The sequence below is a fragment of the Adiantum capillus-veneris genome, chromosome 3 (genome assembly GCF_014529385.1).
Source record: "Adiantum capillus-veneris isolate H3 chromosome 3, ASM1452938v2, whole genome shotgun sequence".
NCBI lineage: Eukaryota > Viridiplantae > Streptophyta > Polypodiopsida > Polypodiales > Pteridaceae > Adiantum > Adiantum capillus-veneris.
Genome location: NC_140933.1, coordinates 97,611,544 through 97,755,722, shown reverse-complemented (window position 1 = coordinate 97,755,722; position 144,179 = coordinate 97,611,544). Strand labels below are relative to the sequence as shown.

Genomic DNA, 144,179 nt, shown 5'->3' with positions numbered 1-144,179 from the left:
GTGTGTGTGTCACCTTCTTTCGACCCAAGGGTGGTGTGTGTGCGTGTGTGTGTGTGTGCGCGCGCGTGCACGTGCAGCTTTGCTATATTAGCTCATAGATGGTCAAAAATGGCAACCAAGTATTCTCACAGAAAGGCTAATTAAAAAACCAACCTGTAAGAGTTTCTTGTGTTGAACTCATTCAAAGATACGGTCACGCATGGAAACCATGTATAAGACAAAGTCGTGGTCTTGTGAGAAACACATGTAAACTTGGGATTGAGTGTGTGTATACAAAGTTATTTTGAATGTGTGTGTGTGTATATGAAAAATTATTTTGGATGTGTGTGTGTATCGGGGGATATGGGGATACACACACACACACACACACACACACACAGAGCACGATATATGTGGTTCACCCAATGTGGGCTACATCCACGGAAAAGCAGTCACTTAATGGCTTTTGTACTTCAAACAAAGTAATTTACAAAGGGATTATTATTGGAGCTCCTGCCTTGCTTCACTCTCACCACCTCACATCAACTTTACAATGCACCACAATGATTCACACATCCGTTTTTGTTTGTAGAAGAGGCCTCCTTTTATAGGCCAAAAGGGTTGGCCTCTCTCATGAGAGGCACCCGTGTGTAGCTGCCCTTGTGTTGACAAGTCCGACTTGGACTCTCCAATGCGCCCATGTGTGGCCGCCCTTGAGAAGACAAGTCCATCTTGAATTCGGTCAGCGCCCACCGGCCATTGACTTCTGACTATCGGCCACCGGCCATTGATATCGGCCACCGGCTACCCGATCGACCGTTTTTCGAACACTTTTCGATCGCCATCTTCGACGAAAAAGAATATTCCGATGAAAATTTTGGTTTTCAACGAGTGATTGTTTTTCACGCACGATAGCTTCTCCTCATAACAGGGGCTTTACAAATGTGTGTTTTTAATACGAAAAATTACAAGGGTTGAATCAGGCTCCATACTTAAAAATTCTCTCTCTCTCTCTCTCTCTCTCTCTCTCTCTCTCTCTCTCCCGATTGTGTCATCTATTTTAGACCTCCAATTGGCAATTTTTGCAGCAAAACAACAAAATTGTGCATGTGTGTGACCAGAACGAAAGCTCTTCAAAGCTATTGCAGCGCTTAGTTGCACAGTGGACTTAGTTATCGGTTAGGGATGACTAAGGCCCGCATGACCATGCTCTTAGTTCTTCCTTTGACCCAAAACTTCGAACGGTCTATGGTGACACTCAGACGTCGACTATCCATAACAATAAAAGGCTCGAGGTCTTTATTGAAGACCCTGCAAGGTCTTTAATGAAGACCCCGTGATGGGATCTAGAGCGGCCAAGTGTATGCACAAATCTCGAGGAGATTGGATGTCAAGCAAAAGGCACACATGTCGGTTGTCCCCTGGATTTGAACTTTGTATCTGGGTCGTGGCAGTTCAATGGCATAACCACAGGGGCGCATGCCTTTTGGTGCCCCCAATGTCCATAAAACCTATAAAGTAAACCTCTTCAAGCAGAAGTAAACTAAGACACAAAAAGTAAACTCGGACACGCCTCTTTAAAAATGGATGGCCAAGTTTACCTCGCATCTCACGCACACTTCACGGTTGTCGATCCCATCACGGGTACCATCCCTCAGCACTAAAGGGCACAAGGGTCTTTAATGAAGACCACGTGATAGAACGAGAATCTCAAGGAAGTTGAATGTCAAGCAAAAGGTGCGTTTGTCGGCGGCCTCCTTGATTGCTAATCACGCCCCTTGAAAATCGGACGACCGAGTTTACCTCGCATCTCGCGCTTGCACTTTGCGACCGTCGATCCCCGTGCCATCTAGTGGCGACTCGTGAGAGGGTGGCCGCTGATGTCACTAATTGACACCTCCTTTTGGAAGGTGGATCAACAGCTCACAATCACCAATTGATCGTGATCGTGATCGTTAGATTGTCTAGGGAATGCAAAAGATTTCCACATTCTCGAATTCAAGGCTTGAACTCAATCCCTCTCTCCCCCCCTAGAATGGCCTCTAACCACTAAGGTATCACGCACTCGTTGAAAGGTGCATGTGTGCTAAGTTTATAGATCGTGTAGTCACGGATAAGTTTACACTTTGTTCACATTAAGTTCACACCAAATTTGGTGTGGTGTGCATACCCTCCCCAAGCTCACACTTGATTCACATCAAGTTCACACCGAGTTCACATCAAATTTGGTGTGGTGCACATACCTTCCGAGTTCACACTTATTTCATAAAATGATTGGACAGCTCGAATTGCACCAGCCTCGGGACGCCTAATGTGGGCCATTGATCCCACCTTCCTAGAGGCTAGGGCTGTGTCAATTAGTGACGAGGAGTTGCTGCCAAGACACGTGCTTGATGGTTAAACTTGTTGCGTTCAATAAAGACGCTTGACGCATGATGCGGACGTCTCAAACAGGTAGGAACTGGCAGAGTTGGACCAGGCATACATGGTTGGGGGCTAGACTTATATCTATGATTCTATGCACATTGCACATGCGCCTGCGTGCGTGTGTGTGTGTGTGTGTGTGAGAGAGAGAGAGAGAGAGAGAGAGAGATTTTAAGAAGGATGGTTTTTTTGCAGCTTTGTGCACATCCAGCTCCTGGGTTCCTCTCAATTTTAAGCTTCCTCTTGCTCATTATATGTCTGCAGCAGCAAGCCGTAGCTGATGCGACTGCAAGCCAGCCTTGCTTCCCTGCATTGTTCGTTTTTGGCAACTCACTCTCGGACACAGGCAACGGTGTGCTCACTGGCAATGTGCTTTTCACTAGAGCCTCCCAGAACCCGTATGGTGCGACATTCCCGGGCCACCCATCTGGACGCTTCAGTGATGGCCGCCTCTTGGTGGACTTCCTGGGTATTCCTCCTTTTACTAATACACAATCCATTATCACCCATTTGGCGAAGATGAAAACTAAGAAAAGTTCTGTGCATTGTGATATATTACAGTAAAGGTGTCGTTTTGATTATATGCTGCTTTCCACATCAAATTCTGTAATGTGAGTGTCAATTTGAAGTGAGCTCAATGGAGGCGGCTTTGAGTTGCGTTGGAGAAATCCGATGACATAGCATGCACATCTTTTGGTTCAGTCAAATCCTTGGATGGCATTGGGGACCATTGAATGATTGTTGCCTATTATTAATTGATTTGGATAATGATGCAATTAATGGAGGGTTTTCAACCATGCTGTTTTGGGCAGGTGGAACTTTGCCTTTTTGAGAATTGATTATCAGTTTGGTTTGGCTATGTGACATATAAACATGGTGTTTTGACAGAATGTGTATCAATTATCAAGGGATAAGTGTGAGACCCAATTGAACATAGAAGCTCTGACACCATTTCTTACTTGCAGCCGAATACGTGGGTTTGCCTCCAGTTAATCCTTCCTTAGATAGTGGGGCAGACTTCAGCAGAGGAGTGAATTATGCCATCGCTGGGGCTGCGGCACTAAATGCCTCAGAACTCAGGAGCCTACTCGTAGGCATTGTTGGCAGGGATTACTCATTAGAGGTGCAATTAGGGTGGCATCTTTCCTTGAAAGCATCAGGAAATGGCATCAAAAAGCCGAGTCGAGATGCTTATTCCACTGGATTATATGTGCTAGAATTTGGCGGCAACGACTACATCAATGCACTTCGTCTCTCACTCTACTCGCCATTGCAAGTCTCCTCTGTGTTTGTTCCCCTCGTCATCAGCAAGATTCGAGACATCACCACAGTATGCATTAAAAACTCCTTTTTTATTTTGATAGACAACCTCTGTGCATTAATGATGTTGATTCCTTCCTGCTCAAGTCTGCATTCTTTGATGCAGCGTTTATACACGCATGGTGCTCGACATTTCCTCTTTGTCAGTATCACTCCGCTTGGATGCTCGCCAGTATTTCTTGCATCAGGTCGGAATGGTGAAAAAGACAGTTTTGGGTGTCTCAAGGATATCAATTCTCTCTCATACAAACATGGATCTGAGCTGGTCAAGCTAGCAAAGGATCTCCGGGTTACCCTGCCGGATGCCGACTTTGTTGTTGTTGACTACTACGATGCCTATGAGCATATTCTTGAAAACAGTGACTCCTATGGTAAGCAAACCTAGCTCTATTCTTATATGGCACCAGGTCTTTGCATAGGGCTCCTGTCCATTTGTTAAACAAGATGAAAAATAACACGGGCATTCTAAAACGAGAGAAACTCGCATGGCCCGTTGAATGTTTAGAGGGACCCATCGCAAAAATACACACACACAAGAATGTAGGCCTATCTATCTTCCCCTCTTATAAGACATGTATTAGCATGCCAAAAAAGTTCATTCAATGTTAAGATTGTGCCTCAATTGAGAGGGTCTTATCACATCCTCACAAGCACATTCATTTGGATTGATTTTGCAGGCTTTACAAACACTCTTGATGCCTGCTGTGGAGCGGGACAAGACTTTTCGAACAATTTCAACTTACTGCTTTTTTGCAATAAGAAAACAAGCACTAAGATTCCATCTGGCTTGTGTCCAGATCCAAATGTGTACCTCAATTGGGATGGCATCCACTTCACGGACCGGTTCAACTCTCTCGTCTTTGACATCACTATAGGAGGCAAAGCCCCATACCTTTACCCTCCAGAAGGCTTCAGCATGTGCAGGCCAGGCATATAAGCATTCAACAAATATCTCCAAAGCAGGTTCAATGGAGCAGCAATAATCATGCATTCATTCTTGCATGATTCTTTTCCTTTCCCATACGGCATGTCTAAATTGTAGATATCTCCATTTCGTAAAGCTTCATCTTGTAGCACATAGCCATGGCTCCATCATCCTCTTGACAGAAAAGTGGGGGCAAGTCATAGACCACACTGCATTTTTCATAGGAATCCAAAGAAGTTTTATATTACCACCCCTGATTCTTCAAGGGGACCCCAAGCTCATTTAGATTTCTAAGCCTTTTTAATAAATGCATATATGGGGGATGGGGCATAAGACTGTGTATAAATAATGCCGCACAAGGCATTTTATCAATTGCCACCCCCATGCAAGAGCTCTCTACATCTCCATGTGTAAATGAGATACAAGCTACAAAGTGGTGTGTAATATGTCTATTCAATGTTTTATTATGTACCTTTCCCCATTAGTTCTATAGTACGGCCGGCCGCCCCTCTCTCTCCCCCCCCCTCTCTCCCTCTGTATCGCGTGCAACTGGGTTTTTTTTTCTTTTTGGACTTTAACCTTCAAGTCGTAGATTGCGACACGTGTAAAGGGGAGCCCTTCCGCCATATTATGTTAGTAGATGGATCCTTGCCAATTTATGCAAATATCGCATTTTATTCCGGCAATGTAGTTTGTGGGTATACACGTGTATCACATGCATTGGTATATTATAGTTCATGTGAGTTACGTAATTACACTTACAAGAGGGCATATTTATTCAATTTTCATAAAAAGCTACAGGTTTATTAAAAAAAAAAAGGGTACAATCCACAAAATGTGTTTAAAAATTTTTATTAGACTTTATCCTCTCTTGATATAGAGGATTTTGTAAGGTGCACTCCAAAGCATTTTATTGTTGGAAGTGTGACAAATGTCATAATTGCTCCATGGAATGGAGATAACAACAAATTACAACATAATTAGAATAGTGGACCTCCTATATCAAGGTTATGTTTTTTTAAAGGCGAGATCACACTGTAAAAAAATCAACCATGTAGGAATGTTATGTTTCATACATTAGTCCTTAGCTCAAAATCTCCTTGTGAAGTTTGTTTTAGGTGTTAGTACCTCTAAGGTTGTCCATGTGTAGTCCCCAAAGAGTTGGTCTAACGGTAAGGCTTTATGGGTTGTGGGTTCAAATCCCCCATTGGGTCCCCTTTAGAGGGACACCTTGTGTTCACATTGCTAGGGCTCTTGCCTTTGAACACTCGAGTGCAACCTCCTCTTGGGGTGGGTCACCCAAGGAGGAGGTTCCCTATGCATGGCTCTTGTCCGATGGTATACGGCCGTTGCTCAACCATGTTTCATGGCTAATATTTGGTAGGGATAAGCATCTTCCCTTGTGGGCCTTCTAGTGTGTTGTTTTTTTTTTTTTTTAAAGATTGTCCATGTGTAGGTTTTTCAAGTTGTGAGTTCTAAAGAAATGTGTTTGTTGAGCCATGGGCCTAGCATATGCAATGTGAAATGTTGAAGACATTCCATGCATATCCTTATGGCTCTTTATACTTCAATGGATCTTAGCTTGGACTTATCATAGGTTGAATCTTATATCAATTCTCTATGCTTAGTTTAGACTGTGAACCTTGTGGCTCTCTATGCTTCAATGGTGCTTAGCTTAAACAAGTGGTGGACCTTGTATCAATGCTCCATGCCTATCTTAGACTGGTAACTTGATTTCAAGGTTCCTAACTTGATCAGTTCTCCATGCCTAGCTAGAAATATGTTATCGATACAAGGTCCACCACCACTAGATCAAGTTTGATTTTAATGAAGTGTGATCAAGGCTAGCTTCCATTGAAACATAGAAGGAATATCACAACATAATTAGACTAGTGGACATCCTATATCGAGGTTGTGTTTATTTAAAGGCGACATCACACTGTAAAAAAATCACCCATGTAGGGATGTTATCTTTCAAAACATTACTCGTCACCATATTATACTCCAATGTTCCTTAGCTCAAAATCTCCCTGTGAAGTTTGTTTTAGGTGTTAATACCTCTAAGTTTTTTCATGTATAGTCCCCAAAGAGTTGGTCCAACGGTAAGGCTTTGTGGGTTGTGGGTTCAAATCCCCCATTGGGTCCCCTCTAGAGGAACACCTTGTGTTCACGTTGATATGGCTCTTGCCTTTGAACACTCGAGTGCATCCTCCTCCTGGGGTGGGTCACCCGAGGAGGAGGTTCCCTATGCATGGCTCTTGTCCGATGGTATACGGCCGTTGCTCGACCATGTTTCATGGCTAATATTTGGTAGGGATAAGCATCTTCCCTTGTGGGCCCTCTAGTGTGTTGTTTTTTTTTTTTTTTTTAAGATTGTCCATGTGTAGGTTTTTCAAGTTGTGAGTTCTAAAGAAATGTGTTTGTTGAGCCATGGGCCTAGCATATGCAATGTGAAATGTTGAAGACATTCCATGCATATCCTTATGGCTCTTTATGCTTCAATGGATCTTAGCTTGGACTTATCATATGTTGAAGCTTATATCAATTCTCTATGCTTAGTTTAGACTATGAACCTTGTGGCTCTCTATGATTCAATGGCTCTTAGCTTAGACAAGTGGTGGACCTTGTATCAATGCTCCATGCCTATCTTAGACTGGTAACTTGATTTCAAGGTTCCTAACTTGATCAATTCTCCATGCCTAGCTATAAATATGTTATCGATACAAGGTCCACCACTGGATCAAGTTTGATTTTAATGAAGTGTGATCAATGCTAGCTTCCATTGAAACATAGAAGGAATATCACAACATAATTAGACTAGTGGACATCCTATATCAAGGTTGTGTTTATTTAAAGGCGGCATCACACTGTAAAAAAATCACCCATGTAGGGATGTTATCTTTCAAACATTAGTCGTCACCATATTATACTCCAATGTTCCTTAGCTCAAAATCTCCTTGTGAAGTTTGTTTTAGGTGTTAATACCTCTAAGGTTTTTCATGTATAGTCCCCAAAGAGTTGGTCCAACGGTAAGGCTTTGTGGGTTATGGGTTCAAATCCCCCATTGGGTCCCCTCTAGAGGAACACCTTGTGTTCACGTTGCTATGGCTCTTGCCTTTGAACACTCGAGTGCATCCTCCTCCTGGGTGTGTCACCCGAGAGGGAGGTTCCCTATGCATGGCTCTTGTCCGATGGTATACGGCCGTTGCTCGACCATGTTTCATGGCTAATATTTGGTAGTGATAAGCATCTTCCCTTGTGGGCCCTCTAGTGTGTTGTTTTTTTTTTTTTTTAAAAGATTGTCCATGTGTAGGTTTTTCAAGTTGTGAGTTCTAAAGAAATGTGTTTGTTGAGCCATGGGCCTAGCATATGCAATGTGAAATGTTGAAGACATTCCATGCATATCCTTATGGCTCTTTATGCTTCAATGGATCTTAGCTTGGACTTATCATAGGTTGAATCTTATATCAATTCTCTATGCTTAGTTTAGACTATGAACCTTGTGGCTCTCTATGCTTCAATGGCGGTTAGCTTAGACAAGTGGTGGACCTTGTATCAATGCTCCATGCCTATCTTAGACTGGTAACTTGATTTCAAGGTTCCTAACTTGATCAATTCTCCATGCCTAGCTATAAATATGTTATCGATACAAGGTCCACCACTGGATCAAGTTTGGTTAGGCTAGCTTCCATTGAAACATAGAAGCATTCAAGGCTACCACTTAAGGCGTTCACTTTTTGTAAAAAGTACTATATCATGTGTATTTAGCACACCTTTGAAATTTCCTAAATCTATGAATTTTGGATGAATACAATCTATAAATCTGTAAATTTTTTCCAAACTTGGATAAAAGACATCCTTATGTATATAAATTTTTGTAAGTTTTGAGAATTTTAAATTTATTTATGTTGGTCTCATGTTTGCCGGGGGAGAGGGAAGGGGGGGGGGGGGGGGGGGGGCACTTAATAATTATGTAACTATCATGTGAGTGTAAAAGAAGGGATTATTAAATTTCATTTTTTCTCACATTTTCACATATATAAGGGTACCATAAAATTGAATCAAGGAAAAAAAATTATGGATTGAATAAAAAATGGTGTATTTCATTTGTCAAAAAGTTCATAAATATGGAGTTTTGAAAATAGTTCTTGAACGCACCCGATGTACACAATCTATACATAGTGACCCCCTGAGAACTCGTGTGATATACATATATTCTCTAAAGTGACCACCGTGAGGGCTACCATTTTTTCAAGCTAGAAATGGGGTATTGGTACAAGGTCCACCATTTGTCCAAGTTAGTCTAGGCAAAAAGGTATAACGAAGTAAGTCCCACCACTTCTCCAACCTATGACATTTACTATGGGGGTTGTTTTGAAGGTCCACCACTTCTCTTAGATAGGCATGGAAATGGATACGAGGTCCACCAATGTTATCATAAGCAAGTGGTGGACTTGCTTCTCTCAATGCTACACTCACGTAGACATTGGGACCCTCAAACCAAAATCCTCATGCTATAGTAGCCAAGACGAACTCTTTATTCACCCACTTGGAGACGGACATGGACAAGTGGTTTCCTTCTCTCCTTGCAACAAAAAACAATCCTTTTTCATGTGTCCTTGCTTGTGACAATGGTAGCATTCATGTCCATGGCTCTTGCTACGAGCATTCTTGCGATCCTAAGAATGACCGTGACTATGACTACAACCTCTCTGACTTTGACTCTTCCTTTGGCTACTTCCACTTGCCATATACGCATTACCATGCCCACTAGTGTCAAGAGACTAACATCAAATCTCTTGCACAAGAAAAGCACTCTTAACATCATTTAAAACAAGCTTACCCTTAGGGGCGGAGTTACTAATGGTAGTATTAAACATGTCCCACAATGCAGACAAAGAACATAGCAAGAAAATGGCTTTCATTTCATTATTGAAATTAAGCTCCTTTGATGTCAACTAAGTAAACGCATTGTTAAATACATTCAAGTGCAAACTGACACTGCTTACCTTCTTTCATGTTAAGACGTATAAGCTTCTTCATCAGAAACACTTTTTTTAATCGACTCTTACCATCCCATGCTGAGCGTAAAGACTCCCATTGTTCTTTAGCATTGGTCTTGTCCATAATCATGAAGAATAGACTCACCAAGATGCAACTTAATAGTTGCCATGGCACGAGCATCAAGCTCCTCCCATTGATCATCGGTGTACAAACTCCCTCTGTGCTCTTTTAATGGCGTTGCAAGTCCTTTGTTAATTCAAACATTCCACATCACAATGCTAGCTATACTCATCCTTGGTATGAGTATCCCCTTCTTTGGCAATCGTAGAATTGTGCTCAAAAGTACCAATGTGGTGATCTGCTACACAGTCTACATCTACACTAGCACATCAAGCATTCTCTACTTCCATATGGTGAAATTTGTGCCATTAAACTTCTTAATGTAGTAATCTTTTTTCTTAGAAGATCTTGCCATACTAACAAGAGCTAACTACAAGAGAGAAATGCTAAGAACTTATGGAAAAAATTTTGACAAAAAATTTCAAGTCTCTGCACGAAGATCAAAATGTATATTAGAAACTCAACAAAATCACTGCAATGTCAATGCAAAAGAGTGTTGTAAGAAAACAAAAGGACTTGTGGGAAAAATCCGAAAGAGGCTCGTATGTACGAGGAGCAATATCTCTACCCAAATCAAGACAAAATCAATGCATAAAATATCAAGAGGGCTCTCTGAGCATAAACAACATAGAACTGTTTGGGATAACTCACAAACATGACTACCAACAAGACATCAAAAGCACCTACCGAGATCTACACATGTCCTATCGCAACACCACGAGTAGGGATCTTCAGCAACCTAATCCACCTTGCACTGAGTTACTCGGTCCCCAATGTTTGACTTCAAAAAACTCATGCAATGACCCTTACAAAAGGCTATGTGGACACGACTAGCCATAGTCTCAGAAAGGACTCTTCCTTACCAATTCTCAAAAATGGTTGGGATTGCCAAAACAAGCCAAAATCGTCTCCACAAGGATATCGTGGTAGTATCTGCAACACATTATATATAAACTATAAAACTATCACTACAAGACCACAGGACATGGGCTCAAACAAGCACCACTGAAATGCAAGAAAAGTCATAGAACTTAGCTCCCTGCGGGGAGTAGAACGCTCTCAATAGAGCTCACAGCACTAAGTCCATGCCAACATACGCATAAAACTCCCAAAGAGAAGTAGTCACTGGTAAGAAATCTCCCACTAAAACTAGTATTTATCACTAACAAACCTATCAATTGTAGCCAATGAAGCTAAGCAAATCAAACCACATATGCCATGCATGCAATATCAACATATGTCAAGTGTAAGAACAACAAATTCATAGGAAAGCCTATCAAGAAAACTTGTAAACCTGTAGCTGTGTGGACTTGTGAGTCCGACAAACTGATAGAGTTGGTAACATGTGAGACGTCAATGGCTAAGCATCACAAAGCTATACCACAGTAGGTATACATCAAGATATGTGCATACAGTGCACCAAGAAACTAAACAATAACTATCAAGACTCCTCTCTCTGTGATGTCATGGGGAAACGTTGTGGGAAAAAAATTTGATATTGTGTTGATTTTGATGCCAATATGAGGTTGATGTCGATGCCGGTGTGTCGATGCCAAACCCACAAAGATATGCCATGAAGGTGTGTGGAAGGATGCTACAAATTTGCCACTGATGGTGTGTCAAGAAGGTGGGCGGGAATGTATGTATCAAGAAGTCTCGAATTGACTTGGAGCTCTCTATCTCGATGTGTGTGTGTGTGTGTGTGTGTGTGTGTGTGTGTGTGTGTGTGTGTGTGCGCGCGCACAAACACTTCCACCTCTACTCTCACCAAGAGTGTGCATGCGCAAAGGACTATAATGCACCCTCTTTCTTCTCCTCTTCACTATTGTTGCATTGCTTTCTAATGCTGCCTATTGTCTTCATTCAAGAGCGCTACAAAAGATAAGTGTTCCCCCTTTATTTCATTCTTGAGCGCTACTAGTTTTGCTTCTCTTCATCTCGTCAGCTTTAATACTCCTCAACGTTGCCAAATAGTACGATGCCTTGTTTGATTTCTCAAAAATTGTCAGCGTTGCAATTTGTTTAATGCTCCCAGGCACCCATATTGCTCAATAAGCTCTTTTGAATGATCTTCTTTCTCCCCCTCCTTTACACATAGTGTATTGAAAAAGCTCCAAAGTTTGCTCACAACAAAAAAAACACTCAACTGTGTTCAATCTTCAATTTCTCTGTGTATACTGCTTGCCCAAAGTTTTGATACCACTTGTGAGTACATGTGCGTTGCGTGCAAAGTGCAAGTGCCAGTGAGGAAGGAGACAGGTGCACAAAGTGTTGGTGGATCTCAGTGTGAGGATTGACCCCTCACCCCTCATTATTGCTCTATATTACCAAAGAATGGATAAAGAAAGTACGGTTAGTGTGATGGGTGTCCAACGAGTTGGCCTGAACCCTAACACGCATGAGGGCAAGTTGGCTTGATGTTGTAGTTTTTAATGTACCCAGTGAAGAGGTACATAGGAATCATATGGAGCCTATAAAGCATGGTGATGCATATATTGCCAATACAAAGGTCAAAGAGGTTGCAATCACGACCATGCCAAAATTAAGGATCGTGGAAATTCTTGTAGTAAATCTATAGATTCTTTGTGCAATGTCGAGTGCTACCATTGCCACAAGAAATGACATTTAAACAAAAATTGGTGTGCACAAAAAAGAGACAAGAAAAAGTCTCAAGATAACTGTAATGGAAATGGCCTATGAACTTTGAGTATAGCGGAATTAAGAGAATTAGAGTGAGCATTTTTGTGAGATCACTTTGAGAACATAGAGGGTGAACTTAATAGATGCTAGAAACATAAACATAGTACTTAATTAACTTGGCATGGACAATACTTTTGCAACAGAGAGAGTATTAGAGAACATGACAATAGTTGAGGACGGATTTACTTGGAGCCGGTCCCCCCTCCAAAAGGCGTTTGTATTATAGATTCTCCAAAAGGCGTTTGTATTATAGATTCTCCCATCAAGAGAGACTTGGTACAATACAATATTTATGTTCCTTGTGACCTTGGTGATGCTATGAAGATGGAAAGCTTCATGGATCACGAGCATAACATAAACTTTGCAAAAAGCATTAAATATCCCAAGCCTCAGTCCCAAGGCCTCAAACACCTTCGAAGGTGGAGAGAGCTAGCGGGGAATGAGGGTAGGGAAGAGGAAGAAGAATCATCCATAGGAGAAAGAAATAGTTCCTCACTTATCATCACTCTTCTTGCTTAGCATAGCATAATAGCATAGTAATGAAGATGAAGAAGATGGCAAGCTTAAGCATTGAAGCATGGCTCTTGGTTGGATTTGCATTCCATAGCCAAGAGTGTTGGTGTAGGATCTCCACTCCTCAACAAGCTTGGAAAAGGAGATGGAGCTCTTGCACTTTGCACTTCACATAATGAGAGAATGTGTGTGTGTGTGTGGGGGGGGGGGGGGGGTGGGGGGGGGGGGGAGAGTATACCCCCCTCTCATGCTTGGTCCACCTCTCTCCCTCTCTCTCTCTCTCGCGTATTATTTAATTATTTCGTTTGGACATGTGTCCTCTTTTTCCTCTTTGAGAGAAAGAACTTAATTATTTATTTTTATGCATCTAAATTCTCTTTGGACCCCTTTAAAATCTATCCAATAGGATTCAAGCACATCATGAGGACCACATGTGGAGGATCATTAGAACATACTTTTTAAGTCATTTAGTTTGAATTGAATACTTCAAGCACTTAGTCAATCAAGCATGGAAACCGTTGATGCCTCTTGAGAGTTTATCTTTGAATTGAACACTTCAAGAACCTTAGTCATTTTAAGCATAAAAATCACCTCAAGCTTTGAGCAAGGTTCCCACAAACATTTTAAGCACTTTAGTTAGCAAGCCGACAAGCACCTCATGCTTGGGTAGGGTTCCCACCTCAAGGTCAGCCCTAGCTTGCCTAAGGTCAAAGGACTTTTTAACACTAATTTTTGGAGGTCTTTAATGAAGCTAACCCTAAGGTCTTTAAGCTCCATTAGGTAGCATCGCTCTTTAACATACCATCTCTCATTTGAACCCCTTTAACCTTGGTCGCGTGTTGAGACAGATCCATAAGTACATGTCTATATTCTAAACTTTGTTCCCGTTTATTCTGCCACATTAAATGATTAGTTTAATATGAGAAAATCATTTGGGTTGGTTAGATATTAGATTTTATGACATTACCTCTCTCTTGAAATCATAGTCGTCCTCGACTATGAGGTAGAAGAGATAAAGTCTTAGTCATTATTCTACGTTTCTTAGCGGGTAGAGGATACCTTTTACCCTGCGACATCATTCCAGAATGGATGACTAGTCCATTTGGTGCTTGGGAGACGTAGCTGCCACAAGCATGTCTGCTCTTTAGTCCATATCATACTCCCAAAGTAGAATGTGCGCTCCTTGCCGCACTGTCGAAGCAAGGGACTTGCCGATACACCGTGTGCAAGCCACAAATGGCTCCAAGCACACAACAAGACTAATCTAGCAAGCTCAAAAGAGGGCAATGGTGTGTCACTCACTGCTCTATGCTCCTGTTGTGGAGGATTCCTCGCCGCGATGAAGAAGAAGCTGTAGTCGTGCCGCGCTCAATCGCTTCGCCGTTGTCGTGCCTTCGTAATGCTCGATCGCACACACACTCTCCCTCTCTCTCTCTCTCTCTCTCTCTCTCTCTCTCTCTCTCTCTCTCTCTCTCTCTCTCTCTCTCTCTCTCTCTCTCTCTCACACACACACACACACACACACACATGCACACACACACGAGGAGGTGAAGAAGAAGAAGATGGAGATGGAGATGGAGCAAGAGCACTCTTCTATTGCACAAATGAGAGAATGAGTGAATTTTAGGTTTAGTTGGCTTTTATATGAGCTCACCCCATTCACACTTGGGCGCCCATGCTTAGCCAACTAATCCCTTGAATGTCCCAATTAGAGTGCACCTCTCATCGACGATCACTCTTACCCTTTTCCTATTGGTCCGACAAGCCCGGTACCTGACTCTACCAAATATATAATACACGTCCGTCGTAGGTGATGGGGTGTCCGTGAGCCGTGAGGGTTAACATGCCCCCCTTCCTGATGTAGATTCCGTCCTCGGAAGCTATTGAGTTGAAGCTGGTTCGTCGAGGTGGAAGAGCATTTGAGATGAATGTCCTTAGCCTTCTTCAGTCACTGCAAAATCAAACAACATTGGCATAGTAATTGCATTCTCCTAAGTGATTAAAAAGCATATGCAGTTTTAGGTAGACAAATTGATTGGTAAAAGAATTTCAAACAATTTGTCAGCAATGAACATTAAATTGCAATGTAATCAAATGCATAAACAGATGTAAAGGTAAAAAATTAAACAAGTATGGGGTCGCTAATTTGACGGTCGAAAGGCACTAGAGATCGAATATTAATACCATGGGTAAGCTTCTTAATTTTCTGTGGTCAATTAAGTTGTTTAATCGCGAGAGCCAAGTATTCATGTTCGAGGGCTAACTACAGGCTATATCTAGAAGACCTTGTAGTTAAGCTACCATAAAAGGAATTTCTCATGAAATCATCGCCTGACTGATTACTTTTTCTTTGACCCCCCAAAGTCTTTTAACAGTGATTCAATTTTGATGTGTGTGCTTATTTTGTATGCCTTGGGTTTTTTGCTTTTCAAGTAAAAGCGCCCATACTGGGAACCTCTAGGGCTCTAGTACCATAGGCAATACATGTGAGTGAAGTACCAAATCAAGCTGAGATTTCTCTTCGAGCTTAAGATTTTACAATGTGGCACTTTGATTTTTTGTTTGTTCATTTTCAGCATTTTAATTTTGTAACTTTGGGGGGTCATATAACACTGATACACCTCCCCAGGCTCATCACACTAGTAAACTCCCTTTATAATACTTAAGCTAAAGGTCAATAGGGTCAAGCCCACTAGAAAGCCCCAGTACATTTCACACAATGCTGCCTAAATCGGATTAAGAACCTAAGTAACCATTAATTATTAGGAAGGCATTCCCCATGGTATTAAGAGAAGATTTCTAACACCTAACTTGGGCAAACTAGCTTAGTCGGACTGCTTGATTTTTAAACCTAGACAAGTGATTATGACAAAAAATTACATTGAATTAAATGTTTGATACTAAGCAAATGCGGTGAATATTAGGCTACCAATCACAATTAAAGCAGACAATCATAGATTCAAAAAAGATAAGGGGCAATGCTAATGGACAAGAAACACATGTTTGTGTCGATGGTCGCGCTTGATTTGAAGAGAGAGTCGAGATAAAGATTCCATGAAGGTCCAAATCCTACCAATAGCAACACGCTCCTGTACATACTAGGAAACAAAAGGAATACCTCCAGGAGGCACATTAGTGGAAAAAGGTACCAACACTTATTGAACACAACAAAAAACATAAGGAATTCTAACCTAATTATTTGCACTCCCCCTAGAGAGTCAAGGGAATAGGATATTGTAGAGGTTGGGGGGAAACCCTAAGGCTAAACCCCTATGCTCGTCGTCGAGATAAACAAAGTCATCATCCATGAGACCATATGTGCCATCCGTGTAGTCCTGTAAATTTTCTTCTTCATCATAGGTGCCCATGTTTACTAAGAAGGTCACTAGACGCCTATAGTCATCTTGGTCAAAAGGGTAGGCTTGTGCAATGGGAGAAACGCTCTCTACTAAGTATGGATCAGACGTGTTCAAGAGACGTATCAGCCATTCTAACTCCTCAAAATTCCTCTCACATGCTAGCGTACCTATCAAATCCCATTCACATGCAAGCACTGGAAAGACCATGTGAAATATTTGTGAAAAGTAACGAGGGTACCTCTCACCCAAGGCAGGAGTGGATGACTCTACCGTACACGCAAATAGATGATGGTTAGAGTGCAATTATTACAAGGGTCGTGTTCTTGTGCATAATTTGTTTTTATGATTTGTGTTATGGCTCTTGCTCTTTTTTTATCTTGTTTTTGTGAGTATAAGGCTTTATATATACATTCCCTAAGATCGGAGATTAAGAGGTCAGGGAGAAAGGTTAAGAGGGAAGCAAGTGAATGATGGATGTCCACAAACACTCCCCCCTTCCTTGGGTAGATCATACCGTTTGAAATGATGTCGTCACCCTTTGAAACCAATTGTTCCAGTTGGTAAGAGGTGAGGATTTTTGCCAGTAGTTTTCTATTACCCTAAGTGCCTCGTCAAGTTGCAAGGGTGGTAAGGTACTCTCCCAGGATCGAACTTGAAGTGGTTCATCAGGTGATTCTTGAACACTGGGAGGTGTGGATTCTTTTGTAGCTTCATGGAGGTCCATTACTATAGATGGAGGCTGTGTAGAAGCTTTTACCTCTATGGATGTATTACATGAGGAGCTAAAAGCTTCATGGAACTCCCCCCTTCCTGAGCTAGGTGGAATAAATTGGTTTTGCCTTGGAGCCCAAACTAGCTCTGGACTAGGTGTGTAGCATTCTGTGATCTTTCCCTTCCCACGGTCTGCCATTGGCTTTAGCGTTACACTGTTTGACTCATATGGGTTTGTTGTCGATAGGGAAGGACACATTTTACGTTTAGGTACCCAAATTTTCTCATTTCCATCATAGTAGCCTTGGGCTTCTAACAGTTGTTTTGGAATCCATTGTGATTTGGTCTTGACTCTCCTAGGACGCGCTCTTGGTTTTTCGGGGAAATTTTTTCTTGGAATGGATGGGAGGGTTGAGGTAGTTGGAATTAAGGCCTTGGGGACCCATTGATATGTACTCTTAGGTCGTGCAGGTTGAGTACTTGCAATATTACTGCTTGCTGCAACTACAAGTGTTGGAGTACTAGATTCATGGGTAGCCGGCAAAGACGAGTTAACCACCTTCGCTTGTGAATGTTGGCTCTCCTTCAACTTTGCTAGAGTTTGCAACATAGGTGACTTTGCTTGAATGATAGGGGTAAGAGTCGGTGGTCGCGTCGTGACACTACCAGTATCCCAATTAATAGTGCATTTGGTTGCCAACATCCACGTGCGTCCCAAGTTTACGTTGCCTTCCATAGCTCCTGCAGGCATGACTAGAAACCTCTGCACTATGCTTCCATTGTCATAGACAACAGGGGTCTGAAGGACTCCAAGAATAGCAGTTTTCTTTTTATTAATGCCCTTGACTTGCATCGTACTCGGGGATAGGGTCGGTTTCCCTAATTGACACCAAACTCCATAGGATAACAAATTGTGTTTAGCTCCCGTATCTAATAAGGCATTGTATAGTACTTTCCCATAGGGGCTATTTAGCTCAATTGGGTATCGTAGGGGTGGCTCAGATTCTAATGAGTCGTCATCTGTGTCCTCGAAAAATGCTTGCGTGATTCCCAGATTACCCTCTCGTTGGCGTCTAAGACATTGTTGTCGTTCTCGAGCCTCAACTCTTGCTTGGATTTTTTTAAGCTCTGCTTGTTCCTTGGCAGCCTTCTTTTGATGGATGGCTTGCAACTCTTCCTGGCTTAGAGGATCATAATATCTTTTGAATTTACTCCCATTAAGGAATCCAATGGTTTCAACTCCATCTAGAGTCTCCACACGAATGGTACCTTGCGGGGTAATTTCACACACTCGATATGGCCCCTTACCAGCGTATTTCAATTTCTTCTTTTCATTACGTACCCCGTACATAAAAACTTTATCACCAACCTTGATGTCTTTATCCTTTAAATGGCTATCAAACCACTTCTTTCTCCTATCCTTCTCCACTAGAGCATTTCGCACAGCTAATTGCCTTTCTTCATCTAGCCTTTCCAGGATATATAATCGCTCCACTAAGGGGTTACCATCCCAACCTTCTTGAGAAGCTACTCGAAGACTAGGAATGACAAACTCCCATGGCATAACTGCTTCTTGGCCATACACCATCTTAAATGGTGTGCAATTAATAGCAACTTTATACGCAGTACGATAAGCCCATAAAGCTGATGTAAGCTTTAGGTCCCAATCAGTGCGATGAGCCTCGGCTCTCTTTGTCAAAATGGAGATGAGAGTTTTGTTGGTACTCTCAGCTTGGCCATTTGCTTGGGGATAATAGGGTGTAGACTTGTGGTGAGATATCATGAAGTTTGATGTGAGTTCTTTTATTACTTCATTTATAAAATGAGTTCCATTGTCACTCACAAGTTCAAAGGGGTATCCAAAACGTGTGATAATGTTCTCAAAGAGGAACTTAGCTATTATTTTTGCATCCGCCTTTCGTGTTGCTTTTGCTTCAGCCCATTTGGTTACATAGTCGGTAGCCACAATGATATATCGTGATTGCGTGTTACGTGCAGCCGGACTAATCGGTCCTACAAAGTCTAAGCCCCACTTTTCAAATGGTTGGGTTACCTTGATGGGATGTAGAGGCATCCTATCCCTCCTTTGTGGCTTGTTGAAGCGTTGGCATTCATCACATCCCTTTGCAAAAAGTGATGCATCCTTAAATAGAGTGGGCCACCAATAGCTTGATTGTAAGATCTTTCGGGCAGTCAAGTTTCCTGAAAAGTGACCACCAGCTACGCCCATGTGTGCCTCTTGTAGAATATATAAATACTCATCCTCGCGGGCACAGCGTCTAAGAACATCATCTTTTCCTCTCGTATAGAGAGTTCCATCCAGTAAGCAATAGGGTTCGCATTCCTTGATTAATTTTCGAGCTATATCTTTTCGCAGTTCTTTGGGTGGAAAACCATTAACTAAGAAGTTAACAATCTTTTCACTCCATCCAGGCATTGTCTCAACAATGAACAAAGGAGTATCAGGCAATTCATCATCAACCCCCGTAGGAGCTTCGCCATTAGGGATACGAGATAAATGATCCGCCATGACATGTTTCCTCCCAGGTCTCACAACAACGATGAAGTCAAACTCAAGAAGAATTAACAACCATCGTGTAATTCGACCTGTGGAACACGGCTTGTTTACCAAATATAGCAATGCTTGATGATCAACATAAAACACAAACTTGGTAGCAAGAAGGTAATAGCGAAATTTCTTTACTGCGTAAATCATAGCTAGACCTTCGCGCTCTGTAGTAGTGTAGTTCATCTCGGCATCATTTAATTGGCGACTTGCAAAGCTAATAGGGTAGTCCAATTTATGTTCTCCTGGTTGAGTTAGAACACACCCAATAGCAAAATTTGATGCATCAATATGCACATGAAAAGGTACATTCCAATCAGGTGTTCGTAGGATTGGAGCACTTGTTAGGGCCTTCTTTAACACTAGGTTGGTAATGGGACACTTTTATGTCCTGGGACACTTTTATGTCCTGTTAAGTGACCATTTTCCTTGAATTATGTCAAGAGTTTCAAAATGGATTTTGAGGTGCTATCTGTCTAGAAAGTTGTCTCATGAGCTGAAAAAAACTCGACATTTTTTTGGAATATCAATTCCATCTTTAACCTTGTCCTTGCACAACATTTCACAACCTAAACTGTGTGAAAAAACGGGTCCTGTTTTTGGCTTTTTTTAACTTTTTGCAACTATACCACTCTAGAATTCATGTTTGTGAGGTCTATAATGCTAGAGAACTATCTTTAGTAGTCCTCAACATGTCGTGATACTTCTAAGGAGAAATAAATGTTAAAGTTGTAAGTTATGACCAAATTACAAAAATTGTGAAATCCTGTTTTTTAGCCAATTTTAGCTCTTGTATGATTTTTTTGGTGGCTTTCATGATATCCAAATGCAGTTTTGATTTTCTATGTCGCATATTGTAACATAAAGCTAATATTCCTTGAGTTTTGGGGCACCTAATACCCTATTTTGCATAGTAGACAACGATGGTTGATTTTTTCGATTATAGAAGAAAACAAAACATTCTAGTATATCAAGTATAGCTTTTTCCATATTGTAAGTTTCTTGTGACAACTACATGCATTTTGTAGGTAGTAACCATATCTAGTCATAAGGATCAAATTTGGCTAGATATTGAATAGTTTCTATGGGATTCTACAACTCATAATATTGAGCCCAGTTTTTTCATGTTTGTTGTATTTAGCACTTCATCTTTGTCCCCAAGATTCCCCTTGGTAAGAGATGTATTATTCTTTTGACATGCTCCATGGCTCCTTATGAACCTAAAGGACAATAGGGAACTAAGAAATCATGCATATATTATTTTTATTGAGCGTGGCTATAGAAACTTTGATGATAGGTTTGCAGAATGGTAAAAATTCAACTTTTTTTTACCTATTTCTTTTGGCAAAACAAAAAATACTGAGTGAGAAGCAATCATATGTTCAGATCACCAACCCATTGAAGTTAACTAGGGAATTTATCTCAAGTCGTACAAAAATCCCTAATCTTATTTTTATGCAACAAAACGTAAGAAATGACTGTTTTGATGAAAATGTACTCGTCCATCAACTTTGGAGGCTTGGTGTGACCAAAAGATGAGAAATTTTACAAGTTTCTTATTTTTTCCATGTGTAGTAGTCCTTGAACTATAACCTCATGAAAGGATTTTACAAAATGAGTGGATCTACTATGGTTTTGGAGGTTTTTTTCAAAACCCTGAAAGGACACTTTTATGTCCTGTTAGGTTACCAACCTAGTGTTAATAACTCATAAGATTGATGACATTCTTCCGTCCAGTGAAACTCGATAAGAAGCTTGTACAATGGACACGCTATCTCGGCAAAGTTTAAAATAAATCTTCGATAATAACCAACATGGCCCATAAATCTTTGAACTCCTTTATAGTTCGTAGGTGGTGGCAAATCGGAAATGGCTTTAATCTTACTCTCATCTGTGGATATCCCGTTCTTGGACACTATATGCCCTAGAATGACTCCATGCTTAACCCAAAATTGGCATTTGAAAGGGTTCAATGAGATGCGATAAAATCTGCACCTTTCAAATATTTTTCGTAGATATAACAAATGCTTCTCCCAAGAAGAATAAACACAAAGGTCGTCTAGGAAAGCTTCACAAAACTCCCTTAGAAATTCTTTAAACGCAGTGTTTATTAATCGTTGGAATGTAGCAGGGGCATTCGTTAAGCCAAAAGCCATAACACGAAATGCAAACACTCCAAACTCTGTGATAAAAGCAGTTTTAGCTTGGTCCTCTAATGCAATTGTGATTTGATTGTAACCAGAGTACCCATCTAAAAAGCTATAAGCTTCCTTTCCCGCAACTCTTTCAAGCACATGTTCTGAATATGGCAAGGGATAATGATCTCTCCTAGTGGCTGCATTAACTTTCTTGAGGTCCACGCACACTCTTAGTTTCCCATTCTTTTTTGGTACAATGACTATCGGAGAAACCCATTCTGAGTGCTCAATAGGGTGTATGAATCCACATTGGATAAGTTTTTCAATCTCCTCTTGTACAATTTTGGCGTACTTAGGATTCATTGGATAGGGTCGTTGCTGGATGGGTTTAGCAGTGTTGATCATGGGAATTGTATGTTGCACCACAGAAGGTGGAACGCCCTTCATGTCATGATATGTCCAAGCAAAGATATCCTTGTATTCCTTGAGGAGCTCCTTAAGTACAGCCTCTTCAGTTTCGGTAAGGTCTTGAGCAATAAAGACGGGTTTAGACTCCTCACCTGGTTCTGCTAATTCTATCTCCTTAACTACCGCTGGACCATCATAGACTCCACTGCTTTCATTGGTAGGTATTCGTTGGGCCTTGGCATACACAACCTTTCGCTCCCCCGTGGTATAAGATTTAAAATGTTCAGGAGCCGTATGTAAGTCATCAGGCTCTTGTCCTGACGGAGACCTTTCTTTTAGTTCTGCCTCCTTTTGTTGTTGTGCTAACCATCGGTTTTGACGTCTTCTTATAGTTCGACTCAATTTCGGCTCTGTAACCTCCAATTGAGCGAGGTCAATGGGTCGCGGGCTGCACCACATGACACTCTGGAGATGTTCACCCCAATTGTCTACTAGCTTTTGATGAGCATCACATGCCCCTAGATAGCTAAGCCATTCTGCAGTAGATCTTTCCTTGTTTATCCTAGCTCTCACATTTTCTCGATATCGTCGTCTCTTATATGACCTTTGTTTCTTGTTAAGGTTTTGATTTTGGTAAATGTTTGAACTCGACTCGCTTGATAGGGCTTCGCTTGTATCTTCTTCACTCTCATATAAATTACCATAGATGGTCGTACTAGACCTTGAGTGTTCAGTTTCTATACTTGGCTCACTCAATGTTTCCTCAGGTTCTGAATCCATTTCTCTCTGAGATTCCGTTTCTGATGTGTATTGGCCTGAAGCCTTTGAGGAATCATCGGTTTCACTCTCAGGTAGGTGTGCCTCTTTCTTATCATCGGATGTTAGATGCGCTACACCTAACATGTTTACTGGTGCAATGTGTGGTATCTCTTCCCCATCTCGTGTTACCCAGGTTGTTCCTCTAGCTCCCCATGTATCTATAGTTGCCGCTAGGTGTACCCAATCGACATTGTCTGACTCAGCCATTCCAGGTAGGATATCCATATAAGGAGAGTTCTCCCCAATATCCGTGTCTTCGTTACACGTGTAACAATACTGTAATGGAGCTGAGTGAATTGTTGTGTCTGATCGATTATCAATGATGAATTTATTTCCTAGAGGATGCGTTCGACCACTTAAAAGATCAACTCGAATGACAGAGTCTTGGAACTGTAAGTAGACGTGGTTTTTGGACCAATCATGCACCATTTTTGCTTCCCTCATGAATGGACGCCCTAAGATAATCTCAAATGACATAGGATGCTTGGAAAAATCCATAACAATGAAAGTCTGCCTTACCTTGTGTCCCAAGACCTTGATTCTGAGATCCTTTAGCATTCCAATAGGCGTACCAATAGATCCATTAGCCATTTTTACCACTACGCTTGTGGCTTCAAGGTGAGGTCGCCCCATAGACTCCCAACAACTCTTTGTCACCATGCTGACTCCCGCACCACTGTCAAGGACTCCCTTTACAGTTAATCCTTTAGTAGTGATTGGCAGAGTAGCATTAGATTCATCACCTTCAAAGTATTGCCCCAACTTGTTAACGGGTACTTCAATTACAGATTCATGTCCCGCTAGGTCAGATGGTGGTGCTAAATGTTCCTCATCATTCATTACCGAGTCAGGTTTGTTCATATGCGCAAACTGTGGTAATCCGGCCTGTAATTCTCCATTGAGGAAGGCTCGAAGAGCTGAGACTAGCTCGGGGTCTTTATATAGTTTGGACATGATGGTGGTTCTAACTTCTGAAGACATGAAATCCATCAATTTGGCAACATTTAATGGCATCTTGTGGGATGTAGGACCCTGACAAGAGAATGGTGAAGATGGAATCTCCACTTCCTCAAGGGGGTCGGGCATTCCCTCACCAAACATTCTCTCTAGTAGGAAAGGTGTGTGTCCACTTTCAGATGTCCTACCCTCACTCTCTTCCCGAATGATACTGGGTATAGCTAACGGCCTGTAGTTCTTGTGAGGTTGAACTTGTGTGGGAAACACTGTGTCCGACATCTGGATATGTTTGGATTCAGGTTCTAATGTTCGTTGAGTTTCTTCCACCAAACCCCTCAGTTGTTGGACTCGTTCAATTTCCACTGTTGGGTTTGGATAGGTTCCAATCTTTCTCTTGCAATCCTCATTTTTTTTCTCTCGTGGCTTATCTTGGGGGTTCGCAACTGGGTAGTTTAACTTTGAATACTCTTTTGGTGTTCGTCGTAATTCCCTCTCGTGATCCTCCTCACTGGCTTTTTTCTTTGTAGTAACAGTTTTGGTCTCCGTGGTCTCTATCGAATCTGAGTCATACTCAGGGTCATTCATATACACGGGATCCTCTCCTGTCCCTATGTTAGTCTTTGAACTAGGTTTTGAGCTAGAAGCATTAAGGGATTTCTTTCTTCGTGTTTTCTTCTTTCTCGCTCGGCCAATGGATGCAGCATCTCTCTCTTCGAGGATGTAATTTTGCTTTTGGAGCATCGACCGTGTGAGTGCATTCACTGGTGCTATGTTTATAGTTGGTGGTGTCCCATCAACAATCTCTATTATGTTCAATGGTGTGATTTTCGGTGCGTTTGGATTGTTAGGACACTGTGCGATCAAATGATCTATGCCACAACGATTACAAATGAGTATTGGCATTGCCAATGCACTCCCTTGACTTGTTTGCATTAGTGCAGCATTCTTTTGCATTCTAATGGGGCACTCAGCTACTCGATGTGGTCCACCACATTCATAGCACTGAAGAGGTGGTCTCCTGGCAAAACTATTAATGTTTTGGCCTCTTGCTACTAGCGCAGTAGCTTGATATACCGGTTTGATTTGTCCCCAATGGTCTTCCATATAGTACATGGGACACTCCTCAAGCATGTCGACTCCATAGGTGATACTAGAGTCTATGTCCTCTTCGCAATCTACATAAGTATTAGATGACTCGCAACCTATTTGGTTCATAGGTGTAACTCTTGGATGAGGGGGTTGCGGTCCTAGCACTGGAGGTGGCAACGGTGTGGTTTGGACCACATTTTGGGTTCTAGGGACCATGTGCTGTAATGGCAACTGTTGCTCCATGGGTGGGGTAGGCATCACTGCAGGAACTCGAGGTGAGTCTGCCAGGCGGTCTATTTTCCATGATGCGTTTAAGCATTAGGCAATCCTTCGCTTGATGGCCATACCTACCACACGCGTTACAAGTCTCGTTAAACTTTACTCTGAAAGTAGGGCATTCACTCGTAGTATGTGGGCCCAAGAAAATTGAGCACCATTGTTGCTCCCTTCTTGGATACATATGAGTGTTTTGTGGAGCCCAATTACCCCTAAGGCTTTCTTGGATGGCCTTGGTGAGATCTGCCAAAGTCATCTCAGATATCATTTGCTCTTTCACGATTGGCTTCATCTTCATTGGCTCATGCCCTGACGCTTGCGAGCTACTAGACTTCGGCTCGGCAGACACTCTTTCTCCTGCAATCATTAAATTATCCTCCAATTGGATTGCATTCATGGTGACTGCTTCCCAAGTAGTGATACCTCTAATGACTAGGCCATTATAAATACTTTCATGTCGTAGTCCCCTAATGAATCTATCGAGCAATTGGTTGTTGTTGAATCGCTCGTTTGGATTGCATCGAGAATTCAAATTCTTTAGGCGACTAATGAAGTCTCTCACGGATTCACCTTCTTCTTGTTGGGCTTTCTGGAGCTGAGAGGCTACACCCCAAAGTACTCCCTCTCGTATGTATTCTTTTAAGAACAGTCTCCTAAGAGTAGAGTAGATGTTTTTCTCTTCTACTCTTAAGGTTCTATACCAATCTCCAGCCTTTCCGCTTAGGGTCAAACTCAAAGACTTACACTTATGTAGCTCATTGTGCTCTTCCAAGGAATCGCACACATGTTCAAAGACTTCCATATGCTTTCTAGCATCTCCGTCTCCACTGAATTTCTGTGTGAGCTTAGCTACTTGAACTGCCTTGCTCCTAGGCTCTCTATCAGGTGCACTACGCATGTTTTCCGCAATAGAGCGACCGATAGTTTGAGCAAATGCTGCCAAATCTCCTATTTGAGCAGGTATAATGGGTGTATGTGCTCCTGGAACCACATGTGAGATGGGAGTTGGCCTTGGCCTTGGCATACGCGTGGCTCTTGGGTCCCAAATTTCGTATGGTGGTGTACCAGACGGTGGTCCAAAGTTTACAGGCATGGCCCTAGGCATAGGGGGTGCCTGATATGGCATGTTATTATTAAATGGCATGGCTCCACTTGTATAAGAGCTTGGATAATTCCATTGTGGATTGTAAGCTCTTGGAATAATCGGAGGTGTAGGAGCTACATGTGGTTGAGGTACGATAGGTGCACACGATTGATACATACATGTAGGTATAGTTGGGGGCACTGTGCTACTAGGCATCGGCGCAGTGTTAACAAATGAACTCCATGGTGTACTTCTTGTCATGCTCACCACTGGGATATGCATGGTAGCCGTAGTGTCATTAAGAGAGAGATGAGCTAGATCTGGGAAGGTAAAGATGCCACTTGTGGGCTCAGATTGTACTGAGGCTCCTGGCAAAACAACATATGGAGGATCAATGGGGCTCACTGAGGGAGTCTCCATTTGTGACAGGGTTGGTTGGTTGGCCTTTCCCGTATCCAAGAATCTCATTAGGCCTGTTGAAGGCATGTTGATCCCTGTGTTCTGTCTTTCTAACTCGACAATCCTATGGAGGACATCACAGACTTTCTGTTGTTGCTCATCTATGCTAGTAGCACCCGATGTGGATTGTAGAACATCTAACCAACCCACATGATAGGTGTGTCCTGTGTACCGATCAGTTAAAGCTTCTGCTTGTAGGTCATACTCCCAATTTTCGTTTAGGAATATCCCATCTAGGCCTGGCGTGCTGGAGGTTTCCCTCGAAGTGGAAGCATTATTGCTCCCCATCGCTTGCCCCTCCGTGACTGCTACCTTGGGAGCACTCGGTAGCTCGGCTGGTATGATTGTTGTCATAGGAGCCTTTGCTTTCAGGGCTCAACTTTGTTCTAGCCTTCGTAGGTTCTCAATTTCCCTCTCCCTTATTGCTTGCATATAGCGTTCGATCTCTTGCACTTCGGCAAGACTCCTACCATCGGGTAGTAGAACCTCAGAGGGAGATAGTCCTAAAGGATCAGGAGGTGCAGTGGATGGAACATTCACATGCACACTCTCAAGAAGCATAGGGTCTATTTTAGGCATGAATGACGAATTTACTTCCCCACTCCCTTCATTTATTTCATTAACCGCATGTTCGGAGCGAGTAGCTCTACTAAGGGTCTTTTTTAAGCGGCTAAACACGCTGGACCCGGGCCGTGGGCCCATGGCATGCATGTCTTGACTTGAACTATCAGGGTTTGGTGTAGGATACCCCTCCATGACTTCGTAGTCAGAGGAAGAATCACTAGACGCGATATGAGGATCTTGGGTCGCGCTACCTTGAGTCCCAGCCGAAGGTCCAAAACCTAGGGTGGAGGAATAATGGGTGCCCGCGTAAATGGAGGCACTACCAATATGCTCGTGCTCTAACACTCGTCCGGAGCGTAGGTTCATATGACTTGGATCCCCTAGAAGTGTTAGTGAGGGCCCGTGAAGGCTGCTCACCTAGTAATTTTGGGTGTTTTGCAACCCAAGTCTTTTCTTATTTTTTGATTTTTTGGTCCTTTTTTTTCTGACCCAGCTATAGAATAGAACGTATGATAGCTCAAAACGAGCGTCTCGGTCAGAGGGACGTGCCGTGCTTTACAGCCCTCCGTTTGGTCACTTTATGCCCTCGGAATCCCTAAAACCATCAATTTCTAGTAGGGAACTAGACCCAAATTAGAAAGTCTAAGGGTGCAAGTGGGAAGAGAAGGGAGGAGAGTGGAGGACTTGCCCCACATGCTCTCATTCCCTCTTGAGGGGGTAGGGTATATATATAAGAGTGAGTCTAGTATATATCATAAGACTGAGGACTGAGGCCTGGGCCTGGGCCCGATCCCGATCAAAATTTTAGTGTAGCCCCTCAGTCACTCATGCTTAAATATTTTCAGTTTTTTTTTTTGATTTTTTTTTTTTTTGGGCGACGACCGCGCGCGAATTTGGTGACCCTTTCTTGGCCACACACACTCTCACCTACCTAACCTCCCAGTCAACAGCTCACTACCTTATCTGCTTACTAACAGTGCTGCTAACCACTAACTAATCTATTAACTGCTTGCTGACAGTGAGCTAACTGTCCACCTACTTCCTCTCTCACTACCTGCTGTGCAAACACTGTGTGCAGCCAAACCTTGACAGAAAACTGTGTGCAAACAAAAATTGCTAACTGCCTTCCTACTTATTCATTCACTGCAACCAAGCTAACGAGTACTAATTGTGCAAAGACTGTGTGCAAACAGAAAACACAACATTATGCAGAAATCACAGAACTTGCAGACAACACAGAAATTAACAACATACAGAAAAACAACTCATTCCTCTTCCTCTTCCTCTTCTTTCCTACTACAAACAACTCATAGGAGAAGCACAAAGTGCCTCTTGAGCTTAGTGCAGGGCGATTCCCCGGCAGCGGCGCCAAAAATGTGCGCTCCTTGCTGCACTGTCGAAGCAAGGGACTTGCCGATACACCGTGTGCGAGCCACAAATGGCTCCAAGCACACAACAAGACTAATCTAGCAAGCTCAAAAGAGGGCAATGGTGTGTCACTCACCCCTCTATGCTCCTGCTGTGGAGGATTCCTCGCCGCGATGAAGAAGAAGCTGCAGTCGTGCCGCGCTCAACCGCTTCGCCGCTGTCGTGCCTTCGTAATGCTCGATCGCACACACACTCTCCCTCTCTCTCTCTCTCTCTCTCACATGCACACACACACGAGGAGGTGAAGAAGAAGAAGATGGAGATGGAGATGGAGATGGAGCAAGAGCACTCTTCTATTGCACAAATGAGAGAATGAGTGAATTTTAGGTTTAGTTGGCTTTTATATGAGCTCACCCCATTCACACTTGGGCGCCCATGCTTAGCCAACTAATCCCTTGAATGTCCCAGTTAGAGTGCGCCTCTCATCGGCGATCACTCTTACCCTTTTCCTATTGGTCCGACAAGCCCGATACCTGACTCTACCAAATATATAATACACATCCGTCGTAGGTAATGGGGTGTCCGTGAGCCGTGAGGGTTAACATAGAATGACAAATTCTACTTGGTGTTTGAGTGACGTCGTCATCACAAACATGATTCTAAGCATGCATACTATTGAAATTTGTGCACAAAAAAGGATTATTCTTATGAGACAAAAACATTATTCATTTAGAAAGCATTTACATTTGCTTACTCTACTGCAGTATCGTAAGCATTGACAAGGTTCATACTATCCTTAAGTTGTATTCCTTGTATCCATCTAACATCTTCAAAAGGATAGCTTTTGAATTTAATAAGATACCGTCGGCAAATAATCTTACCATGCTGTAGTACCTTGTCTTCATGCCGAAGGATAGCTTCTGGTTGAAGCACCTCTTCTTGGTCGTGGATGTCTGGAGGGTCTTCAATAATTGGTTCTCTTGTTGGCTCTCCTTTGTAGGGCTTAAGTAGGCTCACATGAAAAGCATTGTGTATGAGCCAATTTTTGGGCAATTGAGTTGATAAGCCATGTCATTGATTGACTTCAAGATTTGAAAAGGACCATAGTATCTTTTTGCTAATTTAGCATAATACTTTTGATGGCCCGTAGGATTTTTTCCCGTCGTTCGCCTCAATCGAGCCTTGGGAAACTTAAGTAAGACCTAATCATTTTCTTTGAATGTTAAGTCCCTTCTGTGCTTGTCAGCGGTGTTGAGAGATGGATATAGCCTTCTTAACCTTTTGAAAAGATTCTTGAAGGTCACGGCTATACTCATCAGTAGAAGCAAAGATCTTCCCATGTATTTTAAGTAGCGAGAGACTTTTAGGTCTTCCCTCTATGATCTCGAAAGGTGCTTTTCCCATAGTAGTATGGATAGTAATATTGTACGCATACTCTACAAGAGGTAAGTACTTCTCCCATTGTGAGAGTTGATCTACTTCTGTAACATAAGTCTTTAGTAGATTGAGTATTGTAAGATTGGCTATCTCACTTTGGCCATCCGTTTGTGGGTGACAGGCCAAAGAGAAATTCAATCTTGTACCTAGATTTTCAAAGAGACCTTTCTAGAAATTATTGGTCATTCTAGGATCTCTATATGACACGATGGATATTGGTAATCCATGGTGTTTGAAAATCTGAGATATGAAGATGGTTTCCATTTGGTGTGCCTTAATAGTCTTTTTGACAAGAATAACGTGTGCTTGCTTGCTAAACCTATCATCCACATTCCCGTATTCCCATGAATAGACTTGGGTAATCCAAAGATAAAATCCATGGATATACTCTCGCATGGTCAATTAGGGATTAGCAATGCCTAGAGTAATCCAGGTTTCTTCCCTCTATCATAGTCTTATGGCATACCACACATTCTAAAACATACTCTTGTATGTCCACTTTCATGGTAGACCAATAGAAGTATGTCTCTACTCCTCGAAGAGTAGGTTGAATGCCTCTATGCCCCGCATAGGGAGGAGCATGGGATTTATACATGACTTTCTCATGAAGGGTGTGGCTAACACATAGCCTATTGCCATGGAGAAGATAACCATCCTACAAGGTGAATGGTTCCTCTTTCTTCCCCAAAGCAAGGGCTGACATTACATCTTTAAAGTCAGGGATAGTAGCATACTCATCTATCATAGAAGATAGATCATTGTGAGTTGCTATAGATACTGCATTGACTTTTGGTCGTCGTGAAAGTGTATCAGCCACTTGATTGTGCTTACCAGCAATGTGAGCAATATGAAAGTAAAATTGCGAAAGAAAATTTATCCACCTCATTTGTTTGTCGGAAAGCTTGGTTTGCGTCATGAAGTACTTGAGACGTCGGTGGTCTGTTTGTAAAATGAATGTAGTCCCCAATAAATAGCACTTCCATGTGTCTAGGGCATGTAGAATAGCTAAAAGCTCTTTCTCATAAATGCCCAAGACCCGTTCATCCGTATTGTTCAACTCTCATATGCTATGGCATGCCCTTCTTAAAGCAAGACTGCTCCAAGGCAATCACCACAAGCATCACATTGGACCTCAAATGGCTTTGAGAGATCCGGAAGCATGAGGACTGGTTGAGAGATAAGCTTCTCTTTGAGCTTGTCAAAAGAATTTTTCTCCTTAGCAGTCCATGAATACTTAACGTTCTTCTTTGTTAAGTCATGTAATGGTCCTGCTATTTGAGAAAATTTTGCTATGAATCATCTATAGTATGCACACATACCAATAAATCTTCTTAGTTCATGTAGATTCCTTGGATTAGGCCATGCTTTTATTACCTCTAACTTTGATGGATCCATACGGATACCATCTTGAGAAATAATATGACCTAAGTATTGAATCTCTTGAAGGAAAAAATCGTTTTTCTTTTGGTTGAGAAAAAACTTGTTCTCCCTCAATGCTTGAAAAATCACTTGGAGATGTTGCTTGTGTTCCTCCAAGGACTTGGAATAGATGATTGTGCGCTCCTTGCCGCACTGTCGAAGCAAGGGACTTGCCAATACACCGTGTGCGAGCCACAAATGGCTCCAAGCACACAACAAGCCTAAACTAGCAAGCTCAAGAGAGCAAAGGGTGTGTCACTCACCGCTCTACGCTCGCCTTCGTGGTGGATTCCTCGCCGCGATGAAGAAGAAGCTGCAGTCGTGCCGCGCTCAACCGCTTCGCCGCCGTCATGCCTTCGTAATGCTCGATCGCACACACACTCTCCCTCTCTCTCTCTCTCTCTCTCACACACACACACACACACAAGGAGGTGAAGAAGAAGAAGATGGAGATGGAGCAAGAGCACTCTTCTATTGCACAAATGAGAGAATGAGTAAAAATTAGGTTTAGTTGGCTTTTATATGAGCTCACCCCATTCACACTTGGGCGCCCATGCTTAGCCAACTAATCCCTTGAATGTCCCAGTTAGAGTGCGCCTCTCATCGGCGATCACTCTTACCCTTTTCCTATTGGTCCGACAAGCCCGGTACCTGACTCTACCAAATATATAATACACGTCCGTCGTAGGTGATGGGGTGTCCGTGAGCCGTGAGGGTTAACATGCCCCCCTTCCTGATGTAGATTCCGTCCTCGGAAGCTATTGAGTTGAAGCTGGTTCGTCGAGGTGGAAGAGCATTTGAGATGAATGTCCGTAGCCTTCTTCAGTCACTGCAAAATCAAACAACATTGGCACAGTAATTGCATTCTCATATACAATTAAAAATCACATGCAATTTTAGACAGACAAATTGATTGGTCAAAGAATTTCAAACAATTTGTTAGCAATGAACATTAAATTGCAATGTAATCAAATGCATAAACAGATGTAAAGGTAGAAAATTAAACAAGTCTGGGGTCACTAATTTGACGGTCGAAAGGCACTAGAGATCGAATATTAATACCATGGGTAAGCTTCTTAATTTTCAGTGGTCAATTAAGTTGTTTAATCACGAGAGCCAAGTATTCATGTTCGAGGGCTGACTAGAGGCTATATCTAGAAAACCTTGTAGTTAAGCTACCATAAAAGGAATTTCTCATGAAATCATCGCCTGACTGATTACTTTTTCTTTGACCCCCCAAAGTCTTTTCACAGTGATTCAATTTGATGTGTGTGCTTATTTTGTATGCCTTGGGTTTTTTGCTTTTCAAGGAAAAGCGCCCACACTGGGAACCTCTAGGGCTCAAGTACCATAGGCGATACATGTGAGTGAAGTACCAATTTAAGCAGGGATTTCTCTTCCAGCTTAAAATTTTACATTGTGGCACTTTGATTTTTTGTTTGTTCATTTTCAGCATTTTAATTTTGTAACTTTGGGGGTTCATATAACACTGTTACCCTCCCCAGGCTCATCACATTAGTAAACTCCCTTTATAATACTTAAGCTAAAGGTCAATAGGGTTAAGCCCACTAGAAAGCCCTAGTACATTTCATACAATGCTGCCTAAATCGGATTAAGAACCTAAGTAACCATTGCTTATTAGGAAGGCATTCCCCATGGTATTAAGAGAAGATTTCTAACACCTAGCTTGGTCAAACTAGCTTAGTCGGACTGCTTGATTTTTAAACCTAGACAAGTGATTATGACAAAACATTACATTGAATTAAATGTTTGATACTAAGCCAATGCGCTGAATATTATGCTACCAATCACAATCAAAGCAGACAAACATGGATGCAAAAAGATAAGGGCAATGCTAATGGACAAGAAACACCTGTTTGTGTTGATGGTCGCGCTTGATCTGAAGTGTGAACGAGAGAAAGATTCCATGAAGGTCCAAATCCTATCAATAGCAACACGCTCCTGTACACACTAGGAAACAAAAGGAATACCTCCAGGAGGCACATTAGTGGGAAAAGAGAACTTCGCTAATCTCTCAACTCTAAAACAGAAACACTTCTATCGTACTAATCTTACCTACCCTCCATCACTCAAGTGATGAGGATCAAAGGTGTTTTATGGCATAGGTTTCTGTTTCACTGTACCAGATGTGACATGTGTAGGTCTAGGTCAATGTTTTGACTTTTAATGTGCATACTCGTTTGTTAATTGCTCTTGCTCTTTATTTTTTTATTTTTTTTATTTTGTGAGTATAAAGCTTTATATACACATTCCCTAAGATTGGGAGATATAGAGGTCAGGGAGAAAGGTTGAGAGGGAAGCAAGTGAATGATGGATGTCCACAAACACTCCCCCCTTCCTTGGGTAGATCATACCGTTTGAAATGAGCTTGTCACCCTTTGAAACCAATAGTTCCAGTTGGTAATAGGTGAGGATTTTTGCCAGTAGTTTTCTATTACCCTAGGTGCCTCGTCAAGCTGCAAGGGTGGTAAGGTACTCTCCCAGGATCGAACTTGAAGTGGTTCATTAGGTGATTCTTGAACACTGGGAGGTGTGGATTCTTTTGTAGCTTCATGGAGGTCCACTACTACAGATGGAGGCTGTGGAGAAGTTTTTACCTCTACGGATGTATTACATGAGAAGCTAGAAGCTTCATGGGACTCCCCCCTTCCTGAGCTAGGTGGAACAAATCGTTCTTTCTTTGGTACCCAAACTAGCTCGGGAGCGGGTGTGTAGCAGTCTGTGATTTTTTTCTTTCCACGATCATTGATTCGTTTTGGAGCTACGGGATTGGGTTCACTTGGGTCAGGTGATAGGTAAGAGCACAATCTACGTTTTGGCACCCAGATTTGATCATTTCCTTGATAGTAGCCTTGGGCTTCCAATAGTCGTTTAGGTATCCATCGCAACATTTTCTTACTTTTCTTGGAGCGAGTGGTACGTTTCTTACAAGGCTTCTGTTTTTTAGCACTAGCTATGGTCACTAAAGAAGCTTTAGGGACCCACTTGTATGTTTTCTTTGTTACATTAGGATGAGTCTTGTCGGCAGCGATATGCATAAAATGCAGAAAATGCAAAAATTGAAAATGCAAAAAATTTAACACAAAAAATGCAGAAAATGCAGAAATTGAAACTTGACAGAACCAGAAAATGCAGAAAATGCAAAAACGCAAGAAATGCTAACTGTGCAGTGCAAAACAGAAAACGTAGAAAACGCAAAAAACAGAAATCTCCACACAACTACACACACTCATTCCCTGCCTTTCCTATGATAGAAATTGCACCACAAGAAAGCGTAAAGTGCTTAACCGAGCTTAGTGTAGGGCATTTCCCCGGCAGCGGCGCCAAAAATGTGCGCTCCTTGCCGCACTGTCGAAGCAAGGGACTTGCCAATACACTGTGTGCGAGCCACAAATGGCTCCAAGCACACAACAAGCCTAAACTAGCAAGCTCAAGAGAGCAAAGGGTGTGTCACTCACCGCTCTACGCTCGCCTTCGTGGTGGATTCCTCGCCGCGATGAAGAAGAAGCTGCAGTCGTGCCGCGCTCAACCGCTTCGCCGCCGTCATGCCTTCGTAATGCTCGATCGCACACACACTCTCCCTCTCTCTCTCTCTCTCTCTCACACACACACACACACACAAGGAGGTGAAGAAGAAGAAGATGGAGATGGAGCAAGAGCACTCTTCTATTGCACAAATGAGAGAATGAGTAAAAATTAGGTTTAGTTGGCTTTTATATGAGCTCACCCCATTCACACTTGGGCGCCCATGCTTAGCCAACTAATCCCTTGAATGTCCCAGTTAGAGTGCGCCTCTCATCGGCGATCACTCTTACCCTTTTCCTATTGGTCCGACAAGCCCGGTACCTGACTCTACCAAATACATAATACACGTCCGTCGTAGGTGATGGGGTGTCCGTGAGCCGTGAGGGTTAACAATGATGATATCATCAAAGAACACTCCATTGAACTTGCGGTAGGGTCTAAATATTTTCTCCATCAAAGGATTGAATGTGGCAAGTGCATTGGTCAAGCCAAAAGGCATGACTAGATATTCATAAAGACCAAACGTTGTACGAAACACGGTCTTCAGGATATCTTCATCCACTATTCTTATTTGATGATAGCCACTTTTAAGGTCAATCCTACTGAAGTAGGTAGAGCCTTGTAGCTTATCAAACATATCTTCTACCCAAGGCACGAGAAATCTATTTTTGATAGTGATATGGTTTAGTGCTCAATAATCCACACACATACTATATGTACCACCTTTCTTTTGCACTAAAAGGACTGGAGAACAAAAGGGAGAGGAGCTAGGCCTCACCACCCCTTTGTCTACCAATTCTTGTACTTGCTTCGTGATCTCCTCTTGTTGAGCTTGAGAAACTCGATAAGAAGACTTGTTAGGCGGTGAGCTTCTTGGTAGGAGCTCAATTCGATGGTCATCATCCCCTCATTTTGGAGGTAAATCCATAGGGATATCATCGATGAAAACATCTTGGAATCCATTTAGAAAAGTAGACAACTCTAACTCTTCTTGATTCCTACCATTTTCATTTGATAAATCATTAGCGTCATTAGTGGATTCTTTGACAAAAATCATGTACGCAGAAATCGAGCTTTTCATTGACTTATCAAAAGCTGGTGAATTTACAAGTGGTATAGTACGACCAGACTTATTAGCATCTATATACATGTTCTTTCCCCTATAGGTGAGGTAGATTCTCCTTTCAGGGAACTTCATGTTGGCAGCCATGCAGTCAAACCATGGTGCCCCTAGGATAGCATCCTCATGTTGGAGAGGAGAAAAAGCATAGAGTGAGGGGCTCAATGTGCTAGAGTCTCCTTAGATTGTAGATGTGCCCGAGGTCCAAGCTTCCGCGGATGTTGTAGTATTCATGGCAGATCTGAGTCTAAATGCTCTTATTGCACAAGATGCTAGATTTGACAAGAATTGGGTCATAAATTTTGGAGCTAGTTTCCACATAACACCTCATAGAGAATGGTTCTCTAAGTATGCGCATACTTCGTAGTAAAGTTAAGCTCGGTGATGCCTATGAGCTTGAGATACATGGTGTTGGAGATATCAAGCTAGTTATGCATAATGGCATGGAATTCATAGTAAAGAATGTCATACATGTTTCCAAGTTAGAGAGATTTTGATATTTGCTGGTCAACTTGACAACTTGGGTTACATGACCACTTTTGGAAATGGTTCATGGTCAATCGAGAAGAAAAATCTTTTGATTCTGAGAGGTCAATAGCATGGAACACTTTACTCTATGTTTATCTCGTGTGTAAAAGAGGATTGTATATCCATAGCCGAGCTACCGTCTACTGAGTTGAGGCATAGCCAATTAGGCCATATGAGCCAAAAGAGAAATGATAACACTAGCTCATTTTGGTTACTTGCATGTCTTAAGTTATTCATATTTTTCTATGCACGAGCATTGTATCTATGGTAAACAAACTAAGAACACCTCATCACCATTGAACAAGAAGCGTTTGTAGCCACTACAACTTGTTCATATTAACATTTGAGGTCGGCACTCTCAGGGGCGCTAGCTATTTTTGAGTTTCATAGTAGACAATTCCACTAAGAAGGCATGGGTTTATCCTTTGCATTCTAAGAATCACGTCTTCTCTACTTTCCAGAAGTTATTAGCATTGGTAGAGAATCGGTTTGGCAAGAAGATCATAAGCTTGAGGGCTGATAATAGTGGAGAGTACATCTGCAAAGAGTTTGAGAATTTTTGTAGCAAGAGAGTATTAAAAAGAAGCTTGCTACACCTTACACACCTAATTAGGATGGATTTACAGAAAGGATGAATCAAACAATTCAAGAGCGAGTCATAACCATGCTTTCTATGGTGAATTTGACTGAAGGTTTTTGGTTAGAGGTAGTCTTGACAGCGGTACATATCATTAGCAAGTCCCCCTTAGTACGCCATTGAATTGCAAGATTCCAAAGGAGCTATGGTTTGGAAAGAAGCCACATTATGAGCATTTGCGTATTTTTGGATGCAAAGCATATGCATATGTGCCCAAAGAGCTTCGAGAAAAGCTAGGCCCAAAGTCACACAAGTGCATCTTTCTTGGTTCTAGTGGAAATGGAGAGATGAGTTATTATCTTTGGCACCCATATTCTTGCAAAGTAATTCAGAGTTCACATGTTATTTTCAACAAATCAAAGATGCTCAAGAAGCCTATCAAAGAGGTTGAGTAAAAAAAAGTCACATTTGAGGGCATTGCCTTGGAATTTATGAAAACTTAAAAGACTAGTGATCTACCTTCCACTAGCAACACTCCAATTGAGAGGATAGAGAGTAGTAGTTGTTACCATATACATGTGATAGTGATGTGTGTGAACACACTTAGGACCACCGGGGCATTTTTTCCCTCTCTAGGAGGTTTTTCCCCCCGTGCATTGTATATACGCCCATTCATTCTAGGGCTATCTATCTTTCCATTGCACACTATGTAATACACTCTTTGTTGTGTGCCTTGAGCTTCCTTCATCTTCTTCAAGCTGTGCGTGTTTACCTGCAACCCTAATTCCAACAATTGGTATCAGAGCAGGTTGCGTCCTCCCGGGCTTAGTCGCCAGCAGCTCCAGCATACGCCTGCTATTTCGTCATTTTGTGGAGAATTTTTGTCAGTGTCGTTTTCTACATAACAGGTCCCTTACAGTCTTCTACGTTTTGTGCTATATAGCATGTATTGTTTTGCTTCGTTTCTCCTCTTTTTGGGCAATTTTCACATTAGGTACAATATTTACCATGGCTGACAACAACACAGATGTGTTCAAGATGTTTGCTGTTGAGGACATATTGGATAGGGAAAATTATCCTGTGTGGGCTTACATGATGCAACATGTTCTTGTGTCAAAGGGCATCTGGAATATTGTGCAAGGCATTGATGTACATCCTGGTTCTGAGGATGTAGGCGGTGTTGAGGATGTTGCAGGTCTTGCTGCAAGGATTGCTGCTGTTAGAGTTGTTTTGCCTACGACAAAACAAGCTCGTTGGGATGTAAAGGATGGGCAAGCTCATGTGTTGATTGTGTTGTCTGTAAAGTGCACCATTACTCCTCACATTCGTTCAACAAAATCTGCAAAATAGGCTTGGGATATTCTGGATTTTCTTTATGCAAGCTGCAATGAGGCAAATATTGCATTGCTACATAAAGAGCTGGAGTCAAAAATTATGCATGAGGAAGATGATATGGACACTTTCCTTGCTGGTGTCAAGGATATCAACGAGCAACTTATTTCTGCAAGTGAAGTCATTTCAGACAGTTCCCTTATGCAGACTGTTCTTGATGCCTTGCCAGACTTTTGCTAGTACTTGGAGACTCATGACTCAAGGAAATCCTGAAGTTGTCAAGTTTGATGAATTATGCACATTGCTGTTGCAAGAGTCACTTTCCAGAAAGAACGGGACTAGACAACGTGCAGTTGAGCAGGCTTTTATTGCTGCTCAAAGAAAGGGTGGTAACAACAATGCATCCACTTCTAATGGTTCTTCTGCGAGTGGAAAATCACCTGTTCCTAATGCTTCTACTGGCAGCAATTTGTCTGGAAATTCTGGTGATAAGGGCAAAAAGAAGATGCGTTGCCATTATTGTAAAGCTAATGACCGCTTGATTAAGCAGTGTCCTAAGTTGAAGGCCAAAGAGGATTAGAAGAAAAAGGGTGGTTCCACTGCAAATGTTGGTTCCACTACAAATGCAGCTATTGTTGAGTCTTCTGTGAAAGGAGACTGTGATGCTGATGTTGATGCAGAATGGGCTTTTAATGCAGAGTGTACCTATAATCCTGATGTCCATGATGCATGCATGTCAATTACTGCAGATTCACATGTGTGGTATTTTGACAGTGGTGCTACAAAGCACATTACCTCACATCGTGATTTGTTTACCTCTATTGAGTTTGTCCCTCATGGAAATACGATGACTTGTGCCAACAATGTCCCTTATCTTGTTCAAGGAGTTGGAAAGATTGTGCTTACTGCTGCAAATGGCAGTTCTTTCACACTTGTTGATGTACTTTATGTACCTGGATTCAAGAAGAATCTTTTGTGTGTATTTGCACTTGCTAGACTTGGACTTGTAGTCAAATTTGTGGATGACAGATGTATAGTTCATGATCTCAGTTTTGGTGATGAAATTGTTGCATCTGGCCTTTTGTGATGTGGGCTGTATAAGCTCACTTTGTATGACAAGTGTGGATAAAATTTTGCAAATGCAGTTGCAGATTCAAGGGCTGTTTCAAATGCAAAACTGTGGCATGCATGTTTTGGGCATCTGAATTTTGCTAGTTTGCTGCGTTTGTAGAAATCTGATATGGTTGCTTTTGCCGCCTCTTGAAGCAGCTGTCAAACATGTTTGTGAAGGTTGTATTTTGGGTAAGTACTAAGTTTCCAAAGGATGGGTCATTTCGTGCTACATACAGATTGCAACTTGTGCATAGTGATGTTTGTGGGTCTATGAAAACTGTGTCCTTGGGAAATTACTTGTACTTTGTGACTTTCATTGATGACTACTCCAAGCATGCATGGGAATATCTGTTGAAAGCTAAGTCCAAAGTGTTCATGTGCTTCAAGCAATTTCTTGCTATGGCTGAAAATATCTCAAAATGTACTATGGACACCGTCCATTCCGATCGAGGGGGGGAGTATATGTCTCATGAATTTAATGCATTTGTGGCTAGTCATGGGATAAAACACCAATGTACAGTGCCGTATACGCCTCAGCAAAATGGTGTTGCTGAGAGGAAAAACATGTCTCTTACGGAAATGGCAAGATGTATGGTCAAGAGTCAAGCTTTACCACATTCGTTTTGGCTCAAGGCTGTCATGTGTGCCACTTATGTACTCAACACGTGTCCTAAAAAAGCATTGAAGTCTATGACTCCATATGAAGCATGGCATGATAGAAAGCCATCTATTGAGCACATGCATGTTTTTGGCTCTTTGGCTTATGGTTTAGTGCCACAAGTGCAACGCAAAAAATTGGATGATAAGGCTGCCAAATGTATTTTTGTTGGTTATAGTGCTGAAAGCGAAGTTTACAGGTTGTACCATCCACAAACAAAGCGTATTTTGGTCTCACGTGATGTTGTGTTTGTGGAAGATTCTGTTCAGTCTTTGTTGTCATGTACTAGAGACAGTAATGTAAGCTCACATGACATTTATGACACTTTGTTGCCTCTTTTCAGTGGTGGAAGTACGAATGTAAATTCCAATGAGGCAAATGTACAGCCTATGGGGGTTTTTGAAAATGTTATAGATCAGCCTATTACTGATGTAGATGTACATGATGTACTTGATGAGGAAAGGGCTGAAAATGAGCAAGCTAGAGGTATGCCAAAATGGCTAGTGCACACTTTGCGTGACAGTAAATTGGATGCACCTTTGTCTAGTCGTACTCGTTCAGGTTCTCACCATGCCTCTTATGCATCAGATTGTTATGCTTTGGTTGTGTCTAGCTTACATGATGTTGAGGAACCTCTGTCTTTTGATGAAGCACAGAATTCAGAAATTTGGATGGCTGCCATGCAATCAAAATATGATGCACTTATAGAAAATGACACGTGGACTTTATGTGATTTGCCTCCTGACAAAAAGGCCATTGGTACAAAGTGGGTTTACAAGCTGAAATGCAAGCTTGATGGTGAGGTTGATCGCCATAAGGCTCGACTTGTTGCAAAAGGCTATGCGCAACAAAAAGGCATAGATTATGAAGAAAATTTTTCTCCCACTTGTCGTATGACTATTGTTCATTTTCTATGTGCATTGGCAGCTCATTTTGGCTGGGATGTACATCAATCAGACATTGTTACTGCTTTTTTGAATGGTGACATATATGGAGGAAGTTTATGTAACGCAGCCTCGCGGTTTTGTCAAGAAATGACAAGAGGACAAAGTATGCAGATGTAAGAAGGCTTTGTATGGGTTGAAGCAATCTCCTCGTGCTTGGTATGAGAAAGCTAACACTCATTTGGTCAAACGAGGCTTTCGTAAACAGTCCAACAGAAAGCACATTGTATGTCAAGCATGAGGGCGATGTACTTCTCATTGTTGTTCTTTATGTGGATGATTTGCTAATCACTGGTCCCAATGAGGCACGTATTGCTGAATTTAAGGATGCTTTCAATGCTATTTTCAAGATGAAAGATTTGGGGATGTTGCATCATTACTTGGGCATATAGTTTAAGCAATGTAATGGTGGTTTTGCCTTGTGTCAGAAAAGTTGCATAGAGACATTGCTATGTAAGTTTGGACTTGAGGATTGCAAACCTATTGCCACTCCCATGGAAACATGTTTGAAGTTGAATCTACATGATGCTGGTGATCCTGCTGATGTCACTCTTTAACAAACTGCTATTGACTGCCTCGTTTATGTATGCAACATGAGGTCGGATATTCAGTTTGCAGTCTCACAGGTCGGCAAATTTATACATAGCCCAGGCTCTAAGCAATTGGCAGGCTGTCAAGAGGATTTTTCGCTACTTGAGTGGCACTTTACATCTTGGCTTGTTTTATCCCAAGGGTGGATCATTGCCGCCAGACTTACATGCTTTTTCGAACTCAGATTGGACTGGTTGTTTTGACACGTGAGTGTCCACAAGTGGTTTTTGTTTCATGCTTGGCAGTTCTTGTAAATCATGGTTGAGCAAGAAGCAACCTACTATGGCCACTTCTAGTTGTGAGACTGAGTACACGGCAGTCTTCAGAGCTACGGTTGAGTGTGTATGGCTCAGACGCCTTATGGTTGATTTGGGTGTTGGACAGGACACTGCCAACACTATCTACACTGACAGTCAGAGCGCATTGGCACTTGCGAGAAACCAATTTTTCATGCTCGCACAAAGCACATCAAGGTGCATTATGTCAGGGAGAGGCTCTCAACAGGAGAGATTAGCTTGGCTTATGTGCCAACATAGGACAACCTTGTAGATCTTTTCACAAAGGCATTGTCTTGTGAGAAGTTTGAAGCTCTTCGCAAAGCTTTGGGCTTACTCCCCTTTGTGGTTTGATCGTGTCCTCAGGGCATGGAACTTCCCTTTACTCATGTGCCGGCTCTTGTTCACTGCATCACTCCGGGGGGGATTTGTTACCATGTACATGTGGTAGTGATGTGTGTGAACATACTTAGGACCGTCAGGGCATTTTTTCCCTCTCTAGGAGGTTTTCACCCCCCGTGCATTGTATATACGTCCATTCATTCTAGGGCTATCTATCTTTCCATTGCACACTAAGTAATACACTCTCTGTTGTGTGCCTTGAGTTTCCTTCGTCTTCTCCAAGCTGTGTGCATTTCCCTGCAACCCTAATTCCAATAGCAGTCACTCTTTGAGATGATCTACTAGATCCTCACATCCACCCGAGCGGTGTTGGACTATGTTATGATGACAAACTGCAGTGAAGCACCTTGCTATAAAGAAGCCATGCAAATGAATGACAAGGTCAAGTGGGAGTAGGCCATGCAATTGGAGCACAACTTGATTTTCAACAATGAGATATGGGACTTGGTTGAATTGCTAGAAGGCAAGGAGGATTTACCTTGCAAATGGGTTTACAAAAATAAGTCTAAATATGTTGAGCCTAAGACTAAATACTCGGTTACATTGGTTGCTAAGGGATTCAAGCAAAAGAGGGGAGTAGATTTTGATCAAATCTTCTTACTTGTGGTCAAGACGACTACACTATGCATAGTGCTTGGTCTAGTAGCCATTGAGGACATGGAGCTTGTGCCAAATGGATGTGAAGATACCCTTTCTCCATGGGGATCTTGAAGAGGATGTTTACAGAAATAAACCCGAAGCTTTTGAATAACATAGGAGGGAGGAACTTGTATGTAAACTTAAGAACGTGCTTTATGGCTTAAAGTAGGATTCACCACAGTGGTACGAAAAGTTTGACACTTTTATGCAATCCCAAGGTTTTAGCCCAGTTTTAGAAGGAGTAAAGAGGATCACTCTTTATATACACAAAAACTTAGCAATGGTTCTTTGGTCATGCTCATTGTAGGAAAGTCCATTGAGGATACTAGCAAATCAAAGCAAATGTTGAGCAAAAAATTTGCTATGAAAGATGTGGGTGAAGCAAATCATTTTCTTGGTATGTGTATCAAGAGAGACATGAAAAAGGGAATTCTTGAGCTCTTTAAAGAATCTTATATCCACAAGGTCTTGCAATATTTCAATATGTAGAGGGGAAGGCAATGAATACCCCACTACTGTCATATTTAAAAATAAGCAAGGAAGATTCTCCCACGTCAAATGCTAAGAGAGTAGAATTGGCAAGTGTGCCATATTCTTCAACTGTAAGCAGTCTTATGTATGTTATGGTAGCTCTACAAGGCCAAACATTGCATTTGTAGTGGGAGTGGTTAATTGGTATATAGATTTGTTACCATATACATGTGGTAGTGATGTGTGTGAACACACTAGGACCGCCGGGGCATTTTTTCCCTCTTTAGGAGGTTTTTTCCCTCGAGCATTGTATATACGCCCATCACTCTAGGGCTATCTATCTTTCCATTGCACACTAAGTAACACACTCTCTATTGTGTGCCTTGAGCTTCCTTCATCTTCTCCAAGTTGTGTGCGTTTCTCTGCAACCCTAATTTAACAATTGGTATCAGAGCACGTTACGTCCTCCCGGGCTTAGTCGCCAGCTGCTCCAGTACACGCCTGCTCACTTTCTCCGATTTTAGTGAGATTTGGCGAGCATTCGCAGGTTGGCAAATATTTTGGGTAAACTTGTAGAGCTTGGTCTGCTCAGATTTTTTATTTGGGCTCATTTCAGCCTCCGTTTCCACTACATGCAGTATTGCACAAGCTATTTTGTCATTTTGTGCAGAATTTTTGTCAGTGCCATTTTCTGCATAACAGGTGCCTTATAGTCTTCTACGGTTTGTGCTATATAGCACGTGTTGTTCCCGCTCCGTTTCTCCTATTTTCGGGCAGTTTTCACATCAGATGTAGCATTTACCATGGCTGACAACAAAAACACAGATGTGTTCAAGATGTTTGCTGTTGAGGACAAGTTGGATGGGGACAACTACCCTATGTGGGCTTATATGATGCAACATGTTCTTGTGTCAAAGGGCGTCTGGAACATTGTGCAGGGCATTGATGTATGTCCTGGTTCTGAGGATGCAGGCGATGTTGAGGATGTTGCAGGTCTTGCTGCAAGGATTTCTGTTGTTAGAGTTGTTTTGCCTACGACAGATCAAGCTCGTTGGGATGTTAAGGATGCGCAGGCTCATGCATTGATTGCATTGTCTGTGAAGCACACCATTGTTCCTCACATCCATTCTGCAAAATCTGCAAAACAGGCTTGGGATATTTTGGCTGGTCTTTATGCAGGTCGCAATGAGGCTAAAATTGCTTTGCTGCGTAAAGAGCTGGAGTCGAAGATTATGCATGAGGAAGATGATATAGACACTTTCCTTGCTAGTGTCAAGGATATCAATGAGCAACTTATTTTTGCAGGAGAAGTCATTTCAGATAGCTCCCTTGTGCAGACTGTTCTTGATGCTTTACCAGATTCCTACCAGACTTTTGCTAGTACTTGGAGATTGATGACCCAAGGAAATCCAGAAGTTGTCAAGTTTGATGCATTATGCACATTGCTGTTGCTGAAGGAGTACGAGCGGAAGTGCGACGCGAGAGAGAGTGCGAGAAGAAGAGCACGACGATATGGTGAACTCGCTCTACTGTAATGTGTAGAGCATAGTGAGTTCTTATTAGGTTTTTACAAAAGAATATGTGTACATACCTGGCGGCCCGCCCACTTACCTGGGCGACCACATTGGGCTTTATACCCCAATAACCTCCCACTTAAAGTCCAATGTGGTACTTTAAGTGTGAGAGAAGCTACTATACAAGCTAATATACAAGAGATGTAGAGAAGTGATGTACTACCCTACACCTAACTGCTTGCGAAAATGCGCAAAGCTCTCTGAGGGAAGTCCTTTTGTAAGTAGATCAGCAGGATTTTCTGTGGTGTGAACTTTGACAAGCTGAAGTTGCTTATCCTCGAGCATTTCCTTGATGAAATGATACTTCACATCCACATGCTTTGTCTTTGAGTGATAAACTGGATTGTGAGCCAATTGTATAGCACTTTGACTATCACAATATAACACAGGCATCTCTTCTTTGATTCCCAAATCTGTTACTAGTCGATTTAGCCAAATTGATTCTTTGCATGCCTCTGATGCTGCAACATATTCAGCCTCTGTAATAGACTGAGTAACACAATCTTGTAATCTAGAACGCCATGATACTGCTCCACCAGCCAATGTAAAGACATACCCTGACGTAGACCTTCGGTTGTCTAAGTCACCTGCATAATCTGAGTCTATAAAACCCTTTACACTTAGCTCCTGACTCCCATAGCATATACGCATACTCTTTGTAGCTTTCAGGTATCTCAATATTCCTTTCACTGCCTCCCAATGTTTCTTGCCTGGGTTTGACATGTATCGACTTACTACTCCCACTGCAAATGCAATGTCTAGGCGAGTAGCAATCATTGCATACATCAAACTACCCACTGCAGACGCATATGGAATCTTATCCATTTCAGCCTGTTCTTCCTCAGACACAGGACAATCTTGTTTGCTAAGTTTCACATATGGTGGCAATGGAACACTCAGTGCCTTTCCCTTCTCCATATTGAAACATTGCAAAACCTTGTCAATATACTCTGTTTGAGATAACCAAATCAACTTCTTTGATCTGTCTCTCTCAATGAGCATACCAAGTATATGACTTGCCTCACCCATGTCTTTCATGTCAAACGATTTTGCCATCTTTGACTTCAAAGCTGAAATTTCTTCCAAGTGCTTGCCAACAATCAACATGTCATCCACATACAAAATAAGGATCAGCCAACTACCATCCTTAGCCTTCTTTGTATATAGACAGTGATCGAACTCACTACGTTTGTAGCCTTGAGAAAGCATAAACTTGTGGAATTTATGGTACCATGCCCTCGGTGATTGTTTTAAGCCATAAAGACTCTTTAACAACTGGCATACCCAATCTTCCTTGCCTTTCTCAACAAACCCTTCTGGCTGCTGCATGTAAATTTCCACATCTAAATCACCATGCAAGAACGCTGTCTTGACATCCATTTGGTGCAACACCAAATCTAATATGGCAACGAATGCAAGAAAGCATCTCAATGTAGTCATCTTGACCACCGGAGAGAAGACTTCATCAAAGTCAATGCCTTGTTCTTGCTTAAAGCCCTTGGCAACAAGCCTTGCTTTGTACTTTGGCTGACTATCATGAGCGGTGATCTTATACCTGTAAACCCATTTACAGGGTAGAGCCTTTTTGCCCTGTGGTAATTTAACTAGCTTCCATGTCTTGTTTTTATGCAGAGCTGTCATCTCTGACTGCATGGCCAATTGCCAACTCCCGGAGTCCTTCATTTGCACTGCTTCCTTGTAACATGAAGGCTCATTGCAATCAGTCAACATGACATAGTTCATAGATGGAACAAACCTATCAGGAGGTCGCGTGACACGTCCAGATCTACGCACAATAGGTGGCTCAGGCTCAGCCACAACCTGTGGTTCCACTCTATCCTGCCCTTGCTCCTCTTGAGCCCTGACATTTTGTCTTGCACGTGCAGGTCCATCTTCTTGGAAGACAACTCTTCTAATCTCCTCAACCCTCTCTGGTTTAGAATGATATTTGGATTCATTAAAGTGAACATCATTGCTGCGGACAACCTTTCTGGATTCAGGATCCCAAAGTCTGTACCCCATCTCACCAGAATTACCATAGCCTAGAAAGATGCACTTTCTACTCTTTGGCTCAAGTTTGTTCCTAAATTCCTTTGGAACGTGAGTATATGCCTCACAGCCAAAGACTCTGAGATGCTTGTATGAGGGCATTTTGCCTGACCATACCATCTCTGGCACTGAATCCTTCTGCAAAACCTTGCTAGGAGATCTATTTACAAGATGAACATCTGTTGATACAGCTTCAGCCCAAAACCCATTTGGCAGCTGTGCATTAGACAACATACTTCTGACCTTCTCTTGTATGGTCCTATTCATCCTCTCAGCAACACCATTTTGAGGAGGATTGTAAGGAGCAGTAAGTTCACGTTTTATACCTTTTGACTCACAAAAGTCCTGAAAGGCCTTTGAAACATACTCTCCACCATTGTCAGTGCGTAAGCATTTAAGCTTCTTGCCACTCTGATTCTCCACAAGTGTCACAAACATTTTGAAAACACTAAATGCTTCATCCTTGTGCTTGAGAAAGTAAACCCATACTTTCCTCGAGTAATCATCTATAAATGTCATAAAGTAAGAAGCTCCCCATAGAGATAGGTTAGGCATAGGTCCACACAAATCACTATGAACAAGTGCCAATTGTGTATCTCTTCTACTGCTTCTATGCTTATGTGGCTGCTGTGTTTGCTTACCATACAGACAATGTTCACAGAATTCAAAATCATTAAATGAAAATCCAGGCAAATAACCAGAACGAGACAAGATTTCCATTCCCTTCTTGGACATATGTCCTAACCGGCTATGCCACAAAGAAACGTTCGGCCGCTCGGTTACATTGATTACATTTTTAGAGACATTTGATACATAAATCATGTAAAGTCCTCCAGACTTTACTCCATGTGCTACTGTCATAGAACCCTTGGATATCTTCCACATGTTCTGTCCAAAAATGGTGACGTAGCCAGCATCATCAAGTAAACCTGTGTTGATCAAGCTCTTTGTAATTGCGGGAACATGTCTCACATTCTTCAGCGTGAAAGAAGAGCCATTTTGAAACTTCAATTGAACATCTCCAACACCTAAGATCTCACATGTCTGCCCATTGCCTAGCCGAACATGATCTTTAGTGGTCACATAAGAAGTAAACCACTCCTTGTTTGGAGACACATGAAGTGATGCCCCTGAGTCTATAATCCAGTCACTCAGTGCATTTCCATCAGATGCTGTAAGAAGAGCTGAGTCCATTGTATTCTTCAAGAAGTAGATGTCTCCTGACACTAGACTGTCATCCTCTGCAACAGTGTTTGTCACATTTATTTCTTGAATCTTCACTGAGGAGTTGTTCTTCTCACCATGGTCTTCAGCTTTCTCTTTGCCTTTTTCTGCTTTCCATTCTCTGCAGTCTCTTTTCATGTGACCCTTCTTGCCACAATGGTAGCATTCTATGTCACTCTTGCCTTTAGCACTGCGGGACTTACTACGAGACTGATTCCTCTTTCCACCTTTGTACTTTTCTTTGGTCCTTCCCCTGACAACTAAGGCTGTTCCTTTGCCTTTGTCCATTGTCTTTCTATTGGTTTCTTCAGTAAGCAGACTTCCTTCTACACCTGCTATGTTCAAACCATCTGGAGGTGCAGAATTACTCAAAGCTGTGCGAAAAGTGTCCCAACTTTCCGGCAATGTGATCAACAGGAACATAGCTCTAACAGGTTCATCAAACTTGACACCTTGAGCTGACAACTGACTATAGATTGTGTTGAATTCATTCAGATGATTGGACATAGGTGTCCCTTCTTTTATCTTCAAGTCAACAAGCTTCTTAAGCCAGTATACCTGTGAAGCTGCACTCTGCTTCTCATAAAGATCACTCAGCTTTAACCATGCTTGATAAGCCGACATCTCGTCTGCTACATTGAAGTAAACACTTTCTGCCAAAGTCAGCATAATGGTAGAAAGTGCCAATTCATCCATTTCGCTCCATTCATCTTCGTCCATATCTTCTGGTTTTATCCCCTTGAGCTTTATAGGTTTTATCTGCTTCTTTTGTACCAACACGTGCCAAATCTACTTCTTCCACAATGGGAAATTGGTTCCATCCAGCTTCTTGATATTGTAAAGAGCAGTGTCTTGTGATCTAGCCATAGCTACGCTTCACAGTAGTTTACTTTTCTGGGAAAAATTCGGCAGAGTTTCCCCTATAAACTGACCTCTGAACCAATATCAACCTGTCAAATGAACCAAGAAAGCTTCAGATTCTGCAGAAATTTTGGCAGGGTCTCCTTTGTAAAATGGCTTTGGTGTACTAAAAACAGACCAAAAAACAGCTCAAAAAAACACTGTCTCTTTGACACTGTAAGCTGCGGGTAAACCTATCCTGCACCTGTACTGTCTCTCACTGTCCTGTCACTGTCCTATAAGCATAGACTGCGACAATGCCTCAACGGCAGTAAAGCAAAGATGCAATCCCAACTGTCTAACTCACAGTCAATACATCCTAGCTGCCTATCTAAGGGTGCTCGAGGGATCGCTCCAAGACCTGTATCACCGAAAGGATCTCAACATTCGAGAATCCCCCAGCTTAATAAAACCTCACTCGACCCTCAACAAAGGCTGCAGTAAATCTGACAGTACATAGACATCCCACAAAGTCATACATCCACAAATTTCCCACTGTATGCTGTAACCGCTGCCGTGGTTGTTTGCTGCGTGACTCACAGCCAGCAAACCCTCAACAAACATACATCATCTCTGACAATACATCCCATGTGGAAGTACCTGCAATGTCAGGATGAAATCTGGAATATCAAGCAGCAAACACAAGCTACCTGATGAACTAGTGGATGTCGCCTACAGTCTGTGTGTAGATGCGTCCGTGTCGTATGTGACACGTCTCCAAGAACTGTGAGTCGTCCTTCGATGTGTAGACAGCCACAAATCAACACTCTGGGAGTGTTGATATCCTTAGCACCTGCAGTCGTAGGCCGAAAACCCCAAATTTGCAGAGTCGGATCTGCACCCGTCGAGACCACGTAGTCGAAAATGGCCTGCGCAAACCTTTGTCGAAGCCGAACGGTGGCCGAAATGACCTCAGAATGAAATTTTGACAACACCAAGCCCTTCGGGCTTGCCCACGAGATTTGGGGCCGTGTCTTCACCTGTCGAATTTCACTCCAATCTGAGTTGGTGACTCTAGCCTCCTACAGTGCTGCCCCAAGCCTCGATCTGAACTCTGATACCAGTTGAAGGAGTACGAGTAGAAGTGCGACACGAGAGAGAGTGCGAGAAGAAGAGCACGACGATATGGTGAACTCGCTCTACTGTAATGTGTAGAGCATAGTGAGTTCTTATTAGGTTTTTACAAAAGAATATGTGTACATACCTGGCGGCCCGCCCACTTACCTGGGCGACCACATTGGGCTTTATACCCCAATAGTTGCAAGAGTCACTTTCCTGAAAAAACAGGACTAGGCAGCGTGCAGTTGAACAGGATTTTATTGCTTCTCAAAGAAAGGGTGGTAACAGTAATGCAGCCACTTCTTATGGTTCTGCTGCGAGTGGCAAAACTTCTGCTCCTAATGCTTCTGTTGGCAACACTTCGTCTGGCAATTTTGGTGATAAGGGCAAAAAGAAGATGCGTTGCCATTATTGTAAAGCTAATGATCACTTGATCAAGTCGTGTCCTAAGTTGAAGGCCAAAGAGGCTAAGAAGAAAGAGGGTGGTTCCACTGCAAATGCTGGTTCCACTACAAATGCAGCCATTGTTGAGTCTTCTGTGAAAGGAGACTGTAATGCTAATGTTGATGCAGAATGGGCTTTTAGCACAGAGTGCACTTACAATCCTGTTGTCCATGATGCATGCTTATCAGTTGATGCAGATTCACATGTGTGGTATTTCGATAGTGGTGCTACAAAGCACATTACCTCACATCATGAATTGTTTACCTCTCTCGAGTCTGTCCCTCATGGGAATTCAGTCACTTGTGCCAACACTGCCTCGTATCTAGTTCATGGGGTTGGAAAGATTGTGCTTACTGCTGCAAATGGCAGTTCTTTCACACTTGTTGATGCACTTTACGTACCTGGGATCAAGAAGAATATCTTGTCTGTATCCGCACTTGTAAGACTTGGACTGGTAGTCAAATTTGTGGATGACAGATGTACAGTTCATGATCTCAGTTTTGGTGATGAAATTGTTGCATCTGGCCTTTTGTGTCGTGGGCTGTATAAGCTCACTTTGTATGACAAGTTTGGACAAAATTTTGCAAATGCTGTTGCAGATTCAAGGGCTATTTCAGATGCAAAACTTTGGCATGCACGTTTGGGTCATCTGAATTTTGCCAGTTTGCTGCGTTTGCAGAAATCTGATATGGTTGCTTCTTTGCCACCTCTTGAAGCACCTGTCAAACATGTTTGTGAAGGCTGTATTTTGGGTAAGATGCAGCGTTCTAAATTTCCAAAGGATGGTTCAGTTCGGGCCACATGCAGGTTGCAGCTTGTGCATAGTGATGTTTGTGGGCCCATGGAAACTCCGTCCTTGGGCAATTACATGTACTTCGTGACTTTCATTGATGATTACTCCAGGCATGCATGGGTATTTCTGCTTAAAGCGAAGTCCAACGTTTTTATGTGCTTCAAACAATTTCTGGCTATGGCTAAAAATGTCTCGAAATGTACTATGGACACCCTCCGTTCCGATCGAGGGGGGGAGTATATGTCTCATGAATTTAATGCATTTCTGGCTAGTCGTGGGATAAAACACCAATTTACACTGCCTTATACACCTCAACAAAATGGTGTTGCTGAGAGGAAAAACAGGTCACTGACGAAAATGGCACGATGTATGGTCAAAAGTCAAGCTTTGCCGCATTCTTTTTGGCTTGAGGCCATCATGTGTGCCACTTATGTACTTAACAGGTGTCCTACAAAAGCTTTGCAGTCTATTACTCCATATGAAGCATGGCATGATAGAAAGCCTTCTATTGAGCACATGCGTGTTTTTGGCTGTTTGGCATATGCTTTGGTGCCACAAGTGCAGAGTAGAAAATTGGATGATAAGGCTGTCAAATGTATTTTTGTTGGTTATAGTGCTGAAAGCAAAGGTTACAGGTTGTATCATCCGCAAACAAAACGTATTCTTGTTTCTCGGGATGTAGTGTTTGTGGAAGATTCTATTCAGCCCTTGCTGTCATGTACTAGAGACAGTAATGTAAGCTCACAGGACATTTATGACACTTTGTTGCCTCTTTTCGGTGGTGGAAATACGAATGTAAGTTCCAATGAGGCAAATGTACAGCCTATGGGGGTTTCTGAAAATGTTCTAGATCAGCCTATTACTGATGCATATGTACATGATCTACTTGATGAGGAAAGGGCTGAAAATGAGCAGGCTAGAGGTATGCCAAAATGGCTGGTGGCACACTTTGCGTGACAGTAAATTGGATGCACCTTTGTCTAGTCGTACTCGTTCAGGCTCTCGCCATGCATCTTATGCATCAGATTGTTATGCTTTGGCTGTGTCTAGCTTACACGATGTTGAGGAGCCTCTGTCTTTTTATGAAGCACAGAATTCAGAAATTTGGATGGCTGCCATGCAATCAAAATATGATGCACTTATAGATAAATGACACTTGGACTTTATGTGATTTGCCTCCTGGCAAAAAGGCCATTAGTACAGAGTGGGTTTACAAGTTGAAACGCAAGCCAGATGGTGAGATTGATCGCCATAAGGCTCGACTTGTTGCAAAGGGTTATGCACAGCAAAAAGGCATAGATTATGAAGAGACTTTTGGCTTCCACTTGTCGTATGACTACTGTGCGTTTTCTATGTGCATTGGCAGCTCATTTTGGTTGGGATGTACATCAATCGGACATTGTTACTACTTTCTTGAATGGTGACATATTTGAGGAAGTTTATGTAACGCAGCCTCGCGGTTTTGTCATAAAAGGACAAGAAGACAAAGCGTGCAAATGTAACAAGGCTTTGTATGGGTTGAAGCAATCTCCTCGTGCTTGGTATGAGAAAGCTGGCACTCATTTGGTCAAACAAGGCTTTCGTAATAGTCCAACAGATAACACATTGTATGTAAAGCGTGAGGGTGATGTACTTCTCATTGTGGTTCTTTATGTTGATGATTTGCTGATCACTGGACCAAATGAGAGACATATTGCTGAATTTAAGGCTGATTTGAATGCTACTTTCAAGATGAAAGATTTGGGGTTGTTGCATCACTACTTGGGTATACAGTTTAAGCAGTGTGATGGTGGTATTGCCTTGTGTCAGAAAAGTTATATAGAGACATTGCTATGTAAGTTTGGACTTGAGGATTGCAAACCTATTGCCACTCCCATGGAAATAGGTTTGAAGTTGAGTCTACATGATGCTAGCGATCCTGCTGATGTCACTCTTTATCAAACTGCTGTTGGCTGCCTCATTTATGTATGCAACACGAGGCCGGATATTCAGTTTGCAGTCTCACAGGTCGGCAGATTTATGCATAGCCCAGGGTCTAAGCATTGGCAGGCTGTCAAGAGGATTTTTCGCTACCTTAGTGGCACTTTACATCTTGGCTTGTTTTATCCCAAGGGGGGATCATTGCCGCCAGACTTACACGCTTTTTCAGACTCAGATTGGGCTGGTTGTTTTGACACGCGAGTGTCCACAAGTGGTTTTTGTTTCATGCTTGGCAGTTCATGTATATCATGGTTGAGCAAGAAGCAACCTACTGTGGCCACTTGAAGTTGTGAGGCTGAGTACAGGGCAGTCTTCACAGCTACACTTGAGTGTGTATGGCTTAGACGCCTTATGGTTGATTTGGGTGTTGGACAGGACACTGCCAACACTATCTACACTGACAGTCAGAGCGCATTGGCAGTTGCGAGGAACCCAGTTTTTCATGCTCGCACAAAGCACATTGAGGTGCATTACCACTATGTCAGGGAGAGGCTCTCAGCAGGAGAGATCAGCTTGGCTTATGTTCCAACACAGGACAACCTTGCAGATCTTTTCACAAAGGCATTGTCTCGTGAGAAGCTTGAAGCTGCTTGAAGCTTTCCGCAAAGCTTTGGGCTTACTCCCCTTTGTGGACTGATCATGTCCTCAGGGCATGGCACTTCCCTTTACTCATGTGCCAGCTCTCGTTCACCGCATCACTCCAGGGGGGATTTGTTACCATATACATGTGGTAGTGATGTGTGTGAACACACTAGGACCACAGGGGCATTTTTTCCCTCTTTAGGAGGTTTTTTTCCCCGAGCATTGTATACACGCCCATCACTCTAGGGCTATCTATCTTTCCATTGCACACTAAGTAACACACTCTCTATTGTGTGCCTTGAGCTTCCTTCGTCTTCTCCAAGCTGTGTGCGTTTCTCTGCAACCCAAATTCCAACAAGATTATCCTGGCAAGCGACATTGGATAGTGGTGAAACACATCCTTAAATACTTGAACGGTATAACGAGCAAGTGTTTACACTTTGGTAATAGTGATGCATCTATTGTTGGTTACATGGATGCATATTATGTGGGTTGCAAAGACAATAGAAGATCTATGTCTAGCTACATTTCATATTTGCAAGAGGAGCCATTTGTTGGAAATCATCTCTCCAAGGTTGTATATCTTCTTCCATTGTAGAGGCTGAGTACGTTGTAGTGTTAGATGCCCGCAAGAAAGCTATATGGTTGGTACGTTTAGTGGGAAATACATTTAGTAGGTTCTAGTTTTGCCTTGTGATAGTCAAAGTGCCATTGCTTTAGCAAGAAATCCCATGTTTTACTCCAAGTCGAAACACAATGGGTGAGATATCATCTTATTCAGGATGCATTGACAAATAAGCAATTGGAGCTATTGGAGCTTGTCAAGGTCCACACTAATGAAAACCCAATGGATGCTCTTACAAAGAGCTTGGCACATAGCGGTTTGCATATTGCATTGAGTTAATGGGTGTTGGGTGAGCACAATTGTACAAAGGGTGAAGCTGTCGCACTTCATGGTTGTACATATTAGCTTTAGTCATAGCCACTTATGACCACATTGGCCTTTAAGTGTGAGATTGTTGGATAAAGGCATGTGGCTGCCTGTCCATGACTAACACCCTCTACACACTAACTAATCGACGTGATTTACTCTTCAACTACATATACAATAAAGGAAACACATAGGGACTTCCCACTGTGTGTTGTTTCCCCTAATTACTCTTCTCTTCTTCTTTCCCTTCCCGCACGCATGCACACGGGCACACCGCTTCCCTCACAACTTTTGAAGAACCCCAATTTTTGGTGACATGCGTGAAAATGAGCTCCATATTTGGCGCTTGTTGTTTAGTGTGTAAATGCCCTCGATCCTTGTGAGCTCAAAACTAAGTTAGTTTGATAGATCTTTTGAGGATTTTTCCTCAGAGTTGAGTCCCTCTACCTTTTAGTGAAACTAATGAAATTAATGTGTACTAATTTTGATTTTATGTCGTGCTACTACTTCACAAAATAAACTCATTGGCTGCACGTTTTCGTGTTGAAAGTTTCTTGCTGCTTTGAGAAGTTTCCTCCCAGGTAGAGGGTTTTGATTCGTTAGTCTTCCTAAAGAGATTCTAAGAGCCGAGTTGCACCTTTAGTGAGTGAGATAGTGGGGAGTAGGAATCACACATGTTGCATGAAACTTGACCGAAGGGTAGTGCGGGTAAGATGAGACTTTCATGCAATGGAACGAGTTCGCTGTAGGCTTTTCATTGGAGGAAATTATGCTAGGAATGAGGAGAGATGATATTCTCTGAAAGTATAGCTTACTACTGCGAAAAGGGAGGTATGAATAGAAGCGTAGGAGGAATTCTATAATCATGCAGCAGATCTTGCATTTCCCTTTTCTAGAGAACTCCCTCTCCCTTCTCGCCCTTCTTGCACATAGTGCGACTCAGCTCTAATATAAAAAAGAATGGAATATGAAGAGCATTACTGCTTTAACGGTACAGGTCTCCTTAGGGTGGTTACTGTAATGAAAATGGCCTATGAATTTTGAGAATAGTGGAATTAAGAGAATTAGAGAATTAGAGTGAGCATTTTTGTGAGATTGCTTTGAGAACATAGATGGTGAACTTAATTGATGGTAGCAACATAAACATAGTACTTAATTAACTTGGCATGAACAATCTTTTGCAAGAGAGAGAGTATTAGAGAACATGACAATAGTGCCGGTCCCCCCTCCAAAAGGCATTTGTACTATAAATATTCCCATCAAGAGAGACTTGGTACATTACAATCTTTGTGTTCCTTGTGACCTTGGTGATGCTATGAAGATGGAAAGCTTCATGTATCACGAGCATTACATAAACTTTGCAAAAAGCATTAACTATCCCAAGCCTCAGTGCCAAAGCCTCAAACACCTTCGAAGGTGGAGAGAGCTAGCGGGGAATGAGGGTAGGGAAGAGGAAGAAGAATCATTCATAGGAGAAAGAAATAGTTCCTCACTTATCATCACTCTTCTTGCTTAGCATAACAAAATAGAATAGTAATGAAGATGAAGAAGATGGCAAGCTTAAGCATTGAAGCATGGCTCTTGGTTGGATTTGCATTCCATAGCCAAGAGTGTTGGTGTAGGCTCTCCACTTCTCAACAAGCTTGGAGAAGGAGATGGAGCTCTTGCACTTTGCACTTAACATAATGAGAGTGTGTGTGTGCTTGTGTGGGAGAGTATATCCCCCTCTCTCAAGCTTGGTCCACCCCTCTCTCTCTCTCTCTCTCTCTCTTATTATTTAATCATATCATTTTGGCATGTGTCCTCTTTTTTCTCTTTGAGAGAAAAAACTTAATTATTTATTTTTATGCATCTAAATTCTCATTGGACTCCTTTAAATCCTATCCAATAGGGTTCAAACACATCATGAGGGCCACATGTGGAGGATTTTGACATGTGTCTTTTATGCTTCTTAAGTCATTTGGTTTGAATTGAACACTTCAAGCACTTAGTCAATTAAGCATGGAAACTGTTTATGCCTCTTGAGAGTTTATCTTTGAATTGAAGTTTGAACACTTAAGAACCTTAGTCATTTAAGCATGAGAATCACCTCAAGCTTGGGCAAGGTTCCCACAAATACTTTAAGCACTTTAGTTAGCAAGCCGAAAAACACCTCATGCTCGGGTAGGATTCCCACCTCAAGGTCAGCCCTAGCTTGCCTAAGGTCAAAGGGTTTTCTAACACTAACTTTTGGAGGTCTTTAATGAAGCTAACCCTAAGGTCTTTTAAGCTCCATTAGATGCACGTTGCTCTTTGATAGACTACCTCTTTTTGGACCCCTATTGAAATGTAACCATCTCTCGTCTTGGTCCCTTGCTGAGGTAAATCTAGAAGCACTTATTGCACATTGCTCTTTGGTAGACCGTCTCCTTTTGGACCCCTATTGAGATGCAACCATTTCTCCTTTTGGTCCTCTGTTGAGATAGGTCTAGAAGCACATATCTATATCCTAACTCTTGCTCCCCTTTTATCTTCCCATATTAAATGATTAGTTTAATACGAGAAAATCATTTGGTAAAGTTGGATATTATATTTTATGACACGCCTGCCATCCCCTATGTATAGAATGGGGCAAGAAAGAGGTTTACACATTAGCTGTCCACCAAAGGGTTAATTTTCAAAAGTGACGTCTCTTGGCAGCAAGCAGTTGTGGCCTATTGGTCAGTGCACTTGGCCAATAGCGGACATGTCTAGGGTTTAAGCATATAGTGCAACATTTTGTATTTGAGCAAAGGGTTGAGGCCGTCCAAAGTTTTGGTAGCTCTTCTTTAGGAGACTGTGAACATGCACCACCTAGTGGCCACATCAGGGCACATATCTGCCTTTTCGTAATGGCAGAAGCTCTTTTGGAAGTGTGTAAACACCTGAAAGATTGCTAATGTCAAAGTGAACATGTGTGGCTACCTTAACAAGCTCATTGTCAATTTTATTAGCCAAAATCATTTTAGATCCAGTTTCTTTGAAACTTGGACTCGAAAAGTCGAAAAGAGTCCATTAACAGTGCAATGGTCGAACACAAGTAGCACAGTTGATTGTCAACAAGCTTAGCCACTTGCGCTGCTCTTGCCGCTGTTATACATGAGATTTTTTTTTGTTAAAAAAAAAGAAACGAGGCTCGCCACTCAGCCCGTGCACGTACTTTGACCCCTCCACTTAGCGTTGCCACTCGTTGCCTTCCTCGGGACTCTCGCTTGCCACCTAGCACGAGTGCCGTCGCCTCTGTGCACTTCTCTCCTCGCTCACCAGTTCACGCCCATCCCTCCTCCCTTCCTCGCGTGCCATGTCATATTCCATGAGACTTTGCCTTTGAAAATGAGAGCATCATCCCTAGATTCCGTAGAGCTCATTAGAAAAGTGGCGTTAAAACTTCTCTTCTACAGACTACATAACCTTAAACCTTCCGAGAGATAAGGCGGGTGAGCACGTCTCATGTCGGCGCAGCGGGATGCATCCAACCCTCAGGCAACGCTTGCCTCGCTTCTCGCCAAGAGAGAAAAGCTGCAGGAGGAGCTACGTCAGGTTGAGAAACAGGTAACCCTATTCCCCTTTCCTCTCTCACCTGGATTCGCCTAGTGATCGTTAGCAAACAGTTTCCATTAAAGTTCATGATGGCCTGGATTCGTAGTTGAGAGAGAGAGAGAGTTTCATTGACCGTAGGTTTTAGAAAATTGGGTGCTTCCAAAATGCAAGCTTCAGGGGATTCTCTTTTTGAAAAATCACTTGGAATCTATTTCTGGCCCTTTGAGTCCGAGACATGTTTGCTTGACGCTGTTGAAGACTTGCTTTCTTCAAATAGGGTTTTTCATACTTCTATATATAGGGCAAACATACTTGATCAGATTTTTTAGAGGGGCACTTTATTTAAAAGTCGATTTTAGCTTTTTTTGGGGCATATGGTTGTCCTCGAAGTGTGTATTGCCAGTCTTTTGCATCTCTAACAATTTTCTGAATTACCATGTAAAATGTTTAATTTTGTCTGCTTTTCTTATTAAAAAACTTAGAGCCATGTATGTTTCAACCCCAAGGAGCCATACTGTACTTCAAACATACTTCGATACCCGTACGCGTTTGCCGTATAGTAATGTATGGAAAATACAATGATAGGAACATGAGCCCAAAAAGCTTCTCACTTTATGCACGCTCTTCAAATGTCGCCAACTTTAAAGAGCTTCTATCTTGGCTGGATCCATACAAACATGAAAGGTGCACCGGAAAAGGTGAATCGGATGACGAGCAAAAAATTAAAAACCTTATAAACTGTGTCCAGGTAGTATGAACGCGGTCAAGTGACTTAAACATTAAAAATAAGAGTTAAAACTTGGCAAAGTAGCAGAAGATTTAGAAACCTCCAACGTTGGGAGTTCTCTCTCTCTCTCTCTCAAGGTTCCTTTTACTTAGGGAAGGGAGAGCCTTCCGTTCTTTAATGAGAGAGTGGAAGTGATCACAAACAAAGTGGACAAACACTGTGAATGAAGGTGCTGAGACTGAGAGATAGAGAGAGAAGAATACGACACCAGAACGTTGTCAAACCCTTCTCCAAGGGCCCCTCTCTCGATGGTGAGAGAGGTCTATGCTATTGATTGCACAATCTGATACAAGGGGCTGATGCAATGAGGCTAAGTGTTGCTATGATGAAGTCGACGGTGCGGACGACGACGATGAAGCTAAGGCTGAAAACTAAATGCTGTGAGTTGGTTCTTGTTGCACCAAGTTGGGGCGGATCTGTGTGCTTAGTGCCTTGCTGAAAACGCTGCCTTAGGCTGAGGAAAAACACTGAAGTAGGTTGCTGAATCTGCTGCAAGCTTGGATGAAAAACGCTGCTCTAATGCTGTCCAAAACGCTGGTCTTTACTGGCTGAAAAACGCTGCTTCTACTGCCCCTAAAAACGTTGGATTGGCTGGCTTTGCAAGCGCTGGTGTGAGGGCTAAAAACGCTGAAGTTAATGGCTTAAAAACGCTGAACTTAGGGCTTGAAAAATGTTGCTACATGGGGTTGCAAGAGCGCTATCCAAGGCTGCTGAAAAACGTTGGCCAAGGCTGATGAAAAACGCTGGCCAAGAATGATGAAAAACGTTGGCTCTTGCTTGTTGGAAACGCGAGGTCTTCAATGGTTCTTGCTTGAGAGAGAGAGGGAGGTGCCTGCGGCAACTGGTGCTTGTGCTCTCCTTGCTCTTCTGCCAGAAATGCTAGTGCTAGGGTTTGCTTATATATTGTCTTATGCAAATTGCCCTACCCAGGTTCCCAACAGAAGTCACTTAAAATAATAAGTGAAGATTGTCAAAAATAGGGAAAATAGGTTCTGTGCATTGGAAAATGCTCCTGATGGTTTCTGATGGTAATGTTGATGATCATGCAGTGTGCAACCAGAGGATATTCATCTACTGTCTGGGCATGCACGGTCTACGAATAGACTCACAAAAGTGCCAGAACACTTCCTAAGCTAGACTGACTGGATTGACTGGACCCTTGTCATGAAATAGCTTGTCCACGTACACATAGGGTTAGATGTGTCACGTGACATCCCCTCCTTTTTAAAATGAGGTACTGGTACCGAGCTGCATGGCTTCCTTGTAGTTTGCCAACAACTCTGGGTAATCTTTGAAAAACTCTTCGTCTACCCACATTGCTTCGTGGGTTCCGCGATCTTTGAACTTCAAAAAGTATTGTCTCACTTGCTTCTTGAACCATGGCGAAACCGATGCAACAACACTTGCTCCGGCTTCATGACTTCAGCTTCATCGATGATCTTTGGTTTTTCTTCTTCCGAAATGTTCTTTGGAGGTGTTCCCTGAAACACTTTCAACCAAGAAACATGGAAAACGTTGTGCATTGACCATGAGTTAGGCAATTGTAATTTCATTGAAACCTCATTTATCTTTTTAATGACAGAAAATGGACCATACATTCGAAAAGACAACTTGGGACACTTCTTTCCAACTTGCTTAAGACGTTGCTTCATGATTCTTAAATACACTCAATCCCCTTCCTTGATGGAAGCATCCTGACGATGCTTATTAGTCTGCCGTGAATAAGATTCCTGAGCCTTGCTTAGCCGAAGCTTCACACTCTCAGAAATCTCATTCAATGACTGACTTTCAGCATTGGCATCAGGGATTTGACTGACTGAGCGAGTCAAAAGTGACTGGAACGGACGGCCAAAAGCTGCCTCATACGGAGTTCGACCAATGGCAGAGGAAAAAGAGTCATTCAAAATAGCCTGGACCAATGGAAGATAGAGCTCCCACTGAGACTGCTGATCATGCACATATGACTTTAAAACATCAAAAGCCAATTGATTGTAAATCTCTGTCTGACCATTTGACTGTGGATAAAAAGCCGATGAAAGATTCAACTTAGTGTCAAAATTTTCAAAGAGTGCGCGCCAAAAATTGGACGTGAACTTAACACCCCTATTTGAAACAATCGATTTTGGCAAACCACAGAGGAGGTACTAATGCTTATGATCAACCGTGCCACATCTTGTGCAGTGACTGTGGCCTTAACATGTAAAACTTGCTGAAACGATCAACAATTGTCAAACATTGAGTGTTCCTTGAATGCAAACTAAGTGGAAGGTTAGTCAGAAAATCCATGAAAATATCTTGAAAAGGTTCATCGGGAATAGGTAGCGGAAACAAGAGGCCTTGCTGCTTACCCCGAGGGGCTTTTACCTTTTGACATATAGTGCACTTTGTGACATAACGAAACACATCCTTTTGCATTTTAGGCCAATAAAAGAATCTTTCTATTTTTTCCAAAGTGGTGTTCATTCCTCTGTGCCCACACCCGTGAGAGAATCATGTGCATCATCCAATATGGTTGGCATGAGAGAGGGCAATACACATTAATGTTGACAAAAATACAACAAACCATCAACCATTGCTTACAAAACTCAGAATCCGCATATTGGTTCTTCATGCTGTCGAAAGACACACCCTGAATAGAAACTGTGGATCTTGACTCAAGAGCCAAAATCTGTCCTTTGCGACTCAATGTATCTGCAACAGGGTTAGCCTTTCTAGGCACATACTCAAGCAAATCTCCAAATTGCTCAAAAAATTGTAACCACCGTACTTGGCGATCACTCCAATGTGCACTAGGCATAGACTGGAGCCACTTGAGGGCTTGGTGATCTGTGGAACTATAAACTCTCTACCATAAAGAAAATGCTTCCAATGCTTAAGAGAGTGAATAACAGACAAAAGTTCTTTATCATAAATTGAATAGTTCTTTTCTGCACTATTGAGCTTTCGACTAAGGAAAGCTACGGGACGACCATGCTGCTGAAGCACAGCGCCTATGGCGACATTGCTCGCATCTGTCCATACCTCAAAGGGGTCATCCCAAGAGGCAAGGATAAGACACGGTGCTTCTGTCACCGCAACCTTGAGAGCTGGGAAAGCCTCAATGGCTGCTTCGGGTAAGTCTACGCTCTGACGGCGAGTCTTTACCCCTTTCAAAAAAATTGTCATAGGTGCAGCAATGCTTGCAAAATTCTCTATGTGTGAACTATATGCTTGACATAAACCAAGAAAAGAATGCACATAATATGCAGTTTTGGGCAAATCCCAATTACGTACTTGTTCCATCTTTGCGGGGTCTAGCTTGACGCCTTCTGCAAAAATGATATAACCCAGATAAGTAACTCTAGTGAGAAAAAACTCGGATTTCTTAGCTGCAATGTACAACTGACATTCATACTAACGGGTGAGTACCCTTTCTACATCCTTTTCATGTTCTCACGATGCAAAAAAAAAAGAGAATATCATCCAGAAAGATGAACACACATACACCAACCATATCGACGAAACTGCCTACCGTGAGACGATTAAATGTACCCACGGCACCTGTCAATCCAAAAGGCATAATAACATACTCCCATTGCCCTCGCTTAGTGCGAAAAGCGGTTTTGAAGATGTCGTCTTTGAATAACCGTACTCGATGGTATCCACTCTTGAGATCGACCTTGTTGAAAACCTGTGCCCCATTGAGCCTATCAAGGATTTACTCAATGCGAGGCATTGGAAACTTGTTCTTGACGGTCATCTTGTTCAAATCCCTGTAATCAACACACAAACGAGACAAACCATCCTTGCGAACAAACAAAATAGGAGCAACAAAAGGACTTACACTAGGACGTATGAATTCTCTAGCCACCAACTCCGTGAGTTGTCGCTCTAACTCTTTCTCCTGTGTCTTGTTTAAACAGTACGGAGCCTTACTGACAGGCTGTGCCCCCTCCATAAGCTCGATGCGATGGTCCTCCGTCCGCTCGGATGGGAGACGGGGTGGAAGATCATATTGCAAAAAGAGATGCTTAAACTTGGTAAACAAACCTGAATACTTGTCTGGAGCCTGAATGCTCTGGGAAATTGGAGTAGCATAGATGAATGCCGCTTGTGCTCCTCGTCGTAATTCACGCTTCACCTGCACATGAGAAATGAGAGGCAAAGAATGCAGACCTTCCTCTAATACGAATGATGATGGGGGAGTCAGTCTTGGCATTTAATGTGAGAGTGTTGGCCTCCCAATCAATGAGAGGGTTGTGCTCTCGAAACCATTTAATGCTCAAAAGCATATCACATCCTGAAAGAGGAGACTTGAGAAATTTCCTACGGAAAGCAGCTTGTTGAACTGTAAACAACACATCAAGACACTCTTTCATGATGAGAGAGTCCATACCGAGAGCGAAGCTACACACCTCGAGAGGAGATTTCTGACTAACCTCTAGGCGGGCTCTCTCAACAAGAGAGGCACTAATCACATCATGCATACTGCCTGGATCAAACAATATGATAAAACACTGACCCTTTACATGACCATAACACTTTATGAGAGACTCATCAATGTGTGTGTGAGAGACATGAGAAGATTCAGCTTGGTTCATTAAAGTGCTTGTGGTTGCTGTGGGTGCCTTAGGTTCTTTAGGTGGGGCTGATTTAGGACAAGCCTTCTTAATGTGACCCTTGACGTGACATTGATAACATCTACCTTCCTTAGCATAAATCACTTGTTCTTCAGCCGTTATGTATCCTCCTATAATTCCTTGTGTGGCTTTTTCATTCGGGGTTAGCTTAGGTTTTGCAAGTGCTTTAGCTTTACCCTTGGATTTATTTTTAGAGTTCTTTTCCGAAGGATTAGAGGAAGATGGGCTAGAAGAGTTACCATTCTTACCGTTCTTACCATTCTGCGGGTTCTGAGAAGTCTGAGAGGTTCCTTGAGAAGTCTTGTTCTCCTTGGGCTTTCCCTCATTGTGCTTCATCTCCTGTGCAAGAGCAATCGCTACCGCCTTGTTGAGATCGATTGGATCAAGGACCTCTACATCAAACTTGATATACTCGTCCAATCCGTAAAGGAATGCTTCTTTGCGCTCCGCATCCGATTTGCGTAATTGCGTGCCGAGGTGCAAGACACGACTAGAGAAAGACATAACTGGCATACCATTTTGCTTGAGAGCGCGTCAATCGTCCTTCAATCGTGCGAGGTACTGGGGTAGCATAAACCGCGCCTTGAGCTTGTCTTGGTAGTCGGCCCAATTGAAGGAAAGGGGCGCGTTTTCGTTTGCTTCCTCTAGGTGCGCGGCCAATTGTGCCTCTTGCCATGCATGGTACCAATTAATGGCATCACCGGCAAGGTACATGGCTGTTGTCAAAACCTTGCTATTGCTTGTCTTCTTAGCTGTCACAAAATAAACATTAAATTGATGCAACCAAGAATGAATAACAGTAGCATCCATCTTACCATCATACTTACTGAAAGTCAACTTCTCTGTGACTGGGTTGTTGGAGTCCGAATATCGGCTTGCGCCACTTGATGAACTACCAACATCTTTGGTTGGCTCGGACTTCGAGGTGAGAACTTGTCGGACCAATTCTTACATGCGTAGTTCTCTCTGTGCCTCACAATCGGCCTCGAAGACAGCTCGTCTTTCTTCGGCCGCCTCCTTTCTTTGTGCTTTTCTTTCTTTTCGTTCCTCGGCCGCTCGTCGCGCTTCGCGGTCCAACGTCTCCTGTCTGGTTTGGCGTTCACGTTCCATGGCAATGCAATTCGCTTCCAGTTGTGCCATGGCAATGCGATTCGCTTCTTGTTGTGCCATCGCAACGCGATTCGCTTCTTGTTGTTGTGCCATCATGTCCATCATCGACTTGACCGAAACCTCCATAGGATTTGGTACAACCCATGGCACTGATGGGGAAGGAGGAGGGTCAGAAAAACTTCCTTGGTGGTGAGATTCTTCTTCGCTATTGTTATGCTCATCACCTCCATGCGAAGTATCCATTCTGCTTCGGGTGACGACCATACACTATGATCCTTGGTTCTTAAGTTCACGAGGAACTTGGGTTCTTGTGGGTCTTGGGTTCTTGAGGGTCTTGAGGTTCTTGGGTTCTTGAGGTTCTTGAGTTCTTGAGGTTCTTCTTTCGCTTGCAATCTATGTTAGAGAAGGATCTTCTCTTCACCCGAGTTCTCCTCTTTTCCGCGGGCGCACCCCTTGGCGGCCTTGCGCTCACACCAAGGTTGCGTTTTCCCACCTCATGTCGATTGGCCGGCTGCTAAGTGCACGGTCCGCTCTCAATGAGTGAAAAGAGGCACAAGGGGAGGCCGGACAAGCCCTTCTTTCTTGGGTTTCCTGTCACTCTTCAAAAACACGATTAGGAATCGACACGCCCAAGAGAACTTGGGTTAAGTGCGACCGCAAACAACAAGCAAAAAAAATTCTTGTGGTTCTTTCCTTGAGTGATACAGAAGCTTTGATACCAATGTAAGGTGCAGCGGAAGTGAATGTTGAACTTTGCGCAAGATGAGTGCTCCGAACTGTGCTCAAGGTTCCTTTTACTTAGGGAAGGAAGAGCCTTCCGTTCTTTAATGAGAGAGTGCAAGTGATCACAAACAAAGTGGACAAACACTGTGAATGAAGGTGCTGAGACTGAGAGAAAGAGAGAGAAGAATACGACACCAAAAAGTTGTCAAACCCTCCTCCAAGGGCCCCTCCCTTAATGGTGAGAGAGGTCTATGCTATTGATTGCACAATCTGATACAAGGGGCTGATGCAATGAGTCTTAAGTGTTGCTATGACGAAGTCGACGGTGCAGATGACGATGACGAAGCTAAGGCTGAAAATTGAATGCTGTGAGTTGGTTCCTTGTCGCACCAAGTTGGGGCGGATCTGTGTGCTTAGTGCCTTGCTGAAAACGCCGCCTTAGGCCGAGGAAAAATGCTGAAGTAGGTTGCTGAATCTGCTGCAAGCCTGGCTGAAAAACGCTGCTCTAATGCTGTCCAAAACGCTGGTCTTCACTGGCTGAAAAACGCTGCTTCTGCTGCCTCTAAAAACGCTGGATTGGCTGGCTCTGCAAGCGCTGATGTGAGGGCTAAAAACGCTGAAGTATATGGCTTGAAAACGCTGTACTTAGGGCTTAAAAAATGATGCTACAGGGGGTTGCAAGAGCGCTATCCAAGGCTGCTGAAAAACGCTGGCCAAGAGTGATGAAAAACGCTGGCTCTTACTTGTTGGAAACGCTAGGTCTTCAATGGTTCTTGCTTGAGAGAGAGAGGGAGGTGCCTGCTGCAACCGGTGCCTGTGCTCTCCTTATTCTTGTGCTAGAAATGCTAGTGCTAGGGTTTGCTTATATATTGTCTTATGCTAATTGCCGTATCCAGTTTCCCAACAAAAGTCACTTAAAATAATAAGTGAAAAATGTCAAAAGTAGGGAAAATAGGTTCTGTGCATTGGAAAATGCTCCTGATGGTTTTTGATGGTAATGTTGATGATCATGCAGTGTGCAACCAGAGGATATGCATCTACTGTCTGGGCATGCAGGGTCTACGAATAGACTCACAAAAGTGCCAGAACACTTCCTAAGCTAGACTGGCTGGACTGACTGAACCCTTGTCATGAAATAGCTTGTCCATGTACACATAGGGTTAGATGTGTCACGTGACAGTTCTATGTTGAAGATGGGGAGGTACTGTGGGGGACTATGTCGAAACGGAGATGTCAACGATGGGTTTTATGTTGATGACGGTGAGACGGACGAGGAGGTTTATGTCGAAGACGGTTCTGTTGCCAAAGACCGGGAGGTCGACGACGATGTACTACGGCGAGGACGACGATGGTGTCGTCGCCAAGTCCGGGACTGTGATGACGATGATGATGATGTCGACAACGTTGCCGATGGTGTTGATGATGACGGCGTCAAGGTTGAAATTGAAAACGCTAGGGATTGTGCTACTGTCGCACCGCGACGGGTTGATCTGCAACTATTGATGAAGGTGCTGTTTTGCAATGCAAAAACGCTAGGCTGATCTGGCTCAAAATTGCAAAACGTTGGCTGATCTGCTAAAAACACTGATTAGCCTGATCTAAAAACGTTGACCAGTTTGCTTTGAAAGTGTTGGCTGGTCTGATATGAAAACATTGGCTTGTCTGATTTGAAAACGCTGGCTTCCTGTGAGAAAACGCTCGGCTGAGGCTGGTATGTCTTGTGCTCCTATTGACTCCCAAGTGATCTGCCTTCTACTGATGCCCAAGGGGCTTCATTTATTGGTCCTAAGCAATTTGCCCTACCTACTTTTCCAACAAACGTCACTTATTAATAAATAAGTGAGAAATGTGTATTTTGGGAAAAAGGGTTCTATGCTGTGGAAAATGCTCATGCTAACTGACTGTCCTGTGCAGAGAGGGTATGCAAGGAGTGCAACTGATGCTAGACTATGGTAGAAGCGTGTCCATGTGGCGCAAGTGAAGTGTGCACGTGACATCCCTCCTGCTAATAGTGAGGCACAACTGTCAAACTTCTATCTGTACTTCTGATGCTGACTTATGAATGCTTGTGATGCTGTGGATGCACAAACCAATGCAGATTCCTCCGAGACCAGGGACTGATGGTATTGCGGGTGCTGCTGGCGATGCAAACACCGTGTAAGGGTCACTGTCCAGCCTTACTATGATTGCCGAATATCAGCATGGGCTCTATAGAAGATAGTGCTGACTCTGCGTGCTGTAGCAAGAGCTGTTCCCCGAACACTGACCATGGTGAAAATGTAACAGACTTGGACACTCCAAGTCAAGAATCAACCGCGACAGCACCAAATAACCACTTCAAAACAATTCACAGATCACAATAGATTTGTTTGGCGTGGCGGAGTTCCGTGCCTAGAGATATTGGCCCCAAAGACTGGCGCCCCTTTTGGTATTTCTTTTTATATTGATCAGATCAAAGTACAAGAGAGTGGCTAGGGTTTCACTCTCAGACTCTGCGTCCAGATGCTCTGAGAGGTGAAGCCCTCCCCACTTATTTAAAGGTTACAAGGGATGCCCAAAAGCAAACCCCCAAAAGCTTCAAAATCAAAAGCTTTGACTCTTTCTCTCTCTCTGAGAGTCCCAAAGAAAAGCAAATTACTTTTTCTCTCTCTTTCTCTTGCTATTGGCGTAGAAAAAGCAAGAAAGCTGCCGACGCAAATTCCGCCGCAAATTACGGAAATCCGTACTGCTGTTGCCACGTGGCACCCCCGGCAGAAATTAGGGTTTGTTGACAGAAATTAGGGTTTCAGCCAGAATTTAGGGTTTGCTGCAAATTAGGGTTTCTGGCAGTTTTTAGGGTTTGCAAGGATTTTAGGGTTTCAGCCTGAAATTAGGGTTTCTCCGTAGCCACGTCATCACTTTTGTGACATACCCCCCTCTTGAAAGCATTGTAATCGACTGCGATTACGCCTGCAAAACCGACAAAAGCCATAAACTGTCTTAGCAGACACTGACTGTTAGTACCTACGTACTAGGAACACGCATCTAGCACATGTACCAAATCGATAGTCACATCACACGACATCACAGGACATCACTAGACATCACTAGACATCACATGACAATCAACATTCATTCGGATCTTAGACCATGATTTATCGGCAATGTAGCTAGCAATCACATCTAGGTCCAATCGGGACCTCATCGATGTCCGATTGACTAACCCCTATTGCAACCATGTCTATTCGAGATCAATCAGACCAAAATGCTGCAGTCATTTCGGCTATCAGTTCCTGCACTCAAAAGAAGTCAAGAACAAATCAATATCATTATCAGGAATCCCATTTCATAAAGTCATACAACAGAATATTGTCAGCTCTCAGTATCCCTGAAGCTCAAAGAGACATCAGTGACTCTAGTATCTAAATCAAGGCATCTGTTGACAAAGGAGTGGAGTGACTCCCCTCTTGTCCATCCCACTGCACCAGATCTCCGGCCAAGCTGAATTCTGGGTTCCATTTGGAGTAGACTATGCTAAACCAAAAGCATCGATGTAAAGTTCCTCAATGTGAGGAGTATCTGCTAAGTCCTCCTCCTCCATCCACTTCGCATCAAGTGCAGGATAATTCTTGAACTTAACCAAGAACCGCCTTCGGACTTTACCCTTATTCTTCGTATCCTTATGTGCCAAAATCTGTTCAGGAACAAGGATCTCCTCGTTTTCTTCCACTTCAGGTTGCTCATCAGGCTCCCCATACTCAGGCACATCACCTTTAAAAGGTTTCAAGAGACTCACATGAAATGCATTGTGAATCCTCCAAGTATCTGGTAGTTTCAATCGGAAGGAGACATCATTTATCTTTTCAGTAATCTGGAAAGGTCCGTAGTATCGCATACTAAGCTTTGGAAAAAGCCTCTCCTTTCCCTTTTTCTTTTTTAGGCGTGCCTTCTCAAAACGTAAGAGCACCCAATCATCCTCCTTTAGTTTCAAGTCGCGACGATGGCGATCTGCTGCCTTTTTCTGTCGTTCTTGAGACTTCTGCAAAGTCTCGCGAACCTTGGCAAAAGCCGTATCCAGATCTCACGTATATTCATCTGCTTCAAAGATCCTATCTTTCGTGCTCAGGAAGGGTGGAACCTTCGCAGTACCTTCAACAATCTCAAATGGCGCCTTCCCCGTCGAAGAGTGTATCGTGTTATTGTAGGCAAATTCCACCAAAGGTAAATACTTTCCCATTGAGTCTTGTGATGTGAGATATAAGACTTCAATAAATCTAGAACCATTGAATTGGCAATCTCGGATTGCCCGTTAGTCTGCGGGTGGAACGATGACGAGAACTGCAACCGCATGCCAATGTTCTCCCAAATTGCTTTCCAAAACAAACTCGTAAATCTGGTGTCTCTGCCGGAGACAATCGTCTCAGGCATGCCATGTAATCTGAAAATCTGGGCCACAAACAGGCTTGCTAAATGATCCGGCTCGACTGTTTTCTTCACTGGAATGAAATGAGCCTGTTTGCTAAATCTGTCAATAATAGTCCAGATACCATCGTGACCACTCTGTGTACTCGGGAGATCAAAAATGAAATCCATCGCTATACTTTCCCAGGGGCGGGTGGGTATGGGTAAAGGTTGTAACAATCCCTGTGACTTATGCTTGTCAAACTTGACCTTCTGGCATACCAAGCAACTGCGCACAAACTCTTTCACATCCTTCTCGAGTCTCGGCCAAAAGAAGTATCTCTCTACCCCTTTCATGGTGGTAGCAATGCCGCGGTGACCCGTAAAAGGTGGACAGTGGCATTCAGTCATAACCTTTTCCCTTAACGGCTGTGTAACGCACAACATGGTCTTTTTCATCAAGTAGCCTTCCCGAAGGGAGTATCCAGCTACTGTCTCCCCATCCCATATCCGTTTGAAAATATCTGCAAAATCTGTATCTGTGGCATACTGATCGACCATATCCTCGAAGCTCCTATGATGTATTGCGGAAATAGCCAGAACCAACGGTTTCCGAGACAAAGCATCTACCACCACAGTCTTCTGTCCTTGCACATGGACAATCTGGAAGTGGAACTGTGACAAGATGTTCACCCACCGCATCTGCTTTTCCGAAAGCTGCTTCTGTGACAAGAAGTAGTGCAAACTCTGACGGTCTGTAAAGACAGTGAAATCCGCTCCGAGTAGGTAATGCCGCCACTGAGTAAGAGCATGGATAACCGCCAAAAGCTCTTTCTCATAGATCTGTGCTGTCATCTCCGGCCTAGAGAACAAACGGCTCTCGTAAGCTATGACATGGCCTTCTTGCATCAAGACCGCACCCAGACTACGACCACAAGCATCACAATATAATTCAAATGACTTCTGCAAGTCCGGCAAAGTCAAAATTGGTCCCGTAGTCAATTTCTCTTTCAATGTCTGAAAGGCAGTAACCTCTGTGGGTCCCCACGAAAAAGGTACTCCTTTCTGTGTCAAGATATGCAAAGGGGAAGCAACCTCTTCAAACTTTCGTATGAACCGCGTGTAGTACGAACACAGTCCCAAGAAGCTTCTAACTTCATGGACATTCCTCAAGTCGGGCCAATCACGGATAGTCTCTATCTTGGCCGGATCCATTTGCACTCCTGTTGCTGACACAATGTGTCCCAAAAAGTGTATCTCTGGTAGGAAAAATTCACTTTTCTTTGCATTAATCACTAACTTGTGATCTCGTAATGCCTGAAAGACTTGAAGCAGATGATCTCTGTGTTCTGCCTCATTCTTGGAGAAAACAATGATGTCGTCAAAGAAAGTGCCAACAAATAGCCTGTACTCTCGAAAATTCCTGTCCATCATCCGGTTAAATGTCGCAGGAGCATTGGTTAAGCCAAAAGGCATCACCAAAAACTCAAATAACCCAAAAGTTGTCCGAAAAGCTGTCTTGTAGACGTCTCCCGGCGCTATCGTGATTTGATGATATCCACTCTTCAAGTCAATCCTGCTAAAGCACGAGGATCCTTGTAACCTGTCGAGTATATCATCGATCCTAGGAATCGGAAATGTGTTCTTGATGGTGATTTTGTTGAGAGCTCTATAATCGATGCACATTCTCCAAGATCCGTCTTTCTTCAAAACCAACAACACTGGAGAGCAATACGGTGAAGTACTAGGCCGGACAAGACCCTTTTCCAAGAGGTCTTTCACTTGGTTCATAATCTCTTCATTCTGTGCTCGGCTCACACGGTAGGGTGGCCGGTTGGGTGGTGTACTGTCATTGTCATTGGCAAACTTCGGTTGCATTGTTAGGGGTATTTGGGGCATGAGGACTTCTTCATAATGCCTTTGGAGGGTTGTGATGTTCTCTTAGGAATTCCCTAGTACCACAAGAACAACGCCGTGGTCGATTTTCGGGCGAGAAAAGCAACTTTGACTACAAAAAAGGACAGAACAATTGTACTTGATATTAAACTGAAGGGCGAGTCCATCCATATTGTATCGGCTTTGGCCATTTCAAAATTAATGAAATCCAGTCTGTTTGTTTACTCGATCTTTATGAAAGAGTTGAGTGATGATGATAGGACAAATATGTCTAAACTTGATAAAGAACGCCAAGATTTTCTACACTCTCACGCCAATTGCTTCTCAGAAGGCTTGCCAGGTGAGTTACCACCTGCTCGTCCTGAAGATCATACCATTGATTTCATACCTGGTAGTACACCACCGAACCGGCCATGCTCTGATACCACTGTAACAGACTTGGACACTCCAAGTCAAGAATCAACCGCGACAACACCAAATAACCACTTCAAAACAATTCACAGATCACAATAGATTTGCATTGGCCCGGTGGAGTTTAGTGCCTAGAGATATCGGCCCCAAAGACTGGCGCCCCTTTCGGTATTTCTTTTTATATTAATTAGATCAAAGTACAAGAGAGTGGCTAGGGTTTCACTCTCAGACTCTGCGTCCAGATGCTCTGAGAGGTGAAGCCCTCCCCACTTATTTAAAGGTTACAAGGGATGCCCAAAAGCAGAGCCCCAAAAGCTTCAAATCCAAAAGCTCTGACTCTTTCTCTCTCTCTCAGAGTCCCAAAGAAAAGCAAATTACTTTCTCTCTCTTTCTCTTGCTATTGGTGTAGAAAAAGCAAGAAAGCTGCCAACGCAATTTTCGCCGCAAATTACGGAAATCCGTACTGATGCTGCCACGTGGTACCCCCGGCAGAAATTAAGGTTTGCTGACAGAAATTAGGGTTTCAGCCAGAATTTAGGGTTTGCTGCAAATTAGGGTTTCTGGCAGTTTTTAGGGTTTGCAGGGATTTTAGGGTTTCAGCCTGAAATTAGGGTTTCTCCGTAGCCACGTCATCACTTTGTGACAGAAAACATTACCGGTGCTGATGGACTGAGGTGTGGTTCCGTAGTCCTTGCCAGAGGTTCAATGACGAGGGAAATGGATGCACGCTACATGCAAATGCGAATGCAGAAGAGGTTAGGGATCTTGTCTCCAACTCCTTCCATATCTAGGAGATCTTGGTACTCAAGATTTGGGTTTTCGTGTATCCGATGTCAATCTTCCTGCAAAGACATTGCAATGAAGATGGGATTTGGTAAGTCCATCGTCGGGACCCAAAGATTCTTCAAGAAAAAAACTTGTCTCCAACTCCTTCCATATCTAGGAGATCTTGGTACTCAAGATTTGGGTTTTCGTGTATCCGATGTCAATCTTCCTTCAAAGACATTGCAATGAAGATGGGATTTGGTAAGTCCATCATCGGGACCCAAAGATTCTTCAAGAAAAAAACTGGGAGATGTTCCTTGGGTTCTTGGGGTTCTTCTTGGGTTCTTGGTTCTTGGTGGTTCTTTCCTTGAGTTCGTGAAACCAAAGCACAGAGAGCTGTGATACCAATGCCAGGTGCAATGGAAGAGAATAAGGATTTGCTTGGATCTAGTACTCCGCACACAAACACAAGGGACACTTTATTCTCTTGAAAGAACTGAACTGAACTGAAAGAAAGAGAGAGACAAGAGAGAGAAAAGAGACGACATAGGGATGTCGAGTCCCAACCCTCAAGGGCCCCCTTGCTCTGTTGCCAGAGCAAGTACTTTCTTTCTTCTTGCACAAATGCTATCACAATGATGCTGATGCTAATGGGTACTGATTCTACTGATGCTGGAGATTGAACCGATGCTAGTGGTGTTGGGTACTGATGGATACTAAGAAACTGAGAGGTTCTATGTCGAAGACGGGGAGGTACTGTTGGGGACTATGTCGAAGACGGAGATGTCAACGACAGGTTTTATGTCGACGACGGTGAGGCCAACGACGAGGTTTAATTCGAAGACGGTTCTGTTGCCGAAGACCAGGAGGTTGACAACGGTCCTGTTGCTGAAAATCGAGAGGTCGACAAGGGTTCTGTGTCGAAGACCGAGAGGTCGATGACTCTGATGTCGAAGATCGGGAGGTTGACGACGGTTCTGTGTCGAAGACCGGGAGGTCGACAACGGTGTACTGTGGCGAGGACGATGATGGTGTTGTCGCCAAGTCCGGGACTGCGATGACGACGTCGACGATGGTGTCGATGACGACGACGCCAAGGCTGAAACTGAAAACGCTAGGGATTCTGCTACTGTCGCACCGCGACGGGTTGATCTGCAACTACTGATGATGGTGCAATTCTGCAATGCAAAAACGTCAGGTTGATCTGGCTCAAAACTGCCAAACACTGGCTGGTCTGCTGAAAACGCTGACTGGTCTGAAAACGCTGTGTAAGGTGTAGCGGAAGTGAAAGTTGAACTTTGCTCAAGATGAGTGCTCCGAACTGTGCTCAAGGGTTCCTTTTACTTATGGAAGGGGGAGCCTTTCATTCCTTTAGTGAGAGAGTGCAAATGATCACAAACAAAGTGGATAAACACTGTGAATGAAGGTGCTGAGACTGAGAGATAGAGAGAAGAATACGACACCAGAAAAGTTGTCAAACCCTCCTCCGAAGGTCCCACTCTCTATGGCGAGAGCGGTCTACTATTGATTGCACAAATTTCTACAATGCTTGGACTTGCCGACGATGTCGACGATGATGAGGATGACGACGAGACGGGCTGAAATCTGAAAACCCTAATGGCTGAAATCTGCAAATCTTTATCTGTGAAATTCTGACTCTATGTCGGTGACGATGTCGATGACAACGGTATGACGAGGACGCGCTGAAAACGCAGATGCTGAAATCTGTGTTTTCCGGGCTGAATCTCCAAACTTTGGAGATCTGACCGTGCGATGAGGATGTGCTGCGAGAAGGTGAGATCTGCAAGGTTTGGGGGTTCTATTGCGGAAACTGGCTGCTGAAAATTGAAAACATTGAGTCTAGGGTTGATTCCGTCGCGAAGATCTGCAAAAACGCTGAGGTTGATCTGCAAACCAAAAACGCTAGGGGCTGAAAATGGGTCCTGCTGCAAACACGCTGTGGATCTGCCGGTGCAAACCACTAACGCTAGTGCTGATCTGTCCTTTGCCGTCGCCAGGCTGATGCAGATGCAAAAACATTGGCTGATCTGGGTTCTTGTCCAAAAACGCTAGCTCTTTTGCTGTGATGTAAAAATGCTAGAGAAACTTGGGGTCCTGCTGAGAAGTTACTTGTGAGCAAGCGCTCCTGCTGCCTCTTCTGCCAGAAAGTGCTAAGGCTAGGTTTCTATATATACAAGCTTATCAAATTTGCCCTACCTAGTTGCCAACAAAAGTCACTTAACAATAATAAGTGAAAATTGTCGAAAATAGGGAAAATAGGTCTAGGCACTGTAAAAATGCTACTGATGGGTTCTGACTGAAATCTAATGATCATGCAGTGTGCAACCAGAGGATATGCATCTATTCTAAGTGTCTGAATATGCACGGTCTGCGAACAGACTCACAAAAGTGCTAGATCACTTCCTATTCTAGACTGACTTGATTGAACTGAACCCTTGTCATGCTGTAGCTTGTCCACGGACACATAGGGTTGGATGTGTCACGTGACATCCCCTCCTTTTCAAAGTGAGGTACTGGTACCGAACTGTATGGCGTCGAGGGAGATCGCCAATAACATCCGGAATCATGGAAAGGACTCTTCGCCGGCCCACTCTGATGTGCGGTCGTGTGATACTTGAACTTCATAAGGGTGTACAACGCTTGCTTCTTTGGACCGCGCCGAAAGCGACACAAAGTCTTCTGTGGCTCCTTCAATGCATCAACTTCGTCCATAGTCATGCGTCTACATTCTTCAAGAATCTCCGATGCTGAAAATTCCTGAAACCACTTCCAACACAAAAACATGAACATACCCATTCCATGTAAAGTGGTTGGAAAAAATCCCTTCTTCCTCAAAGACTATGCATGCAATGTAGATGAACAAATAGACGGAGTGCCAAACCGTTCACCACACACACGCAAACAATGAGATCGAATCTTGTCTTTCTGATCTAAATCAATCAACTGTGGCAATTCAAAAATGCCCATGCTTGGTGCTCATACTTTCTTGTGCTCGTTCTACGAATGTGTCATGCCAAGGAAGAGACATGGAATGTGACTTCCTTCAATGCTTACTTTTCGGTTTTTCATGAACAATCCACATACATCCGTGCTCATCCATGAGTGAAATGTGCTCAACGCACAATAAGTCATGCCTAGGAAAAGGGATCACATAAAGACGATGACTAAAATACAAGAAACGATCACGAATGAAATACTCGACAAATGCGTGCTGACTACTAATTTGAACACATAGTACTTCCTGTGGGGGTTCTTTGGACCTAGGCTCGAGAGCCAAGATCGGCTCTTCGTGGGGGGTTTTTTGCATTTTGACTTGAGAGCCAAGATCGGTTCTTCGTGATTGATCGTCTCTGCAATGACGTTAGCTTCACTAGAGAAAGTATCAACTAACACATCATCCTGGTGAACGATCACATCATCTTCATGCAAATCATCATGCTTGTCATTATCATTCAAATCATCATGCTTATCATCATCATTCAAATCATCATGCTCATCATTATCATGCAATTCTTCATGCTTATCATCATGCAAATCTTGTGTGTCATGCTTTGGAGAAGAAGAGATCGAGAGAGTCTCCTTTTCCCGAATCTCTTGCATCTATGCTTGAACTTGACAAAAGAGTCGCAACATCTCTTTCATTCTTGCTTTGTTCTCGCGATCAAATTTTACTTCTCTTTCGTCGCGCTCACGCGCTATGGCTACCATTTTGTCTTCGTATTTATGCTCTATGATTGCCATTATTTCGTCGCTTTCTAACTTCCTGTCCATCCTCCTCTTGTCGAAAGCCTCCATAGGAGTTAGTGCAATCCTTGCCGTAGAAGGGAAAGGGGGAGGGTCGGAAAACCTCCTGGTGGGGAAAACTCTTCTTCTCCACTCCCATGCTCACCACCTCCATGCGAAGTATCCATCCCGCTTCGGGTGATAACCATCCACTGAAGTCCTGGGTTCTTGTGGGTCTTGGGTTCTTAAGTTCACGAGGAATTTGGGTTGTTGGGGGTCTTGGTTCTTGGGTTCTTGAGGTTCTTCTTTCGCTTGCAATCTGTGTTAGAGAAGGATCTTCTCTTCACTCGAGTTCGGCTCTTTTCCGCGGGCGCACCCCTTGGCAGCCTTGCGCTCACACCAAGGTTGCTTTTTCCCACCTCACGTCGATTGGCCGGCCGCTAAGTGCATGGTCCGATCTCAGTGAGTGAAAAGAGGCACAAGGGGAGGCTAGACAAGCCCTTCTTTCTTGGGATTCCTGTCACTCTTCAAAAACACGATTAGGAATCGACACGCCCAAGAGAACTTGGGTTACGTGCGACCGCAACAAGCAAAAAAAATTCTTGGTTCTTTCCTTGAGTGATACAGAACACTACCAAAGCTCTGATACCAATGTAAGGTGCAGCGGAAGCGAAAGTTGAACTTTGCTTAAGATGAGTGCTCCGAACTGTGCTCAAGGGTTCCTTTTACTTATGGAAGGGAGAGCCTTCCATTCCTTTAGTGAGAGAGTGCAAATGATCACAAACAAAGTGGATAAACACTGTGAATGAAGGTGCTGAGACTGAGAGATAGAGAGAGAAGAATACGACACAAAAAAGTTGTCAAACCCTCCTCCAAAGGCCCCACTCTCTATGGTGAGAGCGGTCTACTATTGATTGCACAAATTTCTACAATGCTTGGACTTGCCGACGATGTCGACGACGACGAGACGGGTTGAAATTTGAAAATGCTAATGGCTGAAATCTGCAAATCTTTATTTGCTGAATTCTGACTCTTATGTCGGTGACGATGTTGATGACAACGGTACGACGAGGACGCGCTGAAAACGCAGATGCTGAAACCTGCGTTTTCTTGGCTGAATCTCCAAACTTCGCGGGATCTGTCCATGCGGCGAGGATCTATTGCGGGAAGGTGAGATTTGCGACGTTTGGGGGTTCTACTGCGGAAACTGACTGCTGAAAACTGAAAACGCTGAGTCTAGGGCTGATTGCGTCGCGAAGATCTGCAAAAACACTGAGGTTGATCTGCAAACCAAAAACGCTAGGGGTTGAAAATGGGTCTTGTTGCAAACACGTTGTGGATCTGCCGGTGCAAACCACTAACGCTAGTGCTGATCTGTCCTTTGCTGTTGCCAGGCTGATGCAGATGCAAAAACGCTGGCTGATTTGGGTTCTTGTCCAAAAACGCTAGCTCTTCTGCTGTGATGCAAAAACGCTAGAGAAACTTGGGGTCCTGCTGAGAAGTTGCCTGTGAGCAAGCGCTTCTGCTACCTCTTCCGCCAGAAAGTGCTAACGCTAGGTTTCTATATATACAAGCTTATCAAATTTGCCCTATCTGGTTTTCAACAAAAGTCACTTAAAAATAATAAGTGAAAATTGTCAAAAATAGGGAAAATAGGTCTATGCACTATAAAAATGAGTGATGGGTTCTGACTGAAATCTAATGATTATGCAATGTGCAACCAGAGGATATGCATCTATTCTAAGTGTCTGAACGTGCACGGTCTACAAACAGACTCACAAAAGTGCTAGATCACTTCCTATTCTAGACTGACTTGATTGAACTGAACCCTTGTCATGCTGTAGCTTGTCCACGAACACATAGGGTTGGATGTGTCACATGACACGCTGGCTTGTCTGATGTGAAAACGTTGGCTTTCATGGATTGGTTCTTGTGAGAAAACGTTGGGCTGAAGCTGGTATGTCTTGTGCTCCTATTGACTCCCAGGTGATCTGCCTGCTACAAATGCCCAAGGAGCTTCATTTATAGGTCCTTAGCCAGTTGCCCTACCTACTTTTCCAAGAAAAGTCACTTATTAATAAATAAGTAGAAAATGTGTATTTTGGGAAAAAGGGTTCTATGTTGTGGAAAATGCTCATGCTGACTGTCTGTCTTGTGCAAGAGAGGGTATGCAAGGAGTGCAACTGATGCTAGACTATGGCAGAAGCGTGTCCACGTGGCGTAAGTGATGTGCGCACGTAACATCGTAGCTATACAGGTATGAAAATTTCAGCCAATAGGCTTATGAATTTATGTGCTTTTATGCATCGAGAGTAGTGTTTGGGACATGAGCAACTTATGTTGTTTTGGATTTATGGGCCTGTATTTGTTTAGAAATAATAAGAAATCTCTTTCAAGGGGGGGGACCAGCCCATCTTCTGGTCCCTAGCGCTGTGTCAATTTTCTTGCATTGTTCTCTCAATTTTGTATTGTGCAGAGTTTTTTATGAAAAATCGTAAAGAAGATCTAAAATTGTACGATCACGCTTCCGTTTTTGTGATAGTGCAAGGTATCAGAGCAAGGTCCTCTCGTTTCCTTTCCTAAGGAGAGATGGTTCTTGAAAGAAAAATACCTGTTAGCTTGAGCAACTCAGGTAGCAGATGGCAGAATTGCAAGCTGCGCTTGCTCAGCCAAAAGTGCAAAAAGTGCTTAAGACCCTTGAAAAAGGGAAAGCAAAGATGGTGGAAGAGCCATCTCAGAATCCCCCAGTACCAGTACCAACTCAGGGAATACCTTAGACTGGGGCCTCAACACGGCCTCAGAGGGACCTTGCGGTAGGAACCTCCCGACAGCACGAAGAAGAAGAAGAAGAAATCTCTTCGCCGACTTACTCGCCAAATTACTCTTTCCTGAAGAACTTGGATAATATCATTCTGGATAAGGAACTCGAGTTGCCCCCAGACGAGGCTGTAGATCAACCACCAAAAGCAGAAAAGCAAGACAAGGATCATGAAAAGAGACGACACAAAATTCCGGTGGACAAGGATTCCAAAGCCATGGCCAAGAAGCGGTCCCGACACCACAAGAAAAAGAAGAAGACACTCAGAGGTGGAGATAAAGATGTTAAATTTGAATGCTATAATGGAAAGAGGATCCATACCAAGGCTCTCGCTTTTATTCGCCAATTCGAGGTGGCCTTTGCAGAAGGTAATTTCTTAGAATGCTCTAAACTCCGCCATGTTAGCATGTATCTAAAAGATTTAGCTAGCAATTGGTGGCTTACCACAATTCTGGAGAAACGCGAACCCAAAGATTGGAAGGAGTTCAGAAAGGAGTTTTATGCTCAGCTCCTTCCTCTCGACTTTGTTGATGATGTGAAGAAAGAATAAGACTGGCTCTCCCAAAAGAGAGCATGAAGCTGTGTCGGACTACGTTGTCAAATTTTGGGCTGTCCTCCTCAAAGTCACTCCCTTCATGAAAATTTTTGATGAAGAGAAGATGCACAAGTTTGATGCTGGACTCCAGCCAGTACTTCAGAAAAGTATGAAGCTCTATCCCCGAAACACTCTTCACATATGATGCAGTTCGCTCTTATAGTTGGAAACTTGCATTCGGGCCTTTAGATTAGCCCAAAGGCCCAGAAAAGAAGCCAGAGGGAGCAAAGAAAAGCAAATTCCTCACTCCTCAGTTGAAGCATACATGGAAGAGGGTAAATGTGTCTATTGTGGCAAGAAAGGCCACAGGAAACCGGATTCTGTCACAAAGTGATGACGTGGCAGACAACAGAAACCCTAATTTCCGGAAATCGCGGAGGCTGAATTTTGTTTTTGTTTTTTTTTGGAAAATGATGAGCGACGTGAATTTTGCTTTTTTTATAAAAAAAGAGAAAAGACTCTAAGAGAGAGAGAACTGATGCTTTTTATTTTAAAAGCTTTTGGGGCTCTGCTTTTGGGCATCCCTTGTATCTTTAAAGTTTAAATAAGTGGTGAGGGCTTCACTTCTTAGAGCATCTGGACGCAGAGTTTGAGAGTGAAACCCTAACCGCTCTCTTGTACTTTGATGATTGATTAATACAAAAAGAAATACCGAAAGGGACGCCAGTCTTTGGGGCCAATATCTCTAGGCACGGAACTCCGCCGGGCCAGTGCAAATCTATTGTGATCTGTGAATTGTTTTGAAGTGGTTATTTGGTGCTGTCGCGATTGATTTTTGACTTGGAGTGTCCAAGTCTGTTACAGATTGTCCACAGCTTAAGAAAGATTCTTCTCCTCCTGCATCGAATTCAGTACCCGACGTGCAAGCCAACACGAGGAAAGGAGAAAGGAAAAAGACAGGTACTTAAAGTTTGGGGTAGCTTAGAGTCACGCGACACATCCAACCCTACGTGTCTGTGGACAAGCTACAACACGACAAGGGTTTAGTCAGTCCAGATTTAGAAGTGTTCTGGCACTTTTGTGAGTCTATTCGCAGAGCGTGCATGCCCAAGCACTTAGAGTAGATGCATATCCTCCGGTTGCACGGAGCATGATCATAAGCATTCCCATCAGAATCCATCAGAATCCTTCAAGGGAATTTTCCAGTGCATTTAACCTTTTGTCTCTATTTTTGACATTTTTCACTTATTATTTTAAGTGACTTTTGTTGAGGCCACAGGCAGCAGGTTTCCTCCCTCTCTCTCTCTCTCTCTCTCTCTCTCTCTCTCTCTCTCTCTCTCTCTCTCTCAAGCAGGACCTTTCCCCCTTGGTGGCGTTTTTCCTCCAAGCAAGACCCCCAGCACCCTAGCGTTTTCAGCGATAGCATCATCGCCACAGATCCAGCACCCTAGCTTTTTCAGCATCAGCCTCATCGCCAGCACCCTAGCGTTTTCAGCAGTCAGCCATTATCGCCACAGATTCAGCATGCCAGCGTTTTTCCCATAGCTTGATCAACGTTTTTGGAAAGCAAAGCAAGCACGCAGATTTTCAGCCATCAAGTCGGTCGCGTCATCCACGTCGTCGACATCGACATAGCCCTATACTTGCATCAGTTCTCGTTCATCCACTTTGTACCAGTTTGTGCAATCATAGTAGACCACTCTTGCCAACGAGAGTGGGGCCTTCGGAGGAGGGTTTTACAACGTCTCTGGTGTCGTATTCTCTTCTATCTCTATCTCTGTCTCATGCACTTTCACGCACAATGTCCATTCACTTTGTTTGTGTTCATTGCACTCTCTCATTAAGAGCGGAAGGCTCTCCCTTCCATAAGAACAAAAGGAACCGTGAGTACAGCTCAGAGCACTTATCTTGAGCAAAGTTCAAACATTCATTCTGCTGCACCTTACATTGGTATCAGAGCTTTGACAGTGTTCTGTATCACTCAAGGAAAGAACCACATAATTTTTTTTTGCTTGTGTAGGTCACACGTAACCCAAGATTCCTTGGGCGTGTCGATTACTAATCATGTTTTTGAAGAGAAAGGAATTCCAAGAAAGAAGGGCTTGTCTAACCTCCTCTTGTGCCTCTTTTCACTCATTGAGAGCGGACCGTGCACTTAGCGGCCGGCCACTCGACGTGAGGTGGGAAAAAGCAACCTTGGTATGACCGCAAGGCCGCCAAGGGGTGCGCCCGCGGAAAAGAGTAGAACTCGGGTGAAGAGAAGATCTTTCTCGAACACAGATTGCAAGCGAAAGAAGAACCTCAAGAACCCAAGAACCTCAAGAGCCTCAAGAACCCAAGAACCTCAAGAACTCAAGATCCCCAAGAACCCAAGACCCACAAGAACCCAAGTTCCTGGTGAACTTAGTAACCAAGATCACAGTGCATGATCATCACCCGAAGCGGAATGGATACTTCGCATGGAGGTGGTGAGCATGGGAGTGGCGAAGAAGAGTTTTCCCCACCGGGAGGTTTTTCCGACCCTCCCTCTTCCCCATCTACGCCACGAGTTGTACCAAATCCTATGGAGGCGATGGTCAAGTCGATGATGGAGATGATGGCACAACAACAAGAAACGACTCGCGTTGCGATGACACAACTAGAAAGAAAAGCAGAACGACAAGACGCCTTGGAGCGTGAGCGTGATCAAGCTCGCTTGGCGGCTGAAGAATGACAGGCCGAGCGTGCGGTATAGAATGAACAACGCATGCAAGAGTTGGTCCGACATGTTCTCGCTTCGAAGTCCGAGCCAGTCAAAGATGTTGGTAGTTCATCAAGTGGCGCAAGCCGAGATTTGGACTCCAACAACCTAGTCACAGAGAAGATTCAGTTCAGTAAGTATGATGGTAAGATGGATGCCACGGTTATTCATTCTTGGTTGCTTTTGGTTGCTTCAATCTAATGCTTATTTTGCGACAACTAAGAAGACAGGAAATAGCAAAGTTTTGATGGCAACCATGTACCTTGCCGGTGATGCCATCAACTGGTACTACGCATGGAAAGAGGCACAGTTAGCCGCGCACCTAGAGGAAGCCGACGACTTCACGCCCCTTTTCTTCAATTGGGTTGATTTTCAAGACAAGCTCAAGGCGCGGTTTATGCCGCCTCAGTACCTAGCACGATTGAAAGAAGATTGGCGCAATCTCAAGCAACATGGTATGCCAGTCATGTCTTTTTCTAACCGTGTTTTGATGTAGAAGTCTTTGACCCTGCGGATCTCAACAAGGCGGTAGCGATTGCTCTCTCCCAAGAGATGAAGCACAACAAGGGAAAGCCTATGGAGAAAAAGACTTCTCAAGGAACCTCTCAGAATTCTCAGAACACGCAGAATGGTAAGAACAGTAAGAATGGAAACTCTTCTAGCCCATCTTCCTCTAATTCTTCGGAAAAGAACTCTCAAAATGAACCTAAGGGTAAGGCTAACAGAATTGCTAAACCTAAGCTTACTGCCGATGAAAAAGCACAAGGAATTTTAGGAGGATACATCACTTCGGAAGAGCAAAGTACTTATTCTAAGGAAGGTCATTGTTTTCATTGTCACATTAAGGGTCACATTAAAAGAACATGTCCTAGGCTTGACTCTAATGAATCTAAAGAATCCATAGAACCCACTTCCTCTGTCACTGCAATCAATGACAACACGAGTGTGCCCCAAGTTTCTCCTGACCCTCCCATTGATGAGTCTCTCATTAAATGTTATGGTCATATGACGGGGCAGGGTTTTGTCATAATGTTTAACCCAGGCAGTATGCATGATATGATCAGTCCCTCTCTTGTTGAGAGAGCCCGTCTAGAGGTTAGGCAGAAATCTCCTCTCGAGGTCTCTAGCTTCGCTCCCGGTATGGACTCTCTCATCACAAAAGAGTGCTTTGATGTGTTGTTTACAGTTCAACAAGGTGCTTTCCGTAGAAATTTTTTTGTCTCTCCTCTCTCAGGATGTGATATGATTTTGGGCATTCGATGGTTTCGTGAGCATAACCCTCTCATTGATTGGGCGGAAAATATGTTTACTTTCAATGCAAAAAGTGACTCTCCCATTGTCATTCGTGGAGAGCAAGTTGTTTATTCTCCATCTCTCATTGCTAATGTGCAGGCGAAGATTGAACGGATTCAGGAGAAGGAGACTCTCTCAGTCTCTTCTTCTCCAAAGCATGAGACACAGGATTTGCATGATGATAAGCATGATGATTTGAATGATAACGATAAGCATGATGATTTGACTAATGATGATGAGCATGATGATTTGCATGATCAAGATGTGATTTCTCCTAAGCATGATGAGTTGCATGAAGAAGATGTGATTGTTCACAAGAAGGATGAGTTAGTGGATGCTTTTTCTAGCGAAGCTAACCTCATTGCAGATTCGATCAATCACGAAGAACCGATCTTGGCTCTCGCGCCTACGTCCAAAGAACCCTTACAGGAAGTACTATGTGTTCGAATGATTTGTCAGCACGCATTGTACGAGTGTTTCATTCGTGATCGTTTATTGTATTTTAGTCAACGTCTTTATGTGATTCCTTTTCCTAGGCATGACATATTGTACGTTGAGCACATTTCACTCATGAATGAGCACGAATGTATGCGGATTGTTCATGAAAAGCCGAAAAGTATCCATTCAAGGAAGTCACATTCCATGTCTCTTCCTTGGCATGACACATTTGTAGAAAGAGCACAAGAAAGTATGAGCACCAAGCATGGGCATTTCCGTTGTGAATTGCCAAACCGTTCACCACACACACGCAAACAATGAGATCGAATCTTGTCTTGCCGATCTAAATCAATCATCTGCATTGCATACACAGTCTTTCAGGAAGACAAGATTTTTTCCAGTCACTTTACATGGAATAGGTATGTTCATGTTTTTGTGTTGCAAGTGGTTTCAGGAATTTTCAGCCATGGAGATTCTTGAAGAAGAAAGAAGTATAACTCTAGACGAAGTTGAAGCATTGAAGGAGTTACAAAAGACTTTGTGTCGCTTTCGGCGCGGCCCAAAGAAGCAAGCGTTGCAGACCTTTATGAAGTTCAAGTACCGCACAGCCCACACATGAGAGTGGGCCGGCGAAGAGTCCCTTCTAGGATTCCGGATGCTATTGGAGATCTCCCTCGACGCCATACAGTTCGTTACCAGTACCTCACTTTGAAAAGGAGGGGATGTCACGTGACACATCCAACCCTATGTGTCCGTGGACAAGCTACATCACGACAAGGGTTCAATCAGTCCAATCAGTCCAGATTTAGGAGTGTTCTGGCACTTTTGTGAGTCTGTTCGCAGACCGTGCATGCCCAGGCACTTAGAGTAGATGCATATCCTCCGGTTGTACACAACATGATCATAAGCATTCCCATCAGAATCCTTCAAGGGAATTTTTCAGTGCATTTAACTTATTTTTCCTATTTTTGACATTTTTCACTTATTATTTTAAGTGACTTTTGTTGAGAACTGAGTAGGGCAATTTGGGTAAGATAATATATAAGCAAACCTAGGCTAGCACTATGTCATAATAATCAATATCTAATTCTCCTAAATGATTTTCTCATATTAAACTGATCATTTAATGTGGGGAAGTGCCAAGGGAGAAAAAGCTAGAATATTGGTTAAGCTAGCAGACCGGCCACAGTAGGGATCCAAAGGAGGGAAAATAGGGATCCAAAGGGGGGGCCATCTGCAAAAGAGCCATGTGAAACAATGGGCCAAAAAGACCCTAAGGTTCAGCCCATTAAGACTTCCAAAATGCTAAGGTTCCAAAATTCAAAGGTTGTGTCCAAAGGTCAACCCTAGGGAAAATTGGATGCTTAGTGTGTGCCCTAAAAGTCTTTTCACATCCCTACATAGGAGGGGGCGAGCCCCAAAGGTAGGAGATGAGAGAGAAAGCCACACACACACACACAGGCTCCCTTTACACAAAGGGAATGAGGGACACATGTCAGCTCCCTAGGCCAGATGCCCACAAGGTGTGCCCAATTCCTATTGGAAGACCCTTGAAATGGACCAATGAGAATTAAGCTAGAGTAAATGTAGTTTAATTAATTTAAAAACATTTAATAAAAGGAACCAATGAGAATTAAGTCTCCTAGAAGACTATTGGGCAGTCTCCCAAAGGGTCCAATGAGCATTCAGAGGCCTCATGGCTTACCTGAATTCTATTGGCCAGGAGACAAAGGGGTCCAATGAGAGTTTTGTTTAATTATTTAATTACCTAAAGCTCTCACAAAAGGAGAAAGGGGGACACATGTCAGAAGGCTATCACTTATGCTGCTTAATTCCTATTGGCTTGACCTGGGGAGGTCCAATGAGGCAAAAGCCAGACCTAATTAGCAGCTAGGGCTCGCCCAAGAGAGAGGGGGGGCTGATTTTTGCTTGGCATTGACACACACACACTCACACTTGACCATGTGTGAAGGGAGAATACTCTATCTCCTCCCAAGCTTTAATGGAGAGCTCATCACCTACGCCAAGCTTGTGAGATAGAAGCCTACATCAACACTCTCTTGGCATGTGGATGCAAATCCAACCAAGAGCAAAGCTTCAATGCATGCTCATCTTCTCTACCAAGCTAATTACTAAGCTAAGCTATGCTAATATGAGTGATTATGTGAGGAGATGTACATCTTTCTTGTAAGATACTCCTTCTTCCTCTCAATCTACTCTCATACCCTGCTAGCTCTCACCATCTTCGAAGGTGTGTGAGATCTTGGGTCTGAGAACGGGGATAATTCAAGTTGTGTTTGATTAAGTGTTTTGCTTGGTGTATGAAGCTTCCATCTTCATTGCACTAGCTAGTCTTGAAGGAACACAAAGAATTGTATTGTACAATGTCTCTCTTGATGGGAGAAACCATAATACAAAGCCTTTTGGAGGGGGGACCGGCTCCATGCAAATCCGGTCCTCAACTGTTGTCAATAGCTTAATTGCTCTCTCTTTTGAAAGTATTGTCGATGCTATCTAACTAGGTGTTATGCTTTTTGTTGCTCTCTCCACCCAAGCACTCTTGTAATTCTCATTAGGAATCTATTCTCATGAAATGCCCACTATGTTCATGCTAATTTCCGCTACACATAAGATTTTAGGCCATTAAATGTTACATTGGTATCAGAGCCCAAGGTTTCTCTTTTCTTGCTCAAGAAGGGAGGTCCTCAAGCTAGCTACAAATGGTTGGTATTATTAATTGCCTGTGAGTAAGTAGAATAGGGATTTTTCAGCCTTGCAGTGCGCCTGCCTTTGTGCAGTTAACGGGGCATCACCGTCGAGAGCTATGGTCTTAATAGTGGAGTCCTTCGGGGCTTGCCTACGGCTTAACCACTATTGAGCTATTAGAAGCTTGACAGGAGCCGGTGATGTCTTGGTGTCGAAAGACCCTCTCTTCTATTCCTTGCAATTAATGGTATTCGAGCCGCGGGTACAGTAGCTTGAGTGCTTTTTCTAAAGGGGTAAAGAGGAGTAGCAACTAGGGCTTGAAGTGCCAAAGAACACCTAAAAAGTTTACACCTAAAAGTTGTTAGAATGGCTGACAATAGTAAAGAGAGTGAAATTAATGTTGATAACTTTGATTTTGCTCATGAGCAAGCTACTAATGATGCTTCAATGCTTGTTAACTATCTTGTTTCTAGGCTTCAACAAGCCATGGGCAATCCATCTCTCCAAAGTGAGGTGCAACGGGAGCTCCGTGCTCACGGGATTCTCCAAGCTCATCACCATGACGAGAGAACACCTAGGAAGCCTCCTTGTGAGACTACCAAAAGAGGTCTCTCTCCGATTCGGGAAGAAGAAGAGAATCCATATGAAGGGCTCAAGAACTTACTTCTTGATGATGCATCTCCTTCCCAAAGGGGAACTCAAGAGCCTCCACCGAAGGAACGAGAAAGAAGCGAGTCTCCCGCCACCTCGGCGGAGATGGCTCCACGAAGACGGCGGGCTAAACGCTCTCCATCACCACCAAAGCGGAGAAGACCATCATATTCTTCTCCTCACCACAATTCAAAGAGGGATGATAAAAAGCAAGAGAAGAAAAAGGCGAGAAAGAGGACACCCTCTTCTCCATCTTCTTCATCCTCTTCCTCTTATGAAAGCTATGCTGAAGACGACAAAGATCAAGACAAGAAAAAGGCGAGAAAGAGGTCACCCTCTTCTCCACCTTCTTCAAATTCTTCACCTTCTGAAGAAAGTGATGGTGCAACTTTTGAACCATCAAAAAGAAGAGGCCATAGGAAATCTTATGCCGCATGGAAGAGGTCGTCCAAGCTGAAGAAATTCAAAGAGGGAGGGAAGAGCATCTCTTTCCTTACCTATGATGGTACCTTCGGTGCTACAGACAAAGTTTTGGCCTTTATCCAGCAATTCGATGCGGCATTTGGAGATGAGGGCTTCACGGAGTCCTCTAAGCTACGCCATGTAGCTATGCACTTTCAAAAGTCCGCCAGACAATGGTGGTCTAGCCTACGAGCCAAAGGTGAAGCTCCACGAACATGGAAGGCTTTAAGAGCTTCCATTATGAAGCAGTTTTTGGCCACCGATGCCAAAGACAAAGTACTCACCGAATGGCGAAGCTTAAAGCTCTCTCCCAATGAATCCATCCACAAATATGTAGACAAGTTTTGGGACCTACAACTCAAAGCCACTGTCTTCAAAAAGTTGGATTTTGGAGAGCAAAAGCAACAATTTTGTGCGGGCTTAACCGAAGAAATGGCGGAGTATGTCAACTCCCAAAGGCCACGTACCATATCGGCGGTAATACACCATACTATGGTGGCCTCGCGAATCAATTTCCAAACGGGGGGTAAAAGAAATAATAAGCCCCCGGAAAACAAGGGTTCCAATGAGCCTAAGGGGAAGGACAATGTCCAAAAGTCTCCTAAGGGCAATTCCAACAAAGCTAAAGAGAAGGGAGTTTACAAAGGAAAGAATAAACTCTCTCCTGAAGAGCTTGAGCGTTATCGTAAAGATAACCGGTGTTTCAAGTGCGGCGAACAAGGGCATGCGTACCGCGCTTGTCCCCAAAAGAACAACCGCCAAGATCCTCCTAGAGCTTCTTTGGTTGAAATCCAAGAGGAGGAGATTCATCAAACTCACCACAAAGGATCTCCTCTATGCCATGCTTGGGGAAAGGTAAGAGAACATGATGCTTTTATTCTCTTTGACCCTGGTTCTACTCACAATTTCATATCTATGGAGTTAGCCACCAAGCTAGGCATACAATCCTACGAGATGGGAGATATCCTACCCGCAGACAGTGCCTTCAAGGGGCAAGAAGCTTCAGTCACTCCCTTAATCGGGAAATTGAGGCTTCATGTCCAAGGCTATGTAGACAAAGAGGACTTCTTTATCTCTCCTCTCAAGCATGAGGATGTAATCCTAGGGGCACCATGGTTTGACCGCCTGGCTACCGATGTTAAATTTCCTGAAAGGAGAATCTCCTTTAAGTTCAGGGAAAAGGACATGTATATAGATGCTAAGGAAATGGGTAACACCATCCCCATTGTACATACACCAGCTTTCAACAAGTCAATAAAGAGCTCTATTTCCGTGTACATGATTTTTGTTAAAGATTCTCAAAATGAACCTAATGCTTTAACAAAAGAAAATAAAAGCAACCAAAAGGAATTAGAGTTATCCAATTTTCTCAAGGGGTTTCAAGATGTTTTTATTGACGACATCCCTTGTGAGCTACCTCCTAAACGAGGTAATGACAACCATGCAATTGAACTTCTTCCAGGAAGTTCACCGCCTAACAAACCTCCTTATAGAGTTTCTCAAGCTCAACAAGAGGAGATTATGCGGCAAGTGCATGAGTTAGTTGAGAAGGGCATGGTTAGGCCTAGCTCATCTCCATTTTGCTCACCTGTGCTATTAGTGCAAAAGAAAGACGGCACATATCGTATGTGTGTCGATTATAGAGCACTAAATAGGATCACTATCAAGAATAGGTTTCCCGTTCCACGGGTAGAAGACCTATTTGATAAGCTACAAGGATCGACCTACTTCAGTAGGGTTGACCTAAAAAGTGGCTATCATCAAATAAGGATAGTTGATCAAGACATTGTAAAGACCGCATTTCGTACTACATTTGGTCTTTACGAATACATTGTCATGCCTTTTGGCTTGACTAATGCACCAGCCACATTCAACCGCTTGATGGAGAAGCTGTTCAGGCCTCATCGAACCTTCACTGGAGTGTTCTTTGATGATATTATCATCTACTCTAATTCATTGGAGGAACACAAGCGCTACCTCTAGGTAATATTTCAAGTTTTAAGAGAGAATAAACTTTATGTTAATCGAAAGAAAAGTGAATTTTTCTTGCAAGAGATTCAATATTTAGGTCACATTATCTCTCAAGATGGAATCCAAATGGATCCATCCAAGTTAGAGGTAATAAAAGGAGGGCCTAAACCAAGGAATCTTCATGAACTAAGAAGCTTTATAGGTATGTGTGCATACTATAGACGCTTCATAGAAAAGTTCTCACGAATTGCGGGACCATTACATGACCTAACAAAGAAAAATGTTAGGTATACGTGGTCTGCTAAGGAGAACAATGCTTTCGAAAAGCTTAAAGAAAAGCTTATCTCTCAACCAGTGCTTACACTACCGGATCTCTCAAAACCATTTGAGGTCCAATGTGATGCTTGTGGTGATTGCCTTGGAGCTGTTCTGCTCCAAGAAGGGCACGCCATAGGCTATGAGAGTCGAAGGCTCGACCCTGTTGAGCAAGCTCTAGGCATATACGAAAAAGAACTCCTTGCAGTTCTACATGCCTTAGACTCATGGAAGCACTATTTATTGGGGACTCCTTTCATTCTGCGAACGGATCACCAAAGTCTTAAGTACTTCATGACGCAAACCAAGCTCTCCGACAAACAAATGAGGTGGGCAAATTTCCTTTCGCAATTTCATTTTCATATTGCTCACATTGCTGGCAAGCATAATCAAGTAGCCGATGCACTCTCAAGACGACCGAGAGTGAATGCGGTTTCCATAGCAACTCACAATGATCTATCTTCAATGATAGATGAGTATGCTATTGATCCCGATTTTAGAGATGTGATTTCAGCCCTTGCATTAGGGAAGAAAGAAGAACCATTTACTTTACAAGATGGTTATCTTCTCTATGGCAATAGACTATGCGTTACTAACTCACTACGTGAGAAAGTAATGTATGAATCTCATGCTCCCCCATATGCGGGGCATAGAGGGATTCAGTCTACCCTAAAGGGAATTGAAACATATTTCTATTGGCCTACCATGAAAGTGAACATACACGAGTATGTTTCCAAATGTGTGGTATGTCAAAAGACAAAATTTGATAGAGGGAAGCAACTTGGATTGCTTCAACCCTTGCCAATCCCTAATTCACCTTGGGAGAGCATATCCATGGATTTTATCTTTGGATTGCCTAAGTCTATCCATGGGAATACGGGAATATGGACGATAGTAGACAGGTTCAGTAAACAAGCTCATTTTATACCTGTCAAAAAGACTATCAAAGCCCATCAAATGGCAACCCTCTTCATTTCACAAATTTTCAAGTACCATGGCTTGCCAATGTCCATAGTGTCGGATAGAGATCCTAGAATGACCAGTAATTTCTGGAAGGGTCTCTTTGAGAATTTAGGAACAAGGCTAAACTTCTCTTCGGCCTATCATCCACAAACTGATGGCCAAAGTGAAATAGCTAACCTAACCATTCTTGATCTACTAAAAGCCTATGTAACGGAAGTAGATCAAAGATCCCAATGGGAGAAGTACTTACCTTTAGTAGAGTATGCTTACAATAACACTGTACATACTTCCACAGGAAAAGCACCTTTCGAGGTAATTGAGGGAAGATCAAAAAGTCCCTTGCTACTTAAGGTACATGGGAAGATCTTCGCTGCAGATGAGTATAGCCGAGACCTACAAGAATCTTTCCAAAAGATTAAGGATGCTATCTCTATCTCACAGCAAAGGCAAAAGGCTGCTGCTGACAAGCACAGAAGAGCCCAAGCCTTTAAAGAAAACGATTGGGTCTTGTTAAAGTTTCCCAAGGCTCGATTAAGGCACACGACGGGCAAGAATCCTACGGGCCACCAAAAGTACTATGCTAAACTAGCAAAAAGGTACTATGGTCCCTTCCAGATTCTTAGGCCAATCAATGAGATGGCCTATCAACTTAAGTTGCCCAATCATTGGCTCATACACAATGCTTTTCATGTGAGCCTATTAAAGCCTTACAAAGGAGAGCCACCTCAAGAACCAACTATTGAAGACCCACCGGAGATCGAGGACCACGAGGAGGTGCTGCAGCCCGAGTCCATTCTCCGACATGAAGACAAGGTATTAAGAGGCGGTAAGACTATCCGACGATATCTTATTAAGTTTAAAAATTATCCTTTTGAAGATGCTAGATGGATGCAAGGCATACAATTAAAGGATAACCTAAACCTTGTCAATGCTTACAATGCTTCCCAAGAGTAAGCAAATGTACAAAATGTTAAAAATGAACAAAAATTTTTGTCTTATAAGACTCAAGGGGGACACATGTCAGAAGGCTATCACTTATGCTGCTTAATTCCTATTGGCTTGACCTGGGGAGGTCCAATGAGGCAAAAGCCAGACCTAATTAGCAGCTAGGGCTCGCCCAAGAGAGAGAGGGGGCTGATTTTTGCTTGGCATTGACACACACACACTCACACTTGACCATGTGTGAAGGGAGAATACTCTATCTCCTCCCAAGCTTTAATGGAGAGCTCATCACCTACTCCAAGCTTGTGAGATAGAAGCCTACATCAACACTCTCTTGGCATGTGGATGCAAATCCAACCAAGAGCCAAGCTTCAATGCATGCTCATCTTCTCTACCAAGCTAATTACTAAGCTAAGCTATGCTAATATGAGTGATTATGTGAGGAGATGTACATCTTTCTTGTAAGATACTCCTTCTTCCTCTCAATCTACTCTCAGACCCTGCTAGCTCTCACCATCTTCGAGAGAGAGGTAATGTCATAATAATCAATATCTAATTCTCCTAAATGATTTTCTCATATTAAACTGATCATTTAATGTGGGGAAGTGCCAAGGGAGAAAAAGCTAGAATATTGGTTAAGCTAGCAGACCGGCCACGGTAGGGATCCAAAGGAGGAAAAATAGGGATCCAAAGGGGGGGCCATCTGCAAAAGAGCCATGTGAAACAATGGGCCAAAAAGACCCTAAGGTTCAGCCCATTAAGACTTCCAAAATGCTAAGGTTCCAAAATTCAAAGGTTGTGTCCAAAGGTCAACCCTAGGGGAAATTGGATGCTTAGTGTGTGCCCTAAAAGTCTTTTCACATCCCTACATGGGAGGGGGCGAGCCCCAAAGGTAGGAGATGAGAGAGAAAGCCACACACACACACACACAGGCTCCCTTTACACAAAGGGAATGAGGGACACATGTCAGCTCCCTAGGCCAGATGCCCACAAGGTGTGCCCAATTCCTATTGGAAGACCCTTGAAATGGACCAATGAGAATTAAGCTAGAGTAAATGTAGTTTAATTAATTTAAAAACATTTAATAAAAGGAACCAATGAGAATTAAGTCTCCTAGAAGACTATTGGGCAGTCTCCCAAAGGGTCCAATGAGCATTCAGAGGCCTCATGGCTTACCTGAATTCTATTGGCCAGGAGACAAAGGGGTCCAATGAGAGTTTTGTTTAATTATTTAATTACCTAAAGCTCTCACAAAAGGAGAAAGGGGGACACATGTCAGAAGGCTATCACTTATGCTGCTTAATTCCTATTGGCTTGACCTGGGGAGGTCCAATGAGGCAAAAGCCAGACCTAATTAGCAGCTAGGGCTCGCCCAAGAGAGAGAGGGGGCTGATTTTTGCTTGGCATTGACACACACACACTCACACTTGACCATGTGTGAAGGGAGAATACTCTATCTCCTCCCAAGCTTTAATGGAGAGCTCATCACCTACTCCAAGCTTGTGAGATAGAAGCCTACATCAACACTCTCTTGGCATGTGGATGCAAATCCAACCAAGAGCCAAGCTTCAATGCATGCTCATCTTCTCTACCAAGCTAATTACTAAGCTAAGCTATGCTAATATGAGTGATTATGTGAGGAGATGTACATCTTTCTTGTAAGATACTCCTTCTTCCTCTCTATCTACTCTCATACCTTGCTAGCTCTCACCATCTTCGAAGGTGTGTGAGGTCTTGGGTCTGAGAACGGGGATAATTCAAGTTGTGTTTGATTAAGTGTTTTGCTTGGTGTATGAAGCTTCCATCTTCATTGCACTAGCTAGTCTTGAAGGAACACAAAGAATTGTATTGTACAATGTCTCTCTTGATGGGAGAAACCATAATACAAAGCCTTTTGGAGGGGGGACCGGCTCCATGCAAATCCGGTCCTCAACTGTTGTCAATAGCTTAATTGCTCTCTCTTTTGAAAGTATTGTCGATGCTATCTAACTAGGTGTTATGCTTTTTGTTGCTCTCTCCACCCAAGCACTCTTGTAATTCTCATTAGGAATCTATTCTCATGAAATGCCCACTATGTTCATGCTAATTTCCGCTACACATAAGATTTTAGGCCATTAAATGTTACACACTATTTGGCAGAAGAGCAAGGAGAACATAGGTCACAGGCAGTAGGTTCCCCCTCTCTCTCTCTCAAGCAGGACCTTTCCCCCTTGGTGGCGTTTTTCCTCCAAGCAAGACCCCCAGGACCCTAGCGTTTTCAGCAATAGCATCATCGCCACAGATCCAAGACCCTAGCTTTTTCAGCATCAGCCTCATCGCCAGCACCCTAGCGTATTCAGCAGTCAGCCATCATCGCCACAGATTCAACATGCCAGCGTTTTTCCCACAACTTGATCAACCTTTTTGGACAGCAGAGCAAGCACGCAGATTTTTAGCCATCAAGTCGGTCTCGTCATCCACGTCGTCGACATCGACATAGCCCTAGACTTGCATCAATTCTCGTTCATCCACCTTGTACCAGTTTGTGCAATCATAGTAGACCACTCTCGCCAACGAGAGTGGTGCCTTCGGAGGAGGGTTTTACAACGTCTCTGGTGTCGTATTCTCCTCTCTCTCTATCTCTCAGTCTCATGCACTCTCACGCACAATGTCCATTCACTTTGTTTGTGTTCATTGCACTCTCTCATTAAGAACGGAAGGCTCTCCCTTCCATAAGAACAAAAGGAACCGTGAGCACAGTTCGGAGCACTTATCTTGAGTAAAGTTCAAATATTCATTCCGCTGCACCTTACACTTGAATCAGCAAAGAGTATTAATCTTGTTTGATCCAAGCTCCACCGACAACTTCATTTCATTGGATACCTCAGAATCTCGTGGACTTACTCTCGAAGATTGGAAACTCCAATCAGTTCAGGATCAGCCTTTCAAGGGTTGACTACGAATTCCACTCTAGTGCAATGGCATTTGAATCTAAAGATTGGGAAGTACTTTGATTGAGAGTCTCTCCTAGCTGCACCAATACAAGGCTGCGATGTTACTTTGGGCATGCCTTGGCATTACAAGATCCATCCTATTCCAGATTATGTAAGCAAGAAACTTTTCTTTTCCTATAAAGGACAACAATATGATGTAGATGCAAGTGCTAGTGATTGGCCTATTTCTATGGTCAGTCACAACATCGTTAAAAGAGAAATAAAGAAGTGTCTTTCTGCTTACTTGATTTTTGTTAAAGATAGAGGGGTGAGTGCTAAAAAAGTCTTGTCGAATTTAGGTAAGGATCAGCTAATTTTTCTTTATCAGTATAAGGATTGTTTTATTGACACTCTTCTTGACGAATTACCCCCTGAAAGACCGGAAGATTATCGTATTGATCTAACTCTGGGCAGTTTATCCCCATATCAGCCACCTTCCGAGTTAGTCTTCTACAGCAAGAAGAAAACCTTAAACAAGTAAATGAACTTCTTGAGAAGGGTCTTGTTTGACCTAGCACTTCTCCTTATTGTTCACCAGTCTTGCTTGTTCAGAAGGAAGACTATACTTTTCGAATGTGCATCAACTATCATTCTCTCAACAAGATTACGATTAAGAATAGATTTCCGATTCCCCGAATCGATGATATCTTAGACAAACTACAAGGGGCACGAATTTTCAGCCGCATAGACCTCAAGAGCGGCTACCACCAGATTTGTATTGCTCTTGAAGACATACGTAATACTGCATTTTGAACAACTTTCAGATTGTACAAGTTTCTAGTAATGCCTTTCGGCCTTACTAACGCTCCAACAACTTCCAATCGAATGATGGACCGAATCTTTCATCCTCATCGACAGCTCACAGGAATCTTCTTCGATGACATCCTAGTCTTCTCTCACATAGAGGAAGAACATAAACGACACCTACAGACTGTGTTTCAAGAATTGCAGCAGCATAAACTTCAAGTTAATGCTAAGAAGAGTGATTTTTTCTTGACAGAGATTCATTATCTGGGACTTATTGTCTTCCATAATCAAGTACGCATGGACCCAACAAACGTACAAGCTATTTCAGGTTGGCCACAACCTGCTTCGGTTCATGACGTCCTAAGTTTCCTCGGCTGCTGTTCCTACTACATACGTTTTATTTGCCATTTCGCCCATGTAGCTGCACCTCTCCATGATCTCACAAAGAAAAAGATATATTTTGTATGGGGGTTTTAAGTGGAAGGAAGCTTTTGAAAAGCTTAAGTACCTACTCATGCATGAACCCATCCTCGTCATGCTTGATCTTCGGAAACCATTTGAAGTGCATTGTGATGCTTGAGATGATTGCATTGGCTCAGTTTTAAACCAAGAAGGCCACACACTAGCTTATGAAAGTAGACGACTTCGAGACGCAGAACTTCATGCTTCCATCTATGAGAAAGAACTCATGGTAGTTATCCACGCTCTCTCAGTTTGGAAACACTATCTTTTGGGAGCAGATTTACGACCAAGACAGACCATCAGAGCCTTCGATATTTTCTTTCTCAATGCAAGTTGTGTGATAAAGAGATTAGGTGGGCCAATTTTCTCTCCATTTTTCACTTCCAAATCTTACACACTTCTTGAAGTAAGAATGTGGTGGCAGATGCGCTCCTTGACGGCCCCAAGTAAATGCCATAACAAGTACTTAGTATACATCATCAAGAGTTGGAATCTCTACCCCAGATGTACCTTGACGACTTCGCTTTTGATGAAATTTGGCAACAGCTACAAACTGGTAATGAACTCTTTGCCTACTCTATTAAGGATGGTTACCTTTATTTCCATCAGGCTCTTTGTGTGGCGCGTCCACTTAGAACAAGGGTAATGGATGAAGCACATGCTTCTCCTTACGCAGGCCACATAGGCATAACATCTACGACAGAGGCCCTAGAAAGATATTTTTTATTGGTCAACACTACAAACTGACATAGACAAATATGTGTACCATGCCAAAAAGTTAAGTATGATCGCCATAAGACCTTTGGCTTGCTTCAACACCTTTCGGTACCATAGATACCCTGGGAAAGTATTGCCATGGATTTTATAATGGATTTACTACGCACTCCGAATGGAAATGATGCAATCTGGACTATTATAGACAGATTCAGTAAGCAAGCTCATTTCATTCCGTAAGAAAAACCATTAAGGCTAATCACATGGCCAAGATCTTTCTGGCGCAGATTTTTAAGCATCATGGTATGCCTAAAACGATTATCTGTGATCGCGACCCACGAATGACCAGTAATTTTTGGCGAGCACTTTTTAGGAGCTTAGGAACTAAGCTGAATTTCTCTTCGGCTTATCATCCTCAAAGAGATGGACAAAGCGAGATCACTAACTCCACAGTCTTAGATATTTTGAAGTGCTATGTCTCAGATAACCAAAGAGAATGGGAAAAGTATCTACCTCTCACAGAATTTGCCTATAATAAGACGGTACATTCCTCTTCAAGAAAAGCTCCTTTTGAGGTTATTTATTGCAAACCACATCTTCCCCCAATCCTTCTCACTAAGGAAAAGATATTTGTAGTTGATGAATTTGTTCGAGATTTGGATACCGGTTACACGCAAGTGAAACGCGCTATCCTTAGATCTCAAGAAAAGCATATGAAAGCAGCAGATAAACATCGTCGTGATCCCTTACTGAAGGACAATTTGTTCTTCTTAGGTTTGATAAAGCGTGAGTTAAGAAGTTGGCCAATCAGAAAGGGAAGATTATAAAACTTTCCAACAGATATGATGGTCCATTTAGGATTACAGAACAGAAAAACGACGTACCATTTAGATTGGATCTTTCAGAAAATTGGAAAATCCATAATGCTTTTCACATGAGCCTCCTACGACCTTTCGTTGGCGAACTTCCTGTAGAACCAGTTTCTGAAGACTCTCTTGAGGTAGATGAAACTGAAGAAATACTTCTTCCAGAACAGATCATTTATCATCAAGAACGCCTCGTAAGTATTTAGTAAAGTTTACGAATTACTCCCCTTTAGATGCTCAGTGGTTGATGAAATCAGAACTGCAAGATTCTCCAGACATCTTGCATAAGTATCATGAAGTCTTACAATTGAGGACAACTGTTTAGAAGCCAGAGGGATGTAATATTTTTAGCTACGGCTGTCACAAACCGGTGATGTGTCTGACCCTCGGACACACACGATTGACTATACGGAATCTCGAGAAATGCTCCGATAGACTGACGTGGCTGCAGCGTAAGCACGTTCCGCAAAACGTGTTAACATGCTAACGTGGCAATGTATGGATCGCCACAAAACGTGCTGACATGTTGACGTGGCAGCGTACAATTTTTTTTGTAAATTACGTTGACTGTTTTTAGCAAATTTTGAAGACCAATAGCTTTTGAAGATCAATTGCTTTATTTTTTAAAGTTTTTGGGGCTCTGCTTTTGGGCATCCTTTGTAAGAATAAATAAGCCCAAGGCCCTCACTCTGCAGAGCATTTGGACGCAGAGACTGAGAGTGAGCACCCGCGGGCTCAGTTATACTTTGCACACAGATTAATATAAAAATAAATACCGAAAGGGGCGTCAGTCTTTGGGGCCAATACCTCTTGGCACAAAACTACGTCGGGCCGCGTCGTCTCTCTTTTGTTATGTCAGTTAATTTGAAGTGAATCTCTACTGTGTCGCGGTAGAATCTTGACTTGGGGTGTCCAAGTTTGTTACAGTGTTATCATAGCACGACCGATTTCTCTTTTACAGGGAAATCAGATTCCTTATTTTGCGACACTTATGGATTCCGACAATTATAGTCGACTTCTTCTGCATCTGCTGATGCGAGAGGAGATCACGCAGAAGATTTAAACGACTTAAGAGAGGAAGTGTCACGTGCACACTTCACTTGCGTTGCGTGGACACGCTTCTACCATGGTCTAGCATCAGTACAGTCATTTCAACATGAGCATATTTTACCTCGTGAACCACCTCTTATAAGTCATTTTATTAAAAGTGACTTTTGGAATTCTTTTTGTAAGTTTGTTGGAAAAGTAGGTAGGGCAAATTGCTAAAGATCTATAAAAGAAATCCATTGGGCACTCAGTAGAAGCAGAAGAAGCAGGACACGGAAGGGTAGGCACCCGCAACAAAGCAGGCAGGTACTCACAGGTCCCAGCGTTTTTGTCACGAGGACGTGGTAGCTGTTAACTATGTCACGAGGACGTGGTAGCTGTTAACTATGTCACGAGGACGTGGTAGCTGTTAACTATGTCACGAGGACGTGGCAACTGCTAACCTTAGTTGTTGGTTTCTTTCCAATGATTTTTGTTTTATTTTCGAGACCCTCTTTCTGAAGTTGCAAATGGTCGGACATTGTATGGCCAATGTGAACGGTAGTTTCATCCACAGACGAGAAGTTGGTCGGGACTGGAATTCGTATAGTAAGAGGATGTCTAAGCTCAGTGCAAGATCATGTAGGTTCCCCCATCGCACTTAGCAAGCTGGTGGATACTAGGAAGTGAACTCAATAAAGGCATAAAGTCAAGGTGGGATCACCAATAGAACGTATCGGACAGTTGGGCCACATTGCACTTTTGGATGCGGTCCCAATGAGAATAGATAGACAGATGACCAGTGGGAGCCCAACGGAATCATTTCCTAAAAATTAGGGAACTGCTATTTTGGGCTGTGAAATGTGTTCGCGTCATTACCTTCGGAATGACCAGGGGAACACTTTACAACTTTGCCGCGAAGTCTACTGGGCAACCCGTCGGGAGATTTTTAGGCGGCAACCCCGAAACAGACAAAAGCTTGTAATCGCACCAAATGGCACAATTTCATGCACTTGTCTCTTACAGAAAAATGGGCGCTGTATTTTTAGCTGGGAGAGGCCTCATTTTGCAATTGTCACAAGTTAAGAGCTATGGAGTGCCTTCTTTCCCTCTCATGTACATGGTGGTGCTAGGAGTGATGCCCTGCACACTACACACTGCTCTCTCTCTCTCTCCCCTACGTGCAGTTATGTGATGCCCCACAACAGGGCTCTTCATCTGACTGATGTACAGCTGTGTGGTTTCGTGCTTTCGTGCTGAGGCAAGAGCCTCCTTCAGCAGGAACAGGGGTAGCTAATTGCTACTCCAAAGCAGGCACCGGTGAGCGTCATAACCTCACCGTACAGGTGCGTTTTCAGCGCTGTGTATGCGCTGTAAATTGACTGTTTTTCAGCCTTTCGGACGCGAGAACCCTTGGGAATAGTGCCCCACTGGCAGAGGACAGTTAGGGGACTGTTTAGGGCTGAAAACAGAGCAAAAACCAGTAAATACAGTGTGCTGAATTTACTGTTTTTGGGCAGGAATTAGAGGGTTGATGCCAGTGGAAGTGAGATCCAGCAGGGGAATTGGTTTCGCGCAGTTTTGGGGCTGTTATGCTACCGAAATTTGGCCAAAACAGGTGGTATCTAGCTGGATACAAGTAAAGGATTCCTAGGACTCTACTTTGTAATTTACCCTCTCAAAGTATAAAGAAATACCGAAAGGGGCGCCAATTTTGGGGCCTACAGGTTGTCGGCGTTTGCTCGAAGCATTCTAGCTTTCGAGCCGTGTGTGTGCTTAAGTGTTAATTCCCGTCGCAGGTTTCCTTTGCACGTTCTCTGTGTGTGTGTCTAAAGTAAAGAATTTCAGGTGAAAGCCAAAGCCTACCGCCCTATGGGCCGGTTTCAAGGTTCCGTTGCCGGGACATCAATCACTTTCTCCTCAAAGAGTGAGCCTCGGTTGTTTTGGGTAAAGACAGAGTACAGGAACGCGGGATCACACTATGGCCGACAAAGGGAAGGGCATTATGGAAGAGGGTTTCTCTTCGAAGGACAGACAGGAAACTGCTATGGTGTTCGAGATTGGCGAGAGCTCAGCTCACTGCCACGTGAGTCTATACCTCCTGTTGATGTGAATGTCCCTCGAGTAGTACAGGGCTTTATGACTCGGCAACTTGAGGATGATGCGTTCAGGACTCTTAGTTGCCGCGGTGAATGTCTTTTCGCAACTGGTGCAAAATCCAAGGTTTATGGAGTTCTTGCAAGCGCCACCAACAGCAAAATAGGCAACCTATACCCCGTACAGGGCTTGTTGAGGCTCAAGCCCAAGTACTGCATGCGACTCAACAGGATAGGGAACACTCGCATGTTGCAGAGTCAGGGGCTTCAAAACAGATTCCTCCCATGCTTGAACAGGTGGCTAGAACGCCTATTCCACAGGTTATGCCAGTTCAACCCGCCACCTTTCAGAGCCCACATGTTGTCTTGTATGGACAGGGAACTGGTTACCAGGCAATGCACCCAGTTTTTCCACCACCCACGGTACATCCTGGGTATTTCGGGGGTGGATCAATGTCCCAAAGTATGGCTGGTTATGCGCCTGGAAGTTAGCCGTACATGCCAGGAACAGTGTTTGGGGGTATGCAAGGCATGATGCCATACCCCATGTATAGTAGTATCGGCATGCAGCAAGGTTTTCAGTGCAACCAGGGCCAATTTGGGGGTATGGCTGGTTTTTCTGGACAGCAGCCAGATATCGCCAGTCATGCCTACTACAGTGCCCATGTTGCAGACTATTCCGTATGACAATTTGGGGGCACTGGAGAAGCTGAAAGCTTACAAAGAAGGTGGTGCAGCTGTGAAGTTTATCACTTTCAGTGGCTTTGAGGATAAAGCAAAGGCTCTCACTTTCCTGGAGCAGTTTGATACAACTTATGCAGGAGGGAATTTTACAGATGCCTCTAAGGTCAGGAAAGCTGCCACTTTCTTAAAGGACAATGCGCTTACATGGTGGACGACATTGTTAACGCAAGGACAGGCACCCGCCACTTGGGTTTACTTCAAGCAAATGTTTGCATCTGCTTGGCTGTCAAATGAATTTGAAGCCGACATCATGACAGATTGGCACCAGCTTAATTCGGCTACATGCAAGAGCTTGCTGGAGTATAATGGGAGGTTTTGTAAAGTGTTACTCTCAATGACCACCTACAGATTTGTGCCATTGACAGAGCAGATAGAGAATACTGTTGTGGGCTGCCTAAAGGGCTTCGTGATTACTACACCAAGAACAGAGTGGCTACCCTCACTCAGCTTATGGAAGTTGCTAACACTGGTCTTGCCTTGTTGGAAGGAGAGGACAATGGGTTTCCAAGCAACGAGAAAGGAGGGTAGCAAAAGAAAAATTCAGCGAAGAAGCCCTTTGTGAAAACGGCTCCTGAAGCGTCACAAGGGTGAGAAAAGGCCACGGGATTCAGCCAGCACTTCTAGAGAGGAGGCAAAGAAATAGAAAACAAAGCCTTTTGTGCGCAAGTCGCTGGAGGAAAAGAAGGTCCTAATGGCTGAAAATAAATGCTTTATATGCGAGCAGCTTGGTCACTTTGTACCAATTGTCCACAAAGGAAAAGACCAGCTGACTCAGATGATAAAGGGGACCAGAAAGGCAAGAAGCCTAAACCCATGGCAGGTTTGGTGCCAGATATTTTGTGTGATAGGCCCAGTACAGATGCCAGTGAGTTATGGAGGACATGGGGTAAAGTTAGGGATCAAACGGCGCTCATCTTATTTGATCCAGGTGCCAAAGCAAACTTTATCTCACTAGAGTTAGCTATGAAGCTGGGCATCAGAGCTGAAGAGATGGGGTACATAGCACAGGCAGGGTTGGCATGTCTTGGTCATTAGAGTGTGTTACTCCTATTATTGGAAAGCTACGTCTGCATATTCAGTTGGATGTGGACACAAAATCTATATCATGCCATTGGAAGGGTGCGATGCGCTACTTGGAATTCCGTGGATGTTCAGAGTGCATGGTGTGCTGGATGCCTTCGGCAAGACGATCACCCTTCAACATAGGGGCAAAACTCATGTTTTGGATATAAAGCTCAAAGGGGAGTCTGTCCCTATTGTATCTGCTTCTGCTATCACTTCTGTAATAAAGAATCATCTTTCTGTGTACTTGATTTTTGCACGTGATGTCTCAGATAATGATCAGTCAAATTTATCTTTGTTAGATAAAGAAAGGTCAGCATTTTTGCAAAAGTTTAGTGACTTTTTCTCTGATTCATTACCGTTGTAATTGCCGCCAGAGAGACTTGAGGACCATCGGATAGATTTGGTGCCAGGGTGTAGCCCACCAAATAGACCTCCCTACATTGTTAGCGCGGCGCCGCAAAAAGAGATTATGGGCCAGGTTGAGGAGTTATTAGAGAAGGGATTGATTCAGCTTAGTTCTTCACCCTTTTGCTCCCCAGTGCTCCTAGTGCAGAAAAAGGATGGCTCATGGCGCATGTGTATTGATTACCGTGCGTTGAATAAGAATACCATCAAGAATAGGTTTCCTATTCCTCGAATTGATGATATTCTCGATCGTTTAGAGAGTGCTGCAATTTTCAGCAGGATAGACCTTAAGAGTGGGTACCATATCAAATTCGTATAAGGCCAGAGGATGTGCACAAGACTACGTTTAGAACGACATTTGGTCTTTATGAGTTTCTAGTGATGCCGTTTGGTCTAACAAATGCTCCTGCCACGTTCAACAGAATGATAGACCGGATTTTCCGCTCGCATCAACAGTTTGTTGGAACGTTCTTCGATGACATGATAGTCTATTCGAAGAATGAAGAGGAGCATAGGCGTCACTTGACCATTGTGTTCGAAGAGTTACACAGTCATCACTTGTTGCTTGTCAATCCTAAGAAAAGTGAATTCTTCCCGGAAGAGATCCACTTTCTTGGCCACATAGTCTCAAAGGATGGTGTCAGAATGGATCCCGCAAAGGTCGAAGCTATCAAACATGACCAGACTTGAAGATTGTGCACGATGTCAAAGGCTTCTTGGGATTGTGTTTCTACTATAGAAGGTTTATCAGGAATTTTGCAAAGATAGCATCACCTCTTCACGCTTTGAAAAAGAAAGAGGTCACCTTCAGATGGACCCAAAAAGAGATTTCAGCTTTTAGTCTCTTAAAGGAAAAGTTGACTACAGATCTGGTAATTGTTTTGCCAGATCTCAGGAAGTCATTTGTGGTCCAGTGTGACGCGTGTGGTAGTAGGATCGGAGCAGTGCTAATGCAAGACGGACGGGTAGTAGCTTATGAAAGCCGAATTTTGCAAGGGCCAGAGAAGACTATGCAAGTCTATGAAAAAGAGCTCTTGGCCGTGATTCATGCGCTTTATAGCTAGAAGCACTACCTCTTAGGTGCTGATTTTGTTGTCCAGACAGACCATGAGACCTTGCGATACTTCTTGACACAATCAAAGTTATCCGAAAAGCATATGCGATGGGCAAACATTCTTTCTATGTTCCACTTCCAGATTATGCATGTGGAAGGCAAGAAGAATGTTGTGACTGATGCGTTATGAAGGAAGCCACAAATTTCAGCTGTGTCAATTCCTTAGTATCATGAGTTAGATGACATGAAGGAAATGCTACTGATAAAGATTTTGCAAGGATCTTTGAACAATTGCAAGAGGGGCAACATTATGAGCACTACCTCCTCAGAGATGGTTTTATGATGATGCATGGTAGACTTTGCGTCTCTAGGTCATTGCAACATAAGGTTATGGAAGAGAGTCATGTCCCACCGTATGCAGGGCATCGTGGTATTGATGCGACAATTAAAGCGGTAGAGACATTCTTCTATTGGCCTACCTTGAGGAGAGATGTGGATGCCTTTGTGCGAGCATGCGTGATTTGCCAAAAGGTCAAGTTTGACAGGCAAAAGGCACCAAGGCTGTTACAACCACTGTCGATTCCGGATAAGCCATGGGAAAGCATTGTTATGGATTTTATCTTTGATCTTCCAAGAACGCCAACAGGGAATGATGGTATATGGACCATTATCTGCCGGTTCAGCAAGCAGGCCCATTTTATCCCTGTTAGGAAGAAGATAAAATCTGATTAGATGGCACGTTTGTTCATGTACAATGTGTTTAAGTAACATGGTATGCCACAATCGATTGTCAGTGATCGTGATCCTCGCATGACCAGTTTGTTCTGGAGAGGATTGTTTGAGAACATGGGCACTACGCTTAAGTTCTCGTCTTCGTTTCATCCACAAATTGATGGGCAGTCAGAAGAGGCTAATTCTATTGTCTTGGATTTGTTGAAATGCTATGTGTCAGATAATAAGGGCAAGTGGGAACATTATTTGCCTATGCTTGAATATGCGTACAATAATACGGTGCATTTGTGGACTGACAAAGCACCTTTTGAGATTGTTGAAGGCGGCAAAAAGGTTCCTCCCATTTTGCACACAAAAGACAAGATCTTTGAGGCAGATCGATATGTTGAGAATATGGATGAAATGTATAAGAAAATTAAAGTTGCCTTGGAGAAGACTCAGGCAAATCAGAAAAAGGTTGTTGATCGTCACCGTCGTGAATTGCTGTTATCACCTGGTGATTGGGTTTTGTTAAGATTCAAAAAGGCAAGGTTATAGAAGATGAAAGGCAAGGAACGACTGTTTCCTAATCTCAATATGCGTTACTATGGGTTGTTTTAAGTGCTTGACAAGATCAGTGATGTGGCTTACATGCTGAAATTGCCTGATGCGTGGAAGATTCATAATGCCAGATGAGGATCGGCCAGAAGTTGAGGAACTTGATGAGATCCTGGTACTTGAGCAAGTTTTGGTACATAAGGATAGAAAAGTTAAAGGACAGGTTGCAAGACGCTACTTGGTGAAGTTCAAGAACTATCCGCCTATGGATGCAAAGTGGATGGAAGAGCATGAACTATTAGAGTCACCAAATATATTGCAACTTCACCTTAAAGCCTTTGGGTTACAACCTACTTATACCCCAACTTAGTGTGCAGAGGGGTAATGATAGAGCTAGCACATCAAATGTACATATGAATTCAATGTAATAGATGGAAACGACAAAAGTATGAAGGCCTCATTAAGTCATTTGTATCTATGTGTTACGACCTTTCTTGCGGATACATGCGATGATAAAAGAGTGCTGATAACACAAGATCATCAATGGCGTGTATTTATGGTTTGCAATCGAGGACGTTTGTGATTTCAAGAGGGGGGTATGTCACGAGGACGTGGCAGTTGTTAACTATGTAATGAGGTCGTGGCAACTTGCTAACCTTAGTAGTTGGTTTCTTTCCAATGATTTTTGTTTTATTTTTGAGACCCTCTTTTTGAAGCTCAAATGGTCGGACATTGTGTGGCCAATGTGAACGGTAGTTTCACCTGCAAACGGGAAGTTGGTCGGCATTGGAATTCGTATAGTAAGAGGATGTCTAGGCTCAGTGCAAGATCATGTAGGTCCCCCCGTCGCACTTAGCAAGTTGATGAATACTAGGAAGTGAACTCAATAAAGGCAAAAAGTTAAGGGGGGATCACCAACAGAAAGTATCCGACAGTTGGGCCACAATGCACTTTTGGATGCGGTCCCAATGAGGATAGATGGTCAGATGACCAGTGTCATTGTCATCGCAGATCCCTATCTTGATGACGATACCTTCGTCATTGTCATCGTCATCACAGATCTCTATCATGACGACGACACCTTCATCGCCATCGTCGTAGATCCCGGACGTGACACGACACCATGGTCGTCATCGTCACTGTCTCTATTGTGGTCGTTGACAAAGTCGTCATGAAGTACCACAGCATCAATACCCCTTAGCATCAGCATCTCAGCATCCAGTCATTGTAGTAGCATTTGTGCAAGAATAAAGAGAGTTCTTGCTCTGGCAACAGAGCAAGGGGGCCCTTGAGGGTTGGGACCCGACATCCTTGTGTCGTCTCTTTTCTCTCTCTCGTCTCTCTCTTTCTTTCAGTTTAGTTCAGTTGTTTCAAGTGAAGTAAAGTGTCCCTTGTGTTTGTGTGTGGAGTACTAGATCCGAGCAAATCCTTATTCTGTTCCGTTGCACCTGACAGGAAAGAGTATGGGCCACCTGAGTCTACTCAGTACGAACTTCAAGAGATGGAACGTTGACAGCAGGTTGACGAGTGCACACAGCAAATGATCAAATTTGTGATAGACCCTCAGTTTGCAAAATTTCTCAGCAATCCATCGTTGAAGTGCACACTCAGTGGCAGAAAGCCACTGAACCACCAATCAAACCGGCAATTAAGAAACCACTTTCTCGGAGGATGTTTACAGAACAAGAACTATAGGAGATGGTTCAGACTCAGATCAGTCAACTTTTGGACGCGAAAAATCAATTGGAAAAGCGACTGACTACCCTGCTTATTTGGGCCGTCAATCTTCTTTTGCATCCGCAAGAAAGCAGGAGAAGTGTGTACGCTTTGAAGGACTACCCAGTTCTGCTTCTTCCTCTTCTTCTGAGAGCTCTTTTGACTTGAGCGCGGAGGGCAGAAAGGGCAAAAAGCGAAGCAAAAAGTAAGCTCGGAAAGGGCAAGAAAAAGGCAAAGAAACCCAGATTCCGTCGAGTTTCTGATAGCTTTACAGAGGAGTCATTCTCTGAGAGTTCGGACTTAGATAACCATATGTTTTATGCAAAGAAGAAGTACTTCTACAGAGCCAACCAATATGACTTCTTCGAAGACAAAAGCAAGAAAGGAAAAGAATTTAAAGGTGGACAATCGATAAAATTTGAATCCTTTTTTGGATTCCGAGATGCTCCGAGGGCTTTGGCCTTCATCCAGCAGTTTGACATAGCCTTCTCTGGAGGGCATTACTCAGAGTACTCCAAGATTAGAAGGGCTGTATCTTTCCTTAAAGCAAATGCTCGATCATGGTGGTCCACTCTTCTTCAAAGGAAAGAGGCTCTAGTCAAGTGGTTGAATTTCAAAAGGCTCTTTATTTCTTCTTGACAGACTCGGGAGTACGAATTGGATATAAGAACTGCTTGAACCATCTTCGGATGACCAAGGTAGATTCTTTGGATGCTTATTGTGAGAGGTTTTGGGACTCTTTTCTACCAACCTCTTCATTTAAGAAGGTCACCTTTAAGGAACAGATTGAGCAGTTTTGCTGCCGACTCCCTACAAAGATTCGAGACTACTGCCTGGAACAAAAGTCAAATTCTATTCAAGAATTAATGGGTCATGCGAAACGGGGTTTCTCGATACATTCGAGAAATTTGACTTACCCCACTAATGAGATCTTGTCTGAGAGAACCAGACAGACCCCTAACAATGAAAGTAGAAAGAGAAAGAAAAAGAAGGATAAGGATGCACTATCCCGATTGACTCTTTGGGAAAGAGCGAATAGTATCAGAGAGGGGAAGTGTTTTGGTTGCGGGGAACATGGGCACATCTCCGCAAAGTGCCCCAAAAAGGCACAACAAGAACAGATTAAAGACATGCCAGAGAGTTTGAGAGCAGTAGAGGAACGTCGTAGAAAAGGCAAGATGAAAGCATGACTGGTACCAGATTGCATGGATACTGATCCAAGCCTGATTGATGAAAGTACAGAACTTTGCCGAGCTTGGGGCAAAGTGAAAGATCAAGAAGCCCTGATTTTCTTCGATGGAGGAGTGAAGTCCAACTTCATTTCACCTGAATTGGCGGCGCGGCTTGAGATTGCACCCGACAGGATGGGACCTCTAGTAGAGGTAGTTCTAGCGGCGCTTGGGACGGGACATAGCTATTACACCTGTCACTGACAAACTTCGGTTGCATTGTTAGGGGTATTTAGGGCACGAGGACTTCTACATCATCCCTTGGTACCATAAGAACAACGTCGTGGTCGACTATCGGCAAAGAAAGCAACTTGGACTAATGATAAGTTCGTCTCTATTGTATCGGCTTCGGCCATTTCCAAATTAATGAAATCTAGTCTCTTTGTTTACTCGATCTACTTGAAAGAGTTAAGTGATGAACACAAAACGAATGCCAAGATTTTCTCCACTCACATGTTGATTGTTTCTCCGATGGCCTGCCAGGCGAGTTGCCCCCATCTCGTCCTGAGGATCACACCATTGATGTGATTTGTGGAAGCACACCACCGAACCGGCGACCTTACCGTGTTAACCAAGTCCAGAATGAAGAGATTATGAACCAAGTGAAAGACCTTCTGGAAAAGGGTCTTATCCAGCCGAGTACTTCACCTTACTGCTCTCCGGTGTTGTTGGTATTAAACCAAGATGGATCTTGGAGAATGTGCATTGATTACAGAGCTCTCAATAAAATCACTATCAGAAATAGATTTCCGATTCCAAGGATCGATGATATTCTTGACCGACTTCAGGGATCCTCTTGTTTCAACAAGATTGATTTGAAAAGCGGATATCATCAGATCCGAATTGTTGCGGGAGATGTCTACAAGACAACCTTTTGGACAAGCTTCGCTTTATATGACTTTTTGGTGATGCCTTTTGGCCTTACCAATGCTCCAACGACTTTCAACTGAATGATGGATAGGATTTTCCGAGAGTATAGATCATTTGTCGGTACTTTCTTTGATGACATTATAGTCTTCTCCAAGGATGAAGCGGAACATTGACACCATCTGCTACAGGTCTTTCATGCATTGCGAGATCACAAGTTAGTTATCAATGCCAAAAAGAGTGAATTTTTCTTGTCGGAGATACACTTTTTGGGACACATCGTCTCAGTAGCAGGAGTATAGATGGACCCGACCAAGATTTAGACTACAGACTGGCCAAATTTGAAGAATGTTCATGAAGTGGGAAGCTTCTTGGGCTTGTGTTCTTACTATCGGCAGTTCATTCGAAAGTTTGCAGAGATAGCTTCCCCTTTGCACATTTTGACTGAGAAAGGAGTCCCTTTCTCGTGGGGACCGACAGAGTCTTGGAGCGGTCTTAATGCAAGAAGGCCATGTGATTGCCTATAAAAGCCGATTGTTTTCAAGGCCAGAATTGACAACACAAATTTATGAGAGAGAGCTACTGACAGTGATTCATGCTCTTACTCAGTGGCGACATTACCTACTTAGAGCCGATTTCACAGTCTTCACTGATCATCAGTGTTTACGCTACTTCTTGTCACAGAAGCAGCTTTCGGAAAAGCAGATGCGGTGGGCTAACATCTTGTCACAGTTTCACTTCCAGATTGTCCATGTACAGGGACATAAAAACTTGGTGGCAGATGCATTGTCTCGGAAGCCCCTAGTCTTGGCTATTTCCATGATTCATCATAGAAGCTTCAAGGATATGGTTGATCAGTACGCCACAGATTCGGATTTTTCCGATGTATTCACTCTAATGTAGTAGCGGGATATTCATACAGATGGCTACTTGATGAAGGAAACGATGTTGTGCGTCACAGAGACGCTGAGGGAAAAGTTTTTGACTGAGTCCCATTGTCCACCTTTTACGGGTCACCGCGGCATCGACACCACCTTGAAAGGTGTGGAGAGTTACTTCTTTTGGCCGAGACTCAAGAAGGATGTGGACGACTTTGTTCGCAGTTGTTAAGCATGCTAGAAAGTCAAGTTTAACAGGCAAAAGGCACAGGGATTACTACAGCCTTTACCCATTCCTACCCACCCCTGGGAAAGTATTGCAATGGATTTCATTTTTGATCTCCCAAAGACACAGATTGGGCACGATGGCTTTTCGATTGTCATTGACAGATTCAGCAAGCAAGCTCACTTCATTCCGGTCAAGAAGACAGTAAAGCCCGATTATTTGGCGAAATTGTTCGAATATATGGCATGCCTGAGTTTATTGTTTCGGAAAAAGATCCCTGGTCTACTAGTTGTTTTGGACGGCAATCTGGGAGAACATTGGCACGTAGTTGCAGTTCTCATCCTCATTCCGCACACAGACAGATGGGCAATCTGAGATAGACAATTCAATGGTTTTTGGATTTGTTTATGTCTTCTTTTCAGATCAGAAGACTAAATGGGAAAAGTATTTGCCCTTCGTGGAGTTTGCCTACAACGACACACGGGGAAGGCGCCATTTGAAGTGTTCGAAGAAGGCATGGAAGGCCATCTAGCAGTTCAGAGGAGGAGAGCTCGTCCTCTTTTGACAATGACCAGATCAACAAGAAAACCAAGGAGTTCAAGGAAGGGAGTCAAGCCGTCAGGTTTCAGACGTTTTCAGGCTACCAGGACACCTATCGAGCCCTTGAGTTTGAACAACAGTTTGACGTAGCCTTCTTTGGAACGCAGCTCTTAGAACATTCCAGGGAGCGAAAGGTGGCATCTTACTTGAAAAGAATGGTGCAGGCATGGTGATCTATTCTGTTGTTACGCAGAGAAACACCTACGACATGGTTCAAATTTTTATTTTTATTCTTTCACGTCAACTTGGATATTAGATAAATATGCAAGAGATGTCATCACGCCTTGGCATCACTTGGAAATGATTGAGAAAGATACATTGGATGACTATTGCCAAAGATTTTGGGATACTTGTTTGCCAGTGTCTTCGTTTCGGAAGATTACTTTGAAAGACCAGATTGAGCGGTTTTGCTGTGGTTCAAGACTATGCTTTAAACCAAAAGTTTGACTCCATTCAGAGACTTATGGGACATTACTAAGCAACGATTTGGAATGCATGCCGGCTCATTGACTTCTGGGACGGGCAGGATAGTATTCACCTCAAAAAGGCAAGAGTCTGCTGAATGAATCAAGGGAACCAGATGATAGCTCATCACAGGATTCTTGAGAATCAGAGGGTTCCGACGAACTAAGGAAACCAGATGCAAGTTCATCAAAGGATTACAGAGAAAGAGGAATCAGATGATAGTGCGTCTTAGGGTTCCGATGATTGACTTTTACGTGCCAATGGAGAGGGGGACCGAAAGGCGCTACCTGCAGGTCCAAGGGCACAAGGAAAGAAAGGAAAAAGGGAATCGATTGGTAGATCAGAACATTCCCGAGACTCAAGACAATAATTTTGAAGCCGATCAGTACACGAGGGACTTGGACACTGCTTTTGCCAAGGTCCGGGAAGCTTTAGCGAAATCTCAAGAACGACATAAAAAGGCAGCAGATCGACCTTGACGAGATTTGAAATTAAAGGAAGACGATTGATGCTCTTACGTTTTGAGAAGGCACACCTAAGAAAGAAAAAGGGAAAGGAATGGCTTTTTCCAAAGCTTAGCATGAGGTATTATGGCCCTTTCCAGATAAAAGAAAAGATAAATGATGTCTTCTTTAGACTCAAGCTGCCCGATACTTGGAAAATTCACAATACATTTCATGTGAGTCTATTGAAGCCTTTTAAAGGTGATGTGCCCGATGATGGGGAGCCTGATGAGCAACCCGAAGTGGAGGAAAGCGAGGAGATACTCATTCCAGAATAGATTTTGGCACACAAGAACAGAAAGATAAAAGGTAAAGCGATTAGGCGGTTCTTGGTTAAATTGAATAACTATCTTGCATTGGATGTGAAGTGGATGGAGGAGGAGGACCCTAGCAAATACTCCTCAGATTTTGGAACTTTACCTTGAAGCATTCGGTTTAGCATAGTCTACTCCGATAGAACCCTGAATTCAGCGAGGGTGAATCGAGTGCAGCGGGTTTGCACATGAGGGGAGTCACTCCGCTCCTTTGTCAAGAGATTACCCCGATTTTGAATAGAGTCACTGATGTCCCCTTTGGGTTTCAGGGATACTAATGGACTGAGTAGTATTCTACTCTATGACTGTGTCACAAATTGCTGACGTGGCAAACCCCTAGACACACACACGGCTCATTGTACGGAATTCCGGGAAATGAGAATGATTGATTTGTACTTGACTTGTTTGAGTGTAGGAACTGAAAGACGAAATGACTACAGCATTTCGGTCTCATAAATCTCTATAAACATGATTGCAATAAGGATTACTTAATCGGGCATTGTGAGGTCCGGAATGGATCTAGATCCGATTACTAAATACGTTGCCAATGATCATGGTCTGAGATTTGAAATGAATTTGTATGTGACTTGTAATGTGATATCTTGTGATCTGACTATCGTTTTGTACAAGTGCTAGATGTGTTGTGTCTAGTGCATCGGTACTAACAGTCAGTGTCTACTAAGACAAGTTATGGCCTCTGTCTGTTTTACAGGCGTAATCGAGGGCGATTACAATTCTTTCAAGAGGAGGGTATGTCACAAACTGGTGACGTGGCAGACCTCGGACACACACGGGGCTGACTGTACGGAATCTCAAGAAATGCGTCGATAGGCTTATGTGGTAGCAGCGTACAAAAGTTCCGCAAAATGCGTTGACATGCTAACGTGGCAGCGTACGGATTTTTCTGTAAATTGCCTTGACTGTTTTTAGCAGATTTTGAAGACCAGTAGCTTTTGGAGATCAATTGCTTTGACCTACCCCACCGATGAGATCATGACACAAAGAGCCGAAGAGACTTCGACAAATGAAAGTAGAAACAGAAAGAGCAACCTAGAAAAGAAGGATGCATGACCCAAGCTCACTCCTCAGGAGAGAGCTTGCGACATCAAGGAAGGAAAGTGCTTTGGATGCGGGGAAACTGGACATATCTCCACGAAGTGCCCTAAAAAGACACAGAAAGAACAAAACGACAAGGACGAGTGAAAGGCCTGAGAGTTCAAAAGCAGTTGAGGAACGTGACAGAAAAGGCAAGATGAAAACAAGACTAGTTCCAGATTGCGTGGGTATCGATCCCAGCACATTGGACGAGAGTACAGAAATTTGCCGAGCTTGGGGCAAAGTGAAAGACCAAGAAGCCTTGATCTTCTTTGATGGAGGAGCCAAGGCCAACTTCATTTCACTGGAATTGGCGGTGCGGCTCGAGATCACTCCCGATCGGATGGGACCACTTGCGGAGGCAGTTCTAGCGGCACCCGGTAGGGACGTAGCCATTACACCTGTCATTGGCAAACTTCGGTTGCATTGTCGGGGGTATTTGGGGCATGAGGACTTTTACATAATGCCTTTGGAAGGTTGTGATGTTCTCTTGGGAATTCCTTGGTACCACAAGAACAACGCCGTAGTCGACTATTGGGCGAGGAAAGCGACATTGACCACAGAGAAGGACAGAACCATTGTACTTGATATTAAACTTAAGGGCGAGTATGTCCCTATTGTATCTGCTTTGGCAATTTCCAAATTAATGAAATCCAGTCTGTTTGTTTACTCGATCTTTATGAAAGAAGGATAGGACAAATATGTATGAACTTGATAAAGAACGCCAAGATTTTCTCCACTCTCATGCCGATTGCTTCTCAGAGGGCCTGCCAGGCGAGTTACCACTTGCTCGTCCTGAAGATCATACCATTGATCTGATACTTGAAAGCACACCACCGAACCGGCCACCTTACCGTGTGAACCGAGCCCAGAATGAAGAGATTATGAACCAAGTGAAAGACCTCTTGGAAAAGGGTATTGTCCAGCCTAGTACTTCACCATACTACTCTCCAGTGTTGTTGGTTTTGAAGAAAGACAGATCTTGGAGAATGTGCATCGATTATAGAGCTCTGAACAAAATCACTATGAAGAACAGATTTCCGATTCCTAGAATCGATGATATACTTGACCGACTTCAGGGATCCTCGTGCTTTAGTAGGATCGTCTTAAAAAGTGGATATCATCAGATCCGAATCGCGCCAAGAGACGTCTACAAGACAACCTTTCGGAGGACTTTTGGGTTATTTGAGTTTTTGGTGATGCCTTTTGGCCTAACCAATGCTCCTGCGACATTTCATCGGATGATGGACATGATTTTTCGAGAGTACAGGCTATTTGTTGGCACTTTCCTTGACGATATTATTGTTTTCTCCAAGGATGAGGCAGAACATAGAGATCATCTGCTTCAAGTCTTTCAGGCATTACGAGATCACAAGTTAGTGATTAATGCGAAGAAAAGTGAATTTTTCCTACCAGAGGTACACTTTTTGGGATACATTGTGTCAGTAGCAGGAGTGCAAATGAATCTGGCGAAGATAGAGACTATTCGTTATTGGCCCGATTTGAAGAATGTCCATGAAGTTAGAAGCTTCAAGGATTGTGTTCGTACTATAGGTGGTTCATTCGAAAGTTTGTAGAGGTTGCTTCCCCTTTGCATGTTTTGACACAGAAAGGAGTCCCTTTCTCGTGGGGACCCATAGAGGTGATTGCCTTTCAGACATTGAAAGAGAAATTGACTACGGGACCAGTTATTGACTTTGCCGAACTTGCAGAAGTCATTTGAAGTATATTGTGATGCTTGTGGTCGTAGTCTAGGTGCGGTCTTAATGCAAGAAGGCCATGTCATTGCTTACGAGAGCCGATTGTTCTCAAGGCCAGAATTGACAGCACAGATTTATGTGAAAGAGCTTTCGGCGGTTATCCATGCTCTTACTCAGTGGCGGCACTACCTACTCGGAGCGGATTTTACTGTCTTTACAGACCATCAGAGGTTATGCTACTTCTTGTCACAGAAGAAGCTATCGGAAAAGCAGATGCGGTGGGCGAACATCTTGTCACAATTTTACTTCCAGATTGTCCATGTGCAGGGACAGAAGAATTTGGTAGCGGATGGTTTGTCTTGGAAGCCGTTGGTTCTGGCTATTTCCGCGATTTACCATAGGAGCTTCGAGGATATGGTCGACCAGTATGCCACAGATACCTATTTTGCAGACGTTTTCACACGGATACGGGATGGGGAGACAATAGCGGGATATTCCATTCGGGATGGCTACTTGATGAGGAAAACCTTGTTGTGCGTTAGACTGCTGTTGAAGGAAAAGGTTATGATTGAATGCCACTGTCCACCTTTTATGGGTCACCGCTGCATTGCTACCACCTTGAAAGGGGTAGAGAGATACTTCTTTTGGCCGAGACTCAAGAAGGATGTGGACGAGTTTGTGCGCAGTTGCTTGGTATGCCAGAAGGTGAAGTTTGACAGGCATAAAGCACACAGATTGTTACAGCCTTTGCCCATACCCACCCGCCCCTGGGAAAGTATTGCAATGGATTTCATTTTTTATCTCGCGAGAACACAGAGTGGTCACGATGGTATCTGGACTGTTATTGACAGATTTAGCAAGCATGCCTATTTCATTCTAGTGAAGAAAACAGTCAAGCAGGATCACTTAGCGAGACTGTTTGTGGCCCAGATTTTCAGATTACATTGCATGCCCGAGACGATTGTCTCCGATAGGGACCCCAGATTCACGAGTTTGTTTTGGAAGGCAATTTGGGAGAACATTGGCACACAATTGTAGTTCTTGTCTTCTTTCCACCCACAGACTGACGGGCAATCTGAGATTGCCAATTCAATGGTTTTAGATTTATTGAAGTCTAATATCTCGGATCAGAAGACTCAATCGGAAAAGTATCTATCTTTGGTGGAATTTGACTACAACAACACGATACACTCTTCGACGGGGAAGGCGCCATTTGAGATTATTGAAGGTGCTACGAAGGTTCCACCCTTTCTAAGCACCAAAGATAAGATTTGTGAAGTTGATGAGTATACGCGCGACTTAGACACGGCTTTTGCCAAGGTCCGCGAGGCTTTGCAGAAATCTAAGGAAAGACAGAAAAAGGCAGCGGATTGCCATTGTTGTGATTTGAAATTGAAGAAGGATGATTGGGTGCTCTTACGTTTTGAGAAGGCACGCCTGAGAAAGAAGAAGGGAAAGGAGAGGCTTTTTCCAAAGCTTAGTATGCGATACTATGGACCTTTCCAGATCTCCGAAAAGATCAATGATGTCTCCTTCCGATTGAAACTGCTCGACTCTTGGAAGATTCACAATGCATTTCATGTGAGTCTCTTGAAACCTTTTAAAGGTGATGCGTCCGAAGATGGGGAGCCCGATGAGCAACCCAAAGTGGAGGAAAACGAGGAGATCCTTGTTCCTGAACAGATTTTGGCACATAAGGACAGAAAGAATAAGGGTAAAGTGAGAAGGCGGTTCTTGGTTCAAGAACTATCCTGCATTGGATGTGAAGTGGATGGAGGAGGAGGACCTAGCAGATGCTCCTCAGATTGTGAACCTTTACCATGAAGCTTTTGGTTTAGCATAGTCTACTCCAAATGGAACCCCAAATTCAGCTTGGCCGGAGATCTGGTGCAGTGGGTTGCACAAGAGGGGAGTTACTCCGCTCCTTTGTCAACAGCTGCCTTGTGAATGTTGAATGTGATTTGTCATGTGATGTCCTGTGATGTATAGTGATGTCCTGTGATGTGGTGTGATGTGACTGTCGATTGGTACATGTGCTAGATGTGTGTTCCTAGTGCGTCGGTACTAACAGTTAGTGTCTGCTAAGACAGTTTATGGCTTCTGTTTGCTTTGTAGGCGTAAGCGAGGGCGATTACAATGCTTTCAAGAGGGGGGGTATGTCATAGACTCGTGACGTGGCGTGCCACAACACACACACATACACTCTCTGCTGGCTGTTGGACAACAATGATGACGTGGCTGCCCAACACACAAATGGTGACGTGGCTGGCTGTAGTACAGACGCCCGCGATTTGCGGAGGATGTGCCACGTGGCAGCTGTACGGACCCCCGTGTTTCACGGAAAAGCTGGGCGTTGATTTTTGGCTTTTGCTTTATTCTACACAGTTGAATAGAGAGAGAGAGAGAGAGAGAGAGAGAGAGAGAGAGAGAGAGAGAGAGAGAGAGAGAGAGAGAGAGAGAGAGAGAGAGAGAGCGCTTTATTTTTTGAAAGCCTTGCTTTAATTTACAAGCAAGAGAGAGAAAGAGCCTTGCTTTTAATTTTTTAAAGGCTTTTAGTTTCCAGCTTTTGGGCTCTACTTTTGGCATTCCTTGTAAACTTTTAAAAGAGTCTCTAGGCTCTCACTTCTCAGAGCATCTGGACGCAGAGTCCTGAGAGTGAGTCCCAGGCGACTTACTTGTACTTTGAACACAGATTAATTCAAAAAGAAATACCGAAAGTGGTGCTAGTCTTTGGGGCCAATATGTCTAGGCACGTAACTTCGTTGGGCAAGTGTCGAATCAATTGTGAACTGTGAACTGTGAATTGTTTTGAAGTGATCTTTTGTGGTGTCGCGGTAGATTCTCAACTTGGAGTGTCCAAGTTTGTTACAGCGAATACCTCTTGGCACGGAACTACGCCGGGTTGTGTCGTCTCTCTTTTGTTCTGTTAGTTAATTTGAAGTGAATCTCTGCTGTGTCGCGGCAGAATCTTGACTTGGGGTGTATAAGTCTGTTACAACGGCTATAGTTAAATGAAAAGGATTTTGGTGCACACAGGATGATTATATAAAATTATGAATTTATTGGTTCCAATTAATTATGAACAGGTAAATTTCCCGGTGCGTGCGCCATTTGGGAATTTATCCCGGTCTGTATTGGTACAAATTAATTTTGAACGAGTAAATTTCCCGGTGCAATGTGCTATTTGGAATTTATCCCGGTCTGGATAGTATGATAAGTAGAGCAGTAGTTGGACGCAGTGCAAAACCGATCAGAACAAGCGCATGAATAAGATGGTGTCCTGGTGTAAATACGTCTCGGCGAGAGTGGAGAGGTTGAGTCGAGAGAGGCATGAAAACGACCAAGCTAATTACACTCCAGTTTGGTCAGAACATTGGGTTTTTACGCGTGTTTTGAAGTTAAAAGGTTAAAAACCTTATAAATTCAATGGCCAGATAGTATGAACGTAGTCAGATGAACATTAAAAATAACAGTTAAAACTCAGCAAACTAGCGTAAGATTTAGAAACCTCCAACATTGGCAGCTTGCGAGCAGCTCTCTCTCTCTCTCTCTCTCTCTCTCTCTCTCTCTCTCTCTCTCTCTCTCTCTCTCTCTCTCTCTCCCCCCTCGTCGGCTAGATCTTTAAGGTCTCTTGGGACAGTTTCCTACGACGTTAAAACTCTCTTCTTCTCGGGGGATGTGTGTGTGTGTGTGCTAATAAAAAGAGGAAAATGGTATAACCTTTCTATCACCCAAGTGTGGTAGATTGGTTATGCCATTTCCCTCTTGAATAATAGGTCTTGAGTTCAACTCTCCTTGTCGGCTAGATCTTTAAGGTCTCTTGTAAGGTGCAGCGGAAGTGAATGTTGAACTTTGCTCAAGATGAGTGCTCCGAACTGTGCTCAAGGTTCCTTTTACTTTGGGAAGGGAGAGCCTTCTGTTCTTTAATGAGAGAGTGCAAGTGATCACAAACAGAGTGGGTAAACACTGTGAGTGAAGGTGCTGAGATTGAGAGATAGAGAGAGAAGAATACGACACCAGACAAGTTGCCAAACCCTCCTCCAAGGGCCCCTCTCTCAATGGCGAGAGAGGTCTACGCTATTGATTGCACAAATTTGGTACTGTTGGTCATTATCTGCTACTGAATGCTATGCATGAGGACTAAACGGGACATGTCATGCTGTGGGTGTGTGTCACGAGGACGTGGCAGCTGTTAACTATGTCATGAGGGCGTGGCAACTGCTAACTTTAGTTGTTGGTTTCTTTCCAATGGGTTTTGTTTTATTTTTGAGACCCTCTTTTTGAAGTAGCAAACAGTCAGACATTGTATGGCCAATGTGAACGGTAGTTTCACCCGTAGATGGGTAGTGGTCGGCATTGGAATTCATATAGTAAGAGGATGTCTAGGCTCAGAGCAAGATCATGTAGGTCCCCTCGTCACACTTAGCAAGTTGGTGGATATTAGGAAGTGAACTCAATAAAGGTATAAAGTCAAGGTGGGACTACCAACTGAAAGTATCCGATAGTTGGGCCACATTGCACTTTTGGATGCGGTCCCAATGAGGATAGATGGTTAGAAGACCATTGGGAGCCCAACGGAATCATTTCCTAAAATTAAGGGAACTGCTATTTAGTGCCGTGAAATGTGTTCGCGTCATTACCTCCGGTATGACTAGGGGAACATTTTACAACTCTGCCACGAAGTCAACTGAGCAACCAGTCGGGAGATTTTAGGCAGCAAACCCGAAATAGGAAAAAGCTTGTAAATGCGCCAAGTTAAGAGCTATGGAGTGCTTTCTTTCCCTCCCATGTACAGTGTGGTGCTAGGAGTGATGCCCTGCACACTACACACTGCTCTCTCCCCCCTACGTGCAGTTATGTGATGCCCCACAAGAGGGCTCTACATTTGACTGATGTACTGTTGTGTGGGTTCATGCTTTTGTGCTGAGGCAAGAGCCTCCTTGAGCAGGAACAGGGGTAGCTAGCTGCTACTCCAAAGCAGACATTGGTGAGGGTCATAACCTCACCGTACAGGTGCAAATTTAGCGCTGTGTATGCGCAGAAAATTGACTGTTTTTCAGCCATACGGACGCCAGAACCCTTGGGAATCGTGCCCCACTGGCAGAGGACAGCTAGGGGACTGTTTGGGGCTGAAAACAGGGCAAAAACCAGTAAATACAGCGAGCTGAATTTATTGTTTTTGGGCAGGAATCAGAGGGTTTACGCAGTGCAAGTGAGATCCAGCAGGGGAATTGATTTTGTGCAAGTTTTGGGGCTGTTGTATTGCCGAAATTTGGCCAAATCGGGTAGTATCTAGCGGGATACATGCAAAGGATTCCCAGGACTCTTCTTTGTATTTTACCCTCCTAAAGAATAAAGAAATACCGAAAGGGGCGCCAATTTTGGCGCCTACTTGTTGTCGGCGTCTGCTCGGGGCATTCTACCTTTCGAGCTGTGTGTGTATTCAAGTGTTAATTCCCGTTGCAGGTTACCTTTGCAAAGTGCTCCGTGTGTGTCTAAAGTAAAGAATTTGGGTGAAAGCCAATGCCTACCGCCCTACGGGCCGGTTTCAGTGTGCAATCAGAGGATATGCATCTACTCCAAGTGTCTTGACATGCACGGTCTGTGAACAGACTGACAAAAGTGCCAGATCACTTCCTAGTCTAACTGATCTGAACCCTTGTCATGAAGTAGCTTGTCCACGTACACATAGGGTTAGATGCGTCACGTGACATCTCCTCCTTTTCAAAGTGAGGTACTGATACCGAATTGTATGGCATCGAGGAGATACACAAGCAAATAAGAGCAGAAGCATTTCTTGCTTAGGAAATGTATAAAAATTTCAGCCATTAGGCTTATGAATTTATGTGCTCTATGCATAAGGAGTAGTGTCTAGGACATGAGCAACGTATGCTGTTTTGGATTTATGCAATTGTACTTAATCAGAAATAATAAGAAATCTCCTTCAAGGGGGGGGACCAGTCCATCTTCTAATCCCTAGTGTTGTGTCAATTTTCTTGCATTGTTCTCTCAATTTTGTATCGTGCAAAGTTTTTATATGAAAAATCGTAAATAAGATCTAAAATTGTACGATCACGCTTTCGTTTTTGAGAGAGAGAAATGAAATGAAATGTTATATTAACGTCTTCAAAAGGCCATAGTGACCTATGAGACCAGAAAGTTACAAGGTGGTGGATCTGATACAAAGTCAGAGTAACAAAATAACCTAACAACAGTATAAAACAAAGATATATACTATGGGATCCTAGATTGGTCGATGTGAGCTAAGCAAAAAACTAAGCAAAAACGGGCGGCTTGTTGGGATAGCTGAATCACAAAAGATCTAGCATCGATCGTTGGCGAATCTCATGAGAGAGAGAGAGAGAGAGAGAGAGAGAGAGAGAGAGAGAGAGAGAGAGAGCACCCAATCTGCAAAACTCTACAGAGAAGGGAGGCAGTAGAGAAAACACTCGAGAGAGGAGGAGAAAAAACCTTGGTAACCCAAAAACGTTAGCACTATGCTGCACAATAGAATACATCAAGGTGGTTCCAAACGTATTGTACGTGGCGATGTGTACGTACTATTTGTTGTTTCGTATTGTAAGAGACTTTAGATGACATTGAACAATGAACATTGAACAGACATATCAAAGCTTAAATGAGGTTCGAAATAACGCACCAATACTAAAAACATCGAAGTACCATAGGTGATAGCCTATTGGCTATAACAAAAGGCTCATCATAGATCGTACAAATGTCATAAATAGTGCACTCTGGGGGTGGAACTACGTCACTCCGTGTCTCATGTGAAGTCTGTCTCTTTCAATTTAGTTGTTTTGAAGTGCTTAAAAGCCTGTTCAGTCTGTTCTTTTCCGTTGGCATGTGGTGCCGTCTCATTACAGGCAGCCACCGAATCTCTCCATAGATTCAGCCTCTAAACAAGGAGTGATCTCTCTTCACCTCTCTCTAGTGGTGCACGTTTCCATTGTGTCTGCTCCGAAAAGGTAATGCATAAGCATGCACAATAGCTATAAGCTATTTGTCACAGATAGGATATTGAATTTGAATAGCTGTAAACTACTTACGATCAAAAGCAATCACTCGATCTTTCTGCATCACAACTCCACCTGAAGCTGCTTTTGAAGCATCAGTCTAACCACAAACAGTTGCGATGCCCTGTCCTCTCTTTTGTGTTGTACTACATCAGGTGGAATCCACTAATCAGGCTGTGCTGCAGGCATGATTAAGGGTTCCATATCAATGGCTTGAGCACTATCTGTGCATGAGTGTAGAGGAGAGATGTTGCTCAGCTGAAGGCTATATGATAAGAAAATCCCCAGTGGCAGGCCCATGTGGCGGGCCGTCTTGTGTCTAATTTCTCGAGGGAGGATGGGATTTAGTTCGCATTTCATTTTCGTGAAAAGTATATTTAGAGAAGGGCCCTTGAGTAACTATACCATGGAATCTTAAAAAACCACAGACCAACAATGGTAGACGGTACAAATTTTTCGGAAGTTAGAAAACGTAATTATTCTTTAATACCTTAGACGGATAAGGATGGACCTTTTTCTTGCAGGTTTATGACCTTGAAACTACTTATTTGCAAGATTCGAGCCAGGTTGGGAATGTGCTCAAAGGATTTGACGGTTTCCTTTCATCAACAAAAGGTGCAGGCAAGTAAGTAACATTTTGATTGTAATGGTTCACGTTACACAAGGATCAGATGCTTAGCACATCACTTTGTGAATTGGCACATGAGCTATGGTTCAATTTTCTCTGGCAGTTTGAAACGACCGAAAAAGTTTCAGCCTGAGGATAGGCTTTTTTCCTTGTCATCAGTCACGTCGCCTGTGGTAAGTGGTTCATTATTTTGACTGTGGACATATGTCCATTCTGGATGCAGCTGATGATGGCAAGAAATCCTGAGTTGGTTTTACCTCCATTATGCAGGTTGAGGAGCATGCATTTGGTCGTGATTCTGGTAAACCAAGTGCTTTTGCAAGTACTACATTTTATATTGTAGAAATGATAGCACTGTTGCTGGCAGATGGTAGAATGGATGGCATTGGTCAGAGCCGCAAGTTGACTGGCCTACAAGCCAATGGACCGTAAGATTCCTTCTCAAAATTTAATCGTGGTGATTGTGCCAAATCACAGCGGTTTACTTGTTCTTTCAGACTAATGCTCGTAGACTTTTTGACTGATGCATAGCTTGAAAATTTGACACCCTTTGGTTTTTGAAGAAGTAAACCAAAGCGCGGGCGGACACAATCTAGGGATGCTAAAAGGATCAAGCATGCAAGCGAGCTAGATTTTGATGATGATGATGACATTGATCGTATATCCCGATAACAGGTAATTTTCAATCAAATATACGTTCTTGATGGGTCAAAGAAGACATATGCTAATAGTAACTAGTTACGTTTGGAAGGAAGAAGAGGTTATTTCATAATCTTAAAATTTTGAAGCAATTATTCTTAACATTACCATTATGGCGTGGTGGTGGAGCATGTGTTTCAAAACCTTGACCTAATGTGGAACTGTTCAATTCTTTCCCTTTCATCAGAGAGCTTATTCGCTTTGCGGTGAGAGGGAAGTGCATTGTTGGGTGTCCCTCATTGCTTTGGAGCGACATGAGGAAGGGGTCCATATGCAAAGAGAGTGAGATTCAGGGTAATCCTGTATTTTATTGAAACTTCATAACTTGCAAATTCAGGACGTCAAGAACAAATCTCGAGACTAAGAGACTTACACAAGAATTCGGATGAATTGATGGATTGATTGTACAATGTGATACAAAGGCTCCTTTATATAGAAGACGAAGAGACACGTGGAAGAGATAATATGAATAGCCATGTCTCGTCATGTAGAGGCACATTCCTTCTGCGAATTATCACATCCTGGACGAAACACTGTAACCATCCTGTGTAGAGTGGCAACCATTTGATGAAGAGCTGATTCCTTTGACAAAAAGTTGCCCCCAGTCCAGAGGGTGGGTGACTCTCATAACAGGTGTACTCAATCTGCATATGCCATAATAACAATAAATATGACTATAATACAGTCACGATCGTGACAGAGAGAATGTGCCTTTCGAAAGTGGTCAGCCTCGTCACTAATGGGGAGCTAGCAAGCATTCAGCAGGGACCGTTGCGGAGAGCTTTCACGGATGCATCCCAATGCCATTTTACATGGTTAATAACCTCTCAAAGGGTAATGAGAATGTGGAGTCTTGAGGCTCGAGCAAGACCAATAGGAGTAGCATTTAGAAGGCCTAACTCAATGAAGCATGGGATGGGTGGTCAAGGCTCTCGGGTGCTAAATAGGAGGAGAGGGGAGAGTTCTACATGTGCAAGGAAGCTGATGTCAACCGGGTTTTCTTTTTGTTTATCCCTATCAAATGGCATTCGCTTTCCATGTAAGGCTCCCCCCTCCTGGGGGGGAAAAAACTGCTGTGCTTGTCCTCACCTCTGTTTGCTCTCTCTCTCTCTCTCTCTCTCTCTCTCTCTCTCTCTCTCTCTCTCTCTCTCTCTCTCTCTCTCTCTCTCTCTCTCTCTCTCTCTCATCCTCACCTCACCTCTATATCTCTCTTGTCCGCACCTCTCTCTCTCTCTCTCTCTCTCTCTCTCTCTCTCTCTCTCTCTCTCTCTCTCTCTCTCTCTCTCCTCCTTCTCCTTCCCATTTTTCTCCTTATTGGCCAATCCTGAAATGCTTTTTCGGTGCTACATGGGTGTGCTTTGGCCATATCATGTTATGACTTAATAATGTTGATGATAGTCTTTCTGCTTGAGTTTGTGGTGTTTTCAATTGCAAGCATTTTAACAGCTTTGACCTTTTTTTCTGGAATGTATGATTTGTCCCCATAATCGTCTTAATGGGATGTGATTGTTTTACAACCTTTCTTTATAGATCATGATGTAGGAAGCTCTTGTAGAACTTCATGTATGAAGATAAAGCTGTCGTGAGCGAACGGGTGTTTTGTTCTATTACGATCTTGATTATTGAGCTTTTTTCTGTTAAGGCAGTTTGTGGTGGTAATTTTAATACAGGTGTAGCATTCGCTCTTCCCAGTCAGTCATGGGTTTGGTTGCTGTGTTGGGGATATCCATGTATGAATATGATTCTGATTTGGCAGCTTTTGTAGTTTTGAGTGGATGGTTTGACTCTGGCATCAGAGATGTGGTGCTTCAGTCAAGTTGTGTATCGTGCACATGGAAGGCTTGATGCTGCACAGCTAATCACAGGAAAGGAAGAAGAAGTCACTGGTGAAGAATAAGATGATGATAAGTCTGGTTTTTCTCATTCGATATGGCTCCTAAATGAGTGTGTTGAAGATAACGTAGATTTAGGTATGATTTGCTGAAGGTTTACCTTGTGGAGACAAATGTCACGTATAATGTGGATGCGAATAGCAGAGTATTCAATTTGTCATGACATGAGTGCGCAACGGGAGCTCTAAGATGTTATGCTTGAGCAATGGTTGTATTGCACATCTTGCATGATGGAAAAGTTGATGCACTGCTGTTCTGTTTCTGTCGTACCACTTCTAGAAATATTTTAAAATGTTTATTTTCAGATCTCATTCGCAACTATTTTGTTTGCACTTTTTTTAACATCAATAAGGCAGTCTTATTTTCTGAAAATGCTGTAATGGGTCATTGCCCTTTTCCTGGTTTGAATTGGTTGCAATGGCATTCAATGACTTTGATTGACCTGATAAACATTGTAAGGTTAAAAATCATATTGAAAAAGGGGCGACTGCGAAATCTTTTAGGAATATGTGACCAGCTGTGTACAAATATGAGAGATCTACTTGAATAAGGATGGCTACAGCGAAAGTATACCCAGCGTTTAAATGATGTGCCAGTTTTAAATCTTGCCTTCAGTTCTTACATTATGTTTCCTCATTATATGCATGAAAACTGTACAAGTCAGGGCAAAGATTTTACTGTTATTCTGTTGGGTAAATATAAACTGTTGCTTTGGTGTCTTCTTCAATTTTAGTTTTAGAGAGATTGTCGAAGCTGGTAAAGCCAGTGCTTGAGATTTTGGAAAGTTTCTACACCACTGCTTTTTTTCTTTCATTCTAGGGATAAAAAGAGTCGCATTTTTCTTATTACAGAACCAATGTACTAATAATGATTGTGAAGCTACGATTTCCACTTGGGATAAAATTCGTTAATACAAATTGGTTGAATACGTTGATAAAACATCAAGATTAGTGTCAAAGCATTGGACATGTTATGCTACAATTGGCTTCCAAAATGTACTACTGGAAGCCCATCATGGCTAAAATAGTAAGGAATTTCATAGCTTAGCTTTGAGCTTCCATTTTATGGATTTGAAAAACTGACCAGCTTTTAAGGCTATTTTGTCATGTTAGGTTATCAACGTGTGAAAAGGGAAACATCTTAGAAGTTATGTAGATGACCATAAATTTTATTATCCAAAGTGATGTGTTCTTTGAGGTGGTAAGTCATTTGTATCCTTTGTTTATAGCTTATGACTGCTCATTAGCTTTAAGGGCTACCTCTTTAATATGTCCGATTCCAATTTTCCTCTATATGTAGTATAATACTATGGCTCTCCTAGCTCTGGAATAAAGTGCTAGTAAGAATCTCATCTCACTCCAAGAGAACTTCCTTTCTTATGGCTTTTCCCTTTGATTATCAAGTGCTTGAGACCCTAATTTAGATTCTTTAATAGAACTTACTCAATCGTTTAATAAAGCTTGCTTCTCTAAGCCAACAAAATATATCTTTATCATTGCTCTTCAAAGATAACTAATGAAATAACTCTTCGTTGATATTTCCCCAACTTAGATCGAACAGTCATCAATAAAAGAAAAATCGTTATTGTGCTCTTTGAAAAACAGGAAAAGAACTCCATAGACCACAACAAAAAGCTCTTCATGATGGAGTGCTCTAGCAATTTTACATTGATCCTAGGCCCCTTTGATGTTGTGGAACCCAAGGACATGCAACCTTTAGTATGAGAGGAGACGAAGGAGGCAATGTAGACGCACAAATGCATGGAATGGATGGTGAGAGAGAGAGAGAGAGAGAGAGAGAGAGAGAATCCCATCATAGAATTTTCTAGGTTTATACTCCAGCACACTGTTGTAAATCTCTGCTTTCAAGAGATGAAAAGACCATGAGGCATTTATTTGCTAGAGAATTGCCTTCTCAATCACAAGACCTTAGAAGTTAGAATTGAGTTTTGATATCTCGAACTCAAGTATTGAAGATTTAACCTATGTAGACATGAGTGGGCTCCTGATCAAGGTGCTTATTTTGGTCAAGGAATCATGCCCTTACAATGAATGTGAATGGGTTGTGCATTGGATTGGATGCATTTCTATGCAACATGCTTGCAATTGTGGTGTTTCGTAGGAGATTTGCTCAAACAGAGAAAATGGTGCCTATCTTTGAGTTGCCTTTGGGGTAGCGTTTGACCCAGTAATGAGATGTTTGAGCCACAAATCAACGGCATGATTTCCACAATTGTGAACACGGATGGGTTGGCATACAATGGCATGAAGCGTGAGGTAAACACCCCTGAATACGAGGGAGCAAGCTTCTCAAGATGGAAGAGACTCCTAGTCCTCTTGAACATACAAGCAAATTTTGGACAGAGTGACACTAACATCACTAAAAAAATTGTAAACTATGGAGGATAAAAAGAAACATTAAACACCTTAATGAAAACAACAAATGAAAAGAAGTACAACTTATTTGGTGGAATAAGTATGCTTCATGCTTGAAAATGACATAGAGCCCTCCCCCCCCCCCCCCCCCATGGAGGATAAAAAGAAACATTAAACACCTTTATGAGAACAACAAATGAAAAGAAACACATCTTCCTTGGTGGAATCAAGTATGCTTCATCTTGAAAATGACATTGAGCCCCCCCCCCCCCCCCCCCCCCAAGTGTTGAGGTAGGATCAATGCCTCTCTCACTCATATGAGTGTAGGCTGACCAATTATTTAGCCCTCTAGACACACATTTTACACGTCCTCTAGGCTTATATTTGGGAGTTACTCTTTAAGCGTACATTTCATCTCACCCTATAGGCAAACTAAGCCTTTAGGTTAAAACAATTGGGTGATTTTTTATAATAGATCTATGGCGATAAAGTTGTGGCAGTCATGGACCCCCACCCCTTCCCTTTTGAGCAGAGTTCTTGGATCATTGCTCATGACACTGATCTTTGCATTGATGCCTTCAAACTCCGCTTTTTGGCCACTGGTATTTTTGGGTATCTTATTTGTTGATTTTGTGTTTGTGTGCACTTTTGTGGAAGTTCATGTGATGATGCATATTTGTTTGTGTGGCCTAACCATACACAACATGGTGTGATTAGTGTCTAAAGTTCGTGAATGCCTGAAATGCATAAATATTCATACAAAGTTAGTAATAGTGTGTGTAAGATAATATTGTACATCAATTTGGTGGCTTGTAGAATCTTTACAAGGTTTTTGTGGGTATGAGGCATGACATAGGTTACAAAAAAAAAAAAAAAAAACAAGGAAGGTTGCATTTTCCAAATCTACCATCAGAGTGTCCCAAGATTGACCAACAAATATACATAAATCACTCGCTCTTTTGGGTGAATTTTTTTCATTGATCAAACTCAATTGGACACTTGAAGATGTTGTTGGCACCTCTCAATAGTCCCCCAATTTAGTGCACTCTTCGTGTACTTTCTAATTGGTGTGGACCATTGGATGTTAATAGAATTATTTGCGCCCAAAGATAACAGGAGGTGGTAGTCAAAGGAGAACCCCCCAAGCACCAACTGCTACACTCAAAATCACCCTTCAAAACATTCTATACTTGGGCTGATTTTGTATTAACGAGAGCTTGATGTCAAAAGGATTGAAGAGGAAATTGTTAAGTCCAACGTGTTGAGTGTCCTCGTTACAATAATGAGCAGAGAAAAGTACCAAAGAGTAGCAAGTTGGACTTTTTTGGACAAATTTTTTTAAACTAATGAGTTAAAAAGTGCAGATACAAAACTATGCAAGCAAGAAGAATACTTCTTACCATATAAGCACATCCTCATTAGGCAAGAAATACAAAACTATACAAGTAAGAAAAATACTCCTTACCTAATAAGCACATCCTAATTAGGCAAGAAAATGTAATAGAGCATGCATACATTGTCAATGGACCTTCCCTTAGTTGACAATCCCCTTGGCGTTAGCTATCCTTGAGATGGCTAGCATGGGTTATTTTTCATGCCTCTCATGCAAACAAGCTTACAATTCCTCACCTAGTCTATTTTTCTCAACTCTAGCACCACATGCAGACTATGGAGGAGCAAAATAAACATTAAACACCCTAATGAAAATGACAAATGAAAAGAAACACAACTTACTTGGTGGACTCATAACTTGATTGAAAATGAAATAGAAGCCCTCCTTTTGTATGAGGTAGTGTCCTTATAAATGTTGGGCTTCAAACCAATTGGTCAGACCCATTACTAACCCTAACATAAGGAGTGTGAGTATATTATCCTCACACTGAGCTCCTTCCACTCTACACTCTCACTCTCCTTCCTCACCACACTACACGCATCCATGCACATGTACTTCACAAGTGGTATCAAATACACAATGTTTATCTCCATATACTTGCTGGTATGAATTTGCCTACGAATTTTACTGATCCAGCAACGCAAGCCAAATGGGATTTAATGAATTTTGCTAAACAGAGATTGAAACACATGGTTTGCTACAAATACCATCAATTTGACTGGTCTCAAGTTCAAGCACTACGACGTAGGGGGTACGCACTAGCATAGAGTCACGTTGTCGTGCCGCTTTGCGGGCACGGAGTGAAAGATGCAAATCTGCATACATATTCGAGGTTTTGCCAAACTTATGGACAATGTTAGCAGTTGTTATATTAGCAAGAGTACTAGTGGTGCCAGTACTAGTGAGACCACTACCAGCTGTACCAGTACCAGTGAGATTAGTACGAGTGAGACCAGTATCAGCTGTACCAGTAGTAGTGAGACCAGTACAGCTGCACCAGTACCAGTGAGACCAGTATCGGATGCCAAGTTATCAATAGTGAAAGTTTCATCGGGCCAGTTTTGTACTTTGTTAGCCGCCAGTATAGCAGTACATCTGCACCAGTACTAGTGAGACTAGTATCACTAAGACCAGTACCAGTATTCGAGTATTGAGTCGTGGAGCTTAAGAGGTAAGCTAAGAATTGTTGTTCGGGGGGGGGGCGGGGGCTTCTACTCATTGTTTGGGGATACTAACACCGTAGACAGCGTTTTTTAATTTGTAGTATGTAGGAAGGCTTTGAAAAACTTGATGAAATTTTGCAACTCGAGAGCTGCTCAAATACTGTCTTAAATCTTTCGAACTTCGACCTAATGTGCCAACGGATGAAGCCCTCTACTACTGCAAAACTGGAATCAATAGCTTTTGAGCTTGAAAATAAGTCGTCAAAACTATTGAGCACCAAGGGTGTGAAGTCCCGTTTGCTTAAAGCTGTTAAATAAGGTGGACACTTGACATTAAGTGTGAAATCAAGCAAATAAAAAGAATGGCGAATTCTAAAGCAGGCGACAGGCCGACTGGCGTGGATGACAAAGGTGATCGCAGCGCGCTATATGAAGGAAAGTAGAAGGAGATGCAGTGATGAAAATTCCTCAGCATGCCAGGGCGAATATTTTGCTGCTGGTTATGGGCTAAAACGCGCTGGTCAATGAGCTTCTTCCTCATTCTGCAAGCGGTTGCTCCCACGCTGTATTGACTCGAGCCGAGGCTCTTCGACCGCAGGCCCTTATGGCTCTGATACCATGTGTTAGGAACAGGAGAGCTAGCGCAGCTATGGCGGGCGGTAGTGCTCAGGCAAATCCATGAAAGAGAGAGCAGCGAGAGAGACAAGACGTGACCAACAAAAACAAAACGTATATATTGCATGAAAAAGCCTTACATATATAGAGCACAGAAAGCTTGTGCATGTGCACCTATAAGTAGGTGACAAAAGTATTGGAATGTACCATTTTGGACAAGGGCTCGTTCCCGACAAACCAACAAGGGCTTGAACCCAACAAGAATAGCATCTAGGGGGCAAAAAATAGGGAAACGCGAGGATTACACACGTCATGCAAAAGCTAAATAAAGATGGAGAGGGGGGGCTAAAAATAGGAGGTCGGACACGCCATAAAAGGTAGTTTTTAGAGACAGTTGAATATAGTTTTTTTTTGGGAGAGCAGGGGGAGTCGAAGAAAAAGAAGTGTACGAGCAGGGCTTAAGAGATTGAAATTTACTTGATAGATTGTGGTTTATTTCCATCAGGTTTGTTTTATTTGAATAAGGGATTTCAAATCAACAGGCATACCGACGTTGGCGTATGCAACCAATTTGTATCAAGGGTTCCAGATAACTATTTAATGGAAACATCTTTTGATTGCCAGCTCAATTAAGTGTTAATATATGTTCCAAGTTGGATTTTAGCCATTGATTATGTTTCGATCAATGATATTCTCGTGCAATACTCTCTAAGCATCTCTAAATCGTCTTAAGAACACTAAATTGGCCTTAACCGCACTGGTTTCCCTTGGTTTGCTCAGTTAATGCAGCAATTTGTTGCACGTATGTATCAACAACATGCAGTGATGACAGATAAATTGAGGTGCTTTGAAGGTCATGACATTTTCTAATTTTTGCAAAGTTTATGAACAGGTTATGCAAGATAAGGGAGCATGCTGCAGTGGAGAATTTTGTACTCGTTGTTGTGCCTGAATTACATGCACGGATTGAGGAACTGAGAACTGCACATGGTGCTACGTGGGCAGAGTTCAAACAAGCTCTCAAGGATGAATATTTTCTTAAGGATAAGGAGCGTGTTACAAAGAAGAGTTTTTTGAAGTGGGTGAAGCAGCATAATAAGGGGCTATCTACTCCTAAATTGTTAAGAGAATTTGAAAAAAGATTTGCCCAAATTTCTACAATTGAACGTGCTGCTCTTAATTCAAAGAAAGTAGAACTTTTTGTGCAGGCTGCAGATCCAAAGTTGCAGAAAAGCTTAGTGGATCTCCTCGAGGATCCCACAGAGGAGTTGGGGCTGAAATCAGATTGGAAAGAAGTGATTGAAGCAGTCAATATGGTGGTTAAACGACAAAAAATACTGGATAAGTTAGTTGGAATGAATGCAGATATGGGAGAAAAGGAAGAAGAGGTTCTTGTGCCGATAAAGGAGAAGATTTCAAATCTAGAGGAGTCGTTCATGGAAGAGCTTGTGAAGGGGATCCAAGAATTGAACATAAATTTGAAAGCTGCGAAGCTTGAAGAGAAAGGTTCAACTTCTCGATCGAGACAAAGAGGTCCACAAAGAGGAAGTGGGAACCAATACTATATGTGGTTTGACAATCTTTGACCATGTCAGGAATGAGTGTGAGGACTTTGCTGAAGCCAACCGTAAAGATGTGGTTTTTTGGAAGGATGGCCTGATACACTTGAAAGAAACAGGACTGACTTGACTGACGGAAGCCTGTTATGTTGTAGCTTGTCCACGGACACATAGGGTTGGATGTGTCACGTTTGGTTTTTCCGGGCTTGTGTACTAGTGTTTTGGGTTGTTCAAGTCCCCAAGACATGGTTTCCAATAAATATTTTCAGTCGTGCTTTATAGCTCGTGAATTGGACTTGTACCTCATCAGTTATGTGCATCCGAAGTGGGCAGTCTCGACTTAGAAAGTGATTGCAGCTGCATGCGACAAAGGCAATTGGGCCAAATTGATTATTTGAATTAGAAATGCTGAGATTTGAAATTTCTAGAAGTAGATGAGGTGATGGGTTCCAAGCCGTACTTTACGGTGTGTCATTTGGTGGACGAAGCAGTAAGGTATGCTTTTGGGAAAGTTGTCCGAGAGGTTCTTGTCCTTGGAGGAGAAGCTGGAAATCAACTTGGACATGAGGGAGTTGGGAGGATTGTGGAGGAAGCTGCCGTGTGGCATGGGAATTATCCCACATGCGAAGGGATAAGGAGAGAATGGGGGGTATATAGGGCAAGGGAGGAACTCCCATAAGTTGAATCACTTGGTGAGGAGCTTGGCTTGTTGGGCTCGTGGGCTCTTGGGAGATGGGGCCACCTTTTCCAATTATTCACACTCCCTACCCAGATGCTTCCTCCCCTTTTTGGTCCTCTGGACAAGTGCCCACCCCTTCCCATGTGCACAAAGACACTGACTTTGCTCCAGGCTTTACCACAAAAAGCCCAAAATGAACCAATTAAATAAAGACCCCAAGAGGCCATGTCGACTAAGGAGAGAGAAGAGGAAAATTTAATTAAAGAGGATAAGAGAAGCCCCTTTTTAATAGCTGCAACACCTACAAACTTTCCAAAGAGCTCAATTTTGAGCCAGAGAGAGTACACCCCCAGTTTTGAGTGGCCATAACTCTCTCCTCTTTCATCTATTTTCTGCCTATGGATACTCTACGGACATCTCCACGAGATGAGCTACTTCATGATGTCCTTGGTTTCTCCTAATTTCAAGTTTGTTTGATGATTGAAGGGTTCTTCATAAATCTTTACAGGTGCTTATCCACAGGTGGTCTCGGCAGTTCAATAGTTCTTCCTTCTGACGGTGTGACTTGTGCAAGGCAACAGAGGCACTCGTTTTCATTGTCGTTTGCACGCTAACATCGTTTTGGTGCCCCCACTGAGGAGCAAGTGCTCTCATGCTCCAATTCTTGTGAAATATGTCTATTCTGCAGGTAGAGAATGTAAAGGGGATGTGGGTCCTTATGGACAACCGCCTATGTATGTGCAAATTGTGGACAACACTTGAGGCGGTTGTGTAATTGGATTGCAGCCTTTGGAGAGTCATGAGGTTTTGTGAATCCAAGCACAGGGGGCCGGGTTATCTAGTGTGAGGTGGATTAGGTACTAGAGCGATCCATCGACATCCCTTGAACTTTTGATGTCACATGCAAGCGTTTTTGTGGCAATCAAACATGGCGAACGAGTTTCCATAGTTTCATGGATTGCCTAATGAGAATGCACGGACTTTTATTGAGAAATTGGAAGTCATTTGCTTACTGTGAAATATACTAGATCAAGCTATATTGTTGCGGTTGATGCAATACAGTTTACAGGTTGAGACAAAAGTTTGGTTACAAAATTATGAAGAGTTGGTGCAGGCATAAACTCTAGGGGTGGTTTTGGACTACAATCGTGTGAAGCAAGCTTTTCTTGCACAATACAGGAGCATTGAAGTACCTGATGAAGTTTGGCACGCATTAAATTTTGGGGTACACTCATAAGGTTAATGAAAGTGTTGATGATTTTGTCATGCAGTTCACTCGTCTATGGGATAAATGGGCCCGAGCTTTGGGAAATGAAATCCCTCCAGCCATGTTAAAGAAGGACCGTTTTGTGGCAAACTTAAAGGAAAGTTTAAAGTTCAAAGTTGAGCTGAAAAGACCTGCTACCTCGAGGAAGCAGTCACTATCACCAGGGAGAAAGAATGGAAGGCTCAAAGACTCAATGAGTATGGGAAAGTGGTCCATGTGCAACGTAATGGTGGCCAAAATGAGGAAAATCAGGCAAAGGCTGGAGCCCAGCTTGCTCAAAGGGTTGCGAACACTGAACAATTACAACAAAATATGCAAGACATGATGACCGTGATGCAGGAATTACGACTCAGTGTTCTTGGAGGTGGTCGTGGTCGTGGTAGAGGAATGGCCTAGCCATGTGAAGCTCAACCTAATGCTAATATGGGTCGTGGATAAGGTGTCTTTGAGCCGCAAAGGAGGTTCATCCCTACCTGTTATAATTGTGGTGAACTTGGTCATATCAGCACTTATTTTCCAAAGCCAACAAGGATGGGAGGTGATATGTTTCCCCTTCCTTAGTAGATTCCTAACATGGCTAATGATTATGCAGTGGATATACGGGGAGATCAAGGTACTAAACAGGAAAATCAGGCCTCAACCTCTGGTATCATGTGGGTATTGTGCGGGTTGAAAAGAAAGAAGCAAATATGATGCCCATAGGCAAAAGAGAGAGGGAAGGATATGACGCTCCAGGTCCCAGTAAGAAGAAAGGGAAAGAGAAAGAGGTTGAAGATGCGAAAGTTAAGAGGAAGAAGACCTCGTAGACAGTTTGAAGTAGCAGATTTACCTTTGGGAGAAGGCCAAACGGCTTACAGTTTAAAGGAAGACCTGATTGGGAGGAAAGTAGATTGTACTTTTGGACAGTTAATGAATATGGTGCCCAAACTTAAGAGGCAGTGGAAGTCATTAGTGAATCCAGAGAAAGAGTTGAAGCATGGACAAGTCTGAGTGTTGGCTATGGGAGAGTTACTCAACATTTGTCTTGTGGCGAACACTTGGCACAAATGTGTGAGCATGGGAGAGACCTACATTCATGGAGGTGCTCAAGTTTGTGTGATCACACAGTCATGTGTCGAGAGACTGGGTCTTATTACATGCGGGAGCTCTGGGTTTAGGATTCAACTAAGAAACCATGCCAAAGTGAAGTGTTTGGGGCTGATTAAGAATTTGAAAGTTGAAGTCTTTAACGTGAAGGTTATAGTAAACTTTCATGTTATGCCAGCTGGCCTAGGAGCTTTTCCTCTCATTTTGGGACGACCTTGGTTGAGAGCTTGGTGCTGTGCAAGATTGGGGCAAAGGGTGCAATCTGTGTGTATGCCAAGAAGGGTGAAAAGAGGGTGTTTGATATGACTACCAAGCAGCCTCTAGCACTAGAAGATGTGAGTGAAAATGATGAATCTGAGGTTACCAATGAAGACAATTCTGAAGATTCGGAAAGTAGCACTGCTTCTAGTTCCATTGATGAGGGTGAAGTGTCATTCTTGCTGTTGGACGAGGAGAAGAGAGAAATTGGTGAAGTATTGCAAGTGTCAAGGGATATAAATGCTTCGAGCCGTTTAGAGCAACTTGAGGAGTTGATGCAGCCTAAAGAAGAATTGCAAGTGAAGAAGGAGTTGATTCAAAATATGATGAGTATTGATTTGAGACAAGGAGAAAGAAGGGAGTACTTAACAATGTTGGACAGGTTTCCAAATCTTTTCATCACTTCCCATCAAGAAATAAGGGGTTTTGTTGGAGATCCTGTGAAGATTGAACTAGTTGAAGGGGCAAAACCAATAAGACAAAAATTAAGGAGGATGGGTAAGGAGCAAATGAATGCTTTAAAGGAAGAAGTAGATAAAATTTTGGATGCAGGGTTCATTGTACCAGTTGATAATGTTGAATGGGTGAGCCTTGTAGTGGTAACTCCGAAAAAAGATGGGCGTTGGAGAGTTTGTGTTGATTATAAGTCATTAAATGCAATGACTAAGAAAGATCCTTATCCCTTACCTTTCATTGATCAACTTTTGGATGACGTGGCTGGCTTTGAAAGATACAGTGTCTGTGATGGTTATTCACGGTATTTTCAACTTATCCTTGCTCCTGAAGACCGGAAAAAGACTACTTGTATCACTCCATGGGGTTGTTTTTGCTTTTGCTGCCTTCCTTTTGGGTTAACAAATGGACGTGGAGCTTTTGAAAGAAAAGTGGATTGGGTCCTTACCCTATTCCTTGGGAAGTTTGTCAAAGGATTCATAGATGATTTCTGTGTATACAGTTCAAGGAAAGAGCATGTTCAAAAGCTTGAAATGATTTTTGCAAGGTATGATGAATGCAGGGGTCAGTTGAACCCTAAGAAGTGTCATTTGGCACAGCCAAGGGTGAAGCTTCTTGGACATATAATTTCAAAAAATGGGATTGAAGCAGATCCAAAGAAAGTGGAAGCTTTGTTGTTCCTGTCATCTCCAAACGATACTAAACAATTGGCCACTTTCATACATAAGGTTAAATATCTGTCTCAATTTATACCTTTGGCATCCCAGTTATTGTAGCAAGCGGTTAAGAATGATCCATTGGAGTGAACACGTGATTGTGAAGATGTTTTTGACAGAGTCAAAGAAGTTTTGAGTACACTACCTATTATGCAAGCTCCTGACTAGGAAAAGGAGTTTTATGTTAACCCATCAGTGGGAGATGATGCCATTGGGGCCATGTTATTGCAAAGGGGGAAGGAATCTCAGTATATGAAGCAAGTTCATTATGCTAGTAGAGTGAAGACTCCTTATGAAAGAGATTACTCTAAAATCGAAATGGTGATGACCGGTATGGTTTATGCTTACACACAATTCAGACATTACTTATTGTAAAAGTCGTTCACTTTTCTCACCAGTTATTCATTGCTTCCTTAGCTATTTAATAATTTGAATATATAAAAAATAGTGATGAAATGGGTTATTGAACTTCAGAAGTTTCAATTCACCTTTTTGGTAGAAGAGAGTACTCGGGCTACCCTAGCAGATTTACTCACTTATAAGGAGACAGCTGTTTTGGTTAAGGAAGAGGTGGTGCAAAAGAAGAAGGTTGAAACTCTTGCCATACCTAATGCTTCACCGTTATGTTTTGATGGCTCTTATATCGAAGAAAGTCATGATGCTGCTTCAAGAGGAATTGTCATCTATGAGGCACAAAGAAAATTGTAATGGAAATGGCCTATTAACTTTGAGAGTAGCATAAATTAGAGAAGTACTTTTATGGAATTACTTTGAGAGCATAGCGGGTGAACTTAATTGATGGTAGCAACTTAAACATAGCATTTAGTTAACTTGGCATGAACAATACTTTTGCAAGAGAGAGAGTTTAGAGAACATGACAACAGTTGAGGACCGGATTTATGTGGAGCCGACGGTCCCCCCTCCAATAGTTATATGTATTATAGTTTCTCCCATCAAGAGAAACTTGTTACAATACAATCTTGTGACCTACCTGATGCAATGAAGATGGAAAGCTTCATGCATCACGAGCATAACATAAACTTCATGGAAAGCATTAACTATCCCAAGGCTCAGTCCCGAGACCTCAAACACCTTCGAAGGTGGAGAGAGCTAGCAGGGAATGAGGGTAGGGAAGAGGAAGAATAAACATTTCATAGGAGAAAGAATTAGTTCCTCACTTGTCATCACTCTTCTTGCTACCACACATAATAGGATAGTAATGAAGATGGAGAAGATGACAAGCTTAAGCATTGAAGCATGGCTCTTGGTTGGATTTGCAGATGCAAATAGATACGTGATTCATTCCATAGCAAAGAGTGTTGGTGTAGGCTCTCAACTTCTCTACTAGCTTGGAGAAGGAGATGGAGCTCATGCACTTTGCACTTCACACAATGGGAGTGTGTGTGTGCGCACGCGCGCGGGAGAGTATACCCCTCAAGCATTCCCCCTACTTGCTTTGGTCGACCCCCCCCCCCCCCCCCCCCCCCCCCCCTTGTAGCTCATTGGACCCCTCAGGCCTAGCCAATCACAAGCAAGAGTCATACCAGGCAGGCATACTAGTCTTGGGACAAGTGTCCCCCTTTCCACTTTGAGAGAGAGGACTTGATAAATGCTAAAACAATTAATTAAATTAACTAATTCTTCATTGGATCCCTTGGGTGGCCAACCAATAGGCTTTAGACACACCATGAGGGCAACATGAGGAGGAACTTGACAACTGTCCCTTTTGCTTTCTTTGTACAAAGCTTGCCTTGTGTGAGTGAGCGCGTGTGTTCTCTCTCATCCCCCCTCTTGTAGGGCTCGTCCCCTCCTTGTAGGGATTGATGATTGACTTTTGCAACCTTACCTCAAGTACCTTAGTCAGCACAACAAGCATGGCAAAGCACCTCAAGTTTGGGTGGTGTTCCCACAAGCACCTCGAGCTCCCTAGTCAAAAAACACAGCAAGCACCTAGAGCACCTTAGTCAGCAAGCATGTCAAGCACCTCAAGCACCTTTGTCAGCAAGCACGACAAGCACCTCAAGCAGCTTAGTCATCAAGCACCTTAAGCTTGGGCTGGGTTCCCACCACCTCAAGCTCAACCCTAGCTTACCTAAGCTCAAAGGACTTTTTAACACTAACCTTTGGAGGTCTTCAATGGAGCTAACCCTAAGGTCTTTAAGCTCCATTGGTTAGCCTTGCTCTTTGACATACCATCTCTCATTTGGGCCCCTATACTATTGGCCCCGTATTGAGATAGATCTATAAGCACATATCTAGATCGTAACACTTGTTCCCGTTTATCCTCTCACATTAAATGATCAATTTAATTTGAGAAAATCATTTGGGTTGGTTAGATATTAGATTTTATGACATTACCTCTCTCTTGAAATTATAGTCGAGGAACATTACCTCTCTCTTGAAATCATAGTCGTCCTTGACTATGAGGTAGAAAAGATAAAGCCTTAATAATTAGTCAATCTTGCTTAGCAGGTAGAGGATCCCTTTTGACCCTACGACATCTTTCCAAGATGGATGACTAATCCATTTGGTGCTTGGGAGACATAGCTGCCGCCGCAAGCATGTCTACTCCTTAGTCCATTTCATTCACCCAAAGTAGAGTGAAAAATTCTATTTGGTGTTTGAGAGACGTTGTCATCACAAACATGATTCTAAGCATGGATACTATTTAAATTTGTGCACAACAAAAAGAGAACTAGTCTTATGAGACAAAAGCATTACTCATTTAAAAGAAATTTGTTCATTTGCTTTCTCCAATGTAGCATTGTAAGCATTGACAAGGTTCATACTATCCTTAAGATGTATTCCTTGCATCCATCTAGCATCTTCAAAAGGATAATTTTTGCACTTAATAAGATACCATCGGATAATCTTACCATGTCGTAGTACCTTGTCTTCATGCCGAAGGATAGGTTCGGGTTGTAGCACCTATTCCTGGTCTCAACTTTGGGAGGGTCTTCAATAATGGGTTCACTTGGTGGCTCTCCTTTATAGGGCTTAACTAGGCTCACATGAAAAGCATTGTGTATGAGCCAATGGTTGGGCAACTTGAGTTGGTAAGCCATCTCATTGATGGGCTTCAAGATTTGGAAAGGACCATAGTATCTTTTTGCTATCTTAGCATAATATTTTTGATGGACCGTAGGATTTTTGCCCATCGTTTGTCTCAATTGAGCCTTAGGAAACTTAAGTAAGACCCAATCATATCTTTGAACGTTAAGGCCCTTCTGTGCTTGTCATCAAACAAGCAGTTTTTGCCTTTGTTGAGAGATGGATATAGCCTCCTTAATCTTTTGAAAAGATTCTTGTAGGTCACGGCTATACTCATCGGCATCGAAGATCGTCCCATGTACTTTGAGTAGCAAGGAACTTTTAGGTCTTCCCTGAATGATCTCAGATGGTGCTTTTCCCGTAGAAGTATGCACAGTATTATTGTAGTCATACTCTACAAGAGGTTTATTATAGGCATACTCTACAAGAGGTAAGTACATTTCCCATTGTGAGCATTGATCTACTTTGGTAACATAAGTCTTTAGTAGATCGAGTATCGTAAGATTGGCCATCCGTTTGTGGGTGATAGGCCGACGAGATTCAATCTTGTGCCTAGATTCTCAAAGAGACCTTTCCTGAAATTACTGGTCATTCTAGGATCTCTATCTGACACCATGGATAAAGTGTGCTTGCTTGCTAAACCTATCAACTATTGTCCATATCCCCGTATTCCCATGGATAGACTTGGGTAATCCAAAGATGAAATCCATGGATATACTCTCCCATGGTGAATTTGGGATAGGCAATGGCTGGAGTAATCCAGGTTGCTTCCCTCTATCTTACTTGGTATTTTGGCACATTTTGAAACATACTCTTCTATGTCCACTTTCATGGTAGACCAATAGAAGTACGTTTCTACTCCTTGAAGAGTAGGTTGAATGCCTCTATGCCCTCCTGCATAGGGAGGAGCATGGAATTCATACATGACTTTCTTACAAAGGGAGTGGGTAACACATAGCCTATTGCCGTGGAGAAGATAACCGTCCTGCAAGGTGAATGGTTCCTCTTTCTTCCCCAAATCAAGGGCTAACATTATGTCTCTATAGTCAGGGTCAGTAGCATACGCATCTATCATAGAAGATAGATCATTGTGAGTAGCTATAGACACCACATTAACTTCTGGTCATCGTGAAAGTGCATCAGTCAATTGATTGTGCTTACCAACAATGTGAGCGATATAGAAATTAAATTGCGAAAGAAAATTTGTCCACCTCATTTGTTTGCCGGAAAGCTTGGTTTGCGTCATGAAGTACTTGAGACTTTGGTGGTCTGTTTGTAGAATAAATGGAGTCCCCAATAAGTAGTGCTTCCATGTGTCTAGGGCATGTAGAACATCTAAAAGCTCTTTCTCATAAATGCCCAAGACTCATTCATCTGTATTGAGCCTTCGAATTTCCTATGCTATGGCATGCCCTTCTTGAAGCAAGACTGCTCCAAGGTAGTCACCACAAGCATCACATTGGACCTCAAATGTCTTTGAGAGATCCGGAAGCATGAGGACTAGTTGGGAGGCAAGCTTCTCTTTGAGCTTGTCAAAAGCATTTTGCTCCTTAGTAGTCCATAAATACCTAACGTTCTTCTTTGTTAAGTCATGTAATGGTCTTGCTATTTGAGAGAATTTTGCTATGAAGCGTCTATAGTATGCACACATACCAATAAAGCTTCTTAGCTCATGTAGATTCCTTGGATTAGGCCATGCTTTTATTATCTAACTTTGATGGATCCATACGGATACCATCTTGAGAGACAATATGTCAGGACAAGGGCAAGGCCGGGCTAGGCAGTGTGGAAAGGGAGTCCAACTAGGGCAAAGGGCTAGGAGCCATGCTATATAGTGGGTGGTTGGGTGGTGGACTCCTAGGTTATAGTTCCCCTTGTCTAACATTGGTATTAAGAGCAAGGTTCCTTTTTTGGGAAAGGCACGGCCGCGGAGAAGGGGAGCCACACACTTGTGCATGCTTTTTTGTATCTCGGGGTCAAGGGGCCGTGGAGCTCACCCCCTATGAGGAGGACGACAAGCCCGAAGGCGTGGGCAACAGCCCTTGCAAGGAAATCCCGCCTGTCTCAGCGACCTGCACCAAAGCACACCCTTGCGAGCTCTACGACATCGCACCGGCGGGGGGAGCTTTTCCCATGCCCGTAGTAGTAGGCAGAGACGAGCCACGTATGAGGCGGGGGGAGCTTGGCTCAACCCCTCGCACTGTCTGCCAAGCGGCCATAGCCGCTAAGCTATTCCAATTACACACCCGACGAGCGCCCAACCCCTTGGGGGTTAGTGGCCAAAGTTTTTTTTCAACATAAGGGACGGTACCCACAGTGGGGTACCCCCCCCCTCCCTCTTGTGCGGCTTCGGCAAGGCTCGACATATTGACACGGCCAGCAAGTACTTCGACACACATATTTTCTGCGTATTATCGGCAGAAACTCATAATTTTAATCAAAGCATCTCGAGGGGAGTTCAAAGTGACATTATATTTCAAAATCAATTGCGATCGAACACATAATTGATCGGCTACAAGGGATTAAGGAATTCCCTACACGGCGGACATTTTGGATTGATTTCCACCTGGATACTATCGACTTTGACGGAATTAGCAAGGCTAATTAAACTTTGCAAGTGCTCTCAATCTCAGGTATTTTTCTGACTATTCCTTGCACCGCACTGTGTCGCCATGGATTCATATATCAATATGACTTTTGATTTTGAGCAAAGTACGCCTAATCCTGCCCATGATGGCCACGTGCACTTCAAACACGCATGTCAGTCATGGATGAAAATTTTAAAGCTTTAAATGCAAATGTCACTAAACTATCCACATTAGTGATTCAATTAATGCAACAGCAGTCCAAGGGTCCTGCTGACACACACATGCATGAGCACGTTGCTAGACAAGGGCAAGGCCCTTCTAATCTAGGGCAAGGCCCAACTGCTGATACTTTGCACACTCTCACTGCAAAAGAGGTGGATGAGTTGTTGAAAAACACCAAACCACCGATTTTTAAGGGAGAAGACCGAGACCGCAATAAGGATGCAGTGAATATCTTTCTTAGCAAGTGGGATGGAATTCACGCCTTACGGCGTACTCCGGATGCAATCAGAGCT

General features: G+C 43.0%; 2 protein-coding genes across 10 annotated transcripts; both read left to right on the top strand.

Annotated features, from left to right (window-relative positions):
* The first annotated feature begins 2,491 nt into the window (after window positions 1-2,491).
* On the top strand, window positions 2,492-5,334 carry LOC147461362 (acetylajmalan esterase 2-like). 2 transcript variants are annotated; one of them, XM_086500770.1, is made up of 4 exons: window positions 2,492-2,872; window positions 3,369-3,733; window positions 3,830-4,094; window positions 4,521-5,334. In XM_086500770.1, the coding sequence occupies exons 1-4, from the start codon at window positions 2,584-2,586 to the stop codon at window positions 4,658-4,660; spliced, it is 1,059 nt and encodes a 352-aa protein (XP_086356896.1). In that variant the 5' UTR covers window positions 2,492-2,583; the 3' UTR covers window positions 4,661-5,334. The 2 variants fall into 2 exon arrangements, with proteins under 2 accessions (XP_086356896.1, XP_086356889.1); XM_086500763.1 differs by having other exon boundaries at window positions 2,493-2,872; window positions 4,401-5,334.
* A 53,391-nt stretch (window positions 5,335-58,725) lies between these two features.
* On the top strand, window positions 58,726-126,770 carry LOC147461361 (histone acetyltransferase subunit NuA4-domain protein). Of its 8 annotated transcripts, none has more exons than XM_086508929.1 (7): window positions 58,726-58,941; window positions 123,767-123,867; window positions 123,974-124,043; window positions 124,141-124,171; window positions 124,223-124,298; window positions 124,437-124,545; window positions 124,907-125,983. In XM_086508929.1, the coding sequence occupies exons 1-6, from the start codon at window positions 58,840-58,842 to the stop codon at window positions 124,540-124,542; spliced, it is 486 nt and encodes a 161-aa protein (XP_086365055.1). In that variant the 5' UTR covers window positions 58,726-58,839; the 3' UTR covers window positions 124,543-124,545; window positions 124,907-125,983. The 8 variants fall into 8 exon arrangements, with proteins under 8 accessions (XP_086365055.1, XP_086365052.1, XP_086365054.1 ...); XM_086508926.1 differs by having other exon boundaries at window positions 124,434-124,545; XM_086508928.1 differs by lacking the exon at window positions 124,907-125,983 and adding an exon at window positions 126,240-126,770 and having other exon boundaries at window positions 58,730-58,941.
* The last annotated feature ends 17,409 nt before the right edge of the window (window positions 126,771-144,179 follow it).

Coding starts and splice junctions, on each gene's coding strand:
- LOC147461361 (XM_086508925.1), top strand. CDS start 58,840: ATGTCGGCGCAGCGGGATGCATCCAACCCTCAGGCAACGCTTGCCTCG. Junction 58,942..123,766: donor TACGTCAGGTTGAGAAACAG/GTAACCCTATTC, acceptor TTTTTCTTGCAG/GTTTATGACCTTGAAACTAC. Junction 124,172..124,222: donor TGCATTTGGTCGTGATTCTG/GTAAACCAAGTG, acceptor TAGAAATGATAG/CACTGTTGCTGGCAGATGGT.
- LOC147461362 (XM_086500763.1), top strand. CDS start 2,584: ATGGTTTTTTTGCAGCTTTGTGCACATCCAGCTCCTGGGTTCCTCTCA. Junction 3,734..3,829: donor AGATTCGAGACATCACCACA/GTATGCATTAAA, acceptor TCTTTGATGCAG/CGTTTATACACGCATGGTGC. Junction 4,095..4,400: donor TGAAAACAGTGACTCCTATG/GTAAGCAAACCT, acceptor TTGATTTTGCAG/GCTTTACAAACACTCTTGAT.